Here is a 123176-nt window from a genome sequence, read left to right as displayed (position 1 = left end):
GGGGCTTTCAACCACGCTGCCTGGCCACCCGCAGGTTGGCACCCTCCCTCAGGGATGGCACTTGGCCTCTTGGCCATGCTCTCTATTGCCTGTCCCTCTGTGTCTGCCTGCAGCTGTGTCGCCTCCACACAGCTCCAGGGACAAGACTGACTCCATCAAACACACTCCCCCCGTTCCGGGCAGCTGTGAGAGGCCTGGAGCTTTGAAAATGCCATCAATGGATTTCCCTTGAAAAATCATGACTACACGTTGTGGGGGAATGGTGACGTGAGCTGGAGCCACTTGTAGACAAAGTGAGGACCTAAAATGGACACAGGCCAAGCAGCAAAAGAAAGACTGGAGATAAGAAAAGGCAGAAGGATTAGGAGAGTGAAAGCAGACCTCTCTGGGTCTGCCCTCACCCAGCTCTCCAGGGTACTCTGTCCTTTCTTTTTGACCCTAAATCTCCAAATAAACTCTTAATGTGCAACGGCGAAGGAAAAAAAAAAGTGAGAACCTGCAAAGGCTGAAAGAAATCCAGTAGATGAGAGGCTCCCTACCCTGGCTACCTGTTAAAATCACCTGAGCAGCTTTTTCAAAAATGCTACGATCCCTCTGGCCTGGGGAGGGGCCTGGGCATCGTATTTTTTTAAAGCTCCCCCTGTTTAGGCGGTTTGCAGCCGGGGTTGAGAACCACCTATGGGGTCTGTGAGCTCCCGAGAGCGGAGGGTCTTTCTACAGGGCTTTGTATCTGCAGGGCCCGGGGCTGAGTCCGTGCTGAACGTACGCATGGATGGGCGGCTGAAAGATGAGCGAGTGAGTAATGGAGTGGTTCTGCGGGTCCCTGGGGATTGCAAAAAATGTAGGCCCACTCCGGATTCCGTCAGTGACTGGGGGCGCTTGTTGTAAGACTGCAAGAAGCAAGAAGGAGAGCAGAGAGTCTACCGGGCCTTGAGCAGACAGGGATTCTGTCTGGTAATGAACGTGAGGAAGCTACAGTGATGGAGGCGTTTGGCCAATTCCCCTGCACCGGTGCTGTTATACAATGAGTTATAAGAAACATTGTCAGGTGGCAAATATATGTGTCCCAGGAGTATCTGGTCTTCATCCACAGTCCCAAAGACACTTCAGAGCCTTAAAGGTGGTGGTGTCTTGTTGTGTTAATGAGACATTTGGACCCCCACCCAAGGGTGGGGGATAGAGTTGAATCAGCCACTAGCTAGCGAGGAGTTGTCAATCATGACTATGCAGTGAAGCCCCCCAAAAAACCCACGAAGGGAGGATATCTCCCGTTTGCATCCTGCTTCTCTGGTGGAGAGAGCGTCCACGCTAGGGAACAAGAAAGCTTCCACGTGAGGTTCCACATGCCACCGAGCCAGGCCCCAAGCTCCACGAGGACAGACGCTCCTTTATCTGGGGCCCTGCCCTCTGTCTCTCTTCATCTGCCTGTTAACGTGCATCCTTTGCAGTATCCTTTATTAAACTGGTAAACGAGTGTTTTCCTGAGCTTTGTGAGCCGCTCTATCACGTTAATTGCCCTGAAGGGGGAGGTCGCTGGAACCCCCAATCTGCAGCTGGTTGGTCGGAAGCCCAGGGAACAGCCTGGGGCTTGCGCCTGGAGTCTGGAGTTCCGGGTGGAGGGCAGGCTTGCAGGACGGAGCCCCTAACCTGGGGGATCGGGTGCTGTCTCCGGGCAGATAGCATCAGAATGGAGTTGAGTCCTTGGACACACTGCTGGTGTTCTAGAATTGCTCGGAGTCCTGTGTGGGAAGGCCTCCTCCCTCCCACATGCATTGGAATCAGGTCCAGGAACCCGAAAGGAGTGATTGTGGAACACAGCTGCCCGCCTCTATGGCCTCTCGGCCACCCTGGCTTCTGCTTCCGCTGCTCTAGCCAGTGCCGACTGGGTCTGCTCACTGTAACCTCACTTTCCACTCCGTCCCCTCTCCTGACCTCTGACTTTCTCTGCACGATTTCAGTGCAAGCATCCTGAGAGAGAAGGCCTATCTGGTTGTGTCAGTCACCCTCCAATTCATACCGCCCAGGACTAGGATATGGCTCCCCTCCCACTAGGTCTTCTTGGCCTGTGTGCCTGCCCCGGACGGCTCAGCTGTGACCGGGCTAGCGGGGACAGGCAGAGCAGCCTACACCTCACCTCTCAGAAGGGCACCTGCGATGGCAGCCTTCTGAAGCTGACCCTTGTACCTGCAGGCCCAGCTCAGAGCCTCACCTGTGAGCATAGACAGTGAGGGATTGAACGAGAGATGGGCAGGTAACACAGGGTCAGCAAACACGATGGCCCTGCCCATTAGATACAACATCTCGGTCCACACAGACAGGCAAGAGAGGGGACTTCATTTTTCTTTTTAACAATTAAATTTAATTTGCATTTGAGCTCTCCCTGGGCTGGTGATATTTGAGAATCTTTCACCCACTTTCCTGGTTTGTGTCTAAGTTATAGGAGCCTCATTAATGCTGATTCTTGGTTGGGGGATAGGTAGCAATGAAGTCTCAGTATTATCATCTGGCCACATGAATCTCCTGAGGCCTCTAGGTCCCCATCCGGTCCTTAGATGTGGGCTTGGGTTGGCTGCCAAGCTAAGCAGGGGAAGCAAACTTCTTCTGTGTGGGGCCAGATAATAAACACTTTCAGCTTTCAGTGGGACATGTGGTCTCTACTGCAACACTTCAGCTCTGCTATTGTAGCAAGAAAGCAGCCAGAGACAATATGTAAACAAGTAAGTATGGCTGTGTTCCAGTAAGCAGTATTTATATAAATAGTCAGCAAATGAGATTTGGCCTGTGGGTCACAGTTTGCTGACCTCTGCTCTATAGTGTCATACCTCATTTGGGGCCAAAAGGAAAAAATATGCTATTTCACTGAGGCTCAGGCAGCTCTCTGAGGCTGTCTCAGACAGCATGAGCAGGTGAGGTGTGAAGATTCTGCACTGTGGAATGTGCATGGCAGCCCTAGATTTGTGCAGTGCCCAAACTGCACAACTGTATGTGGCAGTCCTGATTTAAATCTGTCTGTCCAGCTACTTTAAGAAGCCATGACTACTTGGGGCTTTGGATTCTCCCTGGGTTTTTCCAGGGTAGAGGTCCAGGTCTGCTCTCGGTTGCCTCAGAGGCCTATCCGGCTGTCTGTGGTGCTCTCCTAAGCTTGGCTTGGGAGAGAAGGAAATAGGGACTTCCACTCTTAGGGATTTCAGCGACACCACATCTTCTCTCCATCTTTCCAGCCCAGGAAATCTACATCTTGATCATCAAGTCTGGCTCTTACATATCTTTCACTCTTGCGAATCTACTTACTTTACTGAGATCTTCCAGGACTCAGACATATCACACTCAAAAGCTAAGAAATGAGTGGCTTTCTGTGTTCTACTCTGACATTAATTATCTAAACAGTAATCAAAACATATCCTAGGCAACTCAATAGCAAATTTGCAGGGACACAGTAAAATACGGGGTGAGGAAGGAGGGGCAGAAAAGAAGCAATAGTTCGTGGCTAGTGTTTCAAAATGGCCCCCACCACTCCTGGACTGAAAGCGTGTCAAGCAAGGGAGAGGCTTCAAGATCTTCACAGCATCAAAAGACCTGGTCAGTGGGTGTGAAGAAGTTCCACCCCAGGAGTTCCTTTGTCCTCTAGAGCTGCTGAAGGGGATCCCTGTTGTACCACAAATTGGGGCCCTCCTGCCCCGTGGGGACCCTGCCCATGGATGAAATTTACACTGGGTCCTCACAGACCTGTCAGCCCTGGGTGTTAGGAGGGAGCCTCCTTCCTTTGCTGCCCCCCAGTCTTCCCCCATCCCTGGATGGTGGAGTGGGGGCGGGGGATGGGAGAGGAGACGCCCTTCCAGGGCTCCCGTCTGGTTGTAGCCTTCAATACCCAGCCCTTTGGTGAGAGCTGGTGTTCTCATTTTCCACTCATTTTCCATCATGTGGCCAAAGATACCCAACTGGTGTTCCTGGCCAGCATCTCCTCTTCATCTTTTGACACGCTTGGACAGGAAAGTGGTTATTTTTATTAGGCAGGAGGAATGTCCTACCCGAGGTCACCCAGACCCAGCTGTGCCACCAAGCAGTAACATAGGCCCAGGTGGCTGTTGCAATTCAGTCCTTGTGGCCACCAGCTCATTTGAGTTCATGTGTACATGGGCGCCAGGGATAAAAACAAAGGTCAGTTAGCTGGTGATCAGAGGCTTTGCTGTTAGACTGGGGGCTCCTTGAGGTCAGGACTAAGGCCAGGTTTCATTTCCACGGTTCCCTGGCCAGTGCTTGGCAATGGGACGAGATGGATGAACTAAGAGACGGCTGGCCAGGAAGATCTTTATAAGGTGCAGGTGGACATCAGCTTTTAGTGATCTGTTGATTATAGCTTTGAAGCCTATAATAACAATAACCACTAGGGGTTACTGAATATTTATTACATGTCTTCTTAATAAAGTACTTTTCATATTAATTCAGATAGTCTTCACAGAAACCCTATGAGGTAAATAGTTGACCCCATTGAAGTTCCAAAAAATTAACCCCATGAAGTTCCAAAAAAACTCAACTAGTAAGTGACAGGTAGAACCAGCTACATAATTTTCTGTGCAAAATAAAAACAACCCCTTATTCAGAAAAGTATTAAGGGTTTTCAGATGGAGCTAGCAGAGCATTAAAGCAGCCGTGGAGCCGGGAGCCTTCTGTGAGCAGGGTCTCCTCCCCTCGATGGAGCTGGGATATGAACCTTGGCTGTCTGGCTTCAGAGCTTGAGTCCTTAAGCATAAAGCAACCCTCCCTTCCTACAAATCGTTTAAAACTCCTTATCTGCGCTGGTCCTGATCTCTAACTTACCTGACTCTGGCCAAAGGCACCCATTTGGCTGACAGTTCTTCGCTGCCCTCTTGTGGGCAATATCCGTATAGCTACAGCTCCTTCATACGGAACCAGGAGCTCAACTCAAGGTCAAGATTCCCAGGAACATCCCCAGAGAGTGGTGACTATGTCTGAGCTGTCACATCCAGGGACAGCATTCAGACGGGTCGCTTGGATGTTTCAGCCTCTGGATACTAATCGTGCCGAGGCTTCTTGGGTGGGAGCTTCCTAAATCATATTCCTCCCTCAAACTGAGATTAAATGCCTTGTGGCTCAGGTGGCCTCCCCAGCCTCCAAAACAGAATTCCTCCAGGTCCCAGCACCGCAGAAGTGCTCTGGACTCTATTCACATAGTATCTCTGCAACGGATCTACTGTGTGCCTCCCATCTGGGCTGGTGTAAGACTCCTAACTGGTCTCCCTGTGGCTATTCCCCACCCTACAGAGCCGTAGTGAGCCATCTGAATGGCCACAGTTGTTTCCATCTCTCTCCACACCCTTTGCCATGTGCCTTTGCAGCTCCACTCATTTAGAGTCTGGGCTGGCCTGTCGACTTGTACTGACAGCAGAAGTGATGGTGTGCCTGTTCTGGGCTCAGGCCCCAAACGCCTTGCACATGTCCACTCACATGACTGCCTGTGAAAAGCCCAGACTGACCTGCTGGAGAATGAGACACCACATGCAGGGGAGCCGGCCCGGGGGAGGCTGTCAGCCTCTAGCTGACCCAGCTCACCTGCCAAGAATGTTCCATTGTCATCCCTGGGTCTCACTGAATCCATAGTGAACTTGCCCGAGGCTGAAACCCATTGGTACGACACCCCTGTACTGATTCATGCCTCTGTGCTACCACTTGCTATTCTTGTGACCTGGAATTTCCCTCATGGCCCAGCTCGAGTGCCACCTGCAATGAGGAGCACTCTCTGATATCCCCCAAGGGGGGTGCAGATCAGAGGGTGCTGTGTGTCCTCAGCCAGTATGTGAGATGGGCTTGTCTCGTCATCTCTGTAAACCCAACCATCGACTGGAGCTGACCATGTGCCAGGTACTCGCCTAGACTCTGGAGGCAGAAATATGCATGAGTAAGTGGATGCTGCCTCCTGCCCCCAGAGGTGCTGGTCTTGAAAGATCACCTCAACAATGATCTTCCTGTGGCAAGTGCAGTGACGGGTGGTTTAGAGAAGGTTTTTTTAAGGGGATGGCATCTTGAGGGACAGAGAAGAGGTAACCGGTTTCAGAGAGATGGGGGAAGGACCAGGGATGTGTCCCCGGGTGTGTTTGTGGGTGCTCGTATGGTGGGATTGGCGCAGAAAGGTGGGCGAGACGAGGAAGGGGACTCTGGGGAGTGTGGATTTGCATTGAAGGCAATGGGGAGACAGGAGGACATCACATCAGCAGGCAGTAGGTGCCCAGTGACTGTTCCCTTATCATCACGCCATCCGCGCCGCCTCCCCCATCACACTGAGCGTGCCTAGAGGACCAGGTTATTCCTTTGTGTTCTCTAGTTCCTGGTCCATAGTAGGACTGAGCACGATTCTGAGCAATGAATGAATGAGTGAACGAATCCATTCAAGATACAGAAATATTGAACCAAACCGACCTTTTCACCCGCTTTTCACTCCTCTGGTTTGGGGAAATTGCTGAGGGTTTAAACAGGCTCTGAGACAGGTCAGAGGACAAAGCCCGCAGTCCTCTCGGCTTCCCTGAGGCAAGAGTGCGTGTTGGTGCCATCTAGTGGCCACAGTGCACATGTTCTATTGTAATGAGCTTCCTAAGCAGCTGATGTGCCCTGTCAGGCCAGAGAAGGGGAGAGAGAGCCTGGAATGGGCAGAAATGCTCTGCTCAGCGGACATTCTCACCTGCTCAGCTGATGTAGAGCCAGATCTGTCTGTCCTCACCCTGCAAGACCTGAGTCCCCATAACTTAAAGCCAAGAGAGTAATTGATCTCGGCCCATAGGACACAGAAGTGCTTTTCTATGGCTGCTCATGGTACTTTCCACAATGGCAGATGGCAGACTCCAGGGTGAGGAGCCCACAGGAAGGGAGGCAGTGTCCTCCCAATATCCTGTCTTCTTCCTAAGGGAATTCTGATTCTGTCCAGGGCAGCAATGTACCCAGTACAATACTGCCTCCAGACTCCCCTGCAGCTAGAAGTTGCCCGGTTCCCTGGGTCTGGCGTAGGCAGACATCTGGGTGCGGGCGAGGGAATCTACTCTTCTCCGGAGTACAGAGGCACAGGCTCAGCGGGCCACTGCCTTCGCCCTTTCTCTTTATTTCCCTTCTTCCTTCTGAAAGGTGAGCAAGATGTCTGCACATGATTAGCCTTCTCTTCCATGAGCCTGAGAACCCCATGCTGTGGAGGGGGAGCAAGAAGCTAGAAGGAGTCCAAACCCCTGATGACTTTCTAAGCATCTCCAGAGCCATCCCGGGCCTCTGCACATGACCAGGCAGAAGCCCTCACTAAAGTTTTCCTCCCCGACCAAGGACACTTACTCCTCTAACTGCTGAAGGACACCCCTCCCCCGACCCACTGCTTATTTGTTACAAGAGAATGAGAAAACCTCATTTATTAAGAGAACAAGGTTAGACTTCTGTTACATGCACTCATTTGTCATGCTCACATATGTGTGTGTGTAATCTTTTGCATCTTAACAGTGAGACCCGATGGAACCTGAATCTGGCATGAAGAACTAGAGATCACAGGCTGTGTTTGGAGAAAGCCAGCAGAGGGAGACGGGAGACTGCTGTTCAAGATGAACTTTCCTTTACTAAAGTGACCTAGGGCAAGGCATTTGCTTCCTAGCACATTGTAGGCACTTAAATACACATATATTTAAATATATATGCATTTACATGTATTTACATCTAAGTATATATAAATAAAATGCATATAATAAATATAACATTAAATATAAATATATAGCAAAATAAATAAAATAAGGAATGATATATTAAATAAATAATACATATGAAATATATATTTATAAACAAATATATAAATCATTTGAGTATTTGTATATATGCATATGTAATGTGTATATAAATTACATATATGTGTACAGATTATGTATATGAATATATCTAAAATAAAACTATTTTTATATATAGCATGTATTTGTAATGGATAATGTATACATGCCTGTAAGGCTGGGGACCGGGGGCGATGGCATATCAGAGTGATTAAGTGCCCAGCCTGGAGCTGGACTTTCTGGGTCCAAGTCCCAGTGTTCACCAACTAGTAAATTACTTCATCTCTTTGCTACCAGTTTCTCCCACGTATGAATGGGGATAGTAATACCACCTCACGGACTTACTAGGAGGATTCGGTCAGGTGAAATCTGTAAAGCCCTTGGGACAGTACTGGCCCTGGATAATCCCACGTGTTTGCCAGTATCAGCTGAGGCCATGTCCTTGTGCGAGGTGCTGATGCTCCCCCGGCCTCAGCCCTCCTGGGAATCCGTGGGTTGTGAGTCTGGGAGGGCCCCATTCTCTCTCTGACACAGCCAGCTACTCCGGGTGCCATGTTTCCCTTCCAATCCCAAAAGTCGGTTGGGAGCCTCTGTAAATTTAATTGCCAAACTAATAATTTTAATCTTGACTCTGATGCTCCCTGATCTGACTGCAGCTCATGTGAAATGTCACAGTTGCAAAGTCCTTCCTTATCTGTGAAGCGTATCCATGCCTCAGGTATCCATGCTCCCCCTCACCCTCTTCCACTGGTAGGGTATTGTTACTATCAAGTGGCTGGAGATGGGGATTGGGTTCAATGGGAACTAGCGGGACTGTGGTGCAAAGGACAGGGACCTGGGAATGGACTCAGGGGAGGCGGTGGCCAGGTGCCCTGTTGTTGGGCTGGCCATGGCCTTCAGGCCTGCACCAGGACCACTGTGGCCAGGGGCTGGGTCTGTTTCGAATTCTCCTCTTCTGACCACAAGTCTGCCTATGCTAGGTGCGGATTCAGGACTAGAGCCTGAAGCTGCAGGGAGTGTGGGGGCTGCCCCTTGTATGATAACCATTGTCTGTTGCAGAAAAAATGAATCTGTGACTCCTAGGTATGTCCAGGCCACCATCCTTGCTAGGGCCTTTTCTGTGGACAGAGAGGATCTTCCTTGACTTCTTGCAGCCCAACCCCTCCCTACCTTCCTGTCCTGCTCCTCTGGCCTAGCTCAGCCCCTCCCAGGCCTGAGGCCAACAGAGCCGGTAGCAGATAAGCAGGACAGCAGAAGCCAATTTGTTGCCAACTCTTTCCAGAGTCTCTGCTCACCATACTTCTGTCTCCTCCCCTGGGTTGCAGCTGAGGTCAGGGCCTGCCTGAGATGTGGCCCGGCTAGGGAAGCATCTTCCTTCCAACAGCCTAATGGGAGCTGACAGCAGAGGGCTTGTGGGGCAGGTGGGTCCTGCAAATGTTTGGCTGTTGCCTGGCAGGCCTGTGGATGCTGGTATTTCCTGAAGCTGGCACTTTCTGCCCAGTTGGTCACATGCACTCGGGCCCAGGGAGACTCAAATGTGGCTACCCAAGCCCAAATTCAAACAGCAGGGGCGCCATCCTGAGGTGGGGGTGAAGGAACAGAGACACTTTTGGCTACAGGAAAACATCATAGCAGCTGGGCTGCCTTTGAAATAGGCAGAGATGAGTGAGAAGAAGGAAACAGACATTGACTATGTAGCTGATATGTACAAAACATGTAATAGCAAATTGCATAGCAGATACTGTTCCAAATATGATATTAACATTTAATCCTCCCCACAGTGCTATCGTAAGTGGCCCTGTCACTCCCATGTATAGGCAATGACCCAAGGCAAAGCCACGTTCAGTGCCTTGCCCAGGTTTGACGTGCTGAGTGACGGAAGCGGGCTTCGGATCCCGGCACTGCAGCCCCAGGGAGGTCGCTCAGACACGCACAGCCTCTCGTTGGGCCCTCTCCTCTCAACTCTCCCACGCAGCCTTACTCCCATCCTTCAGAAACAAGAAAGCATCCGATAGTTTACATAACTTGTTCAGAATTCCACAGTGGTGAGTGGTGGAGCTGGGGTTCAAACCCAGGCCTAGTCTGACTCCAAATGCTTTGTTCTTTACACTAAGCCAGGGCAAACCACAGACCAAAAGGCCAAATCTGGCCCATTACCTGTTGTAGATAAAGCTGCTTTCACACTACAATAGCAGAGTTGAGCAGTTGTGGTAGAGACCTTTGCAGAAAAAGTTGACTCCTTCACTAAATATACAGGATGAATGAAAGGCAACAACGAACACTTCTGTCTACCAGCATCTGCCCACACAAGTGGTCGTTCACATGTTAGTGTGAATTAGCCCATAAACATTGTGACAGCTCCCTGAGAGCATCTCCACGTTAAAAACAGAAGGGATGCTAGAGAATCACCTAAACCAACCCTCTCATTTTACAGATGGGGAAACTAAGGTTGCACAATGACTTTTCTAATGTGACTCAGTCATAACATCAGAGTAGCTGGTCTCAAGTGGGCACTGGAAGTTCTAAACGTTTCCATAGCCTTGGCTCTTAATAGCATTGATCCACGCAGACCCATCTTGACAATTCCTTGACCCATGCAGACCCATCTTGACTGTTCCTTGACCCACGTAGACCCATCTTGACTGTTCCTTGACCCCCGTAGACCCATCTTGACTGTTCCTTGACCCATGTAGACCCATCTTGACTGTTCCTTGAACCACGTAGACCCATCTTGACTGTTCTTTTTCAGGCTGTATGACAAAATGATCTTCCTACTCCCCTGCAACAAGCTGTCCCTTGATGTCCAAGTCCTCACAGCCTTGCTGTCCTTTCCCACAACTGTGGGGCATGTGTCAGGACTTGTCGGGTCCCTACCACCACCTTATTTCCAGAGGGCACCAAGTATAATGAGGGCAGCATGGACTTTGTCCATCAGTGGCCCTTATGACCTTGGGTAGATCATTTCCCAACCCCAGCCCTCAGTTTCCTCATTGAGGAAATTGTTCTTTTTGCTGCCTACCTCCCAGGATCGCTGTCAGGAAAACATGAGATATTTGAGGTAGGAAAGATTCAAATGAAGAGCAATCATAACTTGGGGTGATGGAGCTTTGGAAATAAGCCAGGGTGTCATCTTCATTTAGTTTGGGGTGGAGGACAGAGACTGACACCACGTATCATCAGGAGATGCCTCCACAGGTAATACAGCTGTGAGCCTTAAACATTTGTGAATCTGGTGATTATATGGATTCTCTCAGAAAAGTAGACCCAGACTCATCCATACAAAAACTTGCACTTAATTTCAGAAAGTTCTGAAATTTTTTGAAGCCCACCCATGAACACTAGTTTTAATAAATCCTGGCCCACGGTACAGACAACAAAGTGAAGCCTAGAGAGAAATTACACGATATCAGTGCCTTTTGGGAGGAGATTAAAAGTGAAATTATCTCTCTCCAAAAATCAGACAAGGGCGTGACTAGATTTGGGATGGTTCAAAAGCCCACCAGTTGCCTAAAGTGAGGCTTCTCCTACCACATTTGTTGGCCCAGGGGACAGGGCAGCAGCCAGGGTTGCCCTTTATGCTTCTGGCCAGCCTCCCCCCCTACTCCTCCAGGGCCACTTACTCATTAAATGTCAGCATGCATGAGCGGAGGACTGGAGACACGGCTGCCTTTTGTTTAATTCATTATAATAAACCCTAACTCCAATTCTGGAGTTAAAACAAAATGACCAGAATGAGAGCACCCATTCTGGGATGTCTACACAACCTGACAGTCCACACCACTCACTGCCTTGGGATCCTTAGTGTAAGTGCATTTGCACGTGCTGATGCGGCTGCACAGACCAAAAAAATCCCAGCAGCTCAGAATGGAAGGGACCTTAGATGTTACGCAACCTTCCCCCTCCACCCCCACGTGACACTGAGTCCCCTCTACAGGCTACCCAAGAGACATTGTCTGCCACCTCCTGCATGTCTCCAGTGCTGCGGGGGCTCACACTTCCAGCAACAGCCCATTCTCTGTCTGGGCTAATCGTGTAAACTGTCTTCTTGGACTTCCTAACGCTGGCCTCAGTTCAGCCCTTGGGCCCACAACCAACTCCCTGAAAGCCTTTCCATATTTGAAGACAGACTGAACTGTTATCTGTCAGTGCCTCATTTACACTGGTGTCTGTCTACGTGCTGACTTGCATTAAAAATAATAATGTAAGTTATACCTTTCCCAAACAATGATAGTGCTTAGTACTAAGGTTAATGCAGCCTCCCCAGAAAAATGCACATATGCAACCAATTACGCATTGAATTCTGTCCAATTAGAGGGTCTGACCCCCTGGAAATTCAGCCCTCGAAATGAAAAAGCAAAACTGGATAACTAACTTGGCACCCACTTTCTATTTAAATAAGCATATGTGTCAATCTCAGAGCTGGGGTTACAGATTCAACCCCTCCCAGTCTCCTATTCCATGGGTTATAAAAAGTTATTTGGGTGAAACAGGGGCAACTATGACCAGAAACTCTTCTTTACTAGCTGGAGGCTGATCATAGAAGTCCATTTGCCTGGCACAATTTATAGCACCACCTTCATGAAGAATCTGCTACTAGATACACAGCACAGGAAATAGTCTTTATTACTGTATACACTTATTTTTCCATGAAGAGCACAGCTTTTAAAATAAATCCACACCAGACATAGAAATCTGATTGACACTGGAACAGTCCATGACACAGAGAGGGCACCACTGAACAGTCCTTATTTACACAGAAGTGGAGAAACAGTGGGATGAGTGTGGGCAGCCCAAGAGCAGCTTCACAGTCACTAGTATCTCGGTGACTTCTCTGATTGTAGTAATCACTATGCTGACATCCACAGAGCTGTGGGTCCTGGGACTTAGGGAACCTTTGATTATCTGATCCAACCATGCCTTTACAGACAAAGAACTCTGAGGCTCACAGCAATGGAGCCACTCTCCCAAGAAACCAGCTAGTCCCCTGCAGACCCAGATCTGTGCAACTCTAAATGCTGTGCTGTTTCCACCACACCACCCTCCCTCTCTGTTCTTCTCCACTCCATAGCTTTCAAAGGAAACAAACAAACAAATGAAATGAACTCAGTGGGCTCCTTTACTAAGAAATGACTTCTTTGGCAGGACTGCTTTGGTCTCACATTACTGGGGCTGGGGCACAGATCATCTGGGAGGAGACTGGTCCCCACTTGGAGGAAACCCCGCTGAGGATTAAGGCAGCTTCCAGGACTTTCATTCAGCAGGATATTGGGCAAGAGTTGGCAGCTCCCCTTCCCCTCTGTCTTGCTGGCATCTAGAATGAAGACCAACTAACGGGAGGACATTCAATAAGTAGACACTGAGTAGATGTTAACACAATGGTCTCAAACAGATATTTTACATTTTGTGGAAAATAATAATTCCTTTAAAATCTGGTAAAATATCAAAAGTGTCAATATACAGTACACAGGAGCACCCTGATTCTGGGTAACTCTATCAAACAAAGGCCACAAAAAATAAGTCAAATGTTATTTAGGATAAAGCACGTACTCCCGCGGCATTAAGTGTGCAGGGAAGGTGAACCCAGCAGGCTGGCCGGCACCTCCACGAGAACTTCCAAGGGCTTCTTCTGGGGTCCCTCCACACCCCAGGGCCCCAGCTTGGGGCCACGTTCCCCCAAGCCCAGGCTCAGGGGCCAACTTCCACCTCAAGGCAGCACCACTGTGTTGTTTGGGGTTGGATCAGCGAGCACTACACCTCCGAGTCACCCTTAGGACGGATGTCTGGAGGCAGAAGGGCCGCGTGCAGATGCAAAGAGAAAACCACAGGCTGCCTCTCAGGTGTGTCCCTGTTCTGGGACACAGGCTTTTCTGGCTGTTTGCTCTCATTTCAGCCAGGTAGACTCAGCTTTCCCCACCCTGCTGTTCCCCAGAGCCATCACTGCCACCAAAAGAAAGCAGCTGAATGACTTTCTCTCTGGCAACTAGTTAGATGAGAATAAATTGCATCCTCTCCCCCTTTCCCTTCTTCTGATGCATTGTTCTTTTGCTAAGAAACACCCCTCGGCCACTTGACTAGAATCCTGTTGGATTTTAATGGTGACTCTGGGTGGGGTGAACCATATCAAACACAGAATGTCAAGGTGCTCTGGGCTGAGAGTCAGGGGATCTGACTGGAGGTCCAACTGGATTGCCTCACATCTGAGAAACGTTGAACAAGAGTGACTGCAGTGCTGGGCCTTGCTTGTCTCACCTGGGAAATGGGGACACAGAAGCCGGCCCTGCAGTCCTCACTGGGCAGATGGGAGTGGATAAAAGTGCTTTGTAAGAAAACCTGTAACATTAAGGGGGAATTACCCTTCACGGGAGGATCTCGGGTCCCTTCCGGGGCCATATTCCATCAGGGGTGGATCTCCCACTCCCGTCTCCCAGACCAGTGCCTTCCTGTTCCACCCTGTTGGAGGCTCCCAGGCCCCAGCTTTTACAGGGTCCACAGCAACTGCCACTTGGGCTGTCTCAGACTTTGGGCTGGCCTTTTTCATATTTCCTAGAAGTCTCTTGATTGATCCCCTGTAATCTAAAGAATGTCCTGAGAACCCTGACTCAGAAGGGACATGGGGCCTTCAGAAGGAAAACCATCCCCTTGCCCCAAGCTGGCCTCTACATAATCCTCTTCACAGACTGCATGATTGATTGATCAGGCTCAGTGACACCCTAGTTTCATGCAAAGAGCCTTCTGGATGTGTGTCTCCCAGCACTTCCAGCATTAAATGGAATGGTCCCCTTTTCCTGACCCAAGTTTCTGCAACAGGGGCTCCCACAGTCAGAATAAGAGCCCCATAAGTCCAGATTTCCAAAAAGGGGGGGTGGGGCGTAAGAGACTCAAACCATAAATAGAAACTCCAAATAAATGCCACCAACTTCAACTACAAATCACTTCTCTGAATGAGCTGAAACTAACCATGACTACCACCAGAGGGCACCACTTGCGAGTCTGTATCAGACGTCAACCTGGAAATTCTCTAAAACCACCAGTCTGCGCCAGCAACTCAGAATACTCTCTTCAGCTTGAACGACCAGGTTGCTGTGTGTTTGGTTCCACCCGGCCTTCCAAGGTGCCACGTCCAGTCCATGAAGAGTGACAAAGGGAGTTTTCAGGGCCAACTCCTTCACTTGAATCTGCTGGTCTGTGCTGGGTGGGATTCCCAGGGAAAGGTTTTTGCAAGTGTCCGTGAACGATGAATACACAAACAGCTTCTCAGGCTGCCCTTGGGCACTCACCCGCTCCTGTGAGGACAGCAGAGAATCCCATGGTAGAGACTCACTTCTGGCCTCGCTGAGCTTCTGTCCCCAACCACCCAGAGAGGCCTCAGGACCCACAGCTGGGTTTCTGGGCCCTGTGTGCCTAACAGAACATGCCCTGCATGTGGCCTCCGTGAGCCTGTCTGCACTTCTGCAGACACCGCTCACTGCAGCTCATCGCCATCCTACCCCATGACCTCCACATCCATGACCTATCACCTGACCACCAGCAGCCACACTCCAGCACACACGCAAATCAGACTCCATTGGCTGGAGTGAAAATTAACTCTGAAGGTTTCTGTTCACCATCCCCAAGAGCATCTGCCCTTGGCCTTCATGACAGGGACAAATAAACCCAAACCCCCTGACAGGGCACAGTTCAGATCCCTGTGTGCTGCCTGGAGTGGACAAGAGAGGAAGGATCTATGTCCTCCACACCCGAGCCTCCAACTCAGCCGGCTTTTGTTTGTGTTTAGTTTTACGATGTTTGACATAAAAAAGCAATATCCTCTATCTGATTTGTTGGACTGAGGATTTCTTCTGTGGCCTAAAGTACAAGTAAACGAGGTGGGGAGTTCTGCCCGCGCTGTGGAGCTCAGCCTGGGCCGCTCCCAAGTTGGGTGAGACCTCCCAAAGCAAAAGCAGTTCAACAGAGTCATTTTTCCTGTTCCCTCCTCTCCTCTTCTCCCTCAAGGCTCACCAATCCAAGCTCACAGTCCCCAGGCCAGGTGAACGGAAGGTGAATGAAAACCGGAGCACAGCATTTGTAACTGGGACAAGAGGAAGAAGGGTAGGAAAGAACGCCTCCAGGAGAGGAATCCCAGGACAGCGTCCAGGGTGGTGGTGACTTGACCTGGACATCGGCACAGCAGGGTCCCTCCTGGGGGTCAGGTTCAGAGGGCCAACCAGTGCTGCAGCTGCAGAGAGAGAAAGCAAGGTGTGCCAGGGCCGGGGGGCATGGGTGGAGAGCACCAGGGCCAGCAGGAAGCACAGAGCAGGCAGAACACGTGCCTCTCACTTCAGAGACCCTGGAGAACATGCAGGTTGATTCCTAATTGTCACTTTGGCCCAGAAAGCACCAAAGAGCCCTCCCAAAGTCCGACAGCAAGTTTGAAACAGGGATCTTGGTGGGGCCCTCCCCATCCCCTCTCCCCGAATTCTTTTAAGGGGAAAGGGGTAGGAGGTCAGTGTGTAACTGATATACCTGCGGGTCTTCCTTCAACGTAAGAAATCTTCAGCCTAGTCTGGTGACAGTTCACAGAGGGAAAAAGTGTTTAGGGACTTGGCATCCCAGGACCCAGGAGCAGAGGGGCAGTCAGGGCTGGTAGAAGGCAGCGGACAGGCCCCTCTCCTCTGTCCCAAATACCTAGAGCCACAGCTGTTCTGGGTGGGGTGTGATCCTATCTGAGGCATTCAGCACCCAGCAGGGAGCAGTGAGAACCCAGACCACGGCCCGCACCCGGAACAGCCTAGGCTGCACCTACCTGGAACTGCCTGACATCCCTCTGGGCCACCAGGAGATGCTCACTCTCTGGCGTGATGACATAGGCCAGTCTCTGTGAGAGGGTGGAGAAGGGGCAGAGCCCCAGCTGGGCCCCGGGACACCCTCCCAGTGGCCCAGAGGACGCCCCAGGTAAAGGCTACCTGCCATTTGGCCCTTAAGTCCCACATGGACACTGTGTGAGGTCTGCACAAGATGCTCGCCACCCTTGTTTGTGGAGCTGGTCACTGAGTCACTCACTCAGTGAATGTTCAGTGAGCCCTGTGGTCAGACACTGGACGAGGCCCTTGGGGTCCAGAGTTGAAGGTGACCCAGTGGCTCTGCACCGGGGGGTGCTTACAGTGCAGGGAAGGGGCTAGCATTGAACAGATAAAGACACAGGCCACCAAAACCAGGACTGGAGAAAGTGCTGCAGAGGACAAGCTCGGAGCGCAGATTAGAGGGGACCAGGTCGGGACTCAGGAAGACATTGAGAATCAATCACCGATCCCGAGATGGCAAGATGCCCTCGCCGGTCCCAGAGTGTGAAGAATAAAAAGCTCAAGGCAGGTCCTCGTTCCCACGTCCCGGATGAGCCCACAGAACACGGGTCCTCCCAGCGACCCACAGGCTCCCAGACGTTGGGATTTCAGGGCCAGGAAACATGTACAAGGAACTGGGGGAGGGGCAGACCCAGCCCCGCCTGGGTCCCTCTTCCCTAAGGTTCCATGTGGGCCCCTTACATCCTCACTGTCATCTGTCCCCCAGTTAGAACATGAGCTCCTGGAGAGAATCCAGCCCAGGTCATAGCCTCTCAGTGTCTGTGGAGTGAGGGACGAAAGGAATGCCACCTCAGTCTTGCATAGTAAGGACATGTAGAAAAGATTATCATTATTTATAAATGAAAAGGTATTTTACGAACCCAAGACTAGGAAAGACATGATTTCAGAGTACAGGTTTGCTGAATACTTGTCTATGTATATGTGTATACGATGTGTACAGATGAAGAAGAAAGTGTAGTTTGGAAATCTCTGGTTTAGGCTGATCGGGTGTCAGGTTCAGGAAGGACGCAGGTAAACCAAGATGACAGGGTCACAGTGAGCTCGGATGGGGAGAGTGGGGACATCTGGGGACATGAGACTCCTTAGAAAGGGAAACAGGAGAAGGCCCAATTAAGGCAGTCTAACATCCTTAGAGGACTCAAGGACTGCAGGGCACCCCTTTGCATAACAAACAGTAGGAATGGCAGGAGGAGCATATATGGCATATGACACACAATGTCACAGCAGGTAAAAGGCACTGAACACATCCTTTGTGCCAGGAACTGTGCTAAACACTCCCCTTTTCCTTCAAGGTCCAAATTATTATCCCCAGGTTACAAAGGTGGAAACTGAGGCTCAGGGTGGTAAATGACTTGGACCCCACGGTGGGTCTGCTGTCCGTGCCCTTCTGTCCGCCCTGCTCAGGGCGCCCCCTCCCATCCTGGCCCCTCGCCCCCAGCCAGAGCTCACCTCCCAAATGGAGCCCCGCGTGCTGAGGAACTTGTAGGCGGTGTAGGTGGGCACCAGGGCCATGGAGGAGAGCGCGATGCCCCAGCCCACCCAGTTGGCCCACAGTGGGAAGATGTAGTCATCGTAGGTGAGCGGCTTGAAGCTGATGACGCTGACCACCACCACAAACTGGGGGAACAGGAAGGGAGGCGGGGAAGAGAGACAGGAGACGGAGGGGCAGGGGTACAGGATGGGAGGAGGGAAGGAGGTGGGAAAGAGACAGAAGCAGAGAAAGATCAGAGGGACGTGAGGGGCAGGGAGGGAGGTGGGTCACGGGCAGAGGACAGAGTGAGGAAGGGCAGAAGAGAGAGAGGAGGAAGAATTCAAGAAGCCAATGTCACGAAAAAGAGACAAAGACAATAGGAGCAAGAAAAAGAAGAATGGAAAGGTAACGCTGGAGCTGGGCTGAGTGGTGGCACACACCGTCCCCCTGGGGACCCAGCCCCAGGCTAGAGACCCCACTAGGGGGGAAGGCCACCGTGCTATGACAGGGCTGAGCATCCATGCGTCCTGTCACATGAGCAGGGCTCTGCCTCCCAGAACCTCCTCCCTTAGGAAAAAAATATGCTCACCCACCGCCACCCTGGGCACAGACCTCTTGCCCCAGGGAGCCCCAGCCACACCCCACACACCAGGAGGAAGGCAGGGCTGACAAAATTCCAGCACAGTCTCCAGTACAGGCCCGGCTTGAACCCCATCATCTGCTGGATGTCATTGCTGAACCTGTCCACACCTGCGCACACACAGGGCAGCCCCGTCACGTGGCCCCGCACAGCCCCAGCCACCCCCTGGGCCCTCCCACAGGGCCTGGACTCAGGCGGGGAGCAGGGCAGTGAGACAGGACACTCTGGCCCTTGGCTGGTGAAGAACAAGGGGAAGGTGACACTCAGGGGCAGTATCACCTTTCAGGTGCCACCCCAATTCATTTCTCGGAGGGAAAGCAGGGCTTGGGGCTGGAGGGGACCTGCTCCAGTCTCCACAGCCGGGCGGCCTGAGAGCAAAGCCCTCCTCTCTTTCCTCTGCGCATGCTCCCTTGAAAGTGACCACAGCACCTTCCCTGATTCTCATCTGGCAGAAAAGCCCAATCACACTGCCATCTGCCTGACTAGTAGAAAAGAGTGAGACAGGACTAACTAACACTTTGATGTGACCCCTGCAGAAAAAAATGCACAGTTACAAACACCTTTGACAATTTGTAATGTGTTCTCCTTATTCAGCTCCAGAATAAGGTGGCCAGGGAAATACAAAGCACCAGCTCCATGTGAATTTCACATAGAACATGAAAATCACATTATTTTAACTACAACTCATGCGATATTTGGAGCATACTTATACTAAAACAATTATTCATTATGTATCTGAAATTCAGGTTTAAAAGAGCACCTTGTGTTATATTTGCTAAATCTGGCAGCCCTACCCTAGGCTGAATTACGTGGCTTGGAGATGAGCAGCTTCCTCGGATTTCCCCTTTCAAAGCTGACGCCGGAGGCCTCTGGGGGCCTCTGCAGCCTCCTGTTAACAGGCCTGCGTGCAAGGATGAGCTGAGGGCTGGGAGAGCTGTTCCTGATAAGTGACCTGCTCGTTCTGGAATCAGCCAGGGGCTGTCCTGGAAATGGGAAGGCCCTTTGCGTCTCCAGGGGCAGAGGGTCCCGGAGCAGCAGGGGCCCTGAGGCTTTCCCACCCACTCAGGGCCCAGCACGTACCATAAAACCAGGACACTCCAATGGCTTCCATGAGCACAGCAAAAAGAATGGAGGTCCCCGCGGCAAATGTGTCCAGCAGGGTCAGCACGTATATCCCACCCTGGGGCATGGAGGGAGAAAGCCTGAGGCCACCTTGGCTAGAAATGGCCACTGACTGTTATGTGTATGCCAACTGTCCCACTTGCTTAGAACCCAGTTTCAGAATGTGGGTGACAGGCCTGTGGTGCTATTGTGCTGATGTCACATGTTCGCATCCTTACAAAGGCCTTTTGGAGTCCCTGGGTCTGAGGGTGGGTACTGTAGCCAGTCAAAGGCCAGGTGGGTTTCAAAAAGATTTCTGCCTCTCAAGCCAATAAGCAGCTAGTAGGGTTGCCTGGAGCTCTTCGGGCTCAGAGGTAGAAGATAACAATGGGATGTAACCCCAGGGGATCCCAACCGGGTTGAGGATGCCGGCTCCCCATGGCTCCCCCTGAGCTCACCCCATCTGGGAATGTCTGACTGGGTGGAAATGCAGCCGCACAAGTTCTGAGTGACCCAGAGCCCAGCCCCGCCTCACCTTGGTTATGCAAAATAGGGCCAGAAGGAAAGTTCCAAAGGTAACTCCAAAGGTGAAGAGCTTCCTGTGTCGCTTCAGGACCTGGAAGTCGTCGGCCAGGCCTCCCATCTGGAGGGAACCAGGCAGAGTGGGGAGCAGAAGTGAGAGGCTCCCTGCACCTCGGTCTCAGGCCCCAGGCCACCTGGGGCCGCCTGCAGCTGGGGACTCAGGCACCCTGCCAGCTGCCTCGCCTCTCTAGAGAAATCGGCCGGTTCTGCCTTCTCCATCCTCATCCCACCTCTGCCAGCTTTTCAGCCAGAATAGAACTCGGAAACTATGTGGGAAAGGTGAAGAGTTAACTCCTATCTTCTCCTAATCCCAGGCACCTGACCCTCTCAATCAGCCCGAGTGGGCACTGGGAGCCAAGGGGGGAAAGAGGGGGCAAAAACACGCATGTAATATATCTGCATGTTAATAAGGGCTTCTGGAAACATCTACCAAAGGAGAGCTTCCGGTGATTGCAGTATAGGTAGTAGTTTCTGACAAGGATTTTCGGCTGCCTCTGTAATTGTCAATCAAGTAGTAACTTCAAACTCCAGACTCTCAGTCTGAAAGGGTCTCTTATCCCATAGCTATGGACAAATCTATTCTTTATGAGGCCCTCGCTATGGCCTCATGAGTAACAATTACATGCTTACATCAGTGACATCCCAAGACTGGGATGGCAGACAAGGAGTATGCATGCCACCATTCTCTACCTCATGCAGGTCTCCTCTACCCTTGGCAGACACTATTTATTAATTAAAAGCAATATTCCCTCCTGTGTGCTGGGAAGCAGCCTCAGAATCCTCGACACACTGCTTCTAGCAGATCTACCAACTGAAAGGAAAAGGCAGTAAAAGGAAGCCTATTTGCTAGCCCTACCCTAAGATTTCTTGCAAATTTCCAGGCACAATATACAAAAGGTAGACATAGATATAATAAGACATCAGTAAACTGCATCTTACATATGCATAAACTAAAAGGTCCTAAGATGAATGAGGCTTAATGTGTTTTTGCTGGTTGTTGTTGATGAAATATGGTGAGAAGAATGCTTGGTTAGAGAACAAGAGTTCCATCGGTACCCTCTCTGAATTCAGTGTCCCTGTCCTCAAGAGGGGCCTGCTGTGCCGGCTTATCTGAGGTCCTCTCTGATGTGCAGTTCCATGATGCCAACAAGCTTTCTACTGGTTCTTGGCTTTGGCCTAAGTCTTGCCTTTTTGAGGGAGGACTCACTTCCATGTTTGTATTTAAACAGGGCCTCTGGAACCAACTACCAACCAGAGGCTTGAATGGTGGGAACTTTAGGCTGGGTAGCTGGGGTGGGTGGGGGGAGGCTCAGGCCCAGTGGTGTGTGTGGGGTGGGGTGTATCCTGGGCAGGCTTACTCACTGAGCTGTCAATTCCTAGAGCCAGGAGCATGATGAAGAACACAATAGCCCAGAATGTGGATCCCGACAGGGTGGAAATGGCTTCTGGGTACAGGATGAAGACTAGGCCAGCTCCTGCAAGAAACACCAAGGACCTCACCAATGGCTGGGACTGTCTGAGCTGGAGATGGCAGCATTCTGAGGCCCAGTCAGCCCTAGCCCAGGCCCATGACAGTTGGTCAGCCATGTGCGGCAGAGCAAACCAAGGGTCTAAAGATGCAGCGAGCTCCAGCTTGCAGTTCACTGCACAGCACGGAGGCTGATTCAGAGCCAGGTCAGAGGGCCGTGCCTTGCCTGGAGAGCTACAGCTACATGCATTGGATCCTACCTCCTGCACACCGTGAGGATCCTCTTACTCTCAAAAGTCTGTTGTCCTCAGAGTCCATTTGAGCTCCTCCCCGGGTCTCAGCTTCTTTGTGGATTATGGGGAGCAGTGGGGAAGGACACAGTTTCCACAGTCAGACTGGTCAGAGCTTGAATCTGGCACTATTGCTCAGTAGCTGGGGGACCTGGGACAACTTACACAGCCTGAGTCTCAGCTTTCTCCTCTTTAAAATGGGCCCATTCACACTTGCCACATGGAGCTGTCAGAACCAATGAAGCTATGTCAGGTGCTCAGCATGGGGGCTCGTCTAGGGAGCTCCGAAATCAGCCCTACCTGGCCTGACTCAGAGGAAGCTTCTGTTACACACGCAGGGTCCAGGACTGCCTGGAGCTCCTGGTCATAGCCTCAAAGGAAGCCTATCACATGGGCAGCTTGGGAAGCTCCATGTCCAGCAGCCTCAGTCCTGAGGCCATGGGGAAGCTGCACAGCCATGAATGCAGGGCGGTTTCTCAGCCTCCTCCTCTTGCATCTGCCCACCCACCTTCAGTGGCAATGGGCCATGTAGCCGAGGATGGAGAAGATGGCGAACCCCGAGATGAAGCTGGTGACACGGTTGATGGTGCTGGTGAGCAGGGCATCCCTGGGGGAAGACACACTGTTAGTTCAAGTCGCCTGGCTCTCCCCAACCTGCTCATGGACGGCTGTGCCGTCTATGAAGTCTCGGCTGCAATGCCATCCCCCATTCAGTTTTCCTGTGCCAGGGACCCCAGCGCCCCACCATCACCTGGAAAGTCCCTGCAGGTGCAGGAAATAAGTAACAGCTTCTGGATGAAACATTCGGAGACCACAGTCTGGTATTAAATTCTTACTGGGGAATCCTGTCCCCAGCCTCCTTTTCAACAAGCTCAGCAACTTCTCAGTGTCTCTCACCTTCTCACAAAGGCATTTAAGAGCTTTGCTAACATAACCAACCCTGCTTCCAGACTTACTTCATATGCGTTCCTGGCACACTTTATACAAACCAAACCAGGCAACTTGCTGGTCCACAAACTCAATGCCCTCCCTGGCTTTGCTCATGCCATTCCCCCTATGCCTGCTGTCCCCTCCCCGTCTCCCATCCCGGTCCCAACTGTCCTCTGAGGCTCACCTCCACACTCTTGCTGGTTGCCCCAGCAGAGGGCCGATCACCCCATTTCCTGGGCCTTCCTACAGCCTGCCCCGCCGGTATGCATTCAGCCTGCTCTCTTGTACCAGAGGGGCGGTGATTCTGTCTTGAGCCTCTGATCGAGTGATGGAGGCAGGCCCAATCTGTGCCCATGCCTGAAGCCCTCACAGCACTGGGCCCGCAGGGGGCAGCATTAAGTGCCTACTGAACTGAGCTAGAGCTTGGTCTTCTGTCTCTGCTGCCCTGCAGCCTTACCTCTGACTCTGCCAGGCCCTCACCCCTCATGGACCAGCCGTAGTAGTCCACTGCCTGCCTGGGCATCAGATGGACTGTCAGGCAGTACTGTCTTTTCTGAAAGCCACATAGTGCCCCTCTGTCCCAGCTACCCAACCCCAGGATCTCCCAGTGCTTTACATCCTTGGAAGAGGTGTTCTGATTTGTGTTCATCAGGACCCCGTAGGCCATGTCAGAGTTCATAGAACACCCACTCTGGAGGTCACAGAGGTCCACCCTGCCTCATCTCACAGAAGAAAGTCAAGAGGAAAAGTTGACTTGCCCCAGACCACAGCCCTCTCTCTCTCATTTCCTAGGAGTGTTGATCCCTAGGATTTAAAACCTTCCCAGAGCCCTGAAAAGGATCTTACCTGTAGCAGTTGTCAAATTTGTGGTAACTGGCAAATGCAATCAAGACTCCAAATCCAGCCCCCAAGGAAAAAAAAATCTGAGTTGCAGCATCAATCCATACCTGAAATGGGCAAACAGAGGCCATCACCTTCTGCTTCCTACAGAGCAGGACTACCTGCCTCCCTGCCCCAGAGGGCTGGGAAGCCCCAGGGATGCTCTGAGCCTTGGGAAATGAGTTCTGAGCCAGAGATGGGCAGCCATGCAACTCCTCCACCCCAAAAGCCTGTTCAAAATCACCATGGAGAGAGACTGGGGTCTGTCTAGTGTCTCCTGGTCTTCAGTAGCCACGAGGGAGCCCACCTGGGACTCACTGAGTCAATTTGATGTCCTGATTTCCCAAGGAAATTAATAAACTTACAGTAGCAGGTTAGAGTGTGCATGAGGTGAGGGCAAAGGGCTACAACCATGTTAGGAATCACGGAGATAACTCATCAGAAAGGGATCATGGTGTCTAGCACCTTCTGCCAGCTCACAGCCAGTGGTGACTCCTCAGGGGCCAACGGGGTTTACTTATTCCAGTTTTTGGGTGATGAAAACACATGGCTGAAAGCTGGTGATATGAGCCCCTCTCTACCCTCTCTGCCTTGTGGCCTAGCCCTGGTCAATTTCACCTCACTAATCTCAGTTTCTTCATCTCTGTAGCAGGGGGCAACTATTCCCAGCCCACCCAGACTAAGAGCTGCAAATCAGGTTTGTGAGATTTCTCCATCTCCCCAATCCCATTATTCTGGGCTCCCCCTACTTTGAAAGCAGAGTGTATGGCAACAGAAGCAATCTGATGGAGGAAGATACATGTGCTCCTGAGACAGTATTCAGGCTCCGTTTCTACTTGTCAGGATTCAGGATATCTAAACAGCTGCAGAGCAGATAGAACTTGTTTCACGAGGCTGATTGCTTTACAAACTTGTTTTTACAAGGCTGGTGCGAGTCTTATGCTCTCTGACAGTTTTCTTTCTGACAGTTACTAAGGAAATAGGTTTTTCTCTTGGTTACTGGGCTAAAGCCCCATGGTCTGGTGAGGTGTCACAGCTATGGGAGCTGCCTCCTGAGAGGCATCCCTCTTCGTCCTCTGTCTCTGCTGCCTGCCAGGAATACTGTGGGGTCAGACGAGCGTGAGGAAGCCTTTGGGAATTGTGAGGGAGATCTTAACTGAGATGGGCCCGGGGGAGGAGGCTGGGTTTCATCTCAGCCGTGATTTGAAGATGCTCAGGGGATGGGGCACCCCCAAGATTGTCTCGGCTCCCATCTGCACCCCACTGCTTTGGAATCCACTCCGAATTAACCCACTGTCATCACAATCTGTGTCTCTGGGCAGGACAGCTGCAGGAGCCTGTGGGGGGACAGTCAGCAGGGTCCAGACCTCTGTGGGTCTGATGCTGCTCCTTATGGTGAGATCAGAGGATGGTAGCAATGCCAGAGGTGGAGACTTGAGAGTGGAAAGAGGGCTGAGGTGGCTGGGGTGGGTGAGGGAACCATGTCACAGGGTAGATGTCAGGACCAGGACAGGGTACTGCTCTCCTTGAAAAGAGGGGTCTGCAACGGGCTTGTGAAGACCAGCAGGTGCGATCAAAGGGATGTTGGTCAGATAGAGAAGCTGCAGCCCGGGGAGGGATGGTTCCATCCCAGGCTACGCCACAAGCTCGAGGCAAGGCTGGGACCAGACTGCCTGTTGCTGCTGGCGTGGAGAACCCTCCTCAACCCTGGCCCACAGGGGGTGGTCGCTGGGCACTGACCGTGGCCTCTTTCAGGCGGTAGAAGTCGATGTGCAGGTAGGCGTTGATGCCGTTGGAGGCGCCGGGCAGTGTGACGCCGTGGACCAGGAGCACAAACAGCACGAGGTAAGGCAGCGTGGCCGTGATCCACACAACGTGGCAGTGGACAAGCTAGCCGTGAGAGCCCGGCTCTGCCACTGGCCTGGTGGGGCTGCGGGGGCACAGGCCCTTTCCCAGGAGCCAGGCACACCCTCCCTTCACCTAACCTCATGCAGTACACATGCCAAAAGCCCCATCTCCAGGCCCTGGTGCTCCAAGGCAGAGAACAGATGCTGGCCGCACCCAGAGCAGCTCAGAGTCCAGGGGCGAAAGTGCACCTGGGAACAGCGGTGCCACCGAAGCTGAGGGCTGAGAGGACTCGACTAGCTTCCCTCAGCTCCCAGTGCCACAACCGCCACAAGCTGCCTCTACTGACCCTCCCAGTCGCCCCCGTGGAACTAAGCACAACCTCCTTGTGCCCCCTCCCCTCCCTCCTCTCTCTCCTTCACCTTCGCTCAGGCAAACTCTCCTAAGCTCACTGTCCACTGAGGCAGGTGGCTGGGCAGAAAGCAATCTCTGGCCGCCTTTACCTTGGGATGGATGTAGGACAACTAACTGTCTTGTCCAGGAACCCATCAGGGAAAAGTTCATCCCCAGACTAGAAAAAGTCACCCGCAGCCCCCACCACACCCCTGCTCCTTGCCTCAAGTGGAGGAACCGAGAAGAAAGGGGGGCCGGGAGAAGGTTGTGTGGGCTTCCCTGAATGTCAGGATACTCTGGGGGAAGTTCTACATAAAAACGTCAAAGTTCAGGTCCCATTCTTGGAGTTTCTGACTTAATTGGTCTGGGGTGGGGCGTGCACTTCAGTGTGTTTAAACCCCCCCAGGTGATGTCAATGAGCGGTCAAGGCTAAAGGCCATTGCTATAGGCAGAGGCTGCTACAGGCGGCTGTGCAGAAAGAAGGCTCAGCAGAGTCTGTTCAGGGCCAAGGTGGCCAGACTCAGGGGAGACTCAGCTGAAACATAAGAGGACATGTGACCTAAAGACCAAACGGTCCCTCCCCCGCAAAGTGCTGGCATTACACAGCCTCTAGAATCTTCACATATCTCCAGGGAGAAAATGGAAGCCCTGAAACATGATGGAGGGTAAAGTTCTTTGCTAGCCTAGAAAGATATGGGCTCAAGACAAAAATGGAGATATATGACATAAAATCATGTTTTCCACACCTGTACTGAAGGACTGAGATTTATCCTCCTTTTCTGTCTTTCCCACTAGGCCAGGAGCTCCTTAGAAGCAAAATCTCAATATTTCTCAAGCTTGTATCCCCAGAAGATGGCACATATGAATGCTTAAAAACTGACTGTTGGATGGATGGACGAATGAATATGGATGTTGTATCGGTGAATGATTGGACAGATGGATGGACGGTTGGGTGGCTGGATACAGAGTTGGGTAGCTAATGGGTAGGTGGATGGTTAGGTGAGGAAATAGTTGAGTGGACAGATAGGTAGACGGATGAGTGGATCAGCGATAAATCCAAGGGTGTGTGGGTGACTAAGTCAAAGAATGAATGAAAGAATGAGCAAGTGAATAAACGAGCACATGAGTCCAACAGTAGTTAAATTCATCAATAGTTGGTCATGTCTTCTGAGGGAATCAGAATAGGAATCAGGCTCCCCTCTTTCCTGTTATCCAGGTGTTCCTCCAGTTTCCTCCATCGTTACACTGTCTCATTTGGAGGGGCTTCTAGATATATGCTTTAGGCTTCTGTTTTCTTTCAGGGGTCCAGGAACGAGGACGACAAATTGCCAAAAACAAATGCAGAGGAAAATATGCCTTGGAAAGTGAAGCCACTACATCCGAGTGGCCTCATATTAATCCTGGATTTATTCTCCCAAAGTGGGAGAAATGGGTCTAACTCCCTGGTGACAGGCACAAGGAGGAGCCCTCACATGAGCTTCTGTTGGGTTCTAACTGATGTTCCCCTTCAACTCACACCAACAGCTGCAGACCCATTGCCTAGCCAGCAGGCCGGAAGAGACCAGATTTCACCCATCAAAAGACAACATCCTCAGGTCTGACTCCAAGGAATCTCCCATGGGGCTGGCTGGCAGCCCTCATTAGTCATATCTGAGGCTCCAGCATGGATTCAATTTCCCCAAGGACATGACTAAGTTGACCTTGACTGCAGTCAAGTATCACGAAAGGGGAACTTATCTTGTCCATGTACATGTGTTTCAAGCTAAACCATCTGAGTCTGGCTCAAAATTGATGGCAGAAGTGAGCTGAGCTGCTAAAATCTTGTGCAGAAAGGGAGGCTCCTGGATCCTTGGCCAACAGCTAGGTCATGCTAATATGTGCCCAGCAGGTATGTGGGGCAAAGAGAAGGGACAATTGGATTCTGTCATCTCCACCCCAGTCTTCTCTGATCAAAATGTCAAATTGCAGTGCACCTCTGGCCACAAGAAGCCAGACTTGGTCTGTCTTTGAGCACAAGATGAAAAGAGCCATGAGCAGCCCATTGTTTCGGCAAGCGTCCTCTGTGTTCAAGAAAGCACGGCTTTCCAGCACCAAAATCCAACTTCTGGTCTGTTTGTGTTTCTATCCATAAAGGTTACAATTTGTGTGGTTCTTGGGTGCCAAACTCAAACCTATGGTTGATAATCACAATGAGGAAGATCTGGGCTCCATTAAAGGAAGAACTTTCTAATGAATTGAGCTCTCTGAAGAGAGAATGAGCTTCCCAGGGAGGTGGTGAGGACTCTGTCACTGAAGGTGTGCAAATCTTGCTCAGGATCCAGGCACTAGGCAAAGGATTTCCTGGAGCAAGGTGAGGCCCAGGGACCAGCACCCTCTGCATCACTAGGAGCTTGTCAGAAACGCAAATTCTCACCCCACCCCCACAGAATCAGACTCTCAAGGTGGCACCCAGGAATCTGAGTTTTAACAAGCTATGTTATTCTTATGTGCACAAAGGTTGAGAAGCATTGTTTGAGGTCACCTGGAGGGATAAATGTTCATGCTTATTGCTGCAAAACTGCATCGATTTAGCCTGTAATGGTTAGGCTTCATGATCCTTTGAAATGGGTTTAAGGGAAATTTGCCCTAACAATGAAGACACATGAAGATTTATGGGGTGAGGGTTATGCACTAATGTTACTTCAGAAAACACTGAGCTGTAAATATTTTAGTACTCATTGCTTGTATGCAAATGATGCTGTGCATTATAACAGGGTCCCCAACGAGTCACTAAAGCAAGTCAAGACCACCCTGTATTGACACATTAGTGGGAAGATTTGGCTAGAATTGTGACTTGAACTCCAAAGTAACAGAATGACTTTTTATTTAGATATTCTAGAACTCAGGTTTTCTCCTAATTGGTCTGGCTTTCTCTCTCCTCAGCTAGACCACCTGTGCCAGAATTGGTGAGGTGTTCTGTCTTTTTCCATCCCCCAAGGAGCCCACAGGCTGGCAGGGAAGTGGGCAGAGGATGGAGGCTGCCCCTGGCCAATTCTGTTGTCTTGTTTTCTCCAGGCATAGGGGAGTCTGGGGTTTCTGAAAGTTTAGCCCGGCATGTAAACAGAGCACATGGGACGCTGGGCCTGCCCCTCTACCCAGTGGGAAGTCAGCAGAACCCATGGAGGTGGGGGCAGAGCACTGGAAGGGCTGCTGACAAAGGGGACAGACGAGGATCATGTCCATCTGCCGGCCCTGCACTGGGGCCCTCCCCTCTTGCCCACCCTCCATCAGGGTGGGAGGCAAGTGCGGCCACTGATTGCTCTTACTTTGCGGGTGAGGACACTGGAGCTTAGGGGGTGTTATAATCTCAGGTCACCTGGTAGGAAATGTTTGGTCCCCAGCCCAGGTGGTCTGACCGCAAGACCATGTCCTATCACTTGCTCTCCTGTATATTTGAGACCCAGGTTCAATTTCTAGCCAGGCTAGACTGCTGTGAAGCCCTGTCCCTCTCCAGACCTCAGCCTCCTCATGTGAACAGGAAGGTGGGAGTAGATGCCTCTCTTCCATTCCAACTTGTAGGGTCTCAGTTACTGGACTTGTAGTTGCTAGGGCCAGCTCAGCCAGCAGTGCATGAGATGGGGAGGCAGGCCAGACTCAGGGTGGCAGGCGGCGGTGTGCACATACTCGCCCGCCTCCCTGGGGGCCAACTAACTCTTGACTCAAACCTCAATCCACTGCTCGGAGGTAGTCAGTGGGCCAAGGTCCACAGAGCGTGTGGTCTTGGGTAATCCCTTTTCCTGATTCAGACCGTACTCCATCCTCCACATCCTGGCTGCTGGCTGTGGAATCACACATCTTCCCAAGTGCAGAGCCATCACTTGCCAAGACCGGAAGTGTGAACATTTGCAGTTCATTTCAGGTCGGCTCTGTGGCTGCAGGAGCCTGCTAAGAGAAGTTCCATGTCCTGTGCCAGATGAAGTCTGGGAAAAAGTAAGCAATGCTTTTGGCTTTCTCATGAGCCAGTTTATAAAACCAATTAAAGACAGGGCACAGGAATGTCCTGATGGAAGTTCCTTATTCTAGAAAGCCCTTCCCATGGGCTGCCAGGGGCCCTTGCCTGCTCATCTGCAGGAACATTGGGAGACTGACGCACAATGTGGGCTGTGGCTTCCGTGGATGTATTTCCACCTAGGTGGGGAGCTTCCTAGGGCAGCAGTCCTGCTCTGCCCCTCATTACACTCTTCAGGGGAGGGGTGAACCCACCATGCTCAGCTCAGCTTCTCTTTTTAGTGTCAGTCTCCTCCCAAGTCATGCTCTTTGCTCCTCCCAAGTGCTGATCTAGGTGGGGCAAGCTGTAGCCCGTCAGTGATGGCTGCAAGGAACTTAACCTTGGGATGCATTTTAGAAGCCTGTGGCGGCCCCATACCCAGGCCAGGAGCAGCAGTAAGCCTCGCTCATCTACAGTTCTGCAGCCTGCAGAGGCAGGAGAGCCCTGCTCCTGAGGACGAGGAAGGGTGCAGGGAGGCTGGCCAGGCTGGCCTGGACCTTCTGCACCTCTGTGGCTTTGTTCAGGCAGTTCTTTCCGCCAAAAATCTCTTTCCTCTGTCCCATACCTACCCGTGCCTGTCCTTAGAGACCTAGCCAAATGTCACCTTCTCTGTGTTCTTTGCAGACCCGTCTCAGTTGGAAGAGCTTCTTCCTTCCATTAACACAGCATCTCACACTTTTTTTACCGCGACAGCTCATGGTAAGGAAAACCTTATATATTGAGACAAAATGCACACAGATGTATGAATTGCCATAACTGAAACACCAACTTGTGGCAACCCCTGCACTGGTTTCATGACTGGTGAAAAGCCCACAGTTTGTATTTCAATTAAAGTGCAACTTGATGTGAAATGACCTCCAAGGTAACGTTAAGGAACAAAGGAAGACATGTAATAGTGTGCATAGTTTGTGGCCATGAGCGTTTAAAGGGGAACACACATATATCTCTGGATGGAGACTGGAGGAACGAGTGACACTGGCGGGCTACAATGGTCCTTCATACATGTAATATTATAAACAACTGAAGATGGGATCTGTCTTATTTTTTTCTGGCATCACCAGTGCTAGCACAAAGCCTGGCACAGTGTCTGGAAGTGTGCAGTAAGGTGAACTGAATTAAAAAGAACAACTTAAGTTCTCCAAGTTTATTCACTCACCCGCCCTTTCTCCTTTCTTCCTACCTCCCCTCCTTTCCTGAGTTACCCTTCAATCAATATTTACTGAAGACCTACTATGTGCCAGTGCCAGCATGGTAGAGGCCTTAGCCTGGTTTTGCTCTATCCCAGAACTCCTTCCAGCCCTGGACTGCATTTTATTTGGGTTCTTCCTGGGCACAGACACTGTCTCCAACTTGCTGATAGGAAGTTCCATTTTAAGCTTTCTTGACAGATTCCATCCCCACTAACTGCTGGTGCCCCCTCACAAGCTTTGCTTTCAATAGTGTGACCAAGGGCTCTGGAGTCCCTGAGAGAACCCTGATACAGCCCACTTTCCAAAGTCAGCTGCCTAACGAAGCTTCTCGCAAAATCACAAATCTGCCTGATTACAGATTACTGCCTGTGACCCCCAACAAACACACATCTGCACGTAGTCCCACCCGCACTCACTCTGGGCTTTATCACAGGACTTATCTTGGCTGCTGGGATAATGGCAATCAGGACACGAGCAGTGACTAGAAGAGCTATTTTCACTTTGGGGCTTGTCTGCTTGGAACATGCTTGTGGCAGTCAGCCACCATGCCGTGAGAAGCCCAGGACACATGGAGAGGCTGCACAGAAACCACCCGAGGTGTTCTGCTGTACAGCTCTGGCTGAGCCCCCAGCCTGGGCCCGCTGCCATCCTTGAGTGTGCGCCATCTTGGATGTCCCAGCCCAGTCAAGCCCCCAGGACTGTAACCCCAGTGGTATCAGATGGAGCAGAAGAACTGCCCAGCTGATCCGTCAACCCACAGGATCATCAGAGATAATAAGATACTTGCTATTCTACATCACTGCATCTTGGGGTGCTTAGTTGCACAGAAATAGCTAACCAAAACATGGAAAGAACATTTCCCAGCTACAGCCTCTTTAATACAGTCAAGCTTCACATGGACCCCATAGGGTCCAAATGAGATTACTGTTCTCGAGATGTTCTTCGGCCTCAGGATCAACATGGGCCACGGCCTGAGGACATCCCACCCTGAGGGGCTGACTACCGGGGCCGTGCCACCTAGGTGAGAAAGGCCCTTGCAGGCACTCGGCACTGTCCAGAGGAAGCACAAAGCCCCAACTAGATAGCTTCTGGAGCATTCTCTTTTACTCAAAGGTTCAAAGGGGGGAATGACTGATTTTCATAGTGAAGCAAGTGGTTATTTATCAAGATTTGTCATTTATCACACATGTCAATAGGTTGTTTCTGCCTTTTCCCCAAGGATATCTTGGGATATCCCATTCCCTGGTCTCTGCTCTGCGGCAGTTTTGACAGAAAAGTGTGAGGAGCCCTGATCCTCCTGCAACCCCTCACCCTACTGCTGGGGAGCCTAGGGGAGAGAAGGGAACTGTCCAAGCTCTCCCAGGAAACAGGGGTGGAGCTGGGGTTCAAACCCGGGCTCTCTTGTACTTATAGGTCCATTTTTTTTCACCAACCACCTGGTTATAACTAGAAAAAAAATTTCTTTTTGAGGCCAACCTCCTAACTGAAAGAGAAACAAAAGTATTACCTTTCCCAATGTCTTCACTCCTTTCCAGAGGCTAAAAAACAGGATGATGACGACGACCATCAGACAGAGTAAGAGCTGCCACTGGGGCAGGCCGACGTCATGGATCCCGCTGCTCTCATGCAGGTGCAGGACGCCACGCCTGCCGGGGGGGAGGGAGGGGCCGGGGAAGACAGGGAAGTCAGGGGCGACGACCGAGGCCAGTCCCTGGAAGTGACATGGCTGGAGGTGGGCCCCGGGCTGCCCTGGCCACCACCCTGCAGTTTTGGGGCCTGCTTTGCACAGTCATGGCCTGTGCCCAGGACTGCCCTGCCCTGGGCCAGCAAGTCATCTGGGGAGACTTCCCGGTTGAGGCTGCTTTTGGTCAGTCACCAAAATTTCAACATAACAAAAATCTCTTGAGTGCCGTGGATGAGGATGAGGCGGTAGGATGACCGTCTCTGGGTCCACTGCTAAGCTCAGGCCGGCCAGGTAGCCTCTTAGCTCCTAGTGGGTTGTTGCATCAGGAACAAATGCTCACAGTCTCTCTTGCTCAGCCCAACAATTCATCTTCTATAAACAGTAGGACCCAGAACCAGCACAGGGGAAGCTGAGAAGGACAGAGGGTCAGTCTCCCACACACTCTCACTTCCTTTAGCAAACCCTTCCGGGCTATGGTGGACACCTCACCCTTTGTCCAGCCCTTTCATGCTGCCAGGGCCATTTCCCCTCGTAGATATTTCCCTTCCCCAGGTCTCATTCTGCAGGTTTACCTGGTCTCCATTCAGAATGTGGCTCATTAATAAATTTATTCCAGTATTTAAGGCAAATATCATCCTGCCCTGGAGTAGGGCTCCAATCCAAAAGAAGGACGTGCTGTTGGATACCTTACACACCTACGACGGGTAAACTGGGGGATAGCTGACTGTCTCTCCACCTGTCTGTGTCCCTATCTCTCTCCCCCTCCTTCCTATCCTCCTTCTCCTCTCTACCCACACCCTCCCCCTAGAAGAGAAACATGAGGTAAAAGAATGTGATTTTGAGGTCCATAAACAAGAACAGGGTTTGCAACCTGTACATAGGAATTGCTTGGAGATCTTTCAAAATCTTACTGATAACTGGGCCCCACTCTCAACCAATTACATTAGAACCCTTGGGGAATGGGCCTCAGTGCCAATATCTTTTCAATTCCCTCGGTGATTCTTCTGGATGGCCAAAGCTGAGACCTGCTGAACTAGAGGCCCACCCAAATTACAGGTTTTCTTTAGAGCAAACTTGAGCCTTCCAGAAATCTGTCTTTACTTTCCTGGCAAAATAAAATTGGCTTTCTGAGCCTAAGGGAAAAAAGGCTCAGAAAGGCTCATTAAAAGTAGGCTTGAAATATCCCAGAAGCCTGGGTGTCAGATGAGCCCACAGAGTCAGAGGCAGATGGCTTCCCTCTCTGGGAGCAGAGCATATAATGCTGGAAGATGCTAGACTTGCCAGGAAAACAGGTACCCTCAGTCTGGAAACTTGGTCAGCTTTCCCCTGGACAAGGGTGTACATTTCCTGGGCAATCAAGGACTGGAGGCCACCCTTGATGCTAGGTATAGTTCATTCATTCATTCATTCATTTACCCATTCAAAATGAACATCTATTATTAGTAAGAACATGAAGGAAAAGAGAAGGATGTGGCACAGAAGTTATCCAGGCTCTAGGGTCAGATGCAAACTCATTCTGTACCGTGCTGTGAGCCAGGCAGCACGCTGGGGGCTGGTGACATGGCCACAGACAAGCAGGTGATGGCTCCAGCCACATGGCGCTCCTGGCAGAGGGGACAATAGCTAGTCAATACATTCCCCACCTTGAGCCTTTTTCCTTTTCAGTAAGATGGCTCTCAAAGATAAATTACAGAATGTGAAGATAGTGCCTGGAACCCAGGAAATGCTCAGCAAATGGTAAGTGTAACTATCATCATGAGTGAGCAGCAGGCATCAGCAGAGGAGCAAAGGAGTGCCTGGAAAACTCAGCCGAGGAAGTCAGCTGGGCAGGCTCCGCGGAGGGAGTGGCTGCTGCCTTCTCTGCTGATCTGCCAGAGTAACAGGTGGATTGAGAGATGCACAGGCAGGGTAGAGGAAGAGATGGGGAGAGGGGTGTGGACAGGCATAGGCGTCTGCAAGTGAGCATGTGTGGATGCATGAGCAGAGCTGTGTGGGTGATCCAGGCCCACAAAGACTCACATCTCCTGTCCCTAGTCGGTCCTCATTCCCGCACCCCAGGCCGAAGTTTGCAGCTTTAAACTGCTCACCCTGCATCAGCTTCCCTGAGCGATCAGTTTCCAAATCTGCCCCTCCTAGTCCTATCTCTTGGTCTGCTACCAGTACCCCCACCCTCATGGCCCTGTCCCGGGCCAGATCCACATTCTCTTCCTCCAGGGCTATTATAAAAGTGTCCCTATCTCCCCACAACCCAGGTCTGCCTCCAGTCAGCCCCCTTAAGCCACAGTCTGCAGCTGTAGAACTATCCATTGGGAGTGTCCTTCCAATCTTGTCCCGGTCCTGCCCCTAAACCCTCAGAGGCTCCATATCACCGGAAATAGTGGTCCTAACTGGGCAGCATTGTCCTGCCTCTGCAGGGACATTTGGCAATGGCTGGAGACATTTTGGGTTGTCACATCTGGAGTGGAGGGACATGTGCTAGTATCTAGTGGGAAGAAGCCAGAGATGATGCTACATGTCCAAAATACACCAGGCAACTCCTCCATCGCCAACACAGACTTATCCAACCTCCAGGTTGTGAAATCCGGGTCTAGGGGATAAAAACAAGGGCCTTTCAGAATCTGACGTCCTTCACAGTCATCCCGTGCCAAGTGCGTCCTCTGCCTCACCACACCCCTGCCTTTGGCTCTGGGCAACTGCCAGCCACTTACCATTTGGAGCTCCCACTGCTTTGGAACTTGTAACTTTCTGTCCTTTTCTGCCTAGAACATGCTCCTGGCCCCATTTATCTGCCTGGCAGACTTCTTCTCACCTTGCTAGTCTGAACTTAAAAATGATACCCTGACGTAGGCCCCTCTCCTATGCCCTAAGAGATCAAGAGGAAGGGAGAGAGGGAGGAAGAAAGGGAGGAAGAAAGGAAGAAGGGAGGGAGGGAAGAGAAGAAGAAAGGGTGGGCATATCTAAGAGAACCAGAAGCAGATACTGAGCCCATCTGACTTAACTCTGATCCTTCCCTTTGCTTTGTGGGCCAAGGGTTGAATGATGTCAGTAACTGTTTGGCCAATTTGACTGTTAGAATCATGAAAACAAAAAGACACTGAACCATCAACATCCTCTGGAAGAGTCATTCCAGAAGATTATCATCAAAAAACTTCAACAAAGATCCTGGCGCAGTTACAGTTGTAGCTGCATTCATCCCACTGGTTCCTGGACTTGCCATTGCATTGGAATGAAGAAGGAGATATCTAAGCTGGCCTGTGCATACAGTAAAACAACAAATTTGATTGGATCTATATTGTCAGAACTCAACCAAGAATTAGGAGAAGTGCAAGTTGCAGCGCTCCAAAATCGTGTGACTATAGACTATCTATTGTTAAAAGAACATATGGGATGTGAACAGTTCCCAGGAATGTGTTGTTTTAATTTGTCTGATTTTTCTCAAACTATTCAAATTCAGTTAGACAATATCCACCATATTATTGATAAGTTTTCACAAATGCCTAGGGTACCTAACTGGTTTCCTTGGTTTCACTGGATATGGCTGGTAATTGTAGGTCTGCTTTTGTTATGTAGCTGTATTCCTACTCTGTTAATGTGTGTACACAATTTAATTAGTTGTTTGTTAAAACCTATACATGCTTATGTTACTCTACAAGAAGATATGTCAAAGAAATAATCAATCTTCCCATGTTTTCTTCCGTCTGCTACTTCTATAGCTTTTCTTCTTCCTTCCTAATTACAACCCTTAAATAGAATTCATGCCTCATATAGAATTTACCAAGTATCATAATTCCTCCAAGTGCTAAAGATACCTCAAGACAAATGCTGGGCATAGAAGCCACAGGGCATAAATATGCAAAGAAGTAAAAAGCTAACCTTTTCAAACAATAAGGCTTCCCTCTCACTTACCAACTTCACATTTCCCTGTATGGCCCCGGAAGATGACTGGTTAGCCAGAGACGGGTAAGATTCCTCAAGGGAGGAACAACCTAAGACAGGCACAGTCGCAGGGGGGTCATCAGGTGAGAAATTGGGGATCAACAGAGGTGAGGCTTAGAACCTCACCCCCCTGTTTTGAGAGAAATCTTCTGCATCCGTGGATGTTTTGTTGCCCTTGTCTAGCTTGGATTAATACTTAGTCTATAGGCATACACCTGATCATCTACATTTGCCCTCTTACAGCACTAAATTGTTTTCTACCTTTATTTTGCATCTACCTACCACTTCAGCATTTTATTAAAAAAAAATACCAGAGAAATGTGGGATTCACATATAAATCAAGTATAAAAATCAAATAGGTAATCATATCTGACTTGATGTTTATAGTTCATGATGCGTGATCAAAACCAAAAGTTTCTGTGATATGACCGCCCTTGCACTGTTCACCATGTAAGAACTTCTTCGTTATGCTTCAGAAGATAGGAGACTGTTGAGAATTAGGCTTGGGGTTGATTAATGATTGTGCATTGAGTTCCCTATACAGAATTTTATTGTTTTTAACAACCATTTGATCAATAAATATGAGAGATGCCCTCTCAAAGGGAAAAAAAAAAAGAAAGGAGAGGGAGATTTGACACACCTGAGGAAAACCTGTGACGATGGAGGCAGACAGGAGTAATACTGCCACAAATCAAGGACTGTCAGGAGACACCAGAAGCTGGAAAAGGAAGGATTCTCCCTTAGAGCCTTTGGAGCACGGAGTTGCCAACACCTTGATTTCAAAGTTCTGGCCTCCAAGAACCATGAGAGAATAAATTTCTAATGTTTTAAGGCCACTAAGTTTGTAGAAACTTGTCATGGCAGCCCTATAAATCTAATACACTAAGCTTAACAATATATCATATTTTGGTCTAATGCCATTTGGTCTAATGGTGAGAAACTGCAGCTCCCATTTGGATGGCCAACTAAGGCTGTTTTCTGCACAACCTTCTTGAGATATACACGTGATCTGGTGAAAAAGTCCAGAAAATAACCCAACTGTATAAATTAGTACTTTAGTATTATAGAATACACATCATCCATGGTACATTAGTACTGTTAAGATCACATTAAAGATGTGCATTGGGCCCTCAATACTTTTTTTCCAAAGACAGAAGCAAGCGGATCTCTGTGAACCTGTACTTGCAAGCACCGTGAAGTCACACAGAACATGTCCTGTTAATAGTTACTGCCCTTCACCTCTCTTACACAAATGTGTAGGCCTTCTTTATTACCATTTCTAAGAAATAAAATCAATAATTATTTTTAGAAATTCTACTAGTCCAGCTATATATATATTGCAGTGGGTTTTCAAAATATGTTACTTTGCTCACCAGGGCAATCTTTTAAAAACACATTCTCAATACATGCCACTATTACTCATTATGATAAACAAAAAACCTATATTCATTTCAAGCTCCATTAGAAACAAATACAGTGTTTACCAAACAGAAAGGGACTATACATATATCTACATATGTATCTATACATGGGAAATGCCTTTTCAAGAGTGTAACTAATGCAAATGATGGATAGTACAAAGTCTCAGCTTCTGTCAAAGTATCCTTCAACATTTCCTTTTATGAATTTATAAACTGACAGAATAAATTCACTGGTTGACACCCAGCACATGGGATTAGACTGCATTCTCATCTCTAAATCTGCACTGCTTGGAAAACAAAAGTTCATACACAAAAATCCATTAGATTTATGGTATATGAATTAGACCTCAATAAAGCTGTTACATTAGAAAATGTCCATTAAAATGTATATCTGGCTCTTCCAAAAACAAAAAACTGATAATGTCCAAGTTAACTCTTTTTGGATAACCAACACATTATGAGAATTAAAAGGAGGACCACTCCACATTAAAGGTGAAAGCTGGCCTAGCTCTTACATTTGACTACTCAACAAGAAGTCAGGAAAGGACATGCTAACACATGTATATAGGAAGTTTAAGCACGGGTCAACTGGCCCTGCAATACAACTTAAAACTTCCAATTCCAACCAGAAAAACAAGGAGAGTCATCTCAGATCAAGCCAAAACCTCAACCCTTTAAAAACAAATTTTTCTCCTTTAAGCCTTTGCTGGCAGGAAGATGAAGTCAAAAGCGAACTTATTTTGAAACTAGTTCGTCTTAAATCTGTACTTCAGGTCTAGATGATCAATTCCCAGTTAACCAACCATTATCTTGGATTGACCATTTTGCATTTTTGAAGCTATACTGGAAAACCCAATCAAGAGATAAAATTTTGAAATGGAAGCATCCTTCCTTTCAAAGTTCAAAGATTTCCCAGGGGTACAGGACCAGACCTCCTTCCTAGCCATGCTCATTCTAAACTGAGAAACTCTCTTTGATATGACCAAGCATGCATTGCTGAAACCATCTAATAGAAGGTGTTGAAGGAGAGTGTCATGCATTAAGTAGATCAGAATAAATGATCATTATGACTCAATACATTTATAAACAAACCTGTCATTAACATCTCAAAGAGAAAAATGGAGTATCTCATCAATGGGAACTCAACAAAGTGCATCACTAATGTGCTAAGTATTACAAATACGTATTCCAAATATGCCAAAGACAACTTAAAAATCCATTAGCTTTTAACACAAACAATTTCTTTGGTATTTTAAACATTAAAAACAAACAACCTTTGGCCCACTGTCATTTCTTTCCATACTATTAGGAGTACTCCCCCAAATATATGGTAATTATTCAAATTATTTGAGCTCTATCCCATTCATCCACCTCATCCCTGATACAAGTATTTGTTTACAGAGCATCAAGTGGTTAAAATAGAAAGGGGGAGGGAGACAGCACAGAAGTCAGGTATACAAGGTGAGTATACGAGGCACTTTAAGATAACATGGAAATGAGGCATCTATAAGGTGACAGGCAAAGATGATTTAGTACATAAAACTAGAAAAAAAACTGGATTTCCATACTCTGGGAACATATCAATAACAGAAAAAATTATGAATAGCTATAGTTACTCAACTCTCAACTCAAAGTATATAGGGCTTTAGGTTTCTGAACTGGAATAAATGCAGTACAATTATAGCCATTAGATGGATTAAAACAGTTCTTGGGAAAGCTAAGGGGTAAAGAGTTTTAACTCAAATTGAACCCAAATAACAACACAATTAATACCTGCTTATACCAAGATTTACCTTTGCAGGACTTGTGTCCTGTATTTCAAAGACAAATTAATCATAAAAACGCCACCCCATTGTCTGGTCATTCTAACACAAATGCAGTGTTCTAACTACTCAAAATTAAATGCATGTTTTTTCCTTAACAATGCACGCATGCCTAAGCACACGCACATGCACAAACACACACACACCCTGATCAGTTTCTGATTAGATTAAACTAGCAATCAATTGTGCCAGCGGCATGTTAGGTTAAATGAGAATGCAGTGCTCTATTAGACTACTTCCTGGTGCCACTAACGCAGCCAAGTACTTCCTAGAAATTGATGAATAGGTTTCAGTAAATAGCACTCTAAGTTTTCTCCAGCTCTTTGCCAGCTAGTACAAGCAAGATACAGAAATGTGGACAACAAATAGTACAATTATTTGAGAACTAGCAAAGAAAGCAAGAGGAACTTACAACTAATGTCTCTGTTCCTTGGATTAAGCCCAAAGAAGGAAGAGAAATCTGTTCTCATAATTACAATGATCTAAAAGTGCAGGTTGGAATTGCTTTCTTAAATTCAGTCTCACACAGCACTCTGAAAATAACCCAAAATAACTATACCTCCAAAGCTGAGCCTCCCCATCTCTTAATATCTGAGGAAGAAGAGAATTAAACTAAATCTAAAATTCCTAAATCTGCTGGTCAACAAAGGGCCAGGGCCTTCAGCCTGGGTTGCACGCTCAACGCGCTACCAGTCCTGGAGCCTGGCAGCCCCTACCTGAATGTCTGTGTGCTTCACAGGCTCAAGAGGCTCAAAGGTAGTGTCCGCACTGAGACTCTCCAATCGCTGGGAGATGTGGGATATGTCAAATCCCTGAGACCCAAGGAGAAGTGACCTATATGAGGATACAGGGCAGAGAGAAAAAGGTAGGATTAGGATTTGGCATTGAGTTAATAAGCCCTCATCATTTCCTGTCTGGGCGCTAGTTTCTGCTCACAGGGGCCACCCTACTGGGCCTCGTTTACCATACCACTTATCTCCCAGTGCCTTAGTCTTTGCACCTGAAAAATGGGATCTTAAAGTCAGAATTCATTCCCACTCTGTGAAGTCACTCAGGCCCCTCACTCTGCCTTAGAGCACTTGTAATGTCCCTCCCAGAGTGACTTTGAAATGTGATGAGCTTCTCACATTCCTACAGCTATACATCCAGAGCCCCAAGGGGAAAGCCTACCCTTGAGCAGAACACCTTTTCACTGCCTGTGTCATCTATAGGCCCCTTAACCTCTTGGTTTTTTGAAGTCTTACTTGTAAAATCACAAAGGTTCTATGAATTACCATTTGGGGCAGGGCAACATTAAGAAGAACTTGTCTTTGCTTATATTTTTCCCACCTGGAGTGCCTTCCCTCTCCTCTCCATAGGTCCCAATTCCCCTTTCCCTTCAGGCCCACTACCAAGGAGCCTTCCCTGATTCCCTAGCCCACACAAATCTCTGCCTTTCCAACTGTGGAATCCCTAGGCTCAGTGCCAAACACCCTGGCTGTCTCTTAGGTTAATCTTGCCCTTCAAGCCCATCTCAGAATGTGGGCCTCTTGCCCTCCCATGCCAGCCCACAGGTATATTCCAGAGGAAATGGCTACTTGACTAAGGCATGGATACTGAGGGCTAGAAGTAAGGGCCAGGTAGGGTGCCCCTCTGCCTCCCACCCTGCTCTCTTCCACAAGAGAGCCTGAAGCCTGCCCCTCAAGTCGCACGGTTCCGTATGTGACCTCACTGGGTATCGATGGCTTCACTGTTGCTGTGGCAGCGTGACTACACAAACCTAGTGTTCTTGGAGAAGCACTTCTACCAGTTTGAGACCAGATAGCAGTCTGGCTGCCTGAGAATGTCTCACCAGATCTACATCCAGTGTAACTTCTTCTCTGTGCCCTGGGAGGGCTGCACAGCAGGTAGGCCTAGGCGGGACACCTGTACAAGAGTCATTGGTGGGCACATAGCCTCACCTGGCTGCCACCTGGCTTCTCCTTTCGGGCTTGCTTGCAATACGTCAGAACTTCCCCAGCTGTTAACTAATACCAGTATTCCTGCTCACTGCTGAGGGCAAGTGAAATGTCATCCTGATGCTGGGGTTCTTGTTTGCGGAGCCGAGGAATGAGCTTCACAAACAGTCAAGGTAGGAGACCAAGGTACAGGCTTTTATTTAGAGATACAGTGAAGGGACAGAGCTCGCAGCTCACACCAGGAGGGGACAAGAGAGTCCGTAGTGGTGCGTTGTCTAGGGTATTTTATAGACAGTTAAGGATTTTTCGAGAACATGAAAAAAAACTTAGGGGTGTGAACTTATTAAGTGGTCTCTGAATATTTAGAATTAACTTAACACAAGCAACTTCCTCTGATGATTTCTCCCTGAGATACCAGCATCTTGGTCTGGGGCACAGGAAACAAGGCCACCTGCTCAGCCCCACAAGGTGGGCTGAGGTATTGTTTGCTAAAGAGTAAGTTAATAATTTCTAACTTCTTAACTTCTTGGGTATTAAAATGCAATCTTATCTTTAAGGTGGAATCCTTCCTGCCTTTTACTGTGTTTATGCCTGGGCTTACTTGCTAAATTAGTTGGCCAGTTTGCAAAATCACTTCATCAGATCTGAAGGAGGAAAGACAGCACATAGGCCTGGGCCTTTTAGTATGCTGAAGTGAACCTTACACGTGATTATAAATGGTTAGCATAATAAAGCATGTGCTACTCTTCTTTATCTGGGGAACATTAACTGATTTCACTGAAGAATGATTCTAGAGCTCAATGTTTAACATAGAGTTTTAGCAGGGGGGTTTCCCTGCATGTAGTTACATTGCTCTGACTGAACATATTCCGCCCTGCTTTTCCCCGGAGGCCCTCACCCTACTCTGACTACACCCACAGTCCCTGTCTCATTCCCCCCTCTACAGATAGAGACCCTAGCTGCTGCTAGGGAAAGGGGGCGATGACCGCTCTGGCTGCTTCATGCTGAGAGGGGGCGCAGTAAGGGGTGCAGCTAGGTCTCCATCAGTGGTCATTCGAGAGGGCCTCGGAAGATGGGCGCTTTTATTCCAGGTTCTATCTCCATTTGCAGTTTTGTGGCTTCTAGGCAAGATAGAACAAATTGTGTTATTAGGTTAAGCAGCAATATCTGGAGTTGGATTTTCTATTCTGGAAGGACAAACTTAATGAGATTAAGAATGCATGGTTGAATATGAGAACTAGAAATAGTAAAACTTTAATTGCAACGATAGGAGAAAACTAAAACATCTAGAGAATCATAGCCAGATATTTTGAAGAAGCTAGAATCTTAGATCCAGTTTATGTCTCAATGACTAGTATCAGGATTTAGTACAGATAAGGCTGCATTATTGAAACAATACTTTTCTCTAAAATCACCCTCATTTTTATTAGAAGTAACCAGATTAAGAAAATAATTAACACTTGGCTTTATTATTTGCATAAGTGCAGCAATAAGAGCAATTGGTTACATAGACCATTTTAAATGTGCTTTGCTGGAACTTTTTATAAGGAATTTCAGATTGAACTTTTAAAGGCCTCTTGAGGCTAGAAAGCCAAGCCAGACTTGCCATCAGGTTTTGCCTGCAGTACCTGTAGATTTGGGTGAATTCCTCTCTTCTCGAGGTCTCCAAGACATCCTGAGGTTCCTGCACCTGCCAGGAAGTGACCTTCCTTACTCACCTGGTAAGGCTCATGGGAACCCTGTAAGCAAGGTACCAGGCCAGTTCTTCCAAGGGGCTTTGTTGGCTTTATATAGTCAACCTTAGTTCCTTAAAGCTGTTCATATCTGAGTTTAAGCACGTGTCTCTCAGGTATGACATTCCAGTCAAAGCCTTTGTGATGCCGGGGTTCTTGATTGTGGAGCCGAAGAATGAGCTTCACAAACAGTCAAGGTAGGAGAGCGAGGTACAGGCTTTTACTTAGAAATAAAGTGAGAGAATAGAGCCCCTGCGCTGGCTCTATTGCCAGGAGGGGACAAGAGAGCCCATAGCGCTGCATTGTCTAGGGGTTTTCATAGACAGTTGAGGACTTTTCGAGAACATGAAAAAAACTTAGGGGTGTGGACTTGTTAAGTGGTCTCTGAATATTAAAAATTAACTTAATGTAAGGAATTTCCTTCCTTGATTTCTCTCTGTGTCCGGGAGCATATCAAAACGCTGCCTGCCCAGCTCCCAACGTGGGCCGAGGTATTGTCTACTTGCTAAAGAATCTTGCCTCCTCAACCTCCCGGGCGTTAAAATGCAATCTTATTTTCAAGATGGAATTCTTCCTGCCCTTTACTGTGCCATCTACAGCTGGGTCTGCATGCTAAGTTAGTTGCTCAGTTTGCAGAATCACCTTGTCAGATCTGAAGGAGGAAAGGCCGCACATAGGCCTGGGCCTTTAGTATGCTAAAGTAAATCTTACACATGGTTACAAGTGATTAGCATAATAAAACATGTGCTACCCTTCTTTATCTGGGGAACATTTAACTGATCTCACTGAAGAATGATTCTAGAGCTTAATGTTTAACATAGAGTTTCAGTAGGGGGGTTTCCTTGTATGTAGTTACATTGCTCTGACTGCAAATATCCTGCCCTGCCCCCTCCGGAGGCTCTCACCCTACTCTGACTACATCCATGGTCCCTGTCTCATTGGTAGTATAACCTGTGTTTGTAATTGGTTCTGTTACAAGGAAAGCAGATTCTTATTGAACTTATGCAAATAAACATACTGCCATGAAATATAAAAATACTGAAAGCTTTTAAATTCTTGAGGGGTCAGGTAGAGAGAAAGATAAATGTTTCAATTCTGCTTATAAAGGTATTGTCATTCATGAAACTGTTGTCAGCTTAAGAGAAAAGGCTTAAAACACTTTATCAGCAACATTTGAAACAAAAAGCCACAAAATCATCTTCCTTAGTTTACTTAATCCTATGTAATCAATACCTGTTCTGCTGAAATCTAGTTCTTTACTAGTTTAGGAGTAATAAAACAGTGAGTATGAATGACAAAAGACTTACAAATGACAACGGTTAAAGATCTGATGAGAGCTTACTGTAGGACAGTTGACATAAGAAAATGCGGATATTTCTGTAACACAAAACATTCAGTAACAAAGTTTAGCATCATTCCCTTTGACAGTGCTTTCCAGGTAATTAAGCAGGTAATTATATATCAGATAAATAAGCCAAATTAGCCAAATACTTTCTCCAATGAGAAAAAATTCCTCTGACATGTTCCAGGGGCCCTCTGGAAAGTATCAGTGTTAACTATTAGAACTTAAAACTATTAGGTACCTTAATGTTTAGTAAACACTGAGAAGCAGGCTATTATAAACTGTTAAACTAGCATGCTTTGGATTGACAAATTTATGAACATTTTATAATTTCTGTAACCATGAGCTTTACAACACAACTTCTCACTAAACACAAAGTATATCTTCTTAACTTAGCAAAACTTTAAGGTTTTAGGTTACCACAAAGATTCTCAGGCTGTAGGTAGGTATACACACTGTAACACACAATTATTATTAAGAAGTTCACTTACTACATTTAGTTTACTCATTCTTAACAACTCTGCTAGACTACTTACAAAACCCTTACTGAATATTAGACAAAGTCAAGCCTCTAAGCATTTTATTCTTGAAAGATTTAGCAGATAACATCAACTTAAATGACTTGAGGTAAACTTAGGCAGCTGATAACCATAGGGACATGTCCATTTCAGTTCAACTTAAATTAGCATTAATGCTTAATATTTTCCATTAGAATTCTCTGGAAGTTTTAGAACGCCCAATTTTCACAAGCGCTTGTCTTTAAATCAATTTCATTAATACCATCCAGAGGTAGAAAAATCTTTGATCTACATGCTTAGGCACACAAACATACAGACTGAGACGTAATGACTATAGTTAGCAACACTCTTCATAAAAAGAACATATACAGACAAACTGACACAGAGACTTGAGTTACTGATATCCAATTGCCTTTCCTTTTAGCTTATTTGACTAAAAGTATCTCAGTTTTCAAGAATACACTTTACAGGCAAGCAGTTTATACAACTGGGTTAAGGTTTAGATGGCCCCATACTAACAGGGCCAATGAAGGGTCTGAACTCATAGGGATGTGTGTCCAGGGGGCTGGAAATGAAATGCAAGCACAGTTCTAGCTCCAGTTGTTTAAAGCCAGGCTGTATTGCAGAAGATAAATTTCTTCTGTTTCAGAGAGTCTAGTTTAAAAACCTCTCAATTTTTGAAGATAATGAACCCTAATAAGTAGAATAGATTTTGATCCAAAATAATTTAGAAAACTAGTTCCATATTATAGTCTACGGGACTTTTGACTATTTTCCTTCCTTGCATTAAAATAAATTTAGCTGCATAACTTTATTATATTGTATACTTCTCTCAGGGAGCAAGCCTTTCCAATGAGAGACTTTGTACTGAGGCCAGGCTTACATGCAGAAGATAAAGCACCTTTTCCTTTTCAGGATCTGGGGATCAAAATTGCTCCCAGTTCCTCAGAATGCATGCCAGAGGCGTGTCTGGCTTTAACCTTGAAGAGGATGCTCCCATCTGAAAGAGAGAGAGAGAGAGAGGGACGGGTGTCCAGCACCTGGTCAGCCTCTCTCTCTGTGAGGGCGTCCCCTCGCCTTGGAGCCTAGGTGTCAGTGGTCAATCACCACCTCTGCCAGGCCTACTGGATTTAACCACTCCTTACCAGCGTGGCCTGTACCTTGCCTTGATTCCCCTCTTGCCTTCCCACTAAGCAAGAGTCGCCTCGGAGCTGTGGATTTAGTGGGACCTTACCAGTGTGCTCCTACTTACGCCTTTTGGGAGTTTCACTAGTTTTCTCTGCACGAGCTTTCCTTGAGCGCTCCCTGCCTGTCTGATAAGTGCAGGGACTGTGTGACTTCTTGCTGCCAGAGCCCAGATCTAAGTCACAAGTCTGTCTTGCTTTTCTGGGGCTGCAGAAAAGGAAATGCCTAGCCCCAGGATGACTGCTTCTAAGGAAAGGAGATCAACAGAATAGAGCCATTTACATGTTGGTCTCAGGTTTCAGCTTGATTACTTTACAGACTTCATTTACCTTACACAGGAAAAAGTGGCACAGGCCTAAGAGGACTGCTTTGAATGGAGAGCGAGGGAACTTTTTTCTAAGGCCAGAAATAAAATTCAGGAGCTGCCACAGACATTTATTGGTGGTGGTGGGGGTGGGGGGGCTATACTCTAACACCAGTTTCTGCCACTGCCTGGTAATTAACTCGCCAGTCACCCACTATTACAAATCTGATCACTGAGACAAGAGGTCGGGGTCATCTGCAATTCTCGCATAGGCAGCAGCCTAGCCAGAGGTTCACTCAGCGCCGTCGGATCAATCGGCCAGAGCCGAGATCCAAGGACCACTGTCTACTAGTCGGGTCTGCCCTCGGAGTCCACAGATTAGGAGAGGAAAGTAGGAAATCAGCTCAGCCACTCCCCGACATTCCCGTCCGTCTGGAGGTGGGGGATCAAGGAGTGGCAGACACCGGGAAACCTTTCACCCGAGACTTAAGACTGGTAGCCGACGCTAATCGTCTTTTAAGTGGCTAACGGGTGCCCAGACACATTTTTATGAGTTAAAAAGTACAGCATTTAATTAGGAATAAGAGCAGAGCGTGGATCTCCTACCTTGCGGTGGTGAGCATCGGGTTCCATGAAATTGATGAAGTTAGAAGGGAGTTAGGAACACCCCCTGCCTCACTGAGGCCAGGGCGGCCTGAAGAAGCAGGTTGGAAGTCAGAGGCAGAGACAGAGAGGTGCTCCTCACGGATACCCAATTGGGCTGTCGGGGTCTGATTCCAGACACGCGGGCCTTTGAGAAGCCGCTGAAGTGTAGCCTCAGCCTAGACTCTTACAGTTGCCCACAGTTTTCCTCAGTCCCTCACATCCGAGGAGATGCCTCTGAAGGGGAATCCTGGCCTCCACTCAGCTGACATTCCCGGCTCCCAAGGGAGACGGGGGATCCACTGAGGGAGATGCAGGGGAACCTGCCGCTTGAGACTTTGAGATCAGCAGCCAGGCTAGTCCCATTTAAGTGGCTGACAAGCACCTGATTTTGTGTGCCACAGACGGCTTCCTTCTATAAGGAGAGCAAAAGAAGAGGCAGGTTTGGATGCCGATACTCACCTCCGAAGTTATCCCGGACGAGCCCCCAAAGATGATGCTGGGGTTCTTGTTTGCAGAGCCGAGGAATGAGCTTCACAAACAGTCAAGGTAGGAGACCAAGGTACAGGCTTTTATTTAGAGATACAGTGAAGGGACAGAGCTCCCGGCTCACACCAGGAGGGGACAAGAGAGTCCGTAGTGGTGCATTGTCTAGGGTATTTTATAGACAGTTAAGGATTTTTCGAGAACATGAAAAAAAACTTAGGGGTGTGAACTTATTAAGTGGTCTCTGAATATTTAGAATTAACTTAACACAAGCAACTTCCTCTGATGATTTCTCCCTGAGATACCAGCATCTTGGTCTGGGGCACAGGAAACAAGGCCACCTGCTCAGCCCCACAAGGTGGGCTGAGGTATTGTTTGCTAAAGAGTAAGTTAATAATTTCTAACTTCTTAACTTCTTGGGTATTAAAATGCAATCTTATCTTTAAGGTGGAATCCTTCCTGCCTTTTACTGTGTTTATGCCTGGGCTTACTTGCTAAATTAGTTGGCCAGTTTGCAAAATCACTTCATCAGATCTGAAGGAGGAAAGACAGCACATAGGCCTGGGCCTTTTAGTATGCTGAAGTGAACCTTACACGTGATTATAAATGGTTAGCATAATAAAGCATGTGCTACTCTTCTTTATCCGGGGAACATTAACTGATTTCACTGAAGAATGATTCTAGAGCTCAATGTTTAACATAGAGTTTTAGCAAGGGGGTTTCCCTGCATGTAGTTACATTGCTCTGACTGAACATATTCCGCCCTGCTTTTCCCCAGAGGCCCTCACCCTACTCTGACTACACCCACAGTCCCTGTCTCAATCCCTGGGCAAGTGTTGAGAAGTTTCCTAATCTTTATAAATGTAGCCTTCCCTCCACCTTTGGGCTACAAATGCTTCCTTCTGGACCCTTGAGGAAATGGCAAGTGAATGATCCTGAGGTAGGAATGAGGCTGGCCTGTTCCAGCACCAGCGGAAAAGCCAGTGTGGTGATTGGCCTCTTAGCAAAAGTCAAGAGCATTTTTGTGTAAATGGAGCAGTTTGAGGAAGAGCTGTTGAGTGACACTCATAACCTCACCTTCCAACCTGGGCCCCTTCACCAAGCTGTCCACATGGGTGCCCTCAGACACATTCTCGACTGAGCCTCTGAGTAGCAGGCAAAAGGGTGTCATACCGATGGGAAGAGCAGAAGAGTCAACGGGAGTGATAAAGGGACACTGAGACCTAACAGCTGAGGAAAAGACGTCCCAGAGGTTGCGCTGATGTGGGCCTAGACTAGGTACCCACATTCTGGCCTGAGCCTCCTGGTCACTCTGCTTTGATTTGGCCTTTTTCAAATCTACATGAACGTATCAGAGGGCTAGAGTTCAGCGTGGTTGAAAAAGGCAACACAGATGGGGCTCAAAGGGAGAGGGGTTCTTAACTGATTCGTGTAAGATTATTTTTTCGAAAACTGGAAAGGTATTTCCACTAAAACCGCCTCAGAAGTGACAGACTTTAACAAATGCTTCCCCTGTTGTGGAAGGGAGAGATGGAGGGGATCCTGATTGTAATCATTTTCAGGTTGAGTTTTTTTCTGGGAATGGGGAACAGATTTCCTGGTCTCCTGCTGCCACAGGCTCCATGGAATTGCTTTGCAGCCAACATCGCTTCTCTAGGGGATTCATAGAGGTGATGGGCCAAGTCTGGGTTTTAGATGCCAAGCAGATCAAATGGCTTCAGCCAGAAACTGAGAGAGACACGACAGAGGGAAGGTTCTGGCAGGACACTGTGTACAGGAGGAGTGACTGATCAGCTCTGGTTTTCTTTGCAGCAGCAGCAGCGGCTTCCCCTTCGGCTACACCCTTCTACAAGCACCTCATAGATGAAGGGCATGTTGAAGCGCAGTTGTACTGGAAGGGACAGACACTCCCCCTCGTTGATGGCTACCAGGCCTACGTGACGGCACCCATGCCCACTCCAGCAAAGGTGAAAGAGAAGCCACTCCCCAGGTGGGCTCCCAAGAGACCTCATAGTTCGCAAGAGTGTGATGAAAAACAAGGTTGCCCCCCCGCCGAAAATTAGGCGGCTGGAACCTAGTGCCAAGAGGATTACCACACGGAAGCGTGCTGGCAGAGCCACGTCTATAAGAGGGGCACAGTGTTAACAGTCGACATGCAGTGGTCCCACTTCCCAACCCCACCACAACCTCCCACCCCATATTAACTGTAATTTTGTAAGAGTGACTTGGTTTAATAAATTTCTCGTTATTGTATAATAATTTATTGGCTGCAGTAATATATTTATTAGTCACCTACCATTAACAAAAAGTGCCAGCATTTCCAAGTGCCAGTGTGCTGTGTTGTCTCAGTGCCCAGGGAGCTTCTGCCAGGCGCACCCACACGATGTGTGTCCTTGTGTCTTGCCCCAGTCCAGTCCTGGGGCCACCTGGCGGTGGGGACATGCCCTGCTGCCTTTCTTCCACCTTCTCCAGGGCTCCTTCCCACCTCTGACTCCCAGGGGGTGTGGCACAGACCCCCCACCACAGAGCTCTTTCTGAATGGGCGGGTGAGATGTGGGGCTGTGTCTGGCAGCTGAGGGAGGGTGGCTGTGGCAGGAGGCTGGCTCTGAGCTGCCGCTGAAGGCTAGAGCAGTGCTGATGGGACGCCACAGCCCAGCCTTTCCCCTCTGGGAGAGGGAAGCTTCTAGAGGCCCCTGGGGTGGCAGTAGAGGAGGACTTGTCACAGGTTGGATCAACCAGGATCCCACGCACTGTGACAGTCCCAGAGAGGGAAGAGCATGGGCTTGGCTCCCAGGGCTACACAGGTCCCCAAGCCCAGCCAGATTTCAGGAGGATGGGTGCTGGCCCCTCCACTCTTCTCTGCTACTGTCAGCCTAGGGCCCAGGACAGGGAGGGCCTTTCGGCTTATTGTTAGAACAACCTGTCTCCTCGCCGATGCTCAGGCAGCCTGTGACTCTGCAAGGCTCCTCCTACCCAATTCCGGGGTGCATGGAGAGGGCAGAGGGTGCAGGCTCTCAGGTCCAACAGAAGTCAGACAGTCTCCAGTGGACAGGTGGGCTGAAGCAGCCTCAGGCCGGAGCACCTGCAGCTTTGGGCAAGTGAATCCCGAGCCTCATTTTCCTCCACAGAGCATGGCTGTGGGGACGAATGTGGAGAACAGAGCCTGGGGCCAGGTCCACACACCGGTGGCTATTGCCCTCTTCAGTATCATTCAGAGAAGGGAAACCAAGGAAGGGGAACCTGGCCGTGGAGGAGATGGATCCTGCAGGGTGGAATGAGGCCAGGAGGGCACAAGGCAGGCCTGAAAGGTCCAGCCCACAGCTGCTCTGGGCAGAACTGGGATGCAGCGCCCCCTCTTGGCAGTCACTGCTGACCTCCAGATGAAGCCCCTGGGACCAGTTTGGGGCTTTAGCTAAGTTGTGGTGACCAGTGGGACTCAGAGGTCACAAACTCCAGCAGATCCTCCCAGGGGCAGGCACGACCCCAAAGACCTTGTCCCTGTTTGGGACGCGAACTCCGGAGGGGCCAATCTCACCACTGTGTGGTGTGGAGCACTGGATGCCCCCAGAGAAAGTTGGTCTGAACTTGGGAAATGTGTGTTTCCCAGGGTCTCCAGAGGGATCAGGTTTGAGTTCAAACAACAACACGATGGATGACAAATGGTCAGCAGTGCAGTGTCCCCATGAGGTGCCAAGGCTTAAGGGGCACAAAACGAGCTAGAGGGGCAAGAAAAGTGGATGTTCCAGGTGGGCTCTAAGGGAGACCAGCTCGGCAGAGAAGGCCCGAGCCAGGCATCCCCCCCACCGGGATGGGCACCCTTGTGGGCACTCCCAGGCACATGTGCCCTGTCTTGGCCCTCTCTGGACAGGAAGCTCCTTGATGGGGTCCACGCTGGTGCTATGTCCAGTCTGTGAGTGGCCACCAACCTGATGGCTTCTCTAGACTCACCACTAGTGGCTTGGGGCCCAGGCAGAGCGGGGCTGAAGAGGAGCCTCCGCCCTGCGGACCTCAGCCCTTTGCTCCAGGGCTGTGCCCACCGCCTACCCCTGGCTCCTCACATTTGCTAATCTGGCTGCAGAACCTTGCCAGCACCGAAGCCCCAGCCGGCCCCCGTGGCTCACACCTTCCAGTTGGAGAATGTGACAGGGGCTGGTGGGAGGGGCAGAGGTCCCACACCCTCAAAAAAGATTACCACACTGGCCAGATTCTAGTGGCACTGGGGAAAATGGGGCATCTTCTTTCGATGGGCTTTTAGACAATTCTGTGTTGGCCTATATTTCATGGTAATTGCAAGCTATCTACCAGGCAGCTGGTTGGGAAACCCTCTCCAGCACCACAGGTATCCCCACTGGGCTCAGCCACAATCAAGGGGACAGGCCGAGGGATGGCAGTAGCAGTGGCACCCCAGTTGGTACTGCACATGCCACTGAAACTTCCCACCCAGAGGACACCAAAGCCCCCACATCCTGGCCACTCACCCATGAACCGGGAACGCTTAGAGACACTCGCAGCCCTGCCCACCGGCTTCCTGTCCGAGGAAGCCCCCCAGAAAGGAGCGCAGGTCCAGCCGGACACCCAGCACACCCTGGGGCACAAACAACTTCTTTGGTATTTTAAACATTAAAAACAAACAACCTTTGGCCCACTGTCATTTCTTTCCATACTATTAGGAATACTCCCCCAAATACATGGTAATTATTCAAATTATTTGAGCTCTATCCCATTCATACACCTCATCCCTGTTATAAGTATTTGTTTACAGAGCATCAAGTGGTTAAAATAGAAAGGGGGAGGGAGACAGCACAGAAGTCAGGTGTACAAGGTAAGTATACGAGGCACTTTAAGATAACATGGAAATGAGGAGGCATCTATTAGGTGACAGGCAAATATGATTTAGTACATAAAACTAGAAAAAAAACTGGATTTCCATACTCTGGGAAAATATCAATAACAGAAAAATTTATGAATAGCTATAGTTACTCAACTCTCAACTCAAAGTATATAGGGCTTTAGGTTTCTGAACTGGAATAAATGCAGTACAATTATAGCCATTAGATGGATTAAAGAAGTTCTTGGGAAAGGTAAGGGGTAAAGAGTTTTAACTCAAATTGAACCCAAATAACAACACAATTAATACCTGCTTATACCAAGATCTACCTTTGCAGGACCTGTGTCCTGTATTTCAAAGACAAATTAATCATAAAAACGCCACCCCATTGTCTGGTCATTCTAACACAAATGCAGTGTTCTAACTACTCAAAATTAAATGCATGTTTTTTCCTTAACAATGCATGCATGCCTAAGCACACACACACACGCACAAACACACACACACCCCAATCAGTTTCTGATTAGATTAAATTAGCAATCAATTGTGCCAGCGGCATGTTAGGTTAAATGAGGAGTGCTCTATTAGACTACTACTTCCTGGTGCCACTAACGCAGCCAAATACTTCCTAGAAATTGATGAATAGGTTTCAGTAAATAGCACTCTAAATTTTCCCCAGCTCTTTGCCAACGAGTACAAGCAAGATACAGAAATGTGGACAACAAATAGTACAATTATTTGAGAACTAGCAAAGAAAGCAAGAGGAACTTACAACTAATGTCTCTGTTCCTTGGATTAAGCCCAAAGAAGGAAGAGAAATCTGTTCTCATAATTACAATGATCTAAAAGTGCAGGTTGGAATTGCTTTCTTAAATTCAGTCTCACACAGCACTCTGAAAATAACCCAAAATAACTATACCTCCAAAGCTGAGCCTCCCCATCTCTTAATATCTGAGGAAGAAGAGAATTAAACTAAATCTAAAATTCCTAAATCTGCTGGTCAACAAAGGGCCAGGGCCTTCAGCCTGGGTTGCACGCTCAACGCGCTACCAGTCCTGGAGCCTGGCAGCCCCTACCTGAATGTCTGTGTGCTTCACAGGCTCAAGAGGCTCAAAGGTAGTGTCCGCACTGAGACTCTCCAATCGCTGGGAGATGTGGCATATGTCAAGTCCCCGAGACCCAAGGAGAACTGACCTATATGAGGATTACAGGGCAGAGAGAAAAGAGAAGGATTAGGACATCTAATGATTCATAAAATACTGGAGAGTAATATTCATTCAAAACTTCCTATATACTGCACCCAGATGCCTTTACATGGTTGTTTTATATCTTTCCATTAAGATTTACTCCCTAGAATTGCAGACACAACATCACATTTCGTAGTAAGGGAGTTCTGATCATGCCTGAATTAGAGGAAGGGACTTGTCTAGAATAAAGTGGTAGTATGTCAATAAAATGATACGTCAGACTTCTCCAAGCATTTTACAGAAAAGAAAATAATGAGGTAGATGTTATTCTCAATCCCTAACTAGGGTGCAAAGAAGTTACCCAACTTATCCAAAGTCCAGAGCAGTAGTCATCAAGCTCCAGGACATAAACTCTTAGGAAACATCACCCTATATTTACAGCCTCTGTAAAGACATACAGTGAACCACAAAATTTTAGGAGTTTTATGAATAAACTAGTCCAAACTTTATTCATTCGTTGAGGCAACTAAAAGGCCAGGGTAATCAGCAACTGTAAATGGAGGTCAAACCAGAATCCAAGGCAGTTCCCCGTGGTTTCTCTCCAAAAGCCAAAAAGCATTTGCAGTACATCTCAAGTCCCCCATTAAGAGGGGGAATGCAGGAGGCTGTCACCTGACTAACAAATGCTTTTGAAGAGAGATGGGACTAATACAGCTGGCTTTATTTCTACTTACCCGGGACAATGTAAAAATGGAAGAATTAAAAGAAAAAAATCACAGATTTTCATTTATATCTAGAATACTCTCTGGAAGAAAGAAATTTAGGGAATTAGATTAAATGTTTAGACTGTTGCTTTTGGACTAGGATTTAGTACCCTCAAATCCCATTGACAGTTTGTGTTCATTCTCAGGAACTTAGAAGCAGCTCAACCCCTTGGCAGCACAAGTAACTCTAACACCTACTGGTGGGACACCTAAGATTTCCAATCCTGAACTAACAGACTTAATGGAGAAGAGAAAGGCCTTCTCATGTTTATTTCTGTTCTACTAAATACTACTGAAGTAGATGATGTGCACCCAGAGGGCTGCCCACTGTAGGTCTGTGTGTCTTCTGTGTAGACAGGTCAACTAGGATGCCATCCCTGGGGCTTCCCCGCCAGGCTAGCATGTCAGATATCCTGCTTCTCTCTTCTAATAACCTTTAACAGCTTAATTTCTAACACAGTGGTTCCCAGCCCTGGTTGCACATCAGAATCACCAAGGCAACTTTATTCCCAAAGATTTTTTAAATTGAAAAAAAAAAAGCTTTAGTTCCACCATTGTAGAAAGCAATATGGAGGTTCCTCAAAAAACAAAAAATAGAAATACCATTTGATCTGGAATCCCACTCCTTGGAATTTACCCAAAGGATACAACTTCTCAGTTTCAAAAAGACATATGCACCCCTATGTTTATCACAGCACTATTTACAATAGCCAAGGTAGGGAAGCAACCTAAGTGTCCATCAGTTGATGAATGAATAAAGAAAATACACAATGGAATACTACTCAGCCATAAGAAAGAAACAAACCTACCATTTACAACAACATGGATGGAACTGGAGGACATTATGCTCAGTGAAATAAGCCAGGCGGAGAAAGACTAGTGCCAAATGATTTCCCTCATTTGTGGAGTATAACAACGAAGCAAAACTGAAGGAACAAAATAGCAGCAGACTCAGAGACTCCATGAAGGAACTGGTGTTTACCAAAGGGGAGGGGTGTGGGAGGGCGGGTGGGGAGGGAGGGAGAAGGGGATTGAGGGGTGTTATGTTTAGTCCACATGGTGTGGGGGAATCATGGGGAAAACAGTATAGCACAGGGAAGGCAAATCGTGAATCTGTGGCATCTTACTACACTGATGGACAGTCATCGCATTGGAGTATGGGTGGGGGCTTGATAATATGGGTAAATGTAGTAACCACATTGTTTTTTCATGTGAAATCTTCGTAAGAGTGTTTATCAATAAGACCTTAATAAAAATACAAAATAAAAAACAAACCTTTGCTGAGATATAACTCGCATGCCATATAATTCACCTATCGAAAGCGTACAATTCAGTGGCTTTTAGTATATTCACAGGGTTGTACAACCTTCACCACAATCAATTTTGGAACATTTTCATTACCCTCCAAAATAAACCCACTACCATCAGCAGTCACTCCCCCTATCTTCCCAGACCCAAGCAACCAGTCAGTAATCTATTTCCTCTCTCTATTGATTTGTCTATTTTAGACATTTCATATAAATGGGATCATTCAACAGGTAGTCTTTTGTGACTGGCTTCTTTCACTTAGCAGAATGTTTTCAAGGTTCATCATATTGTAGCAGGTATCAGGTACTTACTTCATTTCTTTTTATTACGGAATAGTATTCCATTATATAGATATGCCTCATTTCTTATTTATGAATATATCCATTCATCAGTGGATAGGTATTTGCATTGTTTCTACTTTTTGGCTATTATGAAAAATGCTGCCATTCATGTAAAGGTTTTTGTGTGAACATGTTTTCATTTCTCTTGGGTATATACCTAGGAGTAGAACTGCTAGATCATATGGTAATTCCGTTTAGCCTTTTGCAGAACTGCCAGACTGTTTTCCAAAGCAGCTATACCATTTTACCCTCCCACAAGCCATGTCAAGCGTTCCAAATTTTGCCATAGCCCAGCCAACACCTTCATTACCTTTTTGATTACAGCCATCTTAGTGAAAACCCCTCTTTAACCATTGTGGAGGGAAAAAACCTCTTAATACAAAATTAAAATAGTAAACTTGTACCCATCAGCCAGCTTCCACAACTGTCATGTTGTAGCCAATGCTGTTTCATTAACATCGCTACCCACTTTCCCTTCTCCAACACCCAAATTATTTCAAAGCCGATCAAGATATTCCCCCCAATTACTTCATAATTTTAAAATTTGTGTTTGTTTGAATGGGATACAAATAAGGGCTCTACTTGTGAATGATTGACAGGCCTCCCAAATCTCTTTTAATCTACAGGTTTCCCTTTCATCACCTCATCTTTCTCTTTTTTCTCTCTCTTACAATTTCTTTGTTGGAGACTCTGGATTATTTGCCCTACAGACTAATCAAACCAGTGCTACTCAGACTTGAAATGTGCATGTGAATTACCTGGGAAGCTTGTTAAAATGCAGATTCTGATTCATGTATCAGTATTTCATTTCTCTTCATTATTGAATAGCATTCCATTATATGGATATGTCACACTTTGTATTTATGAATGTATCTGGGATGGGGCTGAAGATTCTCCATTTCTAAAAGCTCCTAAATTGATGTTTATGTTGTTGATCCATATAGACTACACTCAAAGTAGCAAAAATGGAGATTCCACAGGTTTTACTCATTGCATCTTCATGATGTCATTTAACATATTCCTCTGGCCTCTGTATTTCCTATAAATTGAAAATGAGCTCTAAAGTTTTGATAGGATTCTTGTGGCATTATTTTTTTATTAGATCATTCCAGGCTTTCATCAAGAGCTATGTTAACAATGGGTAATCTCTTTCTGGAACTTAGCATATATTGATGATTTGTTATTTAGATTCATTAGTTCCTCAGAGGTTGGAAAATGGTGGTATACTGTATCTTTATTAACTGGAATATTTCCTCTCAGAGAAATTCTAACTGAGGAAGCTCTATGGTAGATCCCTTTGCCTCCTGACTGACCCCATTTGCTTCCCCATGGGGTCCTGCATGGCATGCCCTGTCTGTTCTTAGAGAACATGACAGTCATCCCCATGTCTGTAAATCTGACCATAGCAAATTAAAGCAAATCCCAGGTACTTTTAAAACACTTTCTTCTTTTTATCAGCAGGTATGTAAACATAGTGGTATCACCTGTTTTTACAGTTTTATTGAGATATAATTCACATACTGTATATTCACTCATTTAAAGTGTGTAATTCAGTGGTTTTCAGTATAGAGTTGTGTACCCATCACTCTATAATTGACTTTAGAACATTTTCTTCACCCCAAATAGAAACTGCTACCCACCAGCAGTCACTCCCCATGTCCCCAGTCTACCAATTCCCTAGGCAATCACTAATCTACTTTCTAACTTGTAGATTTGTCTATTCTGGACATTGCACATAATAGAACTCTACAATGTGTAGTCTTCTGTGATGGGCTTCTTTCACTTAGCATAATGTTTTTCAAGGTTCATCCATGTTGGAGCACGTAGTTCATTCTTTCTTGTTGCAAACAGTACTCCATTACATGGATATGCTATATTTTATTTATCAATTCACCAGCTGATGGACACGTGGTGGTTTCCACATTTTGGCTATTATGAATAATGCTGCCATGAAGACTCATGAACTAGTTTTGGTGTGGACACCTAATTTCATTTCTCTTGGGTATATACTTAGGAGTGGAAGGGCTCAGTTTTATGGTAACTCGATCTTTAACTTTCTAAGGAACCGCCAGACTGGTCTCCAAAGTGGCTGCACCACTTTACATCATACCAACAGTATATGAGAATTTCAGCTTTTCCCACATTCTTGCTAACATTTGTCGTTGTCTTTTTGATTATAGCTATCCTAGTGTGTATGAAGCGTGTGAAGTACATTATTGTTTTTGACTCACATTTCCCTGATAGCTAGTGATGTTGAACATCTTTTTATTTGCTTATTGGACACACATTATCTTTTGGAGAAATGTCTATTCAGATCTTTTGCTCATCTTTAAATTGCGTTGTCTTTTTATTATTGAGTTGTAAGTTTTTTGTTTTTTTTTACATATTCTGGATACCCATGGCTCCTACTGCACTTTTGAAATCCCACTGGTCTAGAACTGTAGTGACAATGTTATTACACTACATAATTGTATCTCAGTTATGAAGCAACGGTTAATGATAAAAGGGCATGGTTAGCACCATAAATCCACAGCAAGAGAGTAAAAACTTAAAAAAATTAACATTAAAGGAAATTAACTTTAAAGGCAAGGGCAAAGGCTAACAGAAAAATAGCTGAGCTGTACTGAACATGAAAACACCTCGGTATTCTTTACAAAGTGTCATGCTGACTTCAGTCTTTAGACAGAAAGTCATATACACAATAACTCTTTACCTAAAGTTGCTAGATAATCTTTGTCATCTTTTTTTGACTTAACAGAACCCAGCTGCACCTGGCAATCTGTACCTGCGGGAAAATGGGGATGGCAGAATGAGGAAGGTATTCTCATGAACAGAAGAAAGAAAAAGAAGGATATTTTTAAACAATGGCTCCTGCCTGATGGAGAAATGTTTTCCTCAGAAAACTACAAAGTCAATAACATTCTACTACGAGAATCATTGTCGCTCACCTGAAAGAGGAAAGAAAAGTAATATTCTGCCTCTTCCCCCATTATTGTTTTACTCTGAGAGAATAATAATTTATCTAACAGAGCCAGAGAAGGAAGTCATTTTCTTCCTTCCTAAAAAAAATCTTGAAAGTACCTGAATAAAGAACTAAATGAAACAAAACTTTTCCATTTAAAAAAGAAGAAAAGAAAAAAAAATCTAACATTTCACATCCATATCAGACAAATTCAGACAAAGGAAATGCTCAGCCCATATAAAGATTTAGAGTGCTGGATTTAAATATAAATAATAAATGTAAAATTAAAGTAATGATTTTATTTAATATGGTCCAATAAATAAAAATTTTAAAGATAATTTAACAGAATTTTTTTTGACCATGGTAAAATAAAGGCTGAATCTCTAACCAAGATCCTAAACTGAATACGCCCAAATCTGAGCTCTAACCTTTCATCTGCAAAACCTGCTCCTTGGCCTTCTCGGTGTGGAGACTCCATTACTCAGGGGCTTAGGCCAAAATCCTTGAAGGTCTCCATGACTCACACCCGCATCCAACAGGCCAACAAAGCCTCTCAAACCTACCTTCAAAATGCACGCAGAATCCCCCTCCTCCCACCACCTCCGCCCGTCCAAGTCACTATCCCCTCGGCTTCAGCACTTGCCTCCCACTGCCCATTCCCAACCCAGCAACCCTGGATGCTTTCAGAGTCACATACATCACATCCCTCCCCTGCTTAAACCTACTGTGCAGACTGAAGCCCTACAGATGCAGACCCACCTCCCCTTACTGTTCAGATTCAGATCTAGCCCTGCTCCCCTTCCTTTCCTGGGCTCCAACCACCATGGGCCTCCCTGCTGATCCCCCAGTGGGTCAGGCACATTCCTGCCCTGGAGCCTTTGTAGTCCCTGTTTCTTCCACCTGGAACACTCCTCTCTCACATATGCTCATGGCTGACTTCCTAATTTGTTTCAGCTAAACTGTCACCATGTCTTTGATGCCAACATACAGCAAAAATATTGAAGAGTGCAACTGCCGCCCCTCCTACCACTGCCCCATCTCTTACTGTTTGACACCCCTGCCGGAAAGTAAGCTGCACAAGGACAGAGATTTTTGTTTTGTTTGCTGATGTATCCTAAGATCCTAGAACAGTGCCTGGCACACAGTAGGTGCTCACTTGTTGAATGAATAGGAGGGAGTTTTATTCTTCCATTTGTAGAGTGTTCTCGAAGGCTTCCTGCTCTCCCCTGCCACATCCACACCCACTGGCAAGCAAAGACCAGAGCAGAAACATTCCCTGCTGACTACCAACTGATACTTGACATTTCTGAGAATGCACAGCATAAGGCAGGGACAGTATAAATGGCGTGGATTCAGATCACACTTAGTCCAGACTAGTGCTTTCCCCTGAATGCCCAGACAAAAACCAGTGGTATTTTAAAAGAAACAGCCCAGTTTTCAGGTGAAAAGAATTCCAAACCTACAGAAGTACACATGGAATTCTGCTATACAACTTTAGAGTAGCAACTAAGCTTCTTCCATGTCTGTCTGAGAGAACAGAAACATGCACGGAACACCGTGTTTGGGGAAAACTGGATCTGCCCTGCATTGTAACTCAACCCGTCGAAATTAATTTACAAAAAAGCCACTGAAGTTTCCAATCTATACTTCAATGTAGTCATCATCCCATTTCATTAAAAATTTTAAATTGATGGTGGATTTCATGAATTTAAGGACAATTTTTATCCCCTCCACAAAATAAGTATCAATTTAGCCATAAAATAAAGGGGCTAAACCAACCAAATATCAATTCTGACCCTAAACAATGAAAGCTCATCACGAAAATAACCACACAGAGAGAGAACTACAATGATTTGGCGGCGGGAGAGGGGAGTGTAAGATAAATTCTAGCTGAAATAAGCAGGCAAAGAGAGGCAACAAAGGGCCAGGTAATTTATTTAAATACCCCCGGGTGAGGTTCTGTGGCCTTCTTGTCAGAGGCCAGAGAAGTCACACCTGGTTAGGGAAGTGGGAGGCTTATAAGGGATTAGGAGGGAGAGGAGTGGGCAAGCTATCCTAGGGGGTGTGGAGAGGTATGATTGGCTAAAGCTGACATAATAGACAACTAGAAACTTTCTTCTTTCCAAGAGGGAGGAGGCTGATATCCGGGACTTAGTTGGCACATCAGGATGGAATTCAGGGAGAACTGTCCCCTTTCCATATACGGCACGGACTTTGGGGTCTGGTCTGTCCTCCCCCTATGGCATCGCTCTGTTCTGTTTGCAGGTCCTTGTTTTTCCTTTCTCCAGCCTAACAGGGAGGAACAGCAGGGAAAGAGGAAGTCCCAACTTTGTCCTGGGAAAATCTGGCCAGGACACACACAGACTGGGCACCAGCCGCACCCTAGTCAAAGGCCCTCAGTTCTCTGACATGAAAGTCCTGTGGGCCGAGTCTCAGTGGTCCATTTCACGTTCCACACTAGACTTCTGCTTTATAGTCTTTATAAAGGTTATTCCAACAGCTTCAGGATACCTCAAACTCTCCCCACCCACTCCCTAACTAGGGATGAAGGGCAGAGCTATAAAATCTGCTTGAGAGTCAACCCCTTATCAGGGGGCCGGCAAGGCACTGTTTGCTCAAGACCCTGTTCGCCCAGGTGCAGCCACCATCCAGGGCGAGAAACAACAGATGGCTTGGGCTTGGAAGTGAACATCCCGTTTCCTCTGGACAGGTGATGTTTACACAGGGACAAGTGGCATGAGATCCTGCTGAGGGGCATGGAAGAGACCAGGCCCCATACCGGGCTCCACAGTGGCCTTTGCACATTGGGCCGGACAGCTCCTGGGTGTGCAAAACTCCTATCAGGAGCAGACTCCCCACAAGGTAAATGCAGAGCAGCAGTTTTAACTGAAGTTTCTTCTTTTATTTAATTTTGTAAGTGGTTAAATATTCAAAAGCATCAATTTCATAGTAAAACAAACAAGAGGAATTTGTTTTACAATATGAAGGAAGTGCAAAAATTAACATGAATTTTGAAAGTAAAAAGCCAGAGGTCAAAGAGACCCTGTGGGCTTTAGGCAGGCTGTTGTAGGTACAGCCTTCTGGTCTCCCTGGGCACATACTCACCATCCTCCTGAGGAGCTCTAGGAGTGTACACAGCTGGGCTTTCGTTCACCTCACAGATAGTCACTGGGTGCCTGACATGTGCCAGCCATGCTTTGGGTACCTTGGAGATGGGCACACTTGAGTTTCTGGGCCTAAAGCTTTTATTTTTTGCTTTTTGTTTTTCACTTTGATCTATAAATTGGAGATAAGGAAACTAACTCGTTGGGTTGTTTAAAGGTTAAATTCCTTCTTTTTAGCTATCTATTATTTATCTACCTACCTGTCTGGACTATCTATCAATCATCATGTCTTAGCACAGTGCCTGGTAGTCAACAGAGATCCAATTACTTATAGCTTCTGTTCCCCAACTATGAGGAAAGATAACAATAGTGTCTCCCAACCAAGTAGACATTCCTTAAAATTATTCCATCTCTACCTTCTAAATCCTCCTTTCAAACATTAAGACATTTTCCATCTCTCCTGCATTACAAAGGTTCACTAAGCAGCATTAGGTTATACAGAAAGAAGGTGAATTCATTCAGTCAACAATATTATTGAGTTCCTAGTATAGGGTCAGGTACAGCGCAGAGAAGAGCAGACCATCCTTGCTCGCATGGAGCTATGCGGGGAAAGACAGACAATGAACAAAAAATACATAAACATGTCAGGTAACAGTAAGTACTTCTAGGAAATAGAAAGCAGGGTAGAGGAAGACGGGCTAACAGTGAGGTGGGATGCTAACTGGCACAGGGTGAGGTGGCCTGCAAAGACCTAAGAAAGTGGCATTTACACAGACCTGGAAGAAGTGAGACAGCGAGGCGAGAAGAGGCAATTAATCAGCAGACCTGGGACTGGGAACCAAGTTTGCTGACCACCTACTGTTCTTCCACTGCACTAGCTCTAGGCCAGCAGGCTCAAGCTGGGGGTGCAGGTGGGGTTGGAATGGGAGGGAGTATACTGCCATGATCCACAGGGGTATGAAAGAAAGCATAACTTCTAGTTATAATAATTTACAGTTAGCTTTATATTTTTCTATTTGTCTTTATGCATTTCAATATACATAATACAAAAAATATACCCACTGGGGATATAGACTCAAACATGTTTTACTAAAGAGGTCAAACCCCGCAATGTGTGAAGAGCCCTGCTGCTCTCCAGGTGTGCTGCTCTGCCTGTCCTAGCCCAGCCTGTCTGGGTCCCTGACTAAGCCCAGGGGCACTTTCCTTTCTGGTTGCACTTGGAATACTTAAACCTATCCAGATGGAGGCAGGCTGGCCTCCCTCCCTGGCTCTGAAAAGTGCCATCAGCTCCGCAGCAATGCTCAAGGCTACCTGGGGTGGTCATGCCAGTTCTGGGGTGAGATCTTCCTGTCGACCCTGCTCTGCCCCTTCAGGTAGCCCAGCACGGCCCTCTCCGCGTAGGGGAGCCAGGTAGATACAGCTACCATGGCGGGCTGAGTGCTCCTCTTAGCCTCCGACTGCAGATTTCACTCAGCTCCAGCCGTGTCTGATTATGCTGAAGGGCACCATTACACTGATTATATCACCAGAAAGAAAAGCCAAGAAGCTGCAGATGGATAAAAACAATGCTTCCAAGCCTCATTACTTTCACAAAATAACAGCAATAATACAGGGAAAGAGATGGGATAGTTTCAATATTTATTGAGTCACAAAGACCACAATTCTTACCGCTGAAGTGCCTGCCTTTGGTAGCTGAGAATGCGAATCAAGCACACCCCAGGCCCCAGGGGCAGGGCAGACCAGGCCTGTGGGTCAGGGCAGGGGCCACAGGGCTCACTTCCTGATGTGCGAGGATTAGCCGAGGACCAGTCTGCAGAGGCCGCTGTACCTGCTTCCTCCAGAGCAAGGCACCCTGCAATGCCTCCCAGACCCAGCAAGTAATACGTGTGTGTGAGGCAGGCAGGTGGGAATGGAGGAGCCTAGGGGTGGTGGCTGGAGAACACACACTTGTCCAAACCAATGACCTTTCTTTTTCCTTCTTCTTCTTTTTTAACACTCTGCAGGCCAATAAAATGAAAGGTCTCCCTCATTAAAAATACCTCACACCCCATTCCATGCATCAGAGGGTGGGAGGTGGTCTCTGAGCAACCATATTGCAATCTCTGAAGGCTATTCCCAAACTTTCTAAAGACCCACTTTTAAAGTCCCCAGAGACATAACGTAGAGCTAAGTAGGGATGGGCTTGTTTCCGGGGGTAGTATGCGCACTAGTTAGACTCTCAGGCATCCAGCCCAACTCAGCCCTGCCACTGCCAGGCTGTGCAAATCAGGGTAAATTTCTTAGCCCATTTAATTCTCACATCATCGTTTGATCAATGAAGAAGCAACCACCAAACTCATGGGTATTGGAAGGATTAGCATGTAAACAAGATAAAGTATGCAGCTGCCCAAACCTCAGAAAATAGGCATCTAATATGCATCTAAAAATTAACATGGCCAGAACAGATTAATTCTCTCCCTGCCACTGCCCCATCCTCTTTTCTCTGCCTCAGTGGATGTCATCACTACCACCCAGTTGCTCAGACCAAAGACCCTGGAATGCCCCCAGTTCTTCTTGCCTCCTCACCCTCCACAGCTGAACCCAGTAGTGTGCTGAGCTGGTGCAGACTGGCTCACACGAGCTAATGGTGCATCGTTTACTGCCACACTGGTAGCCTGAAATCAGTCGTACTGGGAATATTATGCCACTGAAATTGGCACATCCAGAAATAAAGGCTTCCCTTCTATCCCTGGGTGGTTTACCAGCATACTATTGTCCTAATCTTATGTTGGCCCTATTTATTCTAATTTCTAATTTCTAAATTCTAAATTGACTCCAGCAATCTCTCATAGCCCACGACCACAACCCAGGTCCAGGGCCACCACCTCTCCCCAACCTGGAAGACCATGACGGCCTTCCTCCCTGTCTCCTCTTGCCTCGCACGTCCTGCTGCTCCCCCTCCTCCACACAGCAGCCAGAGTGAACTTCCCAAGTATAAATCCGATCATATCTCTCTTCTAATTAACTCCCTCCAATGGCTTCTCAACACACTCAAGGATTTCTTGAGGGCCTTGCTGGCCCCCCTGGGCCCCTCATGGAGCTCCGGCCTCCTCCTTCTGCCCTCTGCCCAACTCATTTGCCTTCAGCCACCCTGGTAGCCTGCCTCTAGGCCATCGCAGGTTCTCTACTGCCTCTTTGTACTCCTGTTCCCTCTCTTTGGAAATTTCTCTCCCCAGATCTGTGCATGTCTGCCCCTGTTTCATCCCTGGAGTCTAAGCTCAGAGTTCATTCCTTAAGGAAGCCCTCCCTCACCACCTGAGCTAAAGCAGCTCCCAACTGTTTTCCACCACATTTTCCTCTTTTATTCTCTTCAGGGCATTCAGTGCCTGCAATTATAGTTGTGTGTTTGTCTGTCTCCCTTAAACTAGGACGGTCACTCCCTGAGGGCAAGGACTCTGACTCCTTTCCAGCTATGTCACCAGTGCCTAGCATGGTACATGCAACAGGCACTCAATGAGTGCTTTTGCCTTAGTCATCAGTGGGGCCATCATTATGATGCTACTCTTTGACCCATCCCCTCTGCTAGAATGACCTCCATCCTCCATGGGAAGGCAGGGAAGATGGCTCTAGCCTCATCAGATCTGAACAGAGGGCACACACCTAGCTGCTAACCTACCAACCCAATGAAGCTCAGAGTCAGCTCATCAAAGCTCAACAATTCCTGCTAGTGCTGTCTGGGTGACCAGAGAGTCACCACTTCCCAACCTTCATTTCCTCATCTGTAAAACTGGGAAAAAAATCATACCTGCCTCAAGAGATTAGTGTAAATCAAAATAAGCAATACCCAAAAGTGCCAAACCATGGCCTGGCATACAGTAGGGCCACACATTCATTCCCATTCACGGTACCACTCACATTTTCCATTCCTCCAGTGAGTCACCTGGTCCTGTGACATTGTGACATTTGACATTTCTTGCATAGAAAAGCACAGTTCAGATTTTGCTCAACTCTATTCAAACAACAGGACACAATGACAGGGACCTAATTCCAATGAGATGGCATAGACACCACATTCTGTTCTGTGGAGATATAATGGCTGTTCCTGTGGCTACCTCATATCAGGGGCAACCTGGCACAGGCTTAGGGCCCAGAGACACTGGGCACCACCCCGTCCCACCTTGGCTGGCTCTCGTGGAGATAGGGGGCACTACCAGCTGTCCAGAAAGATCTCATTGGCTGCCAAGCTGTACTCAGCTTAAGCAGAGCCAGAGAGCCCTTGGGACAATAGTGTATCTCTGTCCCTCAGGCTGATATGAATGCTCTCGAATCATCCTTCTGAAAGGGGCCCTGAAATCCAGGGCTGTCACTTGGGACCCTGGAGGTATCCCGATGAGTTACAGATGGGGCACCTGAGTGTCAGGGAGCCAAGTGGTCTCCAGTCTCATAACATTGTAAGTATAAATGACTACACTCAGGTCCCGTGACTCTGCCACGCAGTCTGATGTCAGAGCACCGAGGCATTAATGCAGGCCCGATGGGCATCAGACACCTGCTGCTCTCCTGCTGGGGACTGCCTCTGCGAATCTATGCGAGCCTGAGGAACACACTGCAGACAGGCCTCCCCGAAGGATGCTCCTAGGAAGAAAGTGCGAGGCCTCATATTCTCCCATGGTAGTTCCTCTCTCCAAGGCTGTGCTGAGGCCAGGGCCAAGCCAACACCTCTATCCCACTGCACTGGCCTCTGGTGTGGCTGAGACCACAGGATCTAGAAATCTACAGAATTGAATACAGCCTGGTGCAGGGGAAGACGCACTGGCCAGGGAGGCCCAGGCTACACTCTGGGGCCATTAACCTGTTACCTGAGATGGGTCCCTTTGCCACTGAGCCTCAGACTCTGTGAAATGGGGGGCTTGGACAGGGATCTCTGAGAATCTCTCTATCTCTGACATTCTCTGCAGCTAATGGTGCTCATACAAGTCACTTATTCTTTCTTGTTTTCAGTGATTCATTCAACATACATTTACTGAGCATCTCTTCTGGGCCAGACACTGTGTTAGGTGCAATGGGGGAATGAAAGAGATGAATAAAATGCAGCCTCTTCTCTCAAGGAGTTTTGAATCCTTGAGCAAGTTACTTAATATCTGTCTCAGTTTCCTCAACTATGAATCAGTTTTGGTAACAATTTCCACAGCCAACGCCAAGTAAATACTTGCCAATGTGCCTGGACCTGTGCCAACGGCCTTCACAGTCAATCCTCAATCCAAAGGCAGGTACCATCATCTTCCTCACTTAACAAAATCAAGAACCCAAGCACTTTTCTCTAGTTCACTGTGATGAGCACAGTAATAGCCTCGCCAAAATGTCCACTCCCTAATCCCTGGAACCTTACATGGTAAAAGGGGCTTTGCAGATGTATTAAGTTATGGACATTGAGATGAGATTATCCTGGATTATCCAGGTAGGCCTAATCTCATCACATGAGTCCTTAAAAGCAGAAGACCTTTCCCAACTGGGTCAGAGAGAGCTGCAGTGACAGGAGAGGGCTCGGAGAGCTGCAATGGACAAGGACTCGGCTCACCACGGCTGGCTCTGAGGATGGAGGAAAAGGGCTGCAGCCAAGGAATTCGGCAGCCTCCAGAAGCTGCGAAGAGCCCTCGGTTCACAACCAGGAAGAAAAGGGGGTCTCCTGCAGCTTCAAGGAACTGAATTTTGCCAGCAATCATAAAAAGCAAGAAACAGATTCTCCCCTAGAGACTCCAGAAAGGAAGGCAGCCTGCTGACACCTTGATTTTAGCCGGGTGAGACCATCCCAGACTCTGACCTGTGGAACTCTAAGATAATCACCATGTATTGTTTGAAGCCACGGAATCTGTGGTGCTGTGTCACAGCAGCAGTAGGAAACTACGTGCCCAAATGTGGGTCTGGGGGCTGGGGCTACAGTGTGTATACTCTGTGTAGGGCCTTTGCACCTAACACAGATACTCAGCCTCATTGTGGCACTACCTCACAGAGAATGCATGAGATGGTAACAGTTCACCATGCCTGGTACACAGCAAGCACTCAAAATATGTTAGTGACTATTATCACCCTCGTCATCAGTTCTCACAGTCTAGTAGCAAAGCTACAGCTCATTGCTTCCCATGTGTTAAATGCAGGGACTGAACTGCATGCTTTCCCAGGATCTCTCTCTCCTGGGCTTATCCTTGGCTCACTCCATTTCGGCTTTTCCTCCCGAGACAGAAGATCAGGCTCCCAGGTTCCAGGGTGAGCCTCAAGCTTTCAGTGGGGCTGATGGAATTCCCTGCTCCTGGTGAGCACATGAGAGGATAAGATCTCACAGGGGTTAACAGCTTTTATGCTCTTTTTTGGAGGCCACCAATCCAGGGACCACAGGGCTGCAGGGTTTGGGGGAGCGGTGCACCTAATCTAGATGGTCAGATCACCCTGTAGAAGGGCAAAACCCGGGTCCATTCAAGGATTTATTTTTTAAGGATACTTTTAGACTACCTCCTGTTGTAACAACCCTAGTGTTCTGAAATGGGGAGCAGGGGGGTTCTCTACCCACCTCATGGGTCTGTTGCAGAAATATGAAAGTGGACTGCAAAGCACGTTGCAAATCAAGGAGGCTGCCTCACTTGCCCTCCAGAGCTGTGAACACATTGCTGCTCCCTCCTTCCCTCCCACTGACATGCTCTGTGCTTAATAAGGCTCCCATAACGATCTCTCTGGCGAGATAATCATAGACTCTCAGGGGTATGCCACTCTTAGCTGTCAGCATCATTTAGGAAGACCTTATAAAGGCTTTCTAAGCCGCCTGCTCATCTCAAAGTTGAGCTCTCTTAAAAAATCTGATAAATCCCATCATAAAACTTCTGTTTGACTCCCAGCTCTTTTCCTAAGTTTCCCTCACATCCCACCAAGCCTTCTGCCATCCTCCCACAGAAATAGAGTGCTGAGGTCCCATGGCTACATTTGCTCTGGGAACCGTCACGGGTTCTGGTGCTGGTTACCCTTCTCTCTGCCTTGGTTTCTCCCTGACCCTGATGTGGAAAATCAAAGACTGCAAGGTACTGGCATGTATACAACTTTGCCAAAATGATGATAAAATGACCACAAGGCCATACCAGTGCTCCCATCCTCTGTTTCCTGTGATGAAGCTTCCTTTGGAAAAGTAACAGCTGTTCTTGGAATATAATCTCATTATCTGGTCCAGAGTTTCTTAATCTGCAATCCATGAGCACCTGAGACAGGGTGTGGTAGGTCCACGGACTGCCTTTGGGAGACTATTAACCCCCGTACACATACTCTGTTTCTTCAAATTAAAAAATGAAGGAGCATTTTTCTGAGGAGACTCTTCATAGCATCCATCAGTTTCTCAAAAGGGTCTGTGACCAAAAAGACATTAAGAAATCCAGCTTCAGGCCCTAAACTCCACAAGGCTCTGAATACTTGCAGGAGAAAGTTCAAGGATCTGCTCTGGAAGCCTGGAACTTATCATGGAACCTGGCCACAGTGGGCTCTTCGTCAATGATTTTGAAAAGAATGACTTTTGAAAGCACCCTCCAAGGTGATTTCTTAGTGAGGGGAGGAAAGGGCAAGCGGAGGAGGTGGTGGTGAATTTTGCAGGCACGTGGGAATGATGGTAGACCACCAGGCTAGGAGGCCTGAGTCCTTTTCCAGGTCTACCTCCAAATTCAGTCTCTCTACCTGCAAAAAGAGGCCAGAGACATCTGTCCTACATAGCTGTGCAAGGAGCTGTGGGGAGGTGTAGCCAGATTAATAGGCATGGAGGACCTTTGTCTGTGAGAGTCACCACGTTCTGCCCTTCATGTTTTTCCTGGGGCTGCCATTCCAGTCCTACTGTTTCTCAGAGTCAGGATGATATGTAGTTTTCCTATGTTTTGTTGAATTTCTGGACTTACAAGGGCCTTCTTGAGTTTTGGAAATTCAAATTCTCAGATCTTGGGGAGCCTGAGGCACCCCTCAGGGCCTTACGCTCCTGAGAGGAGCTACGTGCCAGAATCCCCCCTGCTCTAGGACCTTCAGGACACATCTCCAGATGCTTCTGTCAGGGGCTGCTTTATGCGTTGGGGGTTTCAAGATTCTTCGAGGGAACAGAGGAAGTCAGAGCCATGTCAAAGCCACATAAAAAGCAGAACATGGTGATGGATAAAGGCCTGCATCAAGGGTCAAGAGATGTGGGTTAATCCTTGACTTCTGGTTGGCTGTGTGACCTAGGAAAAGTTAAATTTCCTCTTTGTGTATTAGTATCTTTATCTGGGGGATGGAGCATACGGTGGGAGGAGAAAAGATCTATCATCTGATAAAAAGAAAAAGGGCAAATCCAACCATTTGCAGCAACATGGATGGAGCTGGAGGGTATTATGCTCAGTGAAACAAGCCAAGCGAAGAAAGAGAAATACCAAATGATTTCACTCATCTGTGGAATATAAGAACAAAGGAAAAACTGAAGGAACAAAACAGCAGCAGAATCACAGAACTCAAGAATGGACTAACAGGTACCAAAGGGAAAGGGACTGGGGAGGATGGGTGGGTAGGGAGGGATAAGCGGGGGGAGAAGTAGGGGGGTATTAAGATTAACATGCATGGGGGGGGTAGGAGAAAAGGGAGGGCTGTACAACACAGAGAAGGCAAGTAGTGATTCCACAACATTTTGCTATGCTGATGGACAGTGACTGTAAAGGGGTTTATAGGGGGGACCTGGTATAGGGGAGAGCCTAGTAAACATAATATTCGTCATGTAAGTGTAGATTAGTGATACCAAAAAAAAAAAAAGGGCAGTTCCTGTCCTGTGTGGTAACCTCCAATGAGTTCTACACAAGAGTGTAAAGGGCATATAAAAGTGTAGGCAAAGGGCCTGTTTGCGTTTATACAGAGGATCAAAGCCTAATTGGGCTACCCCGAAAATGAACTAAGATACGATATGAAAGAGAACTTCCAACATCAGCACTCTCTGGAAGACTCATGCCAGAAGATGATCATCAAAAAACCCCAACAAAGATCCACGCACTGCTACAGCTGTAGATGCACTCATCCCACCAGCTCCTGGACTTGCCATGGGAATGAAGGAGATATCTAAGCTGGCCTGTGCATACAGTAAAACAACAAATTCGACTGGATCTACACTGTTGGAACTCAACCAAGAATTAGGAGAAGTGCAAATTGTAGCGCTCCAAAATCTTACAACTACAGACTATTTACTGTTAAAAGAACATAAGGGATGTGAACATTCCCCAGGAATGGGTTGTTTTAATTTGTCTGATTTCTCTCAGACTGTTCAAGTTCAGTTGGACAATATCCACCATATCATAGATAAGTTTTCACAAATGCCTAAGGTGCCTAACTGGTTTTCTTGGTTTCACTGGAGATGGCTGGTAATTACAGGTATGCTTTGGTTATGTAACTATACTCCTATTATGTTAATGTGTGTGCGCAATTTAAGTAGTAGCTTAAACCCTATACATGCTGAAGTTACTCTACAAGAAGATAAGTCAAAGAAATAATCAATCTTCTCATGTTTTCTGCCGCCTGCTACTTCTATAGCTTTTCTTCTTCCTCCCTAGTTACAACCCTTAAATAGAATTCGTGCCTCATACCAAATTTACCGAGTATCATAATTCTTCCAAGTGGTAAAGATACCTCAAGACAAATGCTGGGCATAGAAGCTACAGGGCATAAATATGCAAAGAAATAAAAGCTAACCATTTTAAACAATAAGGCTTCTCTCTCACTTACCAACTTTACATTTCCTTGTATGGCCCCGGAAGATGACTGGTTAGCCAGAGACGGGTAAGATTCCTCAAGGGAGGAACAACCTAAGATGGGCACAGTCGCAGGAGGGTCATCAGGTGAGAAATTGGGGATCAACAGAGGTGAGGCTTAGAACCTCACCCCCCCGTTCTGAGAGAAATCTTCTGCATATGTGGATGTTTTATTGCCCTTGTCTAGCTTGGATTAACACATAGTCTACAGGCACACACCTGATCATCTACATGTGCTCTCTTACAACACTAAACTATGTTTTCTACCTTTATCTTGTATCTACCTACCACTTCAGCATTTTATTAAAAATAATAATAATAAAGAGAGAAATGTGATATCCACATATAAATCAAGTATAAAAATCAAATGAGTATTCATATTTGAACTGACACCGCATGAGCAAAACCAAAGGTTTCTGTGATGGCTGCCCTTGTACTGTTCACCATGTAAGAACTTATTCACTATGTAAGAATTTGTTCTCCATGTAAGAACTTGTTTGTTATGCCGCAGAAGATTGGAGACTGACGAAAATTAGGCTTGGGGTGGATTAATGATTGTGCATTGAGCATTGACTCCCCTATACAGAATTTTATTGTTGTTAACAACCATTTGATCAATAAATATGAGAGATGTCCTCACAAAAAAAAAAAAAAAAAAAAGTATACACTTCCAATGGTAAAATAATAAGTAACCGGGATGTAATGAATATAGTCAAGATATTGTAACAGCTTGGTATGGTGATAGCTGGTACCTAGAATTGTCATGTATATAAATGTTGAATCACTATGTTGTACACCTGAAACTAATGTAATGTAATACTGTGTGTCAACTACCCTTCAATAAAAAAATAATTATCTACAAAAAAAAAAAATCCTTTTAGAGACTTCTGGATTTCTGCAAGGCAACTATAGTCATTATGATCTGGCCAAGAAGCCATTTGCTGTGAGAGAGCGTAAGCAAGAGCAGATATGGGCACCCTAGCTTTCCGAGCCTGGGTGGCTTCTCAACAACAAAGAGCTTCCTCCCTATGCTGGGGCCAGAGAGGGGAGGGTGAGGTGAGTACTCACCGCTGGAAGGTGTCTGGAGCTCTAGGAAAGCAGAGGTATAGGAAGGGTTAATCACAGAAAATCTTAATCCAATGTGGCGGTTTTAACCCAAGACCAAGTGTGATGGAAATGGCATGGTAATTGGGCACAGTGCATACTCTAGGTGCATCTATACCAGCATCTACACCAGCAACAGAGTCTTTGACATGGTGGTCATGTCCCATGGTGTCCCTAGGGTACAGTCGCTTCTCTCTCAAATGGGTCAACTCAGAGGTGTAGTTCGGGGATAGAGGCAAGAAACAGCTTCAACTGAGCACATTAAAGTAATGTCTTTACCATTTTAAAAAAGGTGTGGGTGTGTTCCTACAATTAAAAGATAATAGAAGGAGCAGGAGATCGGTTTGTTCAACATGCGATGGAAACACCAGTGGCCTATGGGCTAAGAAAGGCTTGTGTGAACTGACATCTACGCAGGGGCCAGGATGGTGAGTAGGATTTGGCCAGGCCAAAGAGCAAGGTAAAAGGGTTCTAGGAATAGGGCAGAAAAAAGGACTGGAGATAAATGACGGAGCACACAGAGAATGTTTCAGAAACTCAAGGAAGAGCAGTACAGCTCCGCATAGGAAGGAGAAAGGACACCGGCACGGAAAAAGGCCAGAGAGGCGGGCAGGGGCCAGAGTGCACAGAGTCTGCAGCCGGTTCTAGCAAGTTGCCATTGAGTTCTCATGGGAGTAGAGCAAATGCCCCTCTCAAGATGGTCTGTGGGGCCAGTTATCATTGTGGATGGTGTGGCTGGGTCCCAAAGTTTACCATCAGGTAGCATCATCATTCGATTTATGTTAAGAATTTTATGCTAGAAGCCTTTCTTGCTGCCACACTTCCTGCAGCAGGATATTAATGCTCTGCTTTTGTTTTCTCCACTGATGCTGCACCTGAGGTCCGGCTTCCTCCCTGCACCTCACACCCTTCAAAGAACCAAAAGGGTGAGTGATGGCCCATCCCTACCTATCAGGAAAGGCATTTTTTGAGGCCCAGATACAAATCACCTTGTTTGTCAGGAAAGTGTGAGCCTGTCAGGCATTCAGCTTCAGGAGAGTGTCTCTGCTCAGTTCAAACAGGCATTTTCTGCCTCCTGCAAAAAGCAGGGAGGAAATGAGGAGGGAAGCCACAGTGGGGCATTTGAGAGGATTTCCTAGCCCACCTGACACTAGGCACAAGTTTTATAACTGTTTTTGGCAATTCCCAGAATATCAGAAATGCAAATGTGGACATTTGGATCAAAATGCAAAGAGCTGATTTCAATTATGAATTGTTTGGCACCTCCCCTGCCTCCATCAAGTAAGTGCCTCTTCCCTCCTAGGAGCATATAAAGCACACCTTATTGACTTTACCATGTGTCACTGTTAACTGACTTACATGTTTTCTATCTCCTACTTGATTTTAAGCTATTCAGGAATAAGATCCTGGGGGTGCTATTCATACATAACACAATGGTAATGGTAACCCTGGAACAGTGCAACTCAGGGTCCTAGGGAAGCCCTTGAGACCACATCCTGGCTATAGCCAAAGAGAGTGAACTTGGAAAACAAACTTAACCTCACTTTGGTTTTCTCACCTATAAAGAGGGAGTCATACTATCTAACTCACAGTGAAATGTCTGATGACTAAATAATCTTAATGCATGTAAAACACCTGAAACTTGGCAGCCCTTTCAACAAATGTGGTCCTTTTATCCCTTCTCTGCAGCCTCCTCCAATACCCAGCCCAGGGCTTCACAAATATTCATGCAAAAAACTGGATCAAGAAAGAGGCAACACTTGACTCAAATGATAAGGGTCAATCCCATAGACTGCACAGAAGCTACTACATTGGTTGTTTGTGATTTTTTAGATTCCAGGATCACAAAAGAAAGATGCAGAGGCTTAACCTGTATAACCAGGGTCCTGAATTTAATATGCATGCTACCTCACTGCAAGTGTTTCGCTAAATCTGGTGTCCTATTAAAAATGACTATGCAGCAATCACCTTGAATTGAACAAGAATACCCAGTCTGTCACTTTTTCGCTGAATTGTAAATCAGAGAGCTCACAACTGATGCTGCAGCAAAACTCTGAAGGCAAGGACATGTCACAAGGGACCTTTATTTATTAGGCATATAGGTCTTATTAAAGCTTTCAGGATGGAAAAACTTGCCAAATACAGCAAATAATCAATCTCAAGCCCCCAGCATGGAAAATACAGCTAGTGCATGAAGCAATTATACTCAAATAAGACATGTTCTTTTTCTTTTTCCATCTCTGCCCAATAAAGATGTCTTCTCAAGGCTAAGCAGAGAATTTTGCCCGTGGTAATATTGGTGGCAAAACTGAGCCCTGAGCAAAGTGCTTTACCTGGATTAACTAATCTAATCCTCAGGACAGCCCTTTGGGGGCAAATGCTGTCATTATTTCCATTTTATAACTGAGGAAACTGAGGCAGAGGAGGGTAGGCTGCTGGCAAAGTTCATACAGCTAGCAAGTGGCAGGGCCAGGACCAATGAACCCAGGCAATATGCCTCTGGAGCCTGTACTCTGAACCACGGGACTTTACTGCTGCGAGTGCACTTTGTTGATAGTTTATATTTCACAGCCCTACAAGACTTTCACATTGATGATCTCATTTGGTATGCCGAGCAACCATATGAGAACGATAATGCAGGTCTTATCACCATTTCACAGGGAGTAACCTCCCCCTTCCCGGCTCAGAGAGGGTAAGGACTTGCTGATTCTCAGTCTGGCGAGTGGCAGAGATAGGACTTGAACTCCTGTGCTTCACAGTGGCAGGCAGGTTTGTGCTGAGAATGGGCCGCGGCCATATCCTCATGCGCTGGGCATCTCCAGTGGGTGCTGGTACATCTCCTAGTTCTTCACTCCCAGGTGCAAATGTGGGAGTGAAGGAGGTTCACAGATGGTGGATGCTAGCAACCGAGCAGGGAAATAAGCTGTCTAGGGCATGCCCTTTCTCCTTTCAGGAGTCAACTATCTCCCCTCATAGAACATCCCTCCCTGCTCCCTGAAGAATTAGACCCTCCTGAGGGGGCACTGCTTGATTTCCTGGGCCTTCCTTTACTTAACAAAAAAACACTATTATTACCTTTTCAAAAAGCTGAGATTTAATTTACATACAGTAAGACATACAAATCTTAGGTGTATAGCTCATTAGATTTTTATAGAAGTATAACCTGTGTAGCAACTGCCTAGATCAAGATACTACGTCTTTTAGGTTCTTTACTCCTAGCAGAAGTGTAGGAAGGAAGGAAGGAGTAGGCATTGCAGCGCTACCACAAACTCCTCTACTGCTTGGACGTGGCCCTAGCATCTGCTGGGATGAAGTGATCTATAGGGAAGGGAAGCAGAGACACAGATCTAGGCTGTGGAGAAAGGAGACGGACGGCTGGAGATGGAAGTTGCTCTGTAAGAGGAGAGGCGGCATAGCACTTCCCTCTCCCTGCATACAGCAAATGCTCAATAAAGGGCTGTGGTTTGATAAGCTCAGCAATATTTAATCCACTGGGGACCCAAATACATAAATAATACATATCATGTATGTATACTGAGGTTTCACATAAGCACTGCAAAAAACTCTTCTACCCCTAATATTCAATGTATGAGAAAATCCACAGCAGTGTAAATGGGCCGCTCTACTTATTATGTAAATTTACCCTGAATAATCACTGTGCACCATGGACCTATTTGGCTTATGGGGTAGAAAGGAGTATGAATTGGAATTCCCCATGGGAGGTTTATAACCTAGATGAGGAAACAAGTCCTACACATACCAAATGTTTGAGAACTGGTGGACAATAACAACCATAATTATTAATTATTATGTCCCTAGTGCTGGGCTAAATACTTTCTGCTCTGTTTTTTATGTTCCTCAAACCTACATGCCCAAGGTCAGAAAGCTAGAAGGTAGCATGGCCAGGATTCAATCCAGGCAGGGCTGACACCAAGCTGGCACACTTCATTATGCTTCAACTGCTTCTCTTCAAATAGCTCACGTGCAGAGCTCTCTGCTGGGCTCACAGTGAGCAAGACTGTTCTGGTAATAGCATGTATGTGTGCATTCAAGTGTCTATGACACCCAGATAAACAAAGGGATAATCTCTCTGGGACCATGAAAACATATTAAAAAACTAATGGTGTTGTGTAAGCATCATATACAAAATATTGCAGAGAGCAGAGATACCAGTGGGCTAGCAATCACAGCAACGCCCCCTGGAGCAGATGAGACTTGGCACTTGGAGGCTGGACCTGCACGTGAAGAGGAGAGAGGAAGCCTGCCTCGGCATCCGGGACAGAGGCAGGGAGGGGGCGAGGGTTTGGGTGGATGCCGGAGAGGCATTCTGCAGAATGAGAGACAGCTCGGGATCTGTGTGGCGGGCTGGACTATGGTATGTTCTCAAAGCCAAGAGGAGTTTCAGACTCAAAGCAGAGGGTGAACAGAATTTGAGGTGGCTGGGCCGGGTGGTGAAGGGCAGGAGCAGTGTCTCTGGAAGACCACTGAGGAGTTTACAGGCCCCAGACCAGAGGAAGGCTGAGCAAGACATGGGCAGTGAGGAGGGCCCAGGCCAGGGGCAGGTGGTGGGCAGACACAACTGGCTGGCAAGTGTTGGGAAGAAGGTGACCAAGTGGGGCAGCTCACGGGCCTGGAGTTGGGACAGAGACACTGCTGCCACCTCCCCAAGATGACAGGGAAGGCCTCTTCCAAAGCACCCTCTCATCCCTAAGAGGGCAGGAGCCCCCGCTCAGAATCAGCTCTTTCAGGCAGAGGGTAGGTTTGAGGCCAGCATTTCCCAAACATTTTATTTTTGGCTACCTGCATGGTTTTATGCCTTTTAAAAAAGTGTCCTGCTACTTTAACTTTATCCTAAGCCATAATTATCTGTAAAGCCAAGGTCTTGATATGTTAGGGACCTTTTGTCTGAAACCATTAAAATAAATATATTAACGTATATGTTCACTTGTATGTCACTAAACTTTCCAGGTACACTTGGGGAAACCTGCCCTGTAGCTCTGGCTTCCAGAGATCTGCACCTTGACACTAAGTTTACTTGCTGAGCATGTCCAGCGCTGAGGCCATACCTGGGTCAGCAACCCTGAATGAGGTCAGTAGGCCAGGCTCCTTGTCCTTGTTCAAGCCTCAGCGTTCATGGTCTGGGAACTGTGGTGTGGCAGAGCAGGTGGCAGAGCCCGGGCCTACGATGAAAACCTCCTTCGCTAGGAGACCAGTAGGAAGGAGCAGCACCTCTCTCAGTGCTTGTCCCAAGGCCAGCCAGAGATGAATGGTCCTTCCCAGGCCATGCAGAGTCAACCCACTTTGTTCTTGGAAGGGCTCCTTCCCTTCAATGTCCCTCCTCTGTCAGGACACCCACAAACACAGGACATTCCCAAGAAGCTGGTCTATAGGGTAGTAACACAGTCCACAGGCCCATCAGACAAGGGTCTAGGCAGGTTCATGACGGAGCTTTCTTCTGACCCCTGCCTTTAGGTGAAACCACACTCCAAATAATACTGACCCCAGGAGGGCACTCATTCTCCCAGTGCTTTTGTGACTCCAGCTACACAGATCTCCCCGTGGGTCCGCACACGCAGCTGGCACGCTCCTAACTTAGAGCCTCGTACTTGGACTCCCCAGACTAGAACACTTTTCCTTCACTGAGCACGGCTGGCTCCCTCACCTCCACCAAGACTTTGCTCCAATTTCACCTTCTTGGTGTGGTCTTCCCTGACCACTTTAAAAAACTGTAACATTGCCTTTACATTCCCTACCCACCTTCCCTATATGGTAGGTCCTCAGTATATATCTACAGAGTGAAAAAAAATGAACAGTATTGGTGGAAAGTATTTCCACCAAATAGTTTTAAACACTAGTGCAAGGCCTACATACATCTGAGAAAAGCCAAGCTCATATCCCCTCTGCACTGGAAGAATTGCTAGTGCAGATCTGGCAGCAAATGGCTCTGGCCTGGCTTAGCTGACCTTAAGTGACCTTAAGTTCTCAGGCAGGTGAGCAAATGCTCTCGGTGCCCACAACTGGGGAGGGTTCCTGGGGATGTTCCTTCCGATCACGCAGCTTGAGTCTTTGTGGTGTCTTGTGTGCACAAGTCATTTTACAGAAAAGGCCCAGCAGAACCCTTCTGCTAGAGATTCCTCATGCCAGCCTCCTTGCTGCTAAAGCCAGCCTAATATCTTTTGCAACCAATGACAGTATGTCATTCTTATCTGGAAGCTACTTGTCCAGCATTTCTGAGAATCAAAAGCCCTGCCAGGAACCACGAAGGACAATGGAGAACCCTAAGCACCAGACCATACAATAGCCTCTCCCCCAGTCACTGTCACTTAACATTTGTAAAGCATTTCACAGTTGCTCTTTTTTACCTACTGACTTCATGTAAAAAATAGGCAGAAGTATAGAAAAGTCGAGGCACTAAAGTACAAGCACTCTACTCTTATAAGAGTTCCTCAGGTCTGCACTTAGAGCCCATTTATTCTTTCCCTACACACTATTGTGACAAGGCCAGTCATTTAATTTTCCAGGCCATGGTGGCTTCAGAGTGGAATGGGAGAAGGGAAATAACATTTGAGGTAGGAACACTGAAAGCTGCAATACGTGACAGATGACAGCAAGAGTCAGGAAAGTTATATAACGCATAAAAGGTGGAGTTAGTTGCATTTCAGGACCATGGTGGGCATGGGGGGGGGGAGTCTGCAAATCAATTGCCTTTAGGGGCACTGCTGATTTTTAGCACAAAGCAATAATAAAAAATGATGACTTGGGGCCACAGGGACAAATGTTAAAATACTGTGTACGGCATTCAATTACTTTGGTAACACCATATGAATACTTTCTTTTGTAAATGTCCCTCCTAGTTTCTAAAACTCTCCCTGAATTGATAAATAGAATTTGAAAAGAACATTTACATTTTTTTTTAAAAAGTAGAACACAAGTAGGACAGTGCTACTTGTGAGGACAGCATTTCCCAAACATTTTATTTTTGGCTACCTGTATGGCTTTATTCCTTTTTAAAAAGCGTCCTGCTACTTTAACTTTATCCTAAGCCATAATTATCTGTAAAACCAAGGTCTCGATATGTTACTCTCACAAGTAGCTCTGTGACAGGACTTCCTGGCTCTTCTCAGTCACTAACGACCTCCTTCCATCAACTGCCAAGTAGCCTAAGTCTGCAGTCTCACACTGCAGATCCAGGCTGAAGTCCACGGTTTGCCCCTTACTTTCCCCCATTACTCCCCATTGTTTAACTCTGGAGTTGCATGATTTACAGTCACCCTGTGAAGGGCCGTGTGTTCCAGAGTAGGAAGCTGTCATACTGAATAGAGCAGTGCTGGAGCTGTGTTCACAAACAAAGCGTTTCACAATTCCTCTGCGCAGCCAACAGCTGCAAACCTCCTCCCTGTGTGCAGGCAACTCCTGACAACCGGCAAGATGGGTGGGGAACGGGTGCCAGGACGGACGGCCACCATAAATTCTCCTTAGTCCACCGTGTAACAAAGCAGGGTCATAAAACCCCAACCATATTTTCAGTCAGGACTGAAACACGATGCCCAGGGCAACTCCAAATTTGGTTCCAAGAACCCAACAAGTTGTGAACTAATTTTCTCCACTGGGAGGGAACCAGGTAGGGGGGCAGGGTGGAAACTGACCTCAGGACTTTGGGTAGGAATCAACCCAAGGGCTGACAATAAGCAGGCCTGTGTGAGTCCAAAGATGTTAGTGTAGCTTTATTAGAGGCAGCCCCACATGAGCACAGGGTTGGGGCCCCGGGAGACAGCATGGTTGAAGGTAGAAGGCTCAGAGAGTTCTGTGGGGTCTAAACTTGAATGTAGAAAGTGTACAGACTGGTAAATGCATGACAAAGTAACAGGACTCCACCAGTTCTGGAATGTCCTCTTAGTGATGAACCAAGGTATGACCCTGCACAAGTTCTCTGGGTAACCTCTTTGAATCTCATTCTCTTCATCTATAAAATGGGAATAAACCTGCCTCTAGTGAGTTAAGCTGACCATTATATTAAGCATCTTGTATAATAGGTAATTCAATAAGTGTTATTCCCTTCTCCCAAGATAGCTTACCCTGGCCTTCCCTGAATATTCTACCATGGGAAGTTAAGGAGAAATGGGACCACACTCTTTCATGCTCTGTTACTAGCTAGCCATGGGAACCTACACAGAAGAGGTCACTTTCTTCTCTGGGCCTCCCAATTAGAATTTATATAAAAATGAAGTAAGGTTGATGAATGCAAGATCAATACGTAAAAATCAACTGTATTTCTATATACTGCCAACAGATACAAAATATAATTCAAGAAAAGTAGCAATTGCAAGACCACTGTAAGTATCAAGTATTTAGCTATATATCTAACAAAAAGCATGTGAGACCTCTATTGGAAACATTATAAATATTTTTAAGAGAAATTATGATTAAGTAAATGGTGAAACATAACATTTTCATGGATCACAAATACTCAGATACTTATTTAAAGATGTTAAACCTTAAAGACGTCAATTCTTCCCAAACAGATTAGTAACATAAAACTGAGTCTAACATTTGCATGTAAACACAGAGGGCTGAGAAAAGTCCAAACAATCATGAAGATGACCAATCATGAAGGACCAAGGGGGATTTGCTAAACCAAAAATCAAAACATGTTATAAAGTTATAGTAATTAAGATAATGTGCCACTGACATAGGAACAGAGTCCAATGGGATGGAACGGAGAGCCAAGAAACAGGTCTCTGCATATATAAATATTTGACTTGTAACAGGGGTGGTTCTATACAACAGTAACTGAAAAAAATGGCCTTTTCAACAAGCACTGATGAGACAAATGGGTATCCATTAGGGGAAAAAAACGAAACTGGATCCTATCCTACACTACATACAAGAATCAACTGCAGGTGAATTAAACATATAAATATGAAAGCAAAAAAGCTTCAAAGCTCTTGGAAGAAAAGAAAAAAAAAGAAGATAGCTTCTGTTCATCTCAAGATGAAGAAAGATCTCTTACACAGGACACTAAAAACACTAACTCAAAAGGTGGAGTCTGAAAAGTCTGACTATATTAAAAATAAGAACATCTTTTTGGTCACAGTACCTCACTAACAAAGTGAGAAGACAAACCAGAGAATGGGAGGTGATATTTGTAATGAATAAAATTGGAAAAGGACTCGTATCCAGAACATATAAAGAAATCCTACAGATTAATGACAAAATTGCAACCCAATAAAAAAGGTAACAAAAGAACAGGTGCTTCACAAAAGAGGAAATCCAATACATATGTGAAATATAAGAAAAGCCTTTGAACCTTTTAGCAACCTAGAATATGTAAAGGACAACCACAAAGAGATAGTACTACTTGCCATTCATTCGGCAAAAATTTGACAATAACAAATACTGACCAGAATTTGAAACAGGAATTCTCTTTGCTAGTGCTAGTGTAAAAGGGAAAAAACGCTTTGGAAAACAAGGTGGCATTTCTAATATAGTTGAAGATTCCTGGCAATTCTACTTTGAAGAACACTTCACAAATACATGTGCCTCAGGATATATATCTACGTGGGTTTTCATAGCAGCATCCTTCATAACTGCCCCAAAGCCAAAATAACCCAAAGGCGCATCAACAGGAGAATGCAAAAGTAAATTACAATATAGTCATAGTTGACAAGTAACAATGTATACAACAATGAAGTGAATAATATGTAGCATATTCAGGAAAACATACAAATATCTGTGAATGCTAATAGAAAAAATATAAGTATTCAGAAGAGAATGCTATAAAATACTAAATCGCAATGAAAATGAGTGAAGTATAGCTATGTGCAACTTGGATGGATATAACACACACAATGTTGAAGGAAAGATGTAAGACTTAACACATGACAATAGTATGATTCTAATTATATCAAAACCAGGAAAAACTAGACTGTATGATTATAGGAGGCAGACATAGGTGGCAAACTCTACAGGGAAGCAAGGAAACACTGTGAAAGTCAAGGCAGTGGGGAATGAGGTAGGGAGCTGTGATCAACAAGGGATATTTAGGGACCTTCTTGCATTCTAGCAATGTCCTAGTTTTTTATCTGGGGATGGTTACACTAGTCATGGATATCAACTTACATCAAAAATAAAAAGTGCTTTCTTGTTAAAAAGTTTCAATGGTACTTCCTCCAGGGAGTCTTCCCATACCCCCAAACGAGGTAGGGGTGCCTCCTTAGTATCCCCCACCTCTTACCTGGCTGTAATGCTTATTAACTGGAAGGGCATCCCCACCTTCAAGGGAAGAGATGGAGACTGTCCTGGCTCACCATTATATCCTGTGTCTATATGGGTCAAGCACATAGTGAGTGCTCAATAAATATTTGCTCAATCAATCAATGACTGTATTGAAGGACCTGAGTTGGTAAAATGTAATTAGCCCTGGACTAATCAATTGACAGCCAGTAAGAATGTGTTGAGTGATGTGATAGAAGGAGAGGCACATCTGGAATCAGAAAAACTAGAATTTAGGTCCATCACGTACTGGCCACATCACCTTGAATAAATCACATTTTTCCTGGACTAGTAAAAATGATACAAGTAGCTACCATTTAGTGAATTTCAACTACAGACATACCTTGGGGATACTGTGGATTCTGTTCCAGACCACTGCAGATAAAGCAAGTCAAATGAATTTTTTGGTTGCCCAGTGCATATAACAGTTATGTTCACACTATACTGTAAGCTAGTAAGCATGCAATAGCATTAGGTCTAAACAAGTAGTGCACATGCTTTAATGAAATAACAATTTATTGCTAAAAAATGCTAACCATCATCTGGGCTTTCAGCAAGTAGTACATAATCCTTTTGCTGGTGGAGGGTCTTGCCTCAGTGTTGATGGCTGCTGACTGATCAGGGTGGGGGGTTGCTGAAGGATGGGATAGCTGACAATTTCTTCAAATAAGACAAGGAAGTCTGCCACATCATTGACTCTTCCTTTCATGAATGATCTCTCTGCAGTCTGCAATGCTGTTTGATAGCATTTTACCCACAGTAGAATTTCTTTCAAAACTGGAATCAGTCCTCTCAAACCTTGCTGCTGCTTTATTGACTAAGTTTATGTAATATTCTAAATCCTTTGTTGTCATTTTCAACAATCTTCACAGCAAGAAGTGAAGACCAGGAGTAGATTCCATCTCAAGAAACCACTTTCTCTGCTTATCCACAAAACTCCTCATTCATTCAAATTTTATCATGAGATTGTAGCAATTTAGTGAGGTTTTCAGGCTCCACTCCTAATTCTTGCTATTTCCACCACATCTGCAGTTACTTCCTCCACTGAAGTCTTGAGTCTCTCCAAGTCACCCACGAGAGCTGGAATCAACTTCTGAACTCCTGTTAATGTTGATACTTTGACTTCTTTCCATAAATCACAAGTGTTCTTAATGGTATCTAGAATGGTGAATCTGTTCCAGAAAGTTTTCAATTTACCTTGACCAGATCCATCAAAGGAATTACCATCTATGGCAGCTCTAGCCTTACAAAATGTATTTCTTAAATAAGACTTGGAAGTTGAAATCATTCCTTGAGTCACGGACTGCAGGATGGATGTTGTGTTAGCAGGTAGGAAAACAGCATTCATCTCATTGTACATCTCCATCAGAGCTCCTGGGTGACCAGGCGCACTGTCAACATATTTTGAAAGGAGTCTCTTTTCTGAGCAGTAGGTCTCAACAGTGAACTACTGCTATTAAAATATTTGGTAAATCATGTTGTAAACAGACGTGCTGTCATCTAGGTTGTGTTGTTCCATTTATAGAGCACAGGCAGAATAGACTTTGCATAAGTCTTAAGGGCCCCAGGATTTTCAGAAAGGTAAATGAGCACTGGCTTTAACTTAAAGTCACCAGCTGCATTAGCCCCTAACAAGGGAGTCAGCCTGTTCCTGGAAGTTTTGAAGCCAGGCACTGACTTTCCCTCTCTTGCTATGAACATCCTAGACGGCATCGTCTTCCAACAGAAGGCTGCTTTGTCTACACTGAAAATCCATTGTTTAGTGTAGCCACCTTCATTAATGATCTTAGCCAGATCTTCTGGAGAACCTGCTGCAGCTTCCGCATCGGCACTTGGTGCTTCACCTTGCATTTTATGTTATGAAGATGGCTTTTCCCCTTAAGCCTCATGAACCAACCTCTGCTAGCTTCAGACTTTTCTTCTGTAGCTTCCTCACCCGTCTCAGCCTTCCTAGAATTAAAGAGAATTAGCGCCTTGCTCTGCATCAGGCTTTGGTTTAAGGGAATTTTGTGGCAGCTTGGATCTTCTATCCAGATCAATAACATTTTCTCTGCATCAGCAATAAGGCTGCTTCACTTTCTTATCACTCACGTATTCACTGAATAGCACTTTTAATTTCCTTCAAGAATTTGTCCTTTGCATTCACAGTTTAGCTAACTGCTTGGCACAAGAGGCCTAGCTTTTGGCCTATCTCTGCTTCCAACATACCTTCCTTACTAAGGTTAATCATTGCTAGCTTTGTTTTAAGGTGAGACATGAGACTCTTTCACTTGAACACTGAAGAGGCCATTGTAGGATTATTAATTGGCCTAATTTCAATATTGTTGTGTCTCAGGGGGAATAGGAAGGCCCAAGGAGAGCAAGAGAGATGAGGGACTGGCCGGTTGGTGGATCAGTTAGAACACACACAACATTTATGGATTAAGTTTGTTATCTTATTTGGGTGTGGGTCATGGAGCCCCCAAACAATTATAGCATCGAAGACCACTGATCACAGATCACCAAACCAAATATAGTAATAATGAAAAACTTTGAGATACCCTGAGAATTACCAAAACATGACACAGAGACATGAAGTGAGCAAATGATTTTAGGAAAACGGTATTGGTAGACATGCTTGACTCAGGGTTGCCACAAGCCTTCAATTTGTAAAACACAGTATCTGTGCAGCGCAATAACGTAATGTGCATGAAACAAGGTACACCTGTGTGTGTTAGGTGCTTTTAGCTGTGCGACCTCATTTAATCCTCACAGTGCACCTGCATTGTGTTTATTTTTTTATCTCTTTTTCATGGTATATAAACTGAGGTACAGAGATATTGAATGATATTCCTGAAATCACACTGATAGCCAACAAATGGCAAAGCCAAGATTGCCAAGATTCATACTTCTCTGATATTGCTACACTGACTTCTTTCACCTCAGTTTCTTCAGTGATGACACAGGGATACCGTAGTGTCCATGCAGCCTGACGTGACTGTTGTAAGGCTCAAACGTGATAGTGACTTTAGAAGCAGTTTGTAAACTTTAAAGCACCATTCAGATGTAAGGAAAATAGTATGTAAGAAGCATCCACCAGAGGCTCACAAAAGAGAAGCAGATGGCTTCTACCCACATTGAGCTTTCAAGCCAGTTGTAAAGGAAAGCTATGTAAACAGGAAAACTAGGAACACACATCAACAAACTGATTTAAGGACGCTACCAGGCGCAGCACATATGCAGCTGAATTGTAAGACCAGCAGTGGATACACTGCTTGGACTGTGCAAGGCATGTTCTTTGTTGTCCATCTTCCACACAGCAGCCACAAGGATTTTGTTAAGTCTTACTGCAACTCTTTCTTCTTTTTTTAAATTATAAAATGTACATTTACAAGTCGGATTTATTGAAGTACAATTTGCTTATAGTAAAATCCACCCTTACAGGTATCCAGTTTGATGAGTTTTCATAGACACATGCAGTTGGGTCACCACCACAATTAAGAGACCATTTTTATTCACCTCCAGAAGTTGCCTTGTGCGCCTCTGTAGTCAGTCTCTCTCCTACCTTCCCTAGAAACTGCTGCTGTGATTTCTGTTCCTCTGGTTTTGTTTTTTTCCAGAATACAGAGAGATCTTTTAAATATATAAGTCAGGTCAAGTCGCCCTGTGTTTCAACCCCCCCAAGGCACTCAGAATGAATCCCAAAGGCCTCTCCATGGCCTCCAGGCCCTGCACAGTGGCTCCCCCTTGTCTCTTTAACCCCATTTTTGCATCACTGTTCCTTCCCTATGGTCCAGCCTCCCTGGCCTTCTTTTTGCTATTTCTGCTCCAGGGCCTTTGCATCTGCTGTTCTCTCTTTCTCAGATCTTTCCTGACACACGTTCTTATCCCTCATCTCCAACCACTCTCTACTGTTTAGGCCTGATTCCTCCTGTAGAACATATCACTATATGGAATGACTTTGCTTATTCATTTACTTGTTTACCATCTGTCTTCCTTATCTAGAACTGTAAGGTTCTTAAGGGCAGGGAGCTTGTCGGTCTTACTAAGAGCTCTACTCCTAGAAACTTAGATAGCATCAACATTGGTTGGTCTTCCAACTGGTATTCATGTGACAAAGAAGTTCGGGAATAGTGAGACCTGTCGCCTGAAACCTAAGGTATGGTTTCAAAGAAGAAACAGGCCTTATCCTGTACATATAAAAAAAGTGTAGGAGAACTAGCCACAATTCAGAACCAGGTCTCCTTACTGCCATTCCACCATCTACTATCACTTCCCCAAAGTCACTGTCTCCATATCAGCAATAAGGCTGCTTCACTTTCTTATCACTCATGTATTCACTGAATAGCACTTTTAATTTCCTTCAAGAATTTTTCTTGAAGCAAAGTCATTTCATATAGTGATATGTTCTACAGGAGGAATCAGGCCTAAACAGTAGAGAGTGGTTGGAGATGAGGGATAAGAACGTGTGTCAGGAAAGATCTGAGAAAGAGGGAACAGCAGATGCAAAGGCCCTGGAGCAGAAATAGCAAAAAGAAGCACGAGTGTCTGGGACTTAGAGCCCGTGCCTCAACTGCCCTTGCCCTCTAGTGCCCTCTGGCTTGTCCCTCCAGCTCTTCTATGTCCACCCTGGCTGGAGTTCTCCCACATAGCCAGCATGGTCTCACAAGCCTTCTTCTCCGATCCATGTGAATTTAGAGAGAGGGGGGACCCCCAGGACTTTGTCTTTGTTCTGTACTCCTGTCCTGTGGAAGAGCAGCACACATTCCTGGTCTCATAAACCCTGTCAGAATCACAAGAGGAATTCTTACTTCCCTGGGCTCCACACTGGGTGGAGGGTACACGTGGATGCAACATGCACTGTGTCCACAATTCCCCAAGCTGATGTCCCAGTTTTCTTTCTCAATTAGCACTACAGTTCTGAAGGCTTGATTTTGCTATAATTAATTATCTCAGCTGGGGGCAACCAAGGGAGAAGGCAGGGAATTCCTCTGTCAAGAGAACCTCTGTTTTGCTGGACTGCAAAATTTAAATTGTGAACTCAAGACTTTAGTAGAAGCTTATAGGTCATTTGGTCCTGTTTCCTAATTTTACATGTAAAGATACTAAGTTATAGAGAAGTTAAGGAACTTGCCACTAAACTAAATGGGGACAGTGCTGGGGTAGAACTCAGCCTTCTTTACTCCCAGTCCAGACTTACTTTCACCCTAAAATTTTCTTGAGTTTGGCTTCTATCCCTTTCAGTCCACTGAAACTGCTTTTCAAAGGCTAGTAATAGCCTTAATCACCAAATACCATGGTGCTTTCTCAGTCTCCAGTCCCTTCTCAGACTTGTCCTTTGGCAATGCCATGGGACAGACCCCTTCTCACCACATGGGACTTCCCAAAGAACATTCCCTCTCTGGGTTCCAAATGTGGCAGGTTCTCCTCCTGCTCCACTAACCCTCTGCTCCTCTTACTATTTGGTGCTACTTATGAGTCTACCGAAGGCAGGTTCTCCAGCTTACCTCCACAATGAGGGGGGCTCCTTCCTTGGGACCCCTTCTCCTCTTCATCTATATACCCACCCCAGGGATATTACATCCACTTTCATGGCCTCACCATGCAGGGCAGGTCAGTCCAATTCTCCTCCCAGCCCTGACTTCTCTTCTCTTCTAAATGCCAGAATGACTTCCTAAGGGAACTGCTGAACATGTGAGCAAAACACAAGTTATCCTGCAAGGAATTCATGCTTGTGGTTTGACTTGCCATCTTCCCTCTGCTACCCCTCCCTGCTCCTATGCTTCCTAACTTGATGGCATAACCAAATCCCATCACTCGGGTGCAAAACTGGGAGGACCCCTCTGATCTACTCTCTTCCCCCATGTTCAGCTAGACACAAGGTCTCATCTATTCTGCCTCAAAAACCTCTCCTCCATCCATTCCTCAACTTTCCCTACCAATTCCCTAGTTCAGACTACAGAAATCTCTGCTCTTAAGCCTCTTCTCTGGTCTCCCTCTTCAAGCTCTCCCTACTTGGCACCCTACTACCCTATTGTGGAGTGCAGAGCACCCAACTATGCACTCCAAGTGTATGTTCCTCAGCACCACGATCAGGGAACCCTACGATCTAGCTCCGCTCTTCGCTTCCCATCACTTCTCATATCCCACAGGTGTTCAACTCTCTGGGCATGTGAGACTGCCCACTAGTCCCGGTGTGTTTGAGTTCTGCTTTTGTGCTTTTAGCTCATGTTTTTTCTTCCTGGATGGCCATACCCATTTCATCAGGATGAATTTGGTTATAATGGAGGGAATTTCAGCTCAAATTAGTCTATGTAAAAGAAGGGAGTTATTGGTTCACATGAATGTCAGGTCCATGGAGCCAGCTTCAGAGAGTATTATAATCACTGTCAGATGTATTTCTGGCTTCCTCTCTTTCTCTCTCCCTCTGCTCCCCATTCCCTCCCCTGTCCCCCAACCTCTCAAAGCCTCAGTCTCTCCCATAATGAGCAAGCTTCCTTCTTGCAGAGAATAATGGAGATGTAGAAACTTGGCCACACACTTTCAGCCTTTCAGACAAGTGAGGGCCTCGCTGGGACCCCAGATGATGAGCTTCCCTCTCACAGTAACTTCGATTCCAGGGAACTCTGACTGGCCTGGCCTGGGTCACACCCCACCCACTGGGCCCATCACGGAGGCCAGGAGAGTGGGATTTCGTGAATGAACAAGGCCTGAGACACAGGCCCGCTTCTATCTTCAAGCGGCAGGGGGCAGTGGTGGGGGGCCCACTAGAACAACCTGGAATGAGTGAAGCTGGGTGAAGTAAAACATGGGGTGTCCAGAGCTCTCGTTTTTCCACCTAGCTGCCTCAAGGTGTGCATAATCCTGAGCCCTTGTCCAAATTACATTCTGTCATGGCCTCTTCTGTGCCCTCAGGCACTAGCTTGTCTCCTCCAACTGATTCAGGAACTGGGCTCCTTGCCCGTCAGTGTAAGGCCTCACTCTAAGGCATGACTTGAGAAAAAAGTCTGCAATTACCATGTTCATTTCTTTGTTTATGAAGTTATTGCCCGAGTCTCCTGGGCCTGCCTTGCTCACCACTGAACCTCCAACGCAGCCAGAACACCTGACACATAACAGAGGCTAGACAAATCCTGGGTAGGTGAATAAACAAGGGGCTTGAATAGAAGAAAACTAAGCAGTCTTTGGGGCTCCAGCAAAGAGCACAGCTACTTTTTAGTTCTCCCCACTTCACAGGGAAAAAACAAATAAGGCAGGAACTCCCTCACTTTCTTGTCCCACCCCCAAATTTCTCTACTACTCCCATCCTTCCTGCCCTCCTGGCAGTCTCAGGGAAGGAGGTGCACATCCATGTCAAGACCAAGTCACCCTGGTGCGCTCTGCACCCCTTCCCCGCCCACCCTCTTGGGGCTCTGCTCCTTCTACCACTTCCTCTTCCCTACATCTTCAATGTCTCCCTCCACCTGGGCTCTTTATCGCTTCTCAAAGTATCCAAGTCCCTCCATGCTAGCCAATGAGCAAGGAAAACAAAGCCCTTCCTGAACCCTACTCATTCTCTCCCTCCCTCCCTCGGTCTCCTTCCTCCTGTGTCACAGGTTTCTTTACCAGGAGTCTCTGTTCATGGCCTCAACTTCCTCCGTCCATGTACCTAACTCCCATCGCAATTTAGCTTTCCTCCCTCCATTCCACTGCTCTTGTCAAGGTCACCAACAACTTTCCAGACCCAGCAGACACCTGCCAGTCTTCATCTTACTTGACTACTGCAGTCTCTGACTCAACTAACCACTTCCTCGCCTTCCTGAAATTCTTTCCTCCCTTGGCTTTCATGGTGCTTCTCTACCTCAGTTGTTTTCCCACCTCTCAGCTCATGCATTCTCAGCTTCCCTCACAGTCTCCTCTTTCTAAATAATTCTCATTTCCTCTGTGTGTGTGTGTGTGTGTGTGTGTGTGTGTGTGTGTGTCCCCTCACTCAGCCTGGTGAGGCTGCCAACGTTCGTGTCTCTCACTGCCCAGAAGCACCACAAAATTCCAAAGTGACCCTTCTCCTCAGGGAGAAGTCATTGTTTTTCTCCCCAGGCCTTCCCTCTTCCTCATGCCTTTCTCCACCTCAGGGAATGCACTACCATCACACCAGTGGCCTAAAACAGGAATTCTGGACTCACTCTTGTCTACATCCTGAATGCCCTTTCAAATGACCATCAATTAAGTTCAATTTTTACACTGCCCAAATATCTCTTAAATATGTCTCCTTTTCCCACCTCCAGTGCTTTCATTTAGTTCTTAATCTTTTTCCACCTGGATCACAGAAATAACTTTCCCTCTGGTCTCCTAACTTCTGGACCTGACTCCCTGTAATACATAAAGGTGATCTTTCTAAAGTGAAAAACGATCCTGCCACCCATTTCTTTAAAACCCTCTTGTTCTTGAAAGTTCTCATCATAAGAAAAAGAAATCATAATCATGTATGGTGATGGATGTTAACTGGACTTACTGTGGTGATCATTTTGCAATATATACTACAAATATTAAATCATTACACTGTACACTTGAAATGAACAGGTATGTTATGTCAATTATACATTTAAAAAAATTCCTCTGGTGGCATCTCATTATATTCAGAATAAAATCCAAAGCCCTTAGCACAATAGACAAGGTGTTTCATAATCTGAACTCTGTCTCATTCTTTATCATTTATCTCCTGACATTCTTCTTATATACTGTGCTCTAATCAAACCAAATTATTTTCCATTCCCAGCATGTTCCATGTGGTGACATATCTTAGTGCCTTTCTACATGTTGTTCCCTCTGCTTGGCATTCCTTTTCTCTACCTGGCTAACTACCACTCGTTTCAAGACTCAGGCCACATGTCGTTTTCTCTTGGCCAACATCCTTGAGCGTCCTGCCTAGAGAAGGTACCCTCTATTCTCCACAGCCTTGTGGCACTTCTTGCTCTGAAGTATAAGCATCTTTTACATGTAGGTCTGTTTAGGCTGAGTTTCTCAGGGGCAGGGACTGAGATCTTCCTCTCTACCTCTATGATACCATATGTCTAGCACACAGTAGGTGCTCAGTAAATGCTATGGATGGACAGATGGATTGATGGATGGATGGCTGAAGAATGGACCTCCTCACATCCTGTCTTTCCAAAGTCTTCTCTGAACCACCTGCTTTTACCAAAGCCAGAGTCTTCAGAAGCAGCTTCTCTCTGTTGCCACCTATCAATGGCCCACACTTCTGAAGAAGGAATAGAAAATGATTTCAGGAGCTGTCCAGATGGTGGTTAGGGAATACTCTGGTATCAGAGTCAATGTGACACATGATGCTGACCATCACCTCTAGCTCCAGAAGGAACCCAGCATCCATCAAGCACTTGCTATTCTCTTAGCCACTGACCTCAACCAAGGAGAGTGCCATCCCATTTGCTGATGGGTACCGGGTCCCAGCCTGCATCTCTCCATTGCCCACACTCTCAGTGGTCTAGTAAGAGCTGTGTGGAGTTAGAATGGAAAAAACATACGTTTTAGAATTAAACACATCATAGTCTGAATACATTGTGGTCACTTATTAAGCTGTGTGGCCTTCAGCAAGCCACCTAACTTCTCCGAGCTCAATTCCTCATCTGTAAGATAGAGCTGATGACTCTTATTTCCTCATAGGTTGATGTGAAAAAACAAAAAAGGGTAATAGATTGGACTGAAAATGATAAACACAGCCTATGATCATCAAAAGCTTCCAATGTCATTATTCTAGCTCATGTAGAAATGAGTTTGCATTACTTGTGAATGTCATTTCTTTCTCTTTTCTTCAACTAAGACTTATTAAGCACCTCCTTGGTGCCAAACATTGGGCTTAGTACAGTATTATGAGAAAAATAAGTCACTCTGTAAAGCCCTCATAGAGAAGGGGCACCCAGACTAGCAATGGAGACAGATATATAAACACCTAATTCATTTACAATGTACAATAAATATCAGTGCTCTGGAAGCCTGTGACTTTTTACATGCTGTTCATGTAAAGGAGGCAAGTGACCCAAGGCTGATTTAGCAGTATGGGGAAGCTGTCCCCATAAATAACAATTTTCCACAGAAAACCAAGCTGTTAACTAAGACATAGAAAATCCACAGTAAATCTTGGTCATGGAGTCTTATGTTTATATATTAACCCCCCTTTCTTTTGTCTCCATTCTTGGTTGAGAAATCAAGTGAGCAGGGGTACAAATTGCCTATTAGCCTTGAAGGATTTTATTTTAATTTTTTTGGTGCTATGAAAAGCACAATGTTTTTCCTCTTGTCTGTAAAGAAAATGAGAACGAAAGATGGCTCAGCAGATAAAAGACGTGGGTGGTAAATAACTCCCACTCTTCCCCCCACTGCATTTCAGGCTTCTAGGTTTCTCTTCGCATTTTCTTTATCTTCCAGCTGGAAACCTGAAAGAGGCCTGAGAAATTCAACAGTGAAAGCCCATATCCTAGTTAAGAGATGAACCAACTGGGACTTAGGGGCTAAATGACTTGCCCAAAGTCAAATTAGAGAATGAATCCAAATTGAGACACTGTTCTCCTGACCCTCCCCTCCTTTTCCTGTTCTGCAAATTTCCCAACTCCCTGGATCTTAGGCACCTGAACCCAGGCAAGTTCCTTCCTGTGAAGCTATCCCTGGTGGAAGCCAGGTCTGTCTCCATTTCTAAGAATCCTGAAAGCCATGTACCAACCACTTCTCCTAACATGTCACTTGGGCTTAGTACTGTATTATGAGAAAAATATGTCTCTAACATGTCACTGGGTCTCTCCTCCCAGGAACATCCTGTTTTCTTACTAACAGGATACTTTCAGATCCTCTCTTTGGTTTGAGAACCACGTCTGCATGAGAAGTTTGTTTAGATACCTGTCAGGACTGTGACTCTCCTGGCTAACAAAGCTTTGTGGTTGAGGTTGCTGTTATGCAGTTATCTTGGCTTTAAAAGAACTTTCATGGGTACCCCGTACTCTTTCAGGATGGAACCATAATCGATGCTTTTATGTTTAGAATCCTGCATCAAAGACCTTAAGACCCTGAAAATGAAGGTAATTTCCAATTTCATAGACCACTTAGAACAGGAAAGGAGCTGGGGGGTAGCTCTGGTGCAATTCTTTCAGGAAACAGAGTCCCAGATAGGCAGGGGCAGAGCTACTTGTCTTGACTCCTGGTCCAGTGCTCTTTCCCACTCTTTGTAGTATCACCCTGGCCTCTTGGGCTGAAGCAGCTGCACCATCAGCAATGTCCCATCAGTTACAGTAACATGGTTTGTGACATAACCGGTGCTGCAGAGCAGTTAATGGGAAGAAGCCGTGAGCATGAAACACAGTGCCCTGGTTCAGGATGTCATGGGAGCCAAGGCCCACACACTGGAGAATTCCGTAAGGAAAGGGAACGCCCACTAATCCGTCAAAGAAATACAAACTGCAGCTAACATTTGTATAATGATTTCTATAAAACTGTTGTTAAGGGCATTTTATATACTACATCATTTAATGCTTACAACCATCCTGTTAGGTAGTTATTTTTATTATCAGCCCCATTGTACAGGCAAAGGAACTGAGGCACAAAAAATTAACTTGTTTACGGTCACATATTTAGTTAGCGGTACAGCCAATATTTGAAGTCAGGCAGCCTGGTTACACAGTCCATGCTCATAATCACCCCTCCATTTTAGAGAAATATACTTCTCTAAATATGAAACCACATATTTATTTGAACCAATAACAGGCCACTGCTCCTTCCTCTCCTCCCCCCTATACTAATGACTGATTTGTTGGATGGTTTCTTTTCACAGAACAAAATAAGGCTGCGATGCAAATTTGAACAAATATTTAGAACACAATTCATTTGAACACTTTCAAACTTTTTATGATGATGCAATCAACAAGAAAGTGAGGTGGACTGCCCTTCCCATAGCATTCTGCTGCTTTTAAACCCACAGATGCATGTGTGTACACACATATACACATATATTTTCTTCTCCTTTCAAAATCAAAAGGTGTTCTTTGCTATGCCAAATCTGGGGGTAACCCTTGCCAAAATATTTTTTTAAGTTTGAAATCATCCCCTCATCAGCTCATCTACTGTCTTTCAGATCAAGATGTGCTCTGGTGATAATAGTCTGTCTAGTTTTCTAAGAAATGAGAGACGAAAAACACTCTGGAAGACAGGGAACCAAGTTCCTGCATCCAGACAGACTGAGCACATGTCAAAAAAACAGGATCTTAATTCTACTTACACTACATCTCCAGTGTTAACAGATAGGCTACTGTGAGCAGCTGAAAGCCATGAGTGCACCTGCCTTAGCTTTTAGTGTATGTGACGTGTTAAGTGCAATATAAGCCAGGGAGTTCCAAGTGCTAAGGGAACAGGGCAGTGCTCTGATTCTGGGCACTGTAAATCTACTCTAGACCATGCAGAAAGGACAGAAATTCTGGGTTCCTTGGAAGCCATGTCAAGTCCACATGAAGTGTTATCTATTTAATATAATCGGCAACAATCCAGAATTGATTCAACGAGCAGAAAGGGTCTATTTCAGAATTCAACAGGTAAATGAAGTTCAAGAATTCCACAGCTGATTCCTGACGAGATCAGGTGGACTGTTTGCTGTTCTTCTGGCAGGAAGGTCTGCTGGTATTTACAGCTCACTGAACAGTAAGGAGGGAGAGAATACCATCCAGCAGCAAAGGAGAGTTCATCTGCTACTTGATCTGACATTCTTCTGTTTGCACTCACAGTCTCCAGAGAGCAAGGTGCATCCATTTAAATACACATGGAGACAGGAAGGGGGTGGGGAGGAGCAGCGGAAGCGATGACTGCAGAAATAACAAGTGTACAAATCTAGAACAGTAGCCCTTCAATAGAGCGCTGCCTCAACACTGAACCCTTTGGGGATGTGCGGGACATGCCCTTTTAGATGGCTGCACTTTTGACAGAGTAATGGCTCCAAGTTGCCATTCACCTCTACACAAGCCACTCAGTAGGTACTGAGTAGTGGTGTGGTGAATGAACACAGGCTTGTCCTGAACCTAAGCCAAACAGTAAATACTCCAATTACAAGGTGAGGGTCAGATGGCAGGAGGACACCACCAGCTTTCGGCAGTAGGTGATGTCTTAAGACTGCCTTCCCTGACAGGCTGGGGGCTGTGGCTGGAATCTCCCACTGTAAGGGTTGGGATATTTGTATGAACAGCTCACCTCTTCACCGGGAAAATCCTTAAATTTGTTGTACGGGCAACCTTGGGAATGAATGCACACTCAGAGTGCTCCATTTTACTGTGTTCATTTATATAATGTCTACCAGCTAGCGAGTCATGCCTCACTGTCACCTGTGAACTGTCTTATCTTCCTAAAAATCCACTTCGTTCTCCAGCAACAGTTAGCCTGAATGCGACATCACAGAAAACTCAACACCTCAAATGAGGGCCAACTGTGGTACCCGTAGCAACTCCACAGTTCATTTTACATTTTCACCAGGTAGATGATCCAGGGAGTTGTCACTATTTGTTCAGAATAGGAAGTCACTCAAAGCAATATTCTGTTGATTCCGTATTTCATTAAGAGATTTCTATGTAAGGGTTTTGGTAATCAAAATAAGCACTTCCTTTTAAAATTCTGATTAGTCTTAATAAAAGGGTCCCTTTGATTGACTGCAAAAATGATGAAGCTAAATCACAGGTAAGGTCTTGACCTCCTAACAAGCAAAATTATTTAAAATGCCACACACAAAAAAGTTATACTCATGGTATGTGTAAAATTATATTTCTGCTACCTCAATGATCACTGTTTATTTCTTAGTGCTGAAATATTTTGGATAGTCTGATACAGCTCCCAAACACTAGTTCATAATCACATACACAAAGAAAAAAAACCTTAGCAAGCTATGTCCAAGTGAAATTTTTAATAAAGAATTAAGAATCAGGCTTTTAAAATGACAGTGTAATCTGTTAAGTTCATCTCGTAAGTGGATGGATGCAAATTTCTCGTTACAATATGTATCAAGCAAAAGAATTTCAAAGGTCAGTCTCTCTGCAATGTTCCTAGGCTGATGTGGGTGTTAACACTGTTCTAAGCAGCATCTGCCAGCCAGTCCTTTATCATGTAACTTCAGTTACTACAGGCATATATAGAAGCTTATTCCTTCTTTTAGCTACATCATGGGTGAAAATATAGGCTAAACGGAATGGCTCTTTGCTCTTCTGGAGATAGTCTGGAGATGTCTGAATATCAATACCCTTCCTCTCCATCTAACAGGCTGCCCATTTAAACCCCAGTCCTCATTAGGCTCACCCACAGAGAATTAGTTTCACCTGCCCAGGTGAAATAAAACAGCATCCAAATTAACTCAAATGTATGGCCTGATAGGTTGGTCACCAATTGTATAACATGGGCAAGTCTGAAATTGCTTTCTGTAAGTGCTGCCTGGATTGGCAGGCCCAGCCCCACCTGACTCCAGTGACTCTCGGTCAAATGGCGATGGGGAAAATCATCTCTGCAAGGGAGGACTCAAAAGAATTTGTCACCATGATACAGTGACACCAATCCCACATTTTGTGGTTAATAAAACAAGTCCTGCAACCAGCTTGGCACAAGGCCCTGATCTATTTCAAGCCAAGCTAGAGGGCCCACAGGAAAAGCTGCCATTCATGAGTGCTTCAGGAGGACAGGATACCAGGGTCCCTCGCAGTTAAATTGATATGGGCCAGAATTCATTCTGACTGACCTTCTGAGCACACCTAGCCTATTTCTGAAAGATCTGGTGTATAAAAAAAATTAATAGTTTTACCTACAAAATCTCAGTTTTGCCTGATATTTTTCCCCCAAAAGGTATTCTATGGACACAATAGAAGAGAATTCAGGGAAGAAAGAAGAAATGCTCAGATATCTCAAACAACAAACACTTGATTTCTCCTCCTCCAATTCAGTGTAACCAAATATGAGACACACAAGACTTCCCTGGGAAGTCTACATACAGCCTTCACTTAAGATTTCCTGCCCCAGTACATAACGAGGAATTTTCATTCTAAAATGGCACACCTATTACCTTGGAGAGCTGGGTTGTCTTTGAGTAAAAAAAAGGTGACTTACCCTTTGGGGGATTCGGTATTATTTTTAAACATCTTATTCAATCAACCTAATTTATGGGGCATGTTCACAAAAAGCAGGTAAGGAGGTGCTTTGGCGAATGCAAAGTTAATTTGCAGACTCCAGCATACCACCACCCAACTCCACGCCTCCGCGGGGCGTTTCCGAATGCCTTCGGCCTCCTCCGAAGAGGCTCGGCTCTCTCCGCTGGGGCTCAAACTCGGCTCCGAACACTGCCGAGTCTCTTCGAGCGGAGCGCCCAGCCCTTGACGAGCCGAGCCGAGCGCCATCGAACTGAGCCCCATCGACTTTTCCGGCCTCGGCTGGGCGCTGTCCACCACTCTCAACGCCTGAAACCTCACCCAGTTCCAGTGGCCGGAGCTTCTACCGGGCTCCGAGCCCAACACTGCAGATTATAGACTTGTGAAGTTTTGAAACGTCCCCCTTGTGGAGAAAGGGGTGGCGCTGCTTGCATTTACCGACCTGCAAGGGCTCCAGGCAAATGCAACACGCACCCTGTTGCAAAGAGCAATTCCCCAGGCCCCTCCTCCCCATCCTTTTGGGTTGCACAAGCTCCAGAGAAGCCTTAGGCCAAATTACCCGTGGCTCAGAGGGGTGCGGCGAGCCGAAGGAACCTCTGCAATGAAAGCCCCAGGGACCTCTCGAACAAAAATATGAACATGTTAGGCAGGCGAGGGAAATTGTCTCTGAGTCACTATTCCCTACCATCACGGCGCCGCCTAGAACCCGCTTGTCATGCCTGTTACACATGCAAGATTTTTTGCATCTTGGTTCTGAAACCGCAAGCATGCTTAGTCTCCCACCCACCTTTCCGCGAAAGAGGTTTTTATTTTCCATTGTTTTCCTGAGGGATGCAATTACTTCGGCTATTCTGTCAAGTTGAAAAATAATCATTTTTGTTTACTGCACTGCAACCCCTAATTAGGAGCTGTGTGTGCACGAAGGTGTCACAGCAAAGGGACGTGGAATGCTCGTTAAACGGCCTTAACGAACTCCTCCATCCAGAACTGACCGGTCAACGGAAGCAGCAGGGCCAGGAGGCCCTGAGGGTGCACACCCCTTCACTGCAGGCCACCCCCACCCCAAGCAAAGCTGCCTGTGGATTTACCAGGAACTGCCAAGTGGATGGGAGTGGGAAGGAGGGGCGAAGTTCCTTATTGAGAAAGTGTGGAAGGGAAGGAATATCCCATTTTGTTTTAGTTTTCAACCATCACTCAAATCCACCCCCAGTTAATTAGGAGGGGAAACTGATATCTAAGGCAGAAGGGGGCGGCAGCAAGTGGGGCCTGAAATCCGCACTGTGGATACATTACATGGAACAAGGCCTATGCAGAGTGTAAATAAATACATTGATAAAGGCCACAGAGCAAATGAAAACTGCCAGTGTCAGGAGAGCAAACGCTGGGAGGGTGGGGGAAGAAGGGGGGCAGTAGGGATGGGCATTCAGCCTCACAATCAGTGTCCCCCCTCCACCTCTGCCTTGGATACAGCTGTGCCAGTTACATCCATTTGGAAACCCACCCATCATTACCACATGCCCCTTCCCAAAACCCTCGTCCTTTTTTTTTTCTTTGGCGGGGGTGGGAGGGGGAGGGCAGAAACACAGCCTCCAATTCAGCAGTAAATCCATGAACAGCAGACACTTGATCCTCCACCCGAGTCTAGGGCTGGGTCCCCTCCATGTTTTAGCCAAGTTCAAAATCACTGCCCCAGAAGAAGGGCAGGGGGAGGTGGATTACGGATGTGGAAGGAGGAGGAGAGAGAGAGAGGGAGGGATAGAATGCAAGAGACAAACCAAAATGGAGACAGTAATACACACGAAACACCCAACGAGCAAGAGTAATGATCATAATCATGCCAATAGTGTGATGTTCTGATCAATACGGCGGACACTGTCATTCATACAACTACAGGCGCTCCCTTCCCCCCCGCTCCTCAATTAAAAAAGCACCCACCACGGGAGTTGGGGTGGAGGACCCAGAACCAACGTAGGCCGTGGGGGAGGGGAGTCAAGTCCAGGTCTGTGTGTGTGTGTGTGTGCGCGTGCACGAATTAAAAACGGGCCTGGAGAGCAATGTGGAGTGAGCAAGGTAACACAAATGATAAAAAATTATTCTTAATAAAAGTACAAATTCCAATGCCACAGGGACTTACTTCATTTGCTTCACAATGGTGCTTTTTCCTGATTCTCCAGCCCCTGTTGGGACAGACATGGGGGAAAAACTGGTGAGTGTCAGTTTAGGGGAATATAGGGAGCAGGGGACTAAGGCATGCATGGGGGTGGGCGATCCTAGGCACAAGCTGGTGCCAACTGGGGATCAGGTTGCCACGGGCGCGAGAGGGGTGAGGTTGCTGGAGAAGGTGGGTACGGAGTGGCCAGGGTCGGGGAAAAAGGGGAGCAGCCCCGATCCTTACCCAGTAGGAGTAATTTCACGTCTTTGGCGGCGCTGATGCCATCCTCTTTGAGGTTTTTCTCAATCGCCTTGCTCCGTTGGAGGGCGGCTCTCTCCTCTGCGCTCAGAGTACATCCATGGTGGTGGCCCCTTCCCTGCCACAGCCCGCAAGACTCGGCTGGCACGGCTCCCGGCTCGGCGCGCCCCCCAGACCCCCAAAGAGCAGAGCCTGGGCTCGAAGGGGAAAAAAAATCACAATATCTTCCTCTTGGCTGAAAACAAAAATGTCGGTAAACCAGAGCCCCCCCAAAAGACAGCCGTTAACAAGATTCCAGCAACTGAGGCTCGTGGCAGCTAGCGGGGCTCTGGGGGTGTCGAGGCGAGGGCGGCCGGGGTCTGGGGCTTCGGAGCCGAGGGAAGAGGTGCCCGCGGTCCGAGGAGTCGCGGGTTGCAGGCACTGAGGCTTGTGCACGACCCAAAATAAATAAAATAATAGTCGAGGCAGGAGCCGCAGCCGGAGCCGGCGGAGGGTGGGGTGCGGAGGGAGTGAGTTAGGGGCGCTGCTAGAGCATGCGCATCGCGGGTCCTCCGCCGTCGGTGCGTCCGCGGCGCTTTCGCCGACCCCCGCTCGCTGGGCAGGGGGCCGGGCCGGGGGACAGGTCTCTAGCGGAAGGCGGTGTCGCTCGCTCCCAGAGCTCGCATCGCACGGTGGAGCGTACGGGAGAGAGAGGGAGAGCGCGAGGGAGCCGCTGGCAGCCGGGAGCTCGAGTGGGGGGAGAGAGAGGGAGAGAGAGGCTGGGATGGAGGGGAGAAAAAATTGAAGTGAGAGCCAGCCAGCGAGAGGGCGCGCCACAGTCCGAGCGGGGAAGGGGGCGAGCGTAGCGCGCCAAGTGCGCCAGCGGCTCTGCGCACCCCGCACGGCCGACCGATCGCTGACGTCAGCAGGGCCGCGCTGGGGCCCCGGGGCGGGGAGGGGCGGGGACGGAGGCGGCGCGCGCGCCCGGATCCTCGGCAGCCGGCGGGGGCGCGCGCGGAGCGCGGCCTCCCCTCCCCAGAGCGCTCATCCGTGGCTTCCCGGGGTGGGCGCGTGCGGGCCGCGGTGGGGGCCTGGCGGGGGCGGGGCGGGGCCTGGGGCCGGTCGCGCGCCGGGGTGCCCCTCCCCGCCCCTGCCCCCGCGCAGCGCGCGGGCTGCGCGCCTCCTTGTCAATGGAAGCGCGGGATGGGCTGCCCGCGCAGTCATCAGGTGGGTCCCCCAGTCCGGGCCCCGAGCCGCCACTTGAGCTCGCCGGCCCCCACTCCGTCTTGGGTCCAGCCTCTCGCCTTCTCGGTTGCTCTCCTGCGGCTGGGGCCGTAGCAGCCGAGGCCAAGTGACCTCAGCAAACGCGAGGAGACTGTGGGTCTGTGTAAAACCTATGTTTTCGGTATGAGCCTCGGACCTGGAGGCAGATTCGGAGTTTTCGCTTCCTGTGTCCCACAAGCATTTATTGAGCACTTAGTATGTGAGAGAGGACGCTGTGAGTAGAGGAACCCAGAAATGGTGGACCAAGCCAGGGCCTGTTCTCAAGGAGCCTCTCTGCCCTCCCTTGCCGTCGCGGACTGCTCCAAGATTCCCGGCCTTAGGTATCAGCGCAGGAGACAGTCCCAGGCTTTTGGAGGGGAGGGACAGGTTTTCAGGCCGCCTTGAACTTCTACACTTACTCCCTCAACACAACTAAGCGTTTTTGCTCACTGTGGAGGTTTAGCTTGGATGAGATCGTTGCACTGAATCCTCTTGTCCTGGCCTTTTCCCCAAACACAAATACATACAATAAGTTTTGAACAGATTTTTAGAGAACAGATTTCCTTCCTTTTTTCATTTTTTATAACGCTTTTTCTTCATCTGTTTTTTAAACAAGACCCAGAAATCCCGGTCAGTTACTCAGTGTACTGCTAATCAAATACTGAGGAAACATGCACATATTGCCAAAGATCAGGCATGTTTCTGGGTGGTCTCCGAGATTTTAAAGAAATTAGTTCTCACTGCACAAAGTGGTTTTACAATCAGTTCCAGCAGACAGCCCCAGGGGCCCTCCTAGAGAAAGGGCCCAATAGGAAAGGTTGTATGGGGATAGGAGAGGCAAGCGGCCAGGAGAAAATGCTTTTCCTAACAGTTGGGCATTTCTGTGGCTCTGAAAGCAAACTTGTTTCAACAATAGAAAAAAACATCCATGTTTTGGAAATTTTACCCAGCATAAAAAAGCATTTGCAATGGGGGGTGAAAAAACAGTAAAGGCCCACCCAGAAGAAAACTTACTTATTGTTTTCCCTGGAGTTTTAAAAATGTATTTCCCAGTATGGGTTTGTCTCATTCTACAAATCGTCAAAAGTTGTATGTAACATAGTTCGAGTATTTAAATTTGAATCACATTTACCTATTCTAGGAAACCGATAAAGGACTCAAATAATTGTTTAATAAAGTAAGTAACTTCTTCCCTACCTCCCCCACCCCACCCCATTCTCCTTTTGTGTGTGTGTGTTGAGTAGGGGAGCTTAGGGGATAAATCTGGTTTGCTTAAAATCAGGATGTCACTAAAAATCAGCCTTCCAGATTCAAAACAGAGCTTAGGTGTCCAATATTCTTACAGAATTTGTTATTTCCTCTAAAGGTTGCTGGAATGATTAATGCACGTCTATCAGATACAGGGAAAAAAATTCAGCAACTTCACCCAGATTCTGCTATCCCTACAAGACTGAAGACAAAGACTGCAAGACTTAAGAGGTAAGAATATAACCATTTATTTGCAGATGTTGGGTCATACTTTACATCTTAATGCTCCTCATATCAAAATTTTAAATTTAAGATCTTAGGCTCTTGGGGGCATTGTGGCTTGTATGGTTGAATCAAACTATCCTTGATTTTAGAGATATTTATTCCTTCTTAGTATCATGTATGGTGAAGGCACAAAACTGTGTTTTGTACTTTTCTCTGCTCACTTAGTACATATTAAGCACCTACTTACCATGAAGGGGTGGGGTAATGTTCTAGGCACTGTAGATATTGTATTTCAGGTTTGTCTATTCTGTTTTCTCTTTCTGGGTTACTTTGCATCTTTATAGCTGGGCTTCATGGAAGACTAATAATAGTCTGCTTCATCTGTATGGTACTTTAGAGTTTATGGAGCACTTTTATGAAAATTTTCTCATGTGATCCTGGCACATAAACCCCAGTTAGGCATTGTGGTGAGGGGAACATCATGGCTGAGTGGAAAGAGTTGGGACCATGAATCCGGATCTGCCTGGGTACCCATTTTACAACTGAGAAAACTGAGACTCTAAGGATTTAAACAACTTGATCGAGGACATGCAGTCATTAAGTAATAAACCAGGGTTCATTTTACAGGTTTGTAGACTATTTGAGAAATGGCATATTGTATAAATATATGAAGAGTGCTTCCCAAACTCACAGAAAGCTCACAGCCCCAGAACCTAATGGTATCCTGGTCCCCCACAAAGGAAGTGAGGATGAGAGCATATGAGTCTTCTATGAGTTATTAGTAATTAGATAATACCATAATTACTTAATTTTTCTCCAGTTAATTCCTGTGGGAATGGGGAAATTGCAATCCAGCATCGAGAGTGATCATGGACAGATTTCATTTGGTTTTATTTCTTACGAGCCGCAGAATTAAATTTCTCTGATTATTGCTGTTGGCCAGAGAATGTTGCTCATTTACCCCACCCTCAGTCCACATTCCCCCTTGCCATACACAGTGTTCAGCATGTTTTTAATTTTATAAATAGGTAATTAGAATGTTATATATACTCTCTAAAAGGAACAACAGTGAAAGCCTGCATTAAATCGCTTTTTTACTACATATGGCTCCTGATTCTGGAGGACAATGCTTTTAGGTATATGCATGATCTCCCAGTTCTGCCATACAGAATGTGGGCTCTAATCAGATGAACTGAATTTCCTTATTTTCTCCCTTTTGTGATCACTTTAATTAAATATGCATGTATTGACAATCTACTGTGTTTAATATATTGATTTAGACTCAAAGGGAGGTTTAGATATGAGCTTGAATTCTTGAAATATTGAAAACCCTGGAATGTTTTCTCAAAGCCATTCATGTCAGAATCAACTGGGGTGATTGTTAAAAATTCAGTTACCCACCTTTATTTCTACCAAGTCACTCTTGTGTAGCTTCCATTGATAGCCACTCCCCAAGTGATTTTTCTGTATACACTGTTCCAAGTCTTACACAGAATCTGTATGTACTAATTAATTCTGCTAGAAGCTTTCTTAGAGTCCAAATATCTCACATATTTCTGAATTCAACTTTTTTTTTTCCCTTTGAGAGGGCATCTCTCATATTTATTGATCAAATGGTTGTTAATAACAATAAAATTCTGTATAGGGGACTCAATGCACAATCATTAGTCAACCCCATGCCTAATTCTCAACAGTCTCCAATCTTCTGAAACATAACGAACAAGTCCTTACATGGTGAACAAGTTCTTACATAGTGAATAAGTTCTTACATGGTGAACAGCACAAGGGCAGTCATCACAGAAACTTTCGGTTTTGATCACGCATCATGAACTATAAACAATCAGGTCAATTATGATTATTCGTTTGATTTTTATACTTGATTTATATGTGAATCCCACATTTCTCCCTTATTATTATTATTATTATTATTATTTTTAAATAAAATGCTGAAGTGGTAGGTAGATGCAAGATAAAGGTAGAAAACATAGTTTAGTGCTGTAAGAAGGCAAATGTAGATGATCAGGTGCGTGCCTATAGACTAAGTATTAATCCAAGCTAGAGAAGGCAACAAAACATCCATGGATGCAGAATATTTCTCTCAAAACGGGGGGTGAGGTTCTAAGCCTCACCTCTGTTGATCCCCAATTTCTCACCTGATGGCCCCCCTGCGACTGTGCCTGTCTTAGGTTGTTCCTCCCTTGAGGAATCTTACCCGTCTCTGGCTAACCAGTCATCTTCCGGGGCCATACAGGGAAATGTAAAGTTGGCAAGTGAGAGAGAAGCAATATTGTTTGAAAAGGTTAGCTTTTTACTTCTTTGCATATTTATGCCCTGTGGCTTCTATGCCCAGCATTTGTCTTGAGGTATCTTTACCACTTGGAAGAATTATGATACTCAGTAATTTCGATATGAGGCACGAATTCTACTTAGGGGTTGTAATTATGAAGGAAGAAGAGAAGCTATAGAAGTGGCAGATGGAAGAAAACATGGGAAGATTGATTATTTATTTGACATATCTTCTTGTAGTGTAACATAAGCATGTATAGGTTTTAAATTACTAATTAAATTGCGTGCACACATTAACATAATAGGAATACAGCTACATAACAAAAGCAGACCTACAATTACCAGCCATATCCAGTGAAACCAAGAAAACCAGTTAGGCACCCTAGGCATTTGTGAAAACTTATCAATGATATGATGGATATTGTCTAACTGAATTTGAATATTTTGAGAAAAATCAGACATTAAAACAACACATTCCTGGGAACTGTTCACATCCCATATGTTCTTTTAACAGTAGATAGTCTATAGTAGCAAGATTTTGGAGTGCTGCAACTTGCACTTCTCCTAATTCTTGGTTGAGTTCTGACAGTATAGATCCAGTCAAATTTGTTGTTTTACTGTATGCACAGTTCAGCTTAGATATCTCCTTCTTCATTCCAATGGCAAGTCTGGGAACTGGTTGGATGAATGCAGCTGCAACAGCACCAGGATCTTTGTTGACGTTTTTTGATGATCATCTTCTGGAAGGACTCTTCCAGAGAATGTTGATGTTGGAAGTTCTTCTTCATCTCGTATCTTAATTCATTTTCTGGGTAACCAAATTAGGCTTTGATCCTCTGTATAAACACAAACAAACCCTTTGCCCACAATTTAATATGCCCTTTATACCACTGTGAAGAATTTATTGGAGATCACCACACAGGAACTGCTTTTTTTTTTTTAAGAGAAAGGAATATTATCAGAAAAATGTACTTCCATAGCTGATCATCTGACTCCCTTTAAATGATCAAAATTAAGGATATTTAAAGCATGCATTAATCTTTGATTTACAGTTAGTTTTATCCTATCAGGGAGTAATCCCCCTTTTCTTTCTTTTTTTTTTTTTGTTATCATTAATCTACAATTACATGAAGAACATTATGTTTACTAGGCTCTCCCCTATACTAGGTCTCCCCCACAAACCCCCTTACAGTCACTGTCCATCAGCATAGTAAAATGTTGTATATCAACTTTTCTTTATGTTGACTAGTTTTTTGTATTTCTGTCAAAGGAAAAAATTATGAAAATTACCATTCATTATTAGCATAACTGTCAGAGGAAGAAAATAGGCTAAAATGTGTGGTTCACGAGCTAAATAAAGCCAAACTAATGTCAAGTGAGTTAGGCACTTTAGGGAGAATGGTAGATCACTAGAGATCTTGGGTTTCTGCACTAAAGGGTTATAATACCTCACAATCTTAAGTGGTAAATGTAATTTAGAGGAATGTTTGGGTAAGGCTAAGGATGACTTAGTGTTTTCTGATAAATATCTGGTATTGACAGAAGATGCTGATCAACATTTTTTTTATGTCCCTAAAATACAGGCTTCCTATTCAGCCCCTATTCAGCACTTCTCTGACTCATATTATTTTGTGCACATCTCTCAGACCTCCCAGAGAAGTAGTTCTCAGATGTTATTGTGCATAAGAATCACCTGGGATGTTTTTTGAGCTGGAATCCTGGATCCCATCCCTAGAATTTCTGAATCAGTAAGTCTGAGGTGGAGCCCATTTATAATTAAACCTTTTCCCTCAGGTGATGCTGGTGCAGTTTGAGAAACACATCACTGGACTGTAAACTTTGAGGTGAGGCTGTTGTCTTATCACTTTGTTTATAGCCCCAAAGATCAAGCATTACTCACTGCCCATAGGTCATCCATTTTGATACTTGTAAACTAAATTTATCTGTCCACAGGCAAGGGCTAAATCAGATTCTTTATCAAGGTTCTTCCCAGATAATAAAACCTTTTCATTTTTCTAATAGAAACTTTGTGACTTGATGATTCTATAAATATGTTTTAAGATAGGGTGAGTTCAAAAAGGTAGTAGTTTGTTTTCAAGTAAGGTTCTGAAAAATGAAATGATACAGATTCTAAACAAACCCATGTGAAGTTTACTGGTGTTTAGAAGCTGGTGAGAAGAGTTATGCCAAACGTTTTTGAAGTTCCCATCAAAAAATTCTTTGCTGGATGTTGTGTCTCATTAGTTATTTGCAGAGTTGATGGGGGGAAAAAAAGTTTATTTATAATTGTTGGGAATAAAGATGCCATGGGAAGAAATAAAGGTTTTGTGTATTTTTAAATGAAGAGACTTGCATGAAGGAGCAGATTAAGGCTTGTAGGTAATTGAATAGAGCTCTTATGTTATTGAAGTCCATTATGTGGTCATTCTTGAGAATGTTATTTGATGTGTACTTTGATGGTTCAAGAACCCCCAAAGAGGGTGTGCTTTGTGATTTTTCTCAATTTAGGACAGCAGGAAAGTCCCACAGGGATGCATTTGGCTTGAATTGAAGGGCAAGTTGGAGGGGCCTAGGACTAGTGTTTTCATGTTGATTAGCTTGACCAAGGGCTGAAATTGAAGTTGGAAGCTTAGCTTAATAAGAAGGTATCTCTGTTGGAATTTTCTTGGAAAATCTTTCATCAGAAACCAAGATTCTTGTTTGTTATGACAGGAATTATAGTACTTTTCAGTCTGTCTGGGCTGGAGCTGACAGATAAGATGAGCAGGTACATGTCTGTAAAATGTTTATTTAAATATTAAATTTAATATTTTTCTGACAGAAAAGTTTCTTGCATTATTGATCGTATTTTTTATCTCCATAGAGCCTTTCATACATGCAGTTCAAATACATTTTAGACATTATCTCATTAGTCTTCTTTAAGCTTTAAGGTCCAAAGTCGTCTTACTGCATTGTTCTTTACAGATAAAAAAGTTTTTGTTTATTCCTGTCAGTTGTATTTGTGAAAGCAAAAAGTAGGTGAATTTTATCTGAATCTGGTTAAAAAACCAGTTTGAATTGGCTATAATAAATGGGACTTGGGGGAGGGTGACACTATCAATTTGGATTTATTAGAAGTGGGTTAAGGGTGTTTGGCCAGACTGGACTGATTTAATTCTGTGACCTGTCTGCATCCTCTAAAGCACATGTGACTTGGGGTGTTCTCCAAAGCTGTCAAATACCAAGAACATGGCATTCCAGTGTAACATGGTTCTTCAGTTGTGTTGACATTTAGGTATGTCATCTATTCCCCAAAGGCCCGCAAAATCCTGCCCCCTGTGGCAGAGAAAAACATTTTAATGAAATTCCTATGTGTGTGATGGAGCACAGCTATAAAATAGAAGAAGGGCAATTCGGAAAGAGCTGCATTTTCAGCCAGAAACCTATCCCATAGGACTTTCAGCTAGACTGATTCAGAGCTTGAAGTAGAAGGAAAAGAACTGAGCTGATTTTCCTTTCAAGCTATCCCTATAGTCTGTTGTCTTTCCTCAATGGCCACTGGAGCCTTTGGAGAGGGCTAAGAGGAAAGAAAAAGGTGGAGGGAGGATGCTGAATTAGTTACATCCAGTATAAATTAAAAACAGTTCTGTTCCTAATGATCAAAGAAAGTACATACAGAGATTGCAATAAAAACGCTGAAGGTCATGGCCCCAAAATGACTGAAATGAATGATGTGGATGCCCGAAGGCAATCTTAAAAAACCAATCTGTGTTTTTTCTCCGGCCCGCGCGGCGCGCCCCTCCTCGCCCCAGCGGCAGCCGACACGCGGCTCCTTTCCGTAAGCTTCCCGTGTGCTAGGTGCCGGCCGGCTGTGAGGACGCGGTGGGCAGCGCCAACGGATCCAGTCCAGGATCCCACATTACATTTAGCTGTCGTATTTCCTTCATCTCCTCCAGTCCATGACAGCTCCTCAGGCTTCCTCAGGCTTTTTGTCTTTTATGACCTTGACAGCTTTGAAGAATACAGTTTCCTAGGTCTGACAGCCTTTGTCTTTGAAGTTGGCTCCTGTCCTGACGGCGGAGGATAAGAGATTGAAATCACGAAAGATAAACGTGTTCTTCAGAGAAAAAGAGGAAATCTGTGTACTTTATTGTCGGCTTCCAAAGATTACTAACTTTTATCTGTATCATTAAAATTGAACTGCCTTGGCTAAACTGCTACTCTCGCCTGCTGCTTCCATTATTGCCTTCTTCAGCAAAATAAGGCTCTCTGAAGCCCAAGAATTACAAGAAATAAACACCATTTTAGAAGCCTTGCCACTATGAAACTTAAGCTAAATGTGCTCACCATTATTTTGCTGCCTGTGCACTTGTTAATAACAATATACAGTGCCCTTATATTTATTCCATGGTATTTTCTTACCAATGCCAAGAAGAAAAATGCTATGGCAAAGAGAATAAAAGCTAAGCCCACTTCAGACAAACCTGGAAGTCCGTACCGCTCTGTCACGCACTTCGACTCGCTAGCTGTCATAGACATCCCTGGAGCAGACACTCTGGATAAATGATTTGATCATGCTGTTTCCAAGTTTGGGAAGAAGGACAGCCTTGGGACCAGGGAACTCCTAAGCGAAGAAAATGAAATGCAGCCAAACGGAAAGGTTTTTAAGAAGTTAATTCTTGGGAATTATTTATGGATGAACTACGTCGAAGTGAACCACAGAGTGAGTAACTTTGGTAGTGGACTCACTGCTTTGGGATTAAAACCAAAGAGCACTATTGCCATTTTCTGTGAGACCAGGGCTGAGTGGATGATTACAGCACAGACCTGCTTTAAGTACAACTTTCCTCTTGTGACTTTGTATGCCACACTTGGCAGAGAAGCTGTAGTTCATGGGTTAAATGAATCTGAGGCTACCTATCTGATTACTAGTATTGAACTTCTGGAAAATAAGCTTAAGGCTGCATTGTTAGATATCAATTGTGTTAAGCACATTATTTATGTGGACAGTAAGACTATCAATAAAGCAGAATATGCTGAAGGATTTGAGATTCACAGCATGCAATCAGTAGAAGAGTTGGGATCCAAGCCAGAAAACTTGAGCATTCCTCCAGCTAGACCAAATCCTTCAGACCTGGCTATCGTCATGTATACCAGCGGTTCTACTGGCCGACCTAAGGGGGTGATGATGCGTCATAGCAATCTGATAGCCGGAATGACAGGCCAGTGTGAGAGAATTCCTGGCCTTGGACCAAAGGACACATATATTGGTTACTTGCCTTTGGCTTATGTATTAGAATTGACAGCAGAGATATCTTGCTTTACCTATGGATGTAGGATTGGATATTCTTCTCCACTTACACTCTCTGACCAGTCCAGCAAAATCAAAAAGGGAAGCAAAGGCGATTGTACTGTACTGAAGCCTACACTCATGGCAGCTGTTCCAGAGATCATGGATAGAATTTATAAGAATGTTATGAGCAAAGTTCAAGAGATGAATTATATTCAGAAAACTCTGTTCAAGATAGGGTATGATTACAAATTGGAACAGATCAAAAAGGGATATGATGCCCCACTTTGCAATCTGATACTGTTTAAGAAGGTGAAGGCTTTGCTAGGAGGGAATGTCCGTATGATGCTGTCTGGTGGAGCACCACTGTCTCCTCAGACACACCGGTTCATGAATGTCTGCTTCTGCTGCCCAGTTAGTCAAGGTTATGGACTGACAGAATCGTGTGGTGCTGGGACAGTTACTGAAGTTACTGACTATACTACTGGCAGAGTTGGAGCCCCTCTAATTTGCTGTGAAATTAAACTAAAAGACTGGCAGGAAGGTGGTTATACAGTTCACAACAAACCAAACCCCAGAGGCGAAATCATAATCGGTGGACAGAATGTCTCCATGGGGTATTTTAAAAACGAAGAAAAAACAGCAGAAGATTATTCTGTGGATGAAAATGGCCAAAGGTGGTTTTGCACTGGTGATATTGGAGAATTTCATCCCGATGGGTGTTTACAGATTATAGATCGCAAGAAAGATCTGGTGAAGTTGCAAGCAGGAGAATATGTATCTCTTGGGAAAGTGGAAGCTGCATTGAAGAACTGTCCACTTATTGACAATATCTGTGCTTTTGCCAAAAGTGACCAGTCCTATATGATCAATTTTGTGGTTCCTAATCAGAAAAGGTTGACACTTTTGGCACAACAGAAAGGGGTGGAAGGAACTTGGGTTGATATCTGCAATAACTCTGCCATGGAAGCTGAAATACTGAAAGAAATTAGAGAAGCTGCAAATACCATGAAATTGGAGCGTTTTGAAATTCCAATCAAGGTCCGCTTAAGTCTGGAGCCATGGACCCCTGAAACTGGTCTGGTCACTGATGCTTTCAAACTGAAGAGGAAGGAACTGAAGAACCATTACCTCAAAGACATTGAGCGGATGTATGGGGGCAAATAAAATGCTGCTCTCTTACTTACACTTGTACAGGAGGTGGCGTGGAGGTTTTTCAGTTTGAGAGTTTTAAGCCTCATTGAGCTGTCAGAATGTAAGGTTTATCATTTTAAATACATAAAAAAAGACCCAAAGTGATTAAAATAGCTGTCGAGTCTACTTTAACATAGTTTGCATAGTTGTAGTGAAGCTGAATGAAGTCGGAAAGTTATTGCCCTTTAGCTGTGTTAATTTTAGAGCAAAAATTCTGTTTTTAAAAGTGGGCCTAAGGTATACTTGTTCTCCTTTCACTGTGTCCCACAGAAGTTGGGGCTTTGTGCTGTTGTTGTCATTTGTTTCCATATATTGCTTGATCTCTATTTTAATTTGGTTTTTGATCCATTCATTGATTATTTAGGAGCAAGTTGTTAAGCCTCCATGTGTTTGTGAGCCTTTTTGCTTTCTTGGTACAATTTATTTCTAGTTTTATACCTTTGTGGTCTGAGAAGTTGGTTGGTAGAATTTCAATCTTTTTGAATTTACTGAGGCTCTTTTTGTGGCCTAGTATGTGGTCTATTCTGGAGAATGTTCCATGTGCACTTGAGAAGAATGTGTATCCTGTTGCTTTTGGATGTAGAGTTCTGTAGATGTCTATTAGGTCCATCTGTTCTAGTGTGTTGTTCAGTGCCTCTGTTTCCTTACTTATTTTCTGTCTGGTGGATCTGTCCTTTGGAGTGAGTGGTGTGTTGAAGTCTCCTAGAATGAATGCATTGCATTCTATTTCCTCCTTTAGTTCTGTTAATATTTGTTTCAGGTATGTTGGTGCTCCTGTATTGGGTGCATATATATTTATAATGGTTATATCCTCTTGATGGACTGAGCCCTTTATCATTATGTAATGTCCTTCTTTGTCTTTTGTTACTTTCTTTATTTTGAAGTCTGTTTTGTCTGATACCAGAATTGCAACACCTGCTTTCTTCTCTCTGTTGTTTGCTTGAAATATCTTTTTCCATCCCTTGACTTTAAGTCTGTGCGCATCTTTGGGTTTGAGATGAGTCTCTTGTAAGCAGCATATGGATGGATCTTGCTTTTTTATCCATTCTATTACTCTGTGTCTTTTGATTGGTGCATTCAGTCCATTTACATTTAGGGTGATTATTGAAAGTTATGAATTTATTGCCATTGCAGGCTTTAAGTTTGTGGTTACCAAAGGTTTAGGGTTAGGTTCTTTACTATCTTACTGTCTAACTTTACTCGCTTGTTGAGCTATTATAAACACGGTCTGATGATTCTTTATATCTCTCCCTTCTTATTCCTCCTCCTCCCTTCTTCATATGTTGGGTGTTTTATTCTGTACTCTTTTGTGTTCCTTTGACTACTTTTGTGGGTAGCTGATTTTATTTTTTGCCTTTGGTTAGTATTTGGTTGGTCTGCCTTCTTTGCTGTGATTTTATTTTCTCTGGTGACATCTGTTTAGCCTTAGGAGTGCTTCCATCTAGAACAGTCCCTCTAGAATACCCTGTAGAGGTGGTTTGTGGGAGACGAATTCCCTCAACTTTTGCTTGTCTGGGAATTGTTAAATCCCTCATTCGTATTTAAATGATAATCGTGCTGGATACAGTATTCTTGGTTCAAGGTCCTTCTGTTTCATTGCATTAAATATATCATGCCATTCTCTTCTGGCCTGTAGGGTTTCTGTTGAGAAGTCTGATGATAGCCTGATGGGTTTTCCTTTGTAGGTGGCCTTTTTTCTCTGTCTGGCTGCTCTTAATACTCTGTCCTTGTCCTTGGTCTTTGCCATTTTAATTATTGTGTGTCTTGGTGTTGTCCTCCTTGAGTCCCTTGTGTTGGGAGTTCTGTGTGCTTCCATGGTCTGAGCCACTGTTTCCTCCCCCAGTTTGGGGAAGTTTTCAGCAATTATTTCTTCAGATACACTTTCTATCCCTTTTTCTCTCTTTTCTTCTGGTACCCCTATAATGCAGATATTGTTCCTTTTGGATTGATCACACAGTTCTCTTAATATTGTTTCATTTCTGGAGATCTGTTTATCTCTCTCTGCGTTGGCTTCTCTGTTTTTCTGTTCTCTGATTTCTGTTCAATTAGTGGCCTCTTGCATCTTGTCCATCATGCTTTTAGGTCCTTCCAGATATTGTTTTATTTCTGTATTCTCCCTCCCAACTTTATCCGTTAGCTCTTGCGTTTTTCTCTGCAGCTTCATCAGCATGGTTATGACCTTTATTTTGAATTCTTTTTCAGGAGGATTGGTTAAATCTATCTCCCCAGGTTCCCTCTCAGGGGATGTCTGGGTTATTCTGGTCTGTATCAAATTCTTCTGCCTTTTCATGGCAATAGAGGTAGTCATGGGTAGTTGGCGCATGTGTCAGCTGAGAGAACAAAGTCCCTTCCTGCTTGCTCGTCGCCTTTCTCTCCTGTGAGCACAGTGACCCCTAGCGGCTTGTGCTGGGTAGCTGCGCCCTATCGGGGTCTCTGAGTCTGGCCTGGGCGGCTGTGGAGGAGGCTCCGCGCGGCTGCTGTGGGTGTGGCCGGTCTCAGGCTGTTGCTCCACTATGGCGGGGCCACGCCAGAGGGGGAACTGGCGGGAGGCTGTTTATCATCGTGAGGGGCCTCAGAGCCATGCTGCCGCCCAGGGGATTAGGGCGCCTGGAGTTCCCTGGGATTCCCAGCTGCTGGGCTGAGTGCGCCGGGACGCTTCCGTCCAGCTGTGAGGCTCCTGTCCCTTTAAGACTTTCAAAAGGCACTAGCTTTTCTTTTGTCCCAGGGGTGCTGGCTGCGGGGACCCGTTCGCAGATTTTATAGTTCCCTTTCCCTAGTATCCAGCACACCATGCAGTGTGTGTCCGTGCTCCAGGTGCAGATGACTGGGGCTGGGTGTTTAGCAGTCCTGGGCTCCCCACTCCGACTCCTCTCCTTCCCCCTGGGAGCTGGGGTAGGGGTGGCGCTCGGGTCCTGCCGGGCCGTGGCTTGTATCTTACCCCCTCCGTGAGGCGCTGGGTTCTCGCAGGTGTGGATGTGGCCTGGCTGTTGTACTGTATCTTCTGGTCTCTCTTTTGGGGATAGTTGTATTTGTTGTATTTTCAAAAAGATGCATTATTTTGGGAGGAGATTTCCGCTGCCCTACTCATGCCGCCATCTTGGCTCGTCCCTCATACTTGTTCTCCTAAACACAAATATTTAATGTTGAACATAATAAATTGGAGTTGGAGTAGAATGTAGTTTAAAGAAATTTGCAGCTTCCGTTTGTCTGTTGTCTTCCTAGTTCAGAAGAAACTTCGATATTAAGCATGAAAATAGTATGTATTAACACTATTCAAAGCAGAATGCTGCAGGGTTTCACAGTTTTCTTCCAACAATTTATCTTGAAGGGACAATTCAATCGTAATATAATAGAATTCAGTAATACCTTGGAAGCTGTTTTAGGATTCATAATCGTTGCATAGGTTAGACATTGAAACGTTGTAATATTGTGAATAATTACAGTGCCTGAAATTAGATAAAAACCACAAAAACACCAAAAAAAAATCTAAGGTATTTAAAGGGAAATTGAACTGCTTTTGTTTTTGAAACTTGCAGGTCTAAAATCAGTAACTATGATTATTGGAATGACTTAAAAGTAAAGTACATTTTAAAAAATGCTGAAAATTGCCATTCTAGGTTTGTTCAAAATAAAAAACTGAGACCAAGAGTAAAATGATAGAAAGTTTATAAAATTTCAACAGGAAGCATTTTCTTTTAGAAAAGTGACAAACTCGTAAGTATTTAGAATTACAACCCTTGCACAGCACTGAATCTGGGAAAGGATGTAGACTCTGAATTTGAATTTATCTTTGATAACAGGGATTGATTTTAAGACATACTTCTATTGAATTAACACTTGTAATTTAAGGTCCATTTGCTGTTGCTGATTTGATTCTTGATCAGTAGTTTGTATTTCAGAAAGCCTTTCATTTTGCTTTAATTTTAGCGAAGCGGGTTATAATGAATGACTTTCCCAATATCTTGTTTGAATCCTTGCATGATTCATGGACTTGGATGAGTTTTGGGAAGTTAAAGGGAAAAACACACCATTACCACTTTTTTCCTGTTTGTGAGAAGATTTTAGAAACTGGAAATGCTAGATTTGGAAAAAGAGAGGTTACTCGATACGGGACTGATTTGTGCAGTAACTTGGCACATGGGCTTCTTTTTGAATCTTTAATTAAAATCTGGGATTATATATCCCTGAGAGATACTCACTCTTGAACCACAGTTACTGTAAAGCAAAAATTCTTAATACTGTCATTCTTTGCACTTTTTTCTTAGTCATTTTAAATATATACATATATATATATGTGTGTGTGTGTGTGTGTGTTGCATACATTGCTTTGTACAGATATGGGCCACTACTGCAAAAAAACACATTCTTTTTGCTCTAAAATATTTATAAAAAATATTTAAATGTTATGTATATGGTGGTAAAAAGGAAAAATATACCTGGTGTTACTATAAGCAAGAACGAAGGTTTTTGTAAAGATTTCTGTTCAGTGTTTTGCAGTGTAAAATTCAAGGCAGGTTGTCCCTGAAGTTCTGTGTATTGTGAGTATTCTCATTCCTCCCAACTTGCTTTTGAAAAGTGAAAAAAAGCGTTGTTACCAAGTAGACTACTGTTCAGCTTCTACTGTTCTGGCCCACTGGTGATCCTTTAAGGATGATTTCCTTAGACTTTTTCAATATGTGATTTTTTTCCCCATTTGGATGGTGATTTTTATGTGTGAGTGCATACATACTCAGATATTTGCACCCCCACCACTCCCATCTCCCAGAAGCTAGAACACTGCCAACTAATCTGTTGTACAGGTCGTTTAGAAACACATGATTAACACTTACGGTTGGGTGCTGCTAATTCTCTGCAAAAATCCAAATATTGTTACGGGACCAGGGAGATGCCACTACCCCTTGATTTTTCATCTAAATATACATATGTTTATGTAAACAGATCTTTCCATATTCATAGTGACTTTTCAAGTATTTAAGCTTAAAGATTTTAATCCTACATTTTTATACCTGTTAAAATTGTTCACTTTTATTATTATATGTCAGCCATCAAATAAAGTTGTACTTAAAAAATTCAGTACAATTCTGTACATTTCTAAGTTGAACACTTGTGACTTTTGCTCTAATTACATGAAAGTATCTTGCCTTCTGGACATTTGTATTGATTGCTTTTTCTTTTCCTAGAGTGGAGATACAATTGTATAGCTTTACAGAACTGAGACACAGCTGAATGATGAAAAAAGTCAGAAGTTAAGGACAGTAATGTTTCTTTGGACATAAAGACTAACTAATGATCCTTGCCTTTATTTTCCTGGTAGCATGACAAATGCTTCTGAGGTAAAAAGATGAGAACAGGTCAAAGATTGTGTGGTATTTGGTATTTGGAGAGAGAGATTTATTTTTTCAAATGTAGTGACAGAGTAAAATATTCATATTTATACTTCTGTTAAAATGCACGATCGCAAGATTGTTTGTTTTTGTTTATTCTTGATGAAAAGCTTTGTTCTTGTTTTCAAGTTTGCACTCAAATCTTAAGAAATAAATCCACCCATGTTATCAAAAAAAAAAAAAAAAAAACAATCTGTGGTAGGATCCTGGGCAGGGAAAGCCAAAGGGTAGATTTGGGGATTGGTCAATTTGATCATCCTTTCTTTGACTCCACCACCTCTGCTTCTGTTCTAGAAAAGAAGTGACCCCAATCATTCATTCTTTTTTCTCTTTTGCACTCCCCAACCCCCACTCAGCTCTTATACTTGACTTTGTCCCTCCATAAAAATTTCTCCAACAAAAAAATAATGATAAGAATATTTCCCTATCATTGCCTTAATTTATTTTAACTTTTTTTAACTTAAAAAAATTGAAATATAGCTGATATACAATATTATGTTGGTTTCAGATCTATAACAGTGATTCAATAATTATATACATTACTAAATGCTCACCATGATATATGTAGTGGCTGTCTGTCAACATACAAAGATATTATAATATTATTGACTATATTTCCTATACTGTACTTTCATCCCCTTGCTTTCATTTATTTAATATATATTCATTGTGTATTTACTATATGTAGGACTCTGTACTAGGTGTTGGGAATATACTATTAAATACAACACACACAGTCCCCTGCCATCACGGTGCCTATAGTCTCTGGGCTTTGAATTATGGCACTCTCTCACACATTACTTCATTTGATCCTTTTAATGACCTTTGAAATAGCCAAGATTTCTGTTTACATTATATGCATAATAAAATTAAGTTTAGAGGAATTTGAGTGAATTACCTCAGATCACATAGCTGATCAATAGTGTAATTAGGACAGTCACATAATTTTATGAATTCCAACACAGTGGCCTTTCTGCCACATCATGTCACTTCCCTAAGATCCGAGGTTCAAAGATATAATATTTAAGCTGTTCTTTTAAATAGCACCTAGACCAATTGTATCATTCACATTTTGGTTAACTTTTACTATACTCAATAATCCTTTTTCCCCATTAGCAGATATTATTGATCATCATAAATGAACTTTATCCAAGCAATTCATGATCCCATGATATTTATTTCAATAAATTATTCCTAGCACTTAATACAGACTAGATTATTTTTATTGTGCATAATTATCAGACTATTCTCCATGTTTTGCAGCAAGCCCTCCCTCATAAAGATAATAAACAGAAATTGGGAGTAGATCATATACAACTATTAAAGGAAAATATTGGAAAGCTTAATCCCAATAGATTTGGACAAATAATAAATGAAAGTAATTTTCAAAACTAAAAGGAAGTAATGTCAAGAAAGGCAGCAGAGAGAAAAGAACACTGGCCTGGAAATCAAGAGAGAGAATTTCCAGTCTTGGTTTAGCCAACTTTGGGAAATTCAATTCTCTTTCCAAGCTTCAATTCCCTCAATTAAGGAATTAAATTTTAGGTACCTTCTGTATTCTTTATCCATTATTTTAAATCTGAGTTAAGTGGACAGTGATCCTGGAGAGACTGCGGAAGGCAGAGTAATGCGCCCTTCCATAGTGCAAAGCAAGAAAAATGTTACATATCCACTGAACCCTTGAATTGGAGTCCATCTGTTCCACTATTGAAACGATTCCCCTTTTCCTCCCTTCAGGTCGAGAATGAATCCTTCATGCTTCTTATGGCATTAGCTTTAGAAATATAATACCTTTCTAAACAAAACAAGACAAGGATTATGATCTAATTTTGGTTTTTCAGCTTAGAAATGACAATACACTGCAAATTTTTAAGGCCCATCGTGAAAGGTTTTCTCCCAATTGCCTTGTATCCCTTTCAGCACAACAGGCAGATAATGGCTCATAATCACCATCCAATTGATTTTGAGAGTATTTCTTTATGGGTGAATAGAATGAGTGGGCAAACATCCCACAGGGCTAGGGAAAGATAGCCAAGGGAGTGCATAGATCCAGGAGTGAGACAGCCAAAGGGGCAGATGAGCTTGACAAAGGGTCAGCCTTCTCTTAACAGTCTCTGTTAGATCTGCTCAGTTCTGCCCTTCAGATTTTCTCTGGCATTGGCTGTAACAGTTCTCCCAATTCTTCATTTCCTACACTCCTAGAATGGTGTATACCAGGTTAGTAATCACTTGGTTAGTGATTACTAGTTGCTCCCTGCCTGCTTTCTGAAAGTGTTTTGTTGAGGGAATACAGGAATTCAACATTTGCTTCCACAACCTTAGAGATACCAGTCTCTAAGCATGAAAGAACCAAGGATTTATGAGTTTATCCAATGGTGGGCTAAAAATTCAAATTTTTCTTTTGTTACAAAAGTAGTCTACTGTTTAAAAAAAAGAATTGAACAGAGAATTGAACACCTTGGTTTTCTACCCTAAAGTGACTAGGCTGTGACATTTCAGAATTTCTTGAGGGCAAAGACAACTTGCTGTTGGCTCTAGAACCCAGTTGCCCCTTACTCCCCTCAGGGAGATATTCTACTTAGGAATCAGCCTTCTTCACAGCTAGCTGTCATGGTATGACTACTGAGAGAAACCACTGTCACCCCTGTGACAACATCCTGAGGCTTATGTCTGAAATAGAATTCAAGGGGGGTGGGAAGTTGGATCAGGATCAGATAGGTACTTTTCAGTCCTGCAGCAGGCTAGCCCTTGTAACAGGACCTGTACTGATCTAGGCCATGAACAAGGAAATCCAAGAGTTCCCAGATTTGCTTCTTGGTGATTAAGCACCAAATCAGTCTCTGTGCTGGTCCTTCTCTGAGCTAACTCTTGTCCTAGTGAGTACCTCTCACCTTGGTCCTTGTGATTGGTTCCAGTAATAGACTTCTTTTCTAGTAATAGGTTTCTGGTCATAGGTTCTCTTGAATCTGAGTCTGACTCTGTTTTAGGATTGGAGTTCTACTTGATCCCTCAACCTCATGGAAATTGGGACTCATTCTTTAAACCTAAGTCTGCGTGACTAGATCCTTCCTGTAAGCTATTATAGCTCTGATGGCCATCATCTTTCTGTTTGAAACTTTACCCATCATCGACTCTATCAAACTAAAAACTTCTTTACAGCAAAGGACACCATCAGTGGAACAAAAAGGCAACCTATAGTATGGGAGAATATATTCATAAATGATTTATTTGAAAAGGGGTTAACATCAAAATTATATAAAGAACTCATGCCTCAACACCAAAAAAACAAATAACCTGATTAGAAAATGGGTGGAGGATGTGAACAGGCATTCCAAAGAAAAAATGCAGATGGCCAATAGGCACATGAAAAGGTGCTCCACGTCACTAATCATCAGGGAAATGCAAATCAAAGCCACAATGAGATATCAATTCACACTGGTTAGAATGGCCACTATCCAAAAGACAAAAATAACAAGTGTAGGCGAGGATGTGGAGGAAAGGAAACCCTCCTAGACTATTGGTGGGAATGTAAATTGGTGCAGCTGCTGTGGAAAGAAGTACGGAGATTCCTTTAAAAACCTGAAATAGAAATACCATTCGACCCAGTAATTCCACTTCTAGGAATTTACCCAAAAAAAACAAAATCCCTGATTCAAAAAGATATATGCACCCCTATGTTTATTGCCACATTATTTACAATAGCCAAGATATGGAGGCACCCAAAGTGTCCATCAGTGAATCAATGGATAAAGAAGATGTGGTACATACATACAAGGGAATATTATTCAACCATAAGAAAGAAAGAAATCCTGCCATTCGTGACAACATGGACAGACTTAGAAGATATTATGCTCAGTGAAATAAGCCAGGCAGAGAAAGACAAATACCATATGATTTCACTTGTTTGTGGAGTATAAAACAAAGCAAAACATAATGAACAAAACAGTGGTAGACTTACAGACACTGAGAAGTGACTAGTGGTTACCATGGGGGAGGGCTGGGGGTAGGTGGATGGGGAGGGTGAGGGGGATAAAGGGGCACAGAAATTCTCAGTCAGTGTGGATTGGTCACAGGGATAGTAATGCAGCATGGTGAATATAGTAAATGATTCTATAACATCTTTCTGTGTTGACAGATGGTAACCACACTAGAGGGGGTGAGGATTTAATAATATGGGTAACTATTGAATCACTGTGTTATAAAATAAAAAAATTAGAAAAAAAAAGAAACTTTACCCATCATTGATGCCTGACTCCTAACATATCTCTTCACTTTTATAATACTACCTGATGTCATTGTAGGACATTCCGCCCACTCCCATAATTGTCTGCATGCCTATTGTCAGATTTCCTTGACACCATGTCTTACCTGCATATGTGGATTTTTGTTTCCTATTGAGTGGACTTGGTATACTGCCTAGTTTCAGTGGGATTGCCTATAGTTATTCTCAAATTTTAATGTAAATCAACAAGAGTGCTCATTAAAAGTGCAAGTTCTGTGAATCTACCCATAGAGATTGTGATTTAGTAACTCTGAAACAGGGTTTAGAAATCTGCTTTTTAACATATGCTCCTAAATACTTTTTGGAGTAGATAGTACAAAAACCATACCTTGAGAAACCTGATCTAGCCTCTGGGACTTGATCTTTCCTTAGGCCCATCCCATCACCAATGAAACCTGAAGTTGTATCACT

The 123176-nt window shown here is 45.6% G+C and overlaps 2 protein-coding genes and 1 long non-coding RNA gene across 3 annotated transcripts; 1 reads left to right on the top strand and 2 right to left on the bottom strand.

The window, feature by feature from the left end:
- Nucleotides 1-15887: 15887 nt before the first annotated feature.
- On the bottom strand, nucleotides 15888-33654 carry LOC118918798 (sodium-dependent noradrenaline transporter-like). The gene is given in 12 exon segments (XM_057492873.1): nucleotides 15888-16020; nucleotides 16588-16659; nucleotides 18095-18262; nucleotides 18766-18866; nucleotides 19837-19936; nucleotides 20393-20500; nucleotides 21802-21934; nucleotides 22706-22804; nucleotides 23974-24074; nucleotides 25747-25896; nucleotides 32969-33107; nucleotides 33635-33654. Coding segments are annotated over 12 exon segments (1215 nt in total). The 3' UTR covers nucleotides 15888-15996.
- Nucleotides 33655-39297: 5643 nt separating this feature from the next.
- Nucleotides 39298-102511, bottom strand: LOC130680957 (uncharacterized). Its single transcript, XR_008994025.1, has 4 exons — nucleotides 101621-102511; nucleotides 101360-101402; nucleotides 54377-54494; nucleotides 39298-41159 (listed from the first exon to the last, which is right to left on the bottom strand). It is a non-coding gene; the product is annotated as an uncharacterized LOC130680957 (long non-coding RNA).
- Nucleotides 102512-110612: 8101 nt separating this feature from the next.
- LOC130681027 (long-chain-fatty-acid--CoA ligase 4-like) lies at nucleotides 110613-113822 on the top strand. The gene is made up of 2 exons (XM_057493042.1): nucleotides 110613-110755; nucleotides 111048-113822. The coding sequence occupies exon 2, from the start codon at nucleotides 111258-111260 to the stop codon at nucleotides 113070-113072; it is 1815 nt and encodes a 604-aa protein (XP_057349025.1). The 5' UTR covers nucleotides 110613-110755; nucleotides 111048-111257; the 3' UTR covers nucleotides 113073-113822.
- The last annotated feature ends 9354 nt before the right edge of the window (nucleotides 113823-123176 follow it).

This window comes from Manis pentadactyla, chromosome 15 (assembly GCF_030020395.1).
Source record: "Manis pentadactyla isolate mManPen7 chromosome 15, mManPen7.hap1, whole genome shotgun sequence".
Taxonomy (NCBI): Eukaryota; Metazoa; Chordata; class Mammalia; order Pholidota; family Manidae; genus Manis; species Manis pentadactyla.
This window is presented reverse-complemented; position numbering and strand designations above follow the sequence as displayed.

Coding starts and splice junctions, on each gene's coding strand:
- LOC130681027 (XM_057493042.1), top strand. CDS start 111,258: ATGCAGCCAAACGGAAAGGTTTTTAAGAAGTTAATTCTTGGGAATTAT.